The 144179-nt window shown below is 41.6% G+C and overlaps 4 protein-coding genes across 11 annotated transcripts; 1 reads left to right on the top strand and 3 right to left on the bottom strand.

Annotated features, from left to right (window-relative positions):
• Positions 1-54469: 54469 nt before the first annotated feature.
• On the bottom strand, positions 54470-60253 carry avpr2b.1 (arginine vasopressin receptor 2b, tandem duplicate, 1; the record flags this gene model as incomplete). Its single annotated transcript, XM_080462315.1, has 2 exons — positions 54470-56198; positions 59398-60253. Coding segments are annotated over 2 exons (1065 nt in total), but the record flags the coding sequence as incomplete, so codon positions are not given.
• Positions 60254-60710: 457 nt separating this feature from the next.
• Positions 60711-68909, bottom strand: trnt1 (tRNA nucleotidyl transferase, CCA-adding, 1). 3 transcript variants are annotated; one of them, XM_080462452.1, is made up of 8 exons: positions 68798-68909; positions 68501-68633; positions 67120-67313; positions 64814-64952; positions 64429-64555; positions 64139-64332; positions 63295-63548; positions 60711-61610 (listed from the first exon to the last, which is right to left on the bottom strand). In XM_080462452.1, exons 2-8 carry the CDS (start codon positions 68628-68630, stop codon positions 61365-61367), a joined length of 1284 nt encoding a protein of 427 aa, XP_080318578.1. In that variant the 5' UTR covers positions 68631-68633; positions 68798-68909; the 3' UTR covers positions 60711-61364. The 3 variants fall into 3 exon arrangements, with proteins under 3 accessions (XP_080318578.1, XP_080318580.1, XP_080318579.1); XM_080462454.1 differs by having other exon boundaries at positions 60986-61610; positions 68470-68633; positions 68798-68873; XM_080462453.1 differs by having other exon boundaries at positions 60986-61610; positions 68546-68633; positions 68798-68873.
• A 296-nt stretch (positions 68910-69205) lies between these two features.
• arl6ip5a (ADP-ribosylation factor-like 6 interacting protein 5a) lies at positions 69206-74795 on the top strand. Of its 2 annotated transcripts, none has more exons than XM_080462500.1 (3): positions 69206-69519; positions 72961-73178; positions 74126-74795. In XM_080462500.1, the coding sequence occupies exons 1-3, from the start codon at positions 69341-69343 to the stop codon at positions 74299-74301; spliced, it is 573 nt and encodes a 190-aa protein (XP_080318626.1). In that variant the 5' UTR covers positions 69206-69340; the 3' UTR covers positions 74302-74795. The 2 variants fall into 2 exon arrangements, with proteins under 2 accessions (XP_080318626.1, XP_080318627.1); XM_080462501.1 differs by lacking the exon at positions 74126-74795 and adding an exon at positions 73931-74031.
• A 4579-nt stretch (positions 74796-79374) lies between these two features.
• frmd4ba (FERM domain containing 4Ba) lies at positions 79375-130697 on the bottom strand. 5 transcript variants are annotated; one of them, XM_080461587.1, is made up of 24 exons: positions 130408-130691; positions 102539-102604; positions 102356-102450; positions 102127-102219; positions 101751-101835; positions 100071-100127; positions 99725-99747; positions 93989-94072; positions 93156-93221; positions 92634-92691; positions 92004-92090; positions 87606-87682; positions 86944-87082; positions 85331-85472; positions 85093-85226; positions 84892-85008; positions 84219-84447; positions 84079-84135; positions 83858-83993; positions 82862-83026; positions 82037-82770; positions 81821-81953; positions 80768-80911; positions 79375-80348 (listed from the first exon to the last, which is right to left on the bottom strand). In XM_080461587.1, the coding sequence occupies exons 2-23, from the start codon at positions 102602-102604 to the stop codon at positions 80806-80808; spliced, it is 2883 nt and encodes a 960-aa protein (XP_080317713.1). In that variant the 5' UTR covers positions 130408-130691; the 3' UTR covers positions 79375-80348; positions 80768-80805. The 5 variants fall into 5 exon arrangements, with proteins under 5 accessions (XP_080317713.1, XP_080317710.1, XP_080317712.1 ...); XM_080461584.1 differs by lacking the exons at positions 80768-80911; positions 130408-130691 and adding exons at positions 81268-81479; positions 108840-109171; XM_080461586.1 differs by lacking the exon at positions 80768-80911 and having other exon boundaries at positions 130408-130697.
• Positions 130698-144179: the final 13482 nt, after the last annotated feature.

Raw genomic sequence — 144179 nt, 5'->3', positions numbered from 1 at the left:
TATCAAAGTAGTCAAAGGGTCAGAGTTGCCAACACCCACGGAACCCTGACAGTCCGAAATCAAACTTTGTGAGCTTCTTTTTTATGAGAGTAAATTACATATGCACATATTTCAGGTAGTATTTTGAAGGTATGTGTCTGTTTCAGTTCAGTTTTGAAATATTTCTCATTATTTGTGCGATAATTCTATGGCAAGCTGCAACCCTCACTCACTGAGAGTGAAACTGAGACAATTCACTCTAAACTCACACAAACGGCATATTGTCAGTTTAGCAAGACGAAGATTTCAATTAAATATTTTTACAAAACAATATTCTCAATGACTGACCATAGAACACTGAAGTCTGTTTACATAACATATTCGAGTGAAAACGGAAAACTTTGGTGGCGTTTTGGGTTTCTGTTTACATGACAACGGAGCCCGGAGCCACTCAAAACATAACTTTTCAAAAATGCTTTAACTCTTTCTCCATGGAAACGGGGGGAAATGCAACTTTTTGAAAACAAGGTTTGAAATTTTTTTTAATCCAGTAATTACACAATTTTCTTTCAATTAATTGTGATTCATCACACTTTTCTTCTCATTGTTTAAAATTCTACATTCTTTAATTTGCACAGTATGAAGGTGTCGTGCAGGGAAACAAACTGTGGCACTTCAGTCAGTCTGAGGCGATATGTATTGTGCATGCTGATATTATATTATCATGTTTTAAAATATTTCTGCATTAAACAATGATCAACCTCCACAGTTTGCACCCTGCCATTGATCATGCTGGTAAGTCAACAATAACACTAGGAGTTGGTAGATTGTGAACGTAACCAAGGTTACAGAGTATTGTAACAATGCTGGTGCACGCTATGGAATTGACTACCATCTTGGTACATATTGGACTACGTATTTAGCTCATTCAGACTATTCTTTTTAGGTTCAATCTGGTCTGCAGACAGAGGAAACTTCAGGTATGTGTGTTCATGATGTTGACACTAAATACGAAATTTCCATTTTCAGCCAAGACAGAAACAAAACATCAGCAGCTTGAGTTGTTGTTTTTTTTTTTTCATTCTCAACTGATCATATTTGATGCACCTTTGCCTGCAGAGGCTTCATGTTTCTGTTTTTGTGAGGCTGTAGAGGAACGGAATATATGTTTGTCCCGATCTGTCTTGGCTGTATTTCATATCCAGAGCAGCGCTTCTATCTGAGATGGTTCAAAAGAGCGACTTCCTCTCAGTCCATTATGATGTTTGATGCAATCTCTGATCTGTATCTGTATGATTTATGGCATATAGATGACTGGATAAATGATTAAAATAATAAGGTGCAGAACAGGTGTTGCCAATAAACTGCACCAGCTGTACAAACTGACCATTATTCAAATGTGTTTTCCTCTGTGCTTATGGTGGCAGCCACACAGAGTGGCCGGTCTATAGTAGATCATCATCCACTGTCTCGCTGAGACACTCTAAATGTTTTTCAACCATTTAGGAGACCTTTATTGAATCAGGAATCCGAATCACAGAAATGAGTATCCATGCTTGGCAAGGACCCAAGCAGATTGCATTTGTGGATCTTTACGTGTTACTACGTGACTGTGGAGCCAAGAAATTATACAAATGGTGTTCCTTGAGTCATGAGGGAGGAAGATACTTCACTGAAAACACCAATCTTTAAATAACAATGCGACTCAGAAAAACAAGAGCTTTTGGTGTTGTACATTTGGGTGTGAGCCACGTAGCCCTGAATGCATCACATTAGAGTCAAATATGGTTCTGGAAAGTACTTTACTGCAGTGCAGCTGTTTCCGCCACAAACAGCAGAAAGAGGCTGAATTACAAGCTCCTGTACAACATGACAACAGTCGTAAAGCTGCTGCGTGCGGAATTACACAGGTAGTGTCAATTCATTAAGCATTCAAAGGTGCAGAAAGATAACTGTGGAAGTACGAGTGCAGGTGTTTCTCCCCACGAGCGCTCATGAATCTTAAGACACGACGCCGCAACTCATTGGCACCTTGTCAAAGAGAAACACTCAGAGAAACACATCTTTAAAAAAAAAAGAAAAAGCACAGAGCCTATTAATTTATGCATATCTGTATATATGCACGCACAGCATGTGCACTAAAACACGTAAGTGTGACAAACACTAATGCTTATGCTTAATGCTTATGGAGGTATTACGAATACTCACAGATACTGGTTACTCGTGTTGTGGTATTCCAGACCAGTCTCTTAAAGTGGATACTGAATGAAACAACTTAACGTATCTAAAAAGAACTTATGATATATGCATACTATTGCTACTGACAGTCTGTACACAGATAATCAAAACACGATAATAATGGTTCTCTAAGATAAACTACATTAAAACCAATCAGTCAATCAATATCAACATCCTATGCAGTTGTTAAGCCTGATGGTAAAAAAAACCAATATGAGTGTGTTTGTGTGCTTAGACTACTGGATTTATGACTTCTTTTTCCACCACTGCACAAAATGTGAAGAGTTTAGTTTTTTTTTCCAGATGTCCACAAAAAGAATGAACAGGTGAGGAGACAAAACTCTACACAATGGCAAATCAGTGGAAGTCATTTCTGTTTCGATACGATTACATGTAAAACAAATATAAGTCCTAGATATTCATGTAAATTAACTTTTAATAGGAAATTTTGGTCTTTGAAATATATCAATGTGTGTGTGTAGATGCTAAGGACTCGTTTACACGACAATGTTTCAAGTGGAAATGCAGGATTTTTGCATTTTCGTTAAAGAAAAGTTTTACATTTACATGGCAAAGGCAGAAACACAGAAAACAATGTAGTTTTCATGTTGGGCCACTAGTGGGTGATGTTGGTTGTTTTTGTAATGAAACTAATGAAACCATTCGCACATGAGTTCAGGGGACAATACGCTCTAAACATTAACAGAGTACACAGACATTCGTAGGGACAGAAGACAAAGTTGTTGTAGTAGTAACATACTTTGGAGTTATTTAATTGATTAACTTAAGATGATACTCAAGAAGACGTCACGCCTCATAGTTTGACTTTTGTGTTTTCTAAATGGGAGTAAAATACCAAGAAGTAAGTTAGGCAGGTTATAAAAAGGTGTTGCAGTTGTAGATGAATTAAGAGTCTGAAGGTTTATAAAGTTTTCCCAGCTCTTGTGCTTTTTGTTCATTATACATGATTGTCTTGAGTCCCGATGCCTCGTGTGACCCTCGCTTACTCACAGATTGTGTGTTATATCTACAGCGATGATGTAACTCTGCCCATCTCTGATGTGCCTGTGAATCCCCAACACTCATCCCCCTCGTTGTAACCGACGCTTAGAAATGTAAAACATCTCCATCCGCTGCAGGGACACAAGAACCCTGGGGTTCTCCAGGAGATAACAATTCTCCCCTCAATTATTCAAAACAGAGAAGAACTGAAAGTCTGTGAAGTGTGTGATCAATTATTTACCCGGCTCCATGCATTATTGAGCCAGCAAGCTGGAACATTTATTGGGACTTTGTTTTGTTTTTTTTGGTTTCTTTTTTTTTTTTTACATCTGTCCATCAAAAAACAAGAAAGACCATCAGATCTGATTGACCCTTGAATGACGCTCGTCAGGATTATTTCAAGGCCGCCGAGTGCAGCAGGGCGTGTGTTCATGCTTTGATTGACTTCAATTTGCCACACATTTTGTCAAACTAATTTGTTTTTCTCCTCACATTGATTACCGCTCGCTCTGGGGCAGATTCGACGTACGGGACGGCCCATCATCGTCATCGTCAATATGCATGTCTGACTCGTCTGACCTTGGGAGGTTATCCAGACGAGACAAGAGCAAAAACAACTTTCCCGGGGAGCGCTCGCTTCTCGCCTTGTTTCCTGAGGGCGTGCTATGATAAATAGCTCTTATCGTGCGCGCAGTAGGTGATACTCATACAGTAACTGTGTGGGGTTGCATCACCAGGGATCCTGCCACGCTCCACTAATGCGATTTGAGACTGTAAGTTTAAAGAATTTCTAATGAGAGGAGCGTCTTCATAGCAAATCAGTGTAAGCTTCAGGCACATCAAAAGGGGCGTCAGATTGGAGGCAAACTGATGAATATTCTGCTCGGCAACTGCGACTTTGACAAAGACAAAAAAAAAAGTGCAATTTTTTTTTCCAAGTCGGCTTCAGAGGAGCACTTCCTCTACTTCTCACAAAAGAAGCTTCAACTACTCCTTAGATTTAGAGAAGCTTGCAGAAGATGTGCTGCTGAGTTATGAAATGAATATTGGAACCTGGCATGAAATCAAAGTCTGACTTCTCATCTCTTTTCTTAACTCTCTGCCAACTTCATTGTAATTACAAGATGATAAGGGACTTAATGACGAGGATACGTGAAACTGTTTGTACCAGGAGAGCTGAGTAAGAGGGACACACACAAGTATGCTGTCATACAGAACTGGATTATAATTCTAATCTTGGCACAGATTGTTTTGGGTTCCTGTGTTTATGAGGTCCAACTAGACTGAATATTGATCTGTGGTGTCCATGTATCCTGGGAGTTTAAGATGACCAAACTTCATTAAGCTGTAACCAAACCAGCAACTAAGTTGAATTGCTATTCCGGGGGACTCGACTATAAAACTACCAGGACAATATCGACTTGGAGTCACGACGCTCTTGGAGGCCATTGTTGTTATTGTCCCATCTACTCATGCATGTGCAGAAGAACTATTTTCAGTGGCCATGGTGCGCATGCACAGTGGCATCATTTTCAAAAAAAATTGTGTTTTCCCTTGTTTACACAGAGTCAGATTGTTTTTGAAAAGTTCCACTTTGGAAGCCCTTTAAAAAAAGTTGTGCTTTCATTGGCTCTGAGCGCCATCATCATGTAATTGGATACCTAAAACACTACGAAAGTTTTCCATTTTCTCTTGAAAACATTGTTTCGTAAACGAGGCCTAAATGAGGGTTTTATGTGTTTAAGTTTACATGAGAATAGGCCGCTAAAATCTGTATTTCTTCCTTGTTGGGAAGTCGCCACAGTCACCAAGTGATTGATTTGGGTAATGAGAGCCATCCAGAACAGAAATGTGGAATTGGACATGTTGGAGGAGGAAGTTATTAAATATACATCATCATTACTGGAATAAAATCATAATTTGGCATGAAAAAAAAAGACTGAGAACACAGAAACAATCTTATAATAAAGTCTGCAAACAAAAGTCGTGGGTATCCAGCTGGCCAAATCCCTCTCATTACAATAACAGCAGCGTCTCAGTGTGCGCCCCCTCTACACTGGTGCTAAAAGAGGAGCAATAATAAACACCACAGACGATTTCCGAGGCATTAAATTACATCACATGCTGTACATTAATCCATCAGAATAAACTCCTCGCTGCACAATCTGAGAGACCCGCCTGATCATCCTTATTCATGAAGGCAAACACTTTCAGTGGATATTGCGTGATATATTTTATCATCTGTCAAACAGAATCCTCTGTGCCTGTGTGCACAATATCAGTTTTTACACAACCCTTCACTAGTTCAGGCCCTTAAAGTCACTTTAGTTCACCAGATCAAAACACGAGTCTCTGCCCGCATGAGAATCATAAAGAACCTCACAGGGACTTTAAACCTCCAGCGGATACTGTATGTTCAAGGCTCTTACAGGCAGCGTGAGTTTAGCTCTCCTACAAGATTATTACCTGCTACTCTGAACGCGGATTTCACAAACTTGACAGTTGATTTAACAACATGTTGCTCTCGCATAAATCAGACGTGACAACCACTTAAATATGCACAAATAATGACATTATCTTGTATGTAGGCCATGCAGATTATGTCTTTATAGAAAAAGTTAATCATTGTTCTTGTTGCAATTATTCACAGCCAACACTATTGTCTTTTATTGTTGTGCAGTAATGGTAGTTCTGTAGTTTTTTGCTGCGTAGTTACTGGTTGTTAGTTGTTGGCTGTAGCCGATAGCAGCAGTCACACTTGCAGCAGTCGGCCATGAAATTGAAAACGTTTCTCGATGTACAACATAAGGCCAAAGATTGTAAGACGAGATGTCATAATTATCAATATCAATCCGTAAAGGTGTTAATGACGCATCATTTTCACAACGTTTGCTTTCTAATGGATTCACAGGAAAGGTTTTGTTTGTTAGGTAATTTATAAGAGAAAATCATTCAGGTTTGTTGTTGCAAGCAAAATGTTAAAAAAAAAAAAGTAGTAAAACTTGATTTATGATGTCCCAGCCTCTAAGACATCACATTTAAAGTAATAAGAAAAAAAAGTCGTTTAAATTGTATTGATAGTGTGGAAATATATTTGGGTTGCCCTGTTAAGTTGCCTCACATTGTACAACATGAATCCAATGAACATTTGGGACATGAAGTTTGCTGTGTGCAGATTCCACGATAAAAACACAAAAAGAATCGCAGCCTTTGTAAGTCGACGGAATTATGCAAGAATATAATGTAAGAAGTGTACGCTATCCATCCACGAAAAAGAAACTGGCGAAGCACAACAGGAGCGCTTACCCTTGTGGCATTTATGTGTTTAGAGAGAAATCCCTGAAAAAAGTTGTGGTTTACATCCGACATACTTTTTTCTCACAACCTTTGCTTTTGTAGCCGCAAAACATCCATTGGGTTTCAGCGCCAGTGTCGTGTTGATCAGTACGTCACTTCATACTGCATTTTTATTGGTTAGTCTCCCAGAATTTCTGACACTGTCAGAGTTTCATCGCAGGTTAATCTTTGGTCACCAGACCATGACAACGGCCGTCCTGGAACTGGTCTCACTGTGCGACGTAGGACCGTCGATTCAGAGCCAAGACCAAAGGTATCGCCATGATTCTTTCTCGATTTGTTACCTTTACTCTGGAACGGCAAGTGATCCTACAGTGTATCGTGGGCATCACACCCACACACACACACACACACACACACACACACACACACACACACACACACACACACACACACACACACACACACACACACACACACACACACACACACACACACCTATGGTTAAGTCTGGTCTGTTAGCTAGGTAGCTTGCAGCTAACATGGTGCAGTTGATGTTTCAGGAGAGTCAACACTGTTGAAAACCTACAAATCTTATCTTATTTTCGGTGTGCATACAATTGATGTTGCATGTGTTGCCTATTGTATATCAGAATTAAAAACCTTTGGGAGTTTAATGATATATGTGTAGTCATTAAAAGCAGTGAATCCTTCTGTTTCCGATCTCTATAAAGATCACTCACTCTGCTTTAAAGAGGCTTTCACTGGAGAGTTCAGTGGGAGACAAACAGCCTACGACGCTGTACAATATTCACCTTCATTGTCTGGCAGACAGCCCGGGGTTCAGAGTCCTGTGGGAGGTAATCTCTGCTGGGAGCCCAGTCAGAAATCACACTGTCAATTTTACAAATGTCGCGTGGGCCGCATTGAATCGCACCAGGCAATTCCAGAGTTGACTCCCTTGTAAGCAGTGTTTCTGTGCCTGTAATTGGATAAACTGTCAGCTGGGGCTTCTCACATGGAGTCCAGGCCACATTGTAACTGCCTGTGTGTGTGTGTGTGTGTGTGTGTGTGTGTGTGTGTGTGTGTGTGTGTGTGTGTGTGTGTGTGTGTGTGTGTGTGTGTGTGTGTGTGTGTGTGTGTGTGTGTGTGTGTGTGTGTGTGTGTGTGTGTGTGTGTGTGTGTGTTTTGTTCCTGTACTCTTGCAGAATTTTAAATGTCCAGGGGTTGTTTTTTTTTTGTTTTTTTGGACTTACAGGAAGTCATCACATTGCACAGTTAAAGTATGGAGAAACTGTGAATGAAACTAGCCCCAACTCACACTTTGCATCAGAAAATGCTTTTATTGCGTGAGCTTGCTCAGGAATAAATCACTGTTACAAAAAAAAAAAGAAAAAAGAAAAGGGAAACACTCAGCTCGGCTGCTCATCCCACAAATGCAATTGTGCCCAGGTGAGTAAAAAGGGCTTCTGAAGTGTGAGATTTATTACTGAGCTGCATTGTTGTCACCCAGGAATAATGGACCAAACACTTTACTTTTTGCAATATTTACCTTCTGTTTTTGAAAGACAGTCCTTTGTCACGCTGTCTGGTTTGAAAAGTTGGAACAGGTGACCCTTAATTAAAAAAAAACTACAAATTCCCAGGAGAACATAATCTGGGAGTCATGACACTCTGGAGGCTGCCATTGTTGTTATTGTCCATCTACTCACACATGCGCACAAGACATGGAGAAGGAGCCTGAGCATTTTCAGAAAAGTGCCATTTCCACGGAGTGTTCACAAACACAGTAGTACCACTTTGGGAATCGCTCACTAAAACCTGCGTTTTCAGAGGATCCAAGCACCAAATATATCATCGTGTAAACAGAGCGTACTCTGGGAGAAACAGAAAAATACATGTAGTGATGATTATTATGTATTTTCCATAACACATAGTTCTGAACAGATTTTCATTTTCATAATTAGTTAATGTGATCTTTAGTTTTCTTCTCATATTAACCTCAATAGATTACCAGCAAGCATCCATTGAAGTTGAACAAATGTGATCTATACTGGCATTTTTCATTTTAGCTGGGTGGCAAAACCGTCAAACACTTTCTTACAAAAAACTGACTAAATCTTCACTAATGTTGATTTCATGTGGAGGAATAAATACTGCAGGCCTCCCATCGTCACCTGTCAGCGTCTGAAAACTTGCAGCTAAGTGTGGAAGATCTTGTGAACGCTATTTAAAAACATTTGAGTCTTATGAGACTTGAGATTTTTTTTTTTTTTCATGCTCAAAGCTGTGAAAATAAGTGAAAATGAAACACCAACCTCTCTATAATTAGAAGTGATATATCGATGGCGTTCTGCTCTGTTGTTCCCACCCATGACTCATTTAGATAAACTACAATCTGAGGAAACTATTTAAAACTTTGACTGGATTCTTTAGTGTCGATCAGCTTTCATTTGTTTCCCCCCCTCTCATTTTCTTGTGCTGAAAGTGAGTTGTGAAACATCTGAAACTCCTCTGCACAAAGCAGTGATCTGAAGGAACACGTCTCTTTTAGCACAAATAAAAGTAAGATTTGTTGACAGGCAGGGGAAGAAAGTAAAGCACACAATAAAACCGTCGGCGTGATGAAATATTGCTTTCGTCTTACTGCTTTGTCATCTTTTTTTGAAGCTCTGCTTGCCATGCAGATGTGGAGACATGTCTTAGTCCAGGCAAAATGGGTTTTGGAAAAGAGGAGAATTATGAGATGGAAAATGGTTCAAACGAGATGTCGGCCGCTTCATTTTAGACACAATACAAAGAGTAAACGGTTGTGAAACTGTACAATAAGGTTTTTGTCATGCTCAAAGTTCCACCATCTTTATACCTAATAGTTTGTTAAATGGAGAAACTGAAGAATAGGAAAAACCTACAAATCTACAGTATATATTAAAAAAAAAACAAGCTTGTAAAATGTTTAACTGTCATAAGTTATGTTGAAAATAAATCCAATCTTCATTTTGAATTTGCCCTTAAGCTGCTAAAAGTTCTGCTTTGCTCACTAGATGCAGATATTACTATATCTACAGTTACACACAGATGGGTATTTTCAAAAACTCATATTTCAGCCTCTATATTTTCAAAAACCACATTGGTCACAGCAGATGGTTAAAAAAAATAACTAATCAGCATGAAAACCTTGTTTGGTGCTACTATGAGCATGTCAGACCTATAGGTGGTGGTGTAGCGAGAAGTGTAAAGCCACGCTAGCCAATCAGAATCCTGGATTACGGGTGATTGTAAATGTGAACAAGCCGAAAGCATTTGCACAAATGTAAAAACAAGCTCCGCTTTAACGGCATCCATTGTCATGACAGTCACACACGATGCTGAAGACTTGTAGTTTACATGCAAACAAAAGCCCCAAACGCATTGAAATGTCACCATTTTTTCTATGTGTAAAAGGGAACACACAGGAACACAGGCAAGCCAGCAGGCAGAACGCACAGAAGAGGCCCAACATACACCACCGCCACCAGGTGAAGACAATCACACACTCGGGCACAGGTGAAAGTCATCACTGCAGGGAGCAGCAGCCAGACACGAGGAGGAGAAGTCGAGGAGCCTGAAACCAGAGACAGAACTTAAGAAACGAAGCGTGAACCATGACCAGAAAATTACAAAGTCCAAATTTGGGGGACAAAACAGAAAATATCTCATAATAATAACGTCTTCAAACAAAAGTCATGGTGGGAAAAAATTACTTTATTAATACTCCTGGGAAAATTCTTTTACTGTCGAAACGGCCACAACTGCTCCACAAGAGCAGACGTCCTCCGATTTGGCACAATCTTGGACACACACCTGACATTTGATATTCTTAGTTAAAGGCAAACACACTCCATTAACTGTGTGTTGTTTTGTGGGACTTCTTCATGTTGTTAGTACTACTAGTAGACAGATCTATTTCAAATAAAAGATACGCTTTCTATATTTTTTGCTATATAAATGTATTACTTGCAGTCCATTATTTCAGATGATATGACTCAATCTTGAGTTTAAACCACTTTTTTTTCTTTTTGAAGGACTGAGTGAAGAATGTGTGTTTCAACAGATAACGCTGCTGAACACAAGCTGGCCGGTTCCTCATCTGAGGTAAATATTCTACCTTAAAACATTTTAAATACACGCTTACTTGTTATAGCTGCTGCATTTTTCTTCAACATAACCTCAGCAGTGTAAGCACAGACTAATAAGATTCTATCTACATTGAAAATGATCTTTTCTTCTGGCCTAAGGCCAGTTCATTTCATAGCATTTATACAGAAAATGTTCCTTCCTGAACTCCATATCTCCGTGGATCTCTTTGTACCTCGCAGCAAAGCTAAATTATTAGCCACACTCCCTCCGAGCAAATCACACGGGCATCAAAACAGAGCCCTGAGCCTGAGTCTCACGTACGGCTGGGCTCTCTTATTGCACCCAACTCAGATGACGTGCCACAGTGCATACAGACAGTAATCGGATTAGTCCTGGTCTTGAGAAGGAAAACGTAACATGTTGTGGTCGACGCTTCCCCTTCAGCCATCGTCTTCATCAGGTGCCATTGTCCCTTATCTCCGTCCCTCAGCTCCTGTCCTCCGGCTCCACTCTGAGGACAAAACGCTTGCGGCCAAACCAATTTACCCACGTCCAGACAATCCAGTCACTCCCACAATGTATCTGTGTCAATGTCAGAGCGAGGGGAAACTGCCGTCCAATGATCTTTGGATTGCCGGGAGGAAATAATTGAATTGCACATTATGAATGCTTAATCTGACTGATGGTGGCAAACAGAAGTGAAACAATGATTTGAAGCTGGAAAACAAGAACCAAATTGTATCTTTGAAAAGCATCACCTTGGTGTTGTACCAGCATTTTCTCCACCATTCTTCATCCCTGCGTTGTATTTGAAGTCGAGTGAAACCCTGCGGGGGGAGACCGTATCGATCGCTCTGATGGCCGCCTGAGGAGTGCTGTGTTGTAATAACAGCTCGAAGGCATGTCTCGACCTGACTCTGCTACCCTTACAACGCCATGCCGGGGGGAGGAGGCCACAGATCAGGAAGCATATAAATAATTCACTGTGATCTCACTCTGGCCCACACGTAATTTAGCTTGTATCCCCGATGGCTCCACCAAAAGACACAAAGTGTTGTGTTCTGCCCATCCAGACTGGGACCCGCCACCGTGATTTCCACAGGAAGCCCTTCTACCTGCCCAAAAGCAGGTTGGAGCCAGAAAAACCTGTGAAAGCCACTCAAGCTTAAGCTGGTGCTGTAGGAGGAGGGAAGCATGGGAGGACTGAACAATTAGGCCTGTTCACACGACAATGTATTCAAGTGAAGAATTAAAACTCTCATTGTATTTTGGGTGTCGGTTTACACAACTGCGAAAACACATCATTTTGAAAATAGCTCCCAAGATGGAACTTTTCGAAAACGCTCTTTCTCCGAGGGAAAAGCAACTTTACTAAAACGTTGCTTCTTTCACACCACGGGCAGATGGACAACAACAAAAATGGCAGCCTCCAAAGTGACATGACTCCCAGTTCATATTCTCCTGGGACTTGGTAGTTTTTGTCGGCGACTGTGGCTCAGTTGGTAGAGTTGTCTCTCAATCAGCAGGTTGCAGGTCCAATTCCATATCTGTTTCACATACCAAAGTGTCCTTGAGCAAGACCCTGAACCCCCTGAATCTCCTAATGGACAGACTGAGTGCCTTGCTTGGCAGCCATCTCCACTGGTGTGTTAATGTATGGGTGAATGTGATTAACAAAGTAAAGCGCTTAGTCAAGCAGTGGAAAAGTACCATATAAGTGGAATTAATTTACTATTTATCATTTTTATAGTTGAGTCACCGCAATAGCAATCCAACCAATCCTTTGTTGTCTGTTTCATACGAATGTCCGTCTCTCGCCATTGTTAATTTTTAAAACCTATTCTCTGCACATATGCATGTTGTTTTTTTTTTTTTTTTACAAAAACAAACAACAGCACGCACTAGTGGTCCAACATGCTAACTACATTGTTTTGTGCTGTTTCAGTATAAGTGGACATCATTGTCATGTGAGTGAAAACTTTTGTGAAACGAAAATGCAAAAACTATGCTCCTCCTGGAAGAGTTAAAAAAAAAAGTTTTATTTGGGAAAAAAGATGACTTCGATGGCGAGTGTCTAACATAAAGGCCCAAACCAGCTTGCAACAATGACAGAGAAAACACATTTTTAAAATACAATTCTTATGAGTGGTTATTGTTTGGTTTTGTGAAACTATAGACATTTTCATCACGTGTACTCTGCTCCACAACAAAGACAACATTTTAAGTTTATATTTAAATGTTGTTTTGCACTATTTTACCAGTCCAGCCCACTCAAGAAAAAATTGGGCCCCTGGACTAAAAATGAGTTTGACACCCCAGTTTAGATACCTAATTTTCAGAGAATGATGTTGCCTTATAATTCTATTCATAATATTTAAACACATACACTGGTATGTGTCCCTGTCAGTGACTTTTGAAATCAGTTCATCACACAAACAGCCTCCATCCAGAGGATCCTGAGCGCTCAGCAGGATGCAGTGTAATGTTGCTGCTGGTGTCTGACCCCGTGCCGTCTGTTTATGCCTCAGCGAAACAGGGCTTTTTATCCCCTGTCCTCAGCTCCCCTCCATCCTATTATCAATTCAGCTCGCTTTATTTCAAGCTGATTCCATTTACCGACACACCTGTTCAGAAAATGAAGCCGCAAAAAAAAGACCAACGCACACTGTCGGCAGCAAAAAGCAGCAAACTGTCATTTAGGAACATAAACACATTCAACTGTAAATTCGATTTTTTTTTTTTTTAAAAAGACACTATGTTTTACAAGTAAAGGCACTTTTTGGACATGTGCATGTACCTGCAGTTGGTTTTAACATGACAATCAGCAGCACCAGCGGGAGCCTTGTGAAGTCATTTAGTGGCCATCTGCAGGAGCCACGAATCTAATCAGCAGAGCCCGACGGTGTGTTGTTCTTTCAACCTCAGCTGCTCAATTAGTCGGATCCAATCTTTGTCCAATTTCACTCATCTTTCTATGAAAGTCAGCAGTGCTGCTAGGAGACTGTAGCCCTCCACCGACCATTACTGCTTCTCAGAGAGCAAGCTCGCTGTTTACATTACATCTGCTGCCTCGCATCCCGAGCGGAGAGAGCTATTTGACAAGGTGCATGGCTGGAAGATTAAAACACCCAAAATATATAAGAATGCAAGAAAAGGGTTTATTAACTTTGTTCACACTGGTATTACCAGGATTTGTGTCTTGTAGCCGTGCCTTACTTTGCACACGCTGCAATGAACACTTCCCTAAAACAAGCTCTTTTTTTCACGAGCTTTTATGTCCCCAAGCAGACTGGGATTTTTTTTTTTCATCAAGATTGAGTTTAAATCCTTGGATTTTAGCAGAAAGGAAACTTGTTCTCCTTCAAGCAAAAATGTCATTATGCAAAGAAACCCATATGTCATCTGAACAAAAGGAATATAAAATCCAGCAAGACCAGCCTGGAAATCTCTTGAAAGCACACTTCCCAGCTATAATACTCAGCCTATTATCGACTGCACTGCATGTACCGTCAATTTAAACTCAATATGTTCTATTTGCCAATAAGTGGCTCTGGCTCTGTTTCCTGATACTCTCAATGCACAACTGATGGTGATGGGAGTGGTGTTGTGGCTGGATTAATACTGTTGGCTCGGTGTCCCGAGCAGACCACATGCAGCTCTTTGGCCGTCCCAGAATGACCCATGAAGGGAAGATGAGACATACACAATCTGAGGCCGCATTTGTTTTTTCAACACAATTGTTCCATTTTGGGTGTCTGTTTACAGGATAATGGTGCCCAGAGCCATTGAAAATGCAACTTTTTGAAAGCTGCTTTTGACTTGGTAGTTTTAAAGCCGAGAGTCAGATGTAATAGCGGATCCACATCTGTGGTCTCTCCGTTCGAATATCCGTGTACTCGCTGTTATTGTTTGGAACGTGGAGGTGTTTTCACTTGAAATGGGGCTTAATCATGCCAACATTTCGGTTTTTGTATTTTCATTTCAGAAAAAGAAAACAAGGTCTGGTTTACACAGAAATGGCAGAAACTCTGAAAACAATGTAGTGAGCATGCCAGGCCAGGAGTTGGCGCTGTTGGTTGTTTTTGTATTGAATCTACACACATGCACACAGAGAACATTACATACTAAACATTAACGACGGGAGTACACGGACCAAGTCGGTGGCTCTCAACTATAAAACTGCCCGGGAAGTCCCAGGAAAATAATCGACTGTCTGGGAGTCATGCCACTCTGGAAGCCGCCATTGTTGTTATTGTCCATCTTCTCATGCATGTGCAGAAAAAGTATTTACGTAGTCTTGTATTTGTATTTAATTTATTCCATTCATTAAAAAAAAAAAAAAAAAAATCTATTTAATATTAACACAAAGGTTTACAAACTACTGAATGAAAAGGAGGAGAAGGAAGAATAATCTTAAACGTGTTCAGAAAGTTGTGTATCCTCCCGTTTTCCACAGAGCCGGTGCGTTTTCAAAAAGTTGCATTTTCTGTGACTCGGGGCACTGTTGTTGTGTATATGGAACCATAAAATGCAACGAAAGCTTTCTATCTCCACTTGACAATGCTGTTGTAGGAGCAGGGCTTAAATGCCGGTCTGTAGGAAGTTTTAGAAACAATCTCTCAGGGGGCTTGAAGGAAAATGGTTTGGTAATCACAAAGCTGAAAGGCATTAAAACAGCCTTCTCCTAAGCCTTTTGTCACCCTGCATGTTCCCTCTGAATAAAATAAAACTGTTAGTATAAAAATATTACAATCTTCAGCTTTGATTACTTATATACACTGAGGCGATATGAGAGTTAATATTCCTCCTGATTTTACCGACAAACGTGTCTTCAAATGTCACATCACCCGCCAGTAATATTAAAAAGACTATGCTGATGTGATAAAGGTTACCCAGTCAGTAAATATCATCCCATTAGGTAACTAGCGGTATCGGTGGCACGTCAATAATAAATAATTATGATAATAGCTTGTTGGAGCTCATCTAATTCTGTTTCGCGCAGCGTTTGTTTCTCAGAAACAAGACAAATCTAACCCGACCACTGTGTGGCACACAGTTATGAAGCAACTTTGGAAATCCTGGAGATCAGTTCACTCATGCGTCCTGACCGCAGGGAGGGCCTCCTGACATGTTCACTGGAGGAAAGCGAACTTCTGCAATATTTTGATCTGCTCGGCTTTGTTGTGGTCAAATCCGTTGTAATTGATAACGGAGACATCTTCTCTACGGCAAATCAGTTTAAGAGGAGATGACGGATGGAGACGGGGTAACTGGGAAAAAGCGGCTCATCAGTCTCCCCTCTGCCAGGGTGACGGGGGCACCGAGCTGTCATTTTCATTCGCTCCGCCACTTGCTCTTCTCCTCCATTCACAACTCAATCCGCACCAGCCTCCAGCTCCGGTTCACTCTAATGCGGGATTTGTGTCCAGATCCTTCGACAGCTTTTAAAATTCATCCACTGCAGATCGTGACAATGGAAAGCTGTCAGCTCATTTGGACGACTCTGGGAAGAGAAACGGTGCGAGCTGACATGACTGATGCTTTCTATCTGAGGGGATTAGCTGCTTGTTGAAGGCTTTTCACTGTTTGTTGAAACAGGCTTTGAAAGAAAAACACCTTCATGTGTACCTTGTTATATTTTACGTCATCATCCAGTGTACCGTGGCTTTATGACAGCACCATGATCTATTTCATAGTACCATGGTGTATTTACTATGTCATATTAGTACCTCAATATTTTCTATGCAGTAGTTGTACTGGGGTATATGTAAATTATACTGTGTATAATTGTTTGTGATGAATAAAGGACAAATGGATTTCACTTACATCGCCCTTTTCCACCGCTCAAGCCATCCCCACATTCACACAGAGTCATACAACCATGGTGGCACTGGCAACTGCCAATGCAAGGAGCTCAGTCCTCCCGGTGCAATTTGGGGTTCAGTGTTTTGCTCAAGGACACTTTCACATGTGGATCGGGGGAGATGGGGAATTAAACACCTTCTGAATGATAGACCAAGAAGCGCATGGTACATGTCCCAAGGTGTAAAATTGCATGTGCCACAATGAAGCCAAAAACAACACCACACAAAGACGTACTACCACAAAAGGATTACGTTGTACCTGATGGGCGACACAGTGTCGTCCACCATGGAGGCTATCACTCCACCTGGAAATTCAAATCTGGGTTTGGGAATTCCTGTGTGTTCCGTACAAGTTCTCCATCTGCTTGACTTTTCCTCCTGGTAAATTGAAGATTGTGATAATATCTGCAATTGTACTCTCGTTGCAGTCACATTCATGACTTCTAATGGCCTGCAGTAATTTTAAGACAGTATCACCCACAGCTACTTATTTTTGAGAAGGCCTCCTTGTAAAAAAAGAAGAAAAAAACACGTGTATCACTGAATTTGTTCTCTAATGGAGATGAATTACAATAATAAAATATGCTTTATCTACTATGCAACAACAGTAGGGTAAATAAGCGTACTCTGTTTTCCAGGTTGGAAGCCTTCAACTTGCGAGAGAAGATTTTTAGTTTTCGTTGCCTGTGGATCCCAACAGTTGTTGATATTATTATCTTATAACGTAACAATGGTTAGGAAATACAGTTTTCAACTATACAACTTTCACCTGGCATGACAGTTGGGAGGACAGGGGGTTGCAATGTGGTTTAAAGTCATGTTTTGTTGTTTTCAAGTAAAAATGCAAAACTTTTGTTATGTTTTAAGTGTTGGTTTACCACACATGAAAATTAAAGCCGTTTGAATCTGGACTCAATAAAGACATTTTCAGATCCTTGTGGTAGTCTGAACTGCTCAGATGAGCAACAATTGATGGTTAAAGGTGGCAGATATAATAACAGAAGCAGAAGACACATAAAGGAAGGACGTCAACACCTGACAAACCTTCTCCGACCAGACACACTGCTGGTACCGAGGGCTGCATCTCAAAACGTCACGTGTTCATAGCTGTTTGTCCACGGCTCCAGCACAGGCAGCTTCATCAGGCTCTTTGTCCTTTTGCTGCAGGGTAGCTCCAAGGACGCCAGCGACTGGGAGAACAGCTGTGAAACTCCTGGACAGCAAAGATCCAGCGCACCCAGCAGCGAGTCCACTGGAGCCAAGCCTGCGACCGCTGAATGGCTTGAGTTTCATAGAATAACTGCTTCAAAAAATAAATGATCAGTGGTGCATTTCTGATAAGGCATAATCTGTACCCCCCCCCCCCCATCCCACTGAGCAGATTTCTTAATGACTGCTGAATAAGAGGCTTTTCTTCGCTGGTTTTGTCTGCAATGTAAATTTGTCTCGGTCAGCAAAGGCTCAGCACAAGTTTCCTGACCGGTGTCTGTGTCTGGCTGAATGCAGGACTGAATAATCTGGATAAATAATGTGCACTAAGTGGCAGTCTTAGCCTGCCAGCTGCAGCAGAGCCCCCCTGTGCATCCATCCAAGGAGCTGATTACTCTGAGCCTCTGGATCCAGAACCATCCCGCTGAGAAGACCCTCAGGAGTGACTATAAATTTTACTGTACCACTTAGATAAAGAAGTGTATTTACTAAAAAATCCAATCACACCCAGTATATCACTGCAGTTGGATAAACATGTGTACAATTGAGAAGGGCTGGCGGTTCTGCCCGATGATGGAGTGCTGAATCATGGGCAGTATTGACAGCCTGAGTTCTGACCTTGGGAGGTGTCTACCTCCACCTGACTGATGGCAGATAGATGCCAAGCACGACAAAGACAGAGTGGTCGATTTGGTTTGAGCCTCCGCGGGGAGCCAGAGCCCCAAGTTTCGTATGACACTATTTTCATTTATGAAATCTTTGTATTTTATCCTGTAGTTTTGTTCAGATACAATAATATAACTTTTCAGGCTGCATTTGCACAAGACAACATAGACATAAAACAGAGAGAAGCATCCATGCAAAGAGGATCAAAAAAATTCTTTTTTTTGTACATTATGGCAGAATTATGTTTAAATGAGAAAAACCCAGAAGTACAAGTACCAAGACATACTACTTCATTACAGTAATTTGAGTATCCTTCACTTCAAATAAGCATGTGAGTAAATGTTGTGCGTGGTCTGACCCTTGCAAAAATTCTCAGATTATGTAACACATTAAAATGTGCTTTCAGTTCAGGGAAAGTTAGCTGAAGTTGTTCACTTGTTCCCAGGACTTTCGACTAGAGGCACTAAAGACTGCAACAGAAGCTCAAGAGGCCCAATTATCATGCTCACTGATCCATTTTCCAGACAATTATCTGCAGCTCCTTTTCCAGATGATCATCATCACTCAAATCCAGCCGCTCCTTGATATTTGTGGTTGTGGAAGAACAGCAGTGACATCTCCTGGACTCAAAGAAAACATGCAACTGTGTGGGGCTCACATGATTAGAAGCCCAAGTCCCTCAAAGATGCTGAATATTTCATCCATTTCATTCCAAACCGGTCCGCAAGAGGATCCTATCCGGCCCACCAAACCACCAAGGAAATTTTAAAAAGATAATTAAAAGAAAATTGCCTTTTTTTTTTTAAACTTTGGATTGAGGGTTTTTTGGACATTTCACTGTATTTTGCAACATATTGTTTCATTAAACTTGGTTTAATACTGAGACTTGTCATTTTGGGTTGTAACTGTTTGGTTTTGCAAAAAACATATGAACATTTTCATCGCATATACTCTGTGCCACAACAAAGAAAAACTTTAAAGTTTAAACTTTAAGGTTATTATGGCACTATTTAACAGGCCCACCACAGATGAAACATCCCTTGAACTAAAATGTGTTTGACACCCCCGATCTACACCTCTGACACCTTCAAGAACACGGACACACTGTGAATCTCTCAAACATTCTGGAACTCAAACACATTGTTGAACTCTCACAGATTTTAGAACTCACAGTTCGAATACCCAGAGCAACCATCGCAATATTTCTCTTTTCAAAAGTATTCAGTGACTTTCACCAGAAATGTATGAGCTGCCTATCATCCAATAAAAAGTTAACAAACTGCTTTTGAAGGTTGTAAAACCGGTCATACAAATATAGTGAGGCGATTAAAGGAGTCCACCCCTAGAGGGCACTCTTTTGACACACAACTGTTTCTTATCTGTCACATTAGGTTATGAGCACTTAAAATGTCAGTGTTTAAAAAGCTCGGTTTGCTGTTCAGCTTCCAAAAAGGTTTTGCACTAAACAGTTCAATTAGCTGAGATACCACACAAGCTGTGGCACAGTGATCAGACAAGTCTGCAGCGCGTGATCATGCAGAAACCTCATCACTTTCACATTTAATCTCTATGCAAAAAGAGAATAGTACATGGAGTTCTTTGAGGAGAGCAGTAATGAGCGGAATAGATGCAGCCTCTACTGCCTTGCCCACTGCTTCATCATCTAAGCACTGGAACAATAATGACAGAAGACAAACCATCAAATAAAGCTGTGTAAAACGTTTTACCAGCACATATTTTTTTCCGATCATGCTCATTGGCATTAACGAAAGAGAAAAGTACAATAAGATGGTCAGGTATTTGGTACTTTTAGGTCTTATACTCTGGGGTTACTGCATCAGCTTTACACAACAGATATTCCTCTGTTCAGTGTGTTTGCATCATGTGAATATTACTTGCAACATGTGTTATTTTTATCCATTTTATTCAGCATAGATGATGACTGTCACCTTCAATGACATTTGAGCAGTTGTGCGGTCTCGCGTATTTTGCAAGGTCTACATTTATGTGTTCCCGTGTGGTTTTAGGGCCGAGATTAAAGTTAAGTGTGATTAAGATAAGAATTGCATTATACCAGGGGTGTGAAAAATAAGGCCCGTGGGCCAAAACTGTCCTGCAAAAGACTCTAATCCGGTAAACCTTCAAACAAATTGTAAAAATTTGAAAGAACACATCGATTAAAAAAATTAAAAAAATGTCTTAAGAGTAGTGGACACAACACAACACTGAAACCCGAGCTGAGATATCAGTAATGCTGCCATGAAAACTAGATACCTCGTTCCTCAAAGCATTGCTGTCAGGGTGAGTTTGTAAAAACATGCATAAAGCAACAGCTGTAGGAGTTCTTTGGGACATTTTACTGTATTTTGCATCAGAAGGTTTCATTGAATTACAATTGGCTTTATGTTGAGATTGTAAACATTTTTGGGAGTAATTGGTTTTGTGAAAATATCGACATGTTTATCATGTATACTCTACACACCATTTGTCTGAAGACATTTTGATGTAGAATAAGAAGTGTCTGTTGTTTACTTTTTGCATCACACCACATTGCACTATTGTCCCCAAGGGATCACATCTCCACACTTCAGGTCCTCAAAACTGAAGAGTGCTACGGTGAACTTTGTGGATTTCCTCTCACTCTCTCTGATTTACAGTTTATTTAAGAGGTGGCCTTGCTCCATATATGCTGGTGAATGCAGCCTCATCTGTAAATGTCAGGGAACAGATGGCCCTGCAGCTTTGACCCTTTATTTCTCTGCCTCATCCCTGTCGAGTATCAGTCACATTATCAAACGCTTTATCTAAAAACAAGACTGGGTCAGCATCTAGTAAATGGAACGTGAGTAATGGGAACATGTGAGAAACATTAATAGACTTTTTATATTATGCAAAGGTTAAGAAGATGGAGGGACGGGGAGTTTTATTTTTATTTAACATCCCAGTGAAGCTTTTTAGGGAGTTCTGACATGAGAAAACAACATAAAAACATGTTTACTGGCACTGAGCTACTGTTAAGTGCAAGTGAAGTTCAGTGACATAAAATAGATAATGTTTCAACATGTACAGAAATAACTAAGTACAGCACACTGCAGTCTTTTCCTCCGAGAAAACAGTGACAATCGTTCTGTAGATTAACATGCAATCAATTGGTCACTTTAGCTTAAGCAAGTAAGAACTGTTTAATACAGGGTTGTTAAAACACATTATAGTTCAGGGGCCACATGCAGCCCAATTTTATCTTGAGAGGGCCGGCCCAGTAAAGCAGTACCATAATAACAAATTTTAACTTTAAAGAATGTTATTTTTTTGTGTGGTGCATGCGAGTACATGTGAGGAAAATGTCTACCGGTATATTTTCAGAAAAGATAAACAATTAGTCGAGAGAACGACTACAATGTCAACATGAAGCCCGTTTTAATGAAACCTTCTGATGCAAAATACAGTGGCATGTCCCAAACATTTCTCCTACAGCTGTTGCATTATACATGTTGTTACAAACTCACCCTGACACCATGGCTTTGACAGCAGCGAGGTGGTTATCTTCCATGGCAGCATCACTGATATCTCACTCCAGGTCTCAGTGTTGCATTATGTCCCCTACTCTTCAAAGAATCTATTTTTTCTTTAAAATGTTTATCCGGTGCTTTGGTGGGCCAGATTGGAGTCCCTTGAGTACTGCTTTTGGTCCACTGGCCTTATGTTTTGACACTCCTGTTCAATACCATCTTATCCAACTTAGGCCCTGTTTACACAACAACGAAAATGAGTCCAACACCCAAACGTTCGTTGCATTTGGAGTGTCCATTTAAACGCCAACGGTGCTTGGAGCCACTGCAACCGTCACTTTTTCATACTGGCTCCCAAGGTGGAACTTTTCTTTTACACTCGATTGCATTAAAATTTATAGCATATCGTTCTCTGCATGCATGTATGTGTGGTTTCATTACAAAAACAACCAACAGCGCCACCTCTTGGCATGGAATGCTAACTTACATCATTTTCAGTACCTCTGCTGTTGCCATCTAAACTGAGATCTTTTTAAGAACGTTGCTGTGTAAACACAAAACCTCTCTGAAACAAGTGTTATTGCTTGGATTGTTGTCATGTAGACAGGACCTAAGGTGAAGAGAGAGTAAGCTCAGACAGGTTGATAGTCCATCTAGTATCTGAGGTTTGCTGGTTTCAATCCCACAGGTCCATCACTGTGGGCCCCTGAGCAATGCTACCGACTCACAAGCTCCCCGGGTGCCATAACACCAAGGCTCACATCAACTTACTCAGTGTCACAAAATTTACCTCTGCTGTCCACCAATCATGCAGTAATCCTAGTGCTCCAGTTTCCCCCAGGCCAAAGAGAGCAGAGGATAATTGGGAACTCTAGAATTGTGAATGAGATTGTCTGCCTGTGTTGGACGAGTGACCACTGCAGAGTGTAACCTGCTTGCAGCTGTTATTCGATAGATTGATTGGTGGATTGTTGTACATGTCTCCTGCAACAACAGTGGAATCAGTCTTTTGTCACAGGTTTGTGTTCTTTTTCCCTGTCGGTGTAAAAAGAGATTACTGTGCAGTAGAGGCTCAGATCAGGTGGGGAGCAACAAATCATTGGAAACACAAAATGGGGCCAGTATGGGGCGACACTTCAAGACAAGCTTATGTACAGATTGTGGTGGGCCTCAACAGCAGAGACACTCTCGCTTCTGTTTCAGCCGTTTTCACTCCAAAGCTCACTGTTTCTATTTATAGGCAAGTAAGTGAACTTCTACACATTTGAAAAGGCTGTTCTCATTATTAATTTAGTCTTACTATAGAGTTAACTCATTGAGGGGATGAAAAGATGTGTGTCACCAGTAGGGATGTCCCGATCACACTTTTTTGCCCCCGATACCGATTTTTCAGAATTGAGTATTGGCTGATACCGATACGTTCCCGATCCGATACTTACATTGCTATTGCAAAGATACTCAGTAGTCTATTTTGGAAGATGTCTGAAGCTAAAAGCACTATTGGCAGAAGCTTTGTTTAGCTAGAAATTATTGTAAAACTCACTTATTGAATCAAAATTCTTCTCAGAATGACTTAAGAACTTAAACTTTATTCAGTCATAACAACAAAAAAAAAATTTTTTTTTAAATGAAACCCTGTGAACCAGTTTGACTAACATATAAACTATTAAAAAAAAAAAACACAACATAAACAGTATTCAGTAAAACCAATCAGAAGAACCCAATTCCATTTCAGAGTGTCTTTGGCTGGTTGGGTTGAAGATAAGTCCTAAAAAAGTGCAAATACAATAATAAAAATAAATAAATGTTAAACATAAATGCTCTTAGGCTCCAATGTAACTTCTTTGTGTATTAAATTTCAGTGTATTACATTTCAATGTGAATTATATACGCTTAATTCCACTTCAAACTGGTAAAACCTGTTTGACAAAAGTAGTCTGAACATAGTTCTCTTAAAAACTTATTCAGAATACGATCTTTTTTCTCCCGGGCCTCCCCCCCAAAACTTCTGTCCACACCTCACTATGAGCACGGCTCAACACGCGGCTTCAGTGCATGTAGTACACATGCCACGCCTTTAGGGGAGCTGTGACTCACCAAACACAAAAAACAAAATGCAGAAGACAGACAGACCACATAGAAATTTAGAAGTAGACTCCTGCACAAAAACCATTATATATAACTCTAGTTTTTAGGTCTATGGCCCCGCTCCGCCTGTTTCTAGCTTCTGCAGCTCGACGGGAGCTTGTAGTCCGTGATTGTTGTGGTTATTAGGTGACGTTGCGGACCGCGGTGGGGGGAGGAGCGGGCCGATTACGTCATCTTTTTTCCACAGATGATCGTCTTTGCAGGGGTTTGAGAATTTACCCACTCTGGGACCCGTGTTAAAAAAATAACCGTCTTCAGGCTCCTAAAACACCGCCTCATGTGGATGATAGGCTGTTTAGGTTAACCGGTTCTCTGGAGTGGACGGCCCCTGAGAGTACTCAGCCGCATGTTTACTTTTTAGATGTCTTATCAAATTAGTTTGGTGCAATAAGCTCTGGTGCTCCACCTCTCGGGACTGTGGCGAAGCAAATAGTACAACTGGCCGCTGGACTAGTTTCGTTGTGAACCTTAAAATACCTCCAGACTGCTGACATTTGATCCACTTTAGGCTGCTAACGTCAGGTCACAAACGGGGCTCGCTTTACGGCAGCTGACATGAAAAAGTTTTGTTTTTGTTTCTTTAGATCGGCAGAGTGATTGGCTGGATTTGCCGATTCCCGATCACTCACAAATCACCAATATAGGCCCCGATCCGATATCTACAGATCTGATCGGGACATCCCTAGTCACCAGTGTGTGTGATGAATATGTGTGTTCATTAATCCACAGCTTATCATTACGAGACATGAGATATAATATGACCTGTATAAGTGAGTATTCACAAACTTTGCTGCACATTTCGGGAGGAACAATAGCCACCTCACATGTAAGCCTATTGATTTCCTTGCAATAGGATTTTCACGTTTCCATCATGCTGCACATTGTTGATTTACTCGCCACCGACCAAGCTGCACCTTTTGATATATATTTTTTTTAATTATTGAACTTTATAAACAAATTTTTTTGCAAACAGCTGGTGTGCAATAGATTTTGGGGGTTTTGTTCCAAAAGCATTAAGCAAATCAAAACTTAGACATATCTTAAACCAAAATTTCACTTTCTTTATATTTCTCCATCCTTTTTTCTCCCATTTAGTACTGATGATAAAAGATATATATGCATACTAATATATCATGCACACCTGTTTATTCATATCCACACACAAAACGCGCCCCCACTCTCACATACATACTGTATAAATATATACACACGCCTACATACCTGCACATGAGTCAGTCGTCAATTTGAGGGTAAAAACAACAAAACAATGTGTTCCGGGCCGTCTTGAAGACTCTGCGGATCGTCTTCCTCACTTGCCTGAAAAGACTGGTGGAGCCAGGAGGGACGTCTTTTGCTCCACACTTTTCATCAGAGGAACCAGAAGAGGTTCTCTGATGGATGGGGTCCTAGTGGAGGGGCTCCTCGTTGAGAGGGTCCTGGTAGAGGGGCTCCTGGTTCAGGAAGGACTGGGTGATGAAGGGGTGTTGCAGCGTTTCACAGGGGGCCAGTCTCTGCCCTCCGTCCAGATGTAGGAGCCCCTTCAGCAGGTGGACCAGCGCCGCCCTTTCCTCCCACTCAATGTCGTCCAGGACTGGAAAGATCTGCATTGACAAACAAAGTCCAGTCAGTGGATCGGCTCGGAGACGGATCACAAACCCGAGTTGCCTGTTTACTACTTCAGCTTCCAGCAGCTTTGAAACAAGAGCTCATTGTTTATTTCAAACTTTTTCTTTTAGGTATTTATAATAGTGACTAGATCCACTGTAAACAAAAGAAAAACATGTCAAAAGTTTAATGGATGAACATAAATAGCCTGGTTAAATGAGCCACCTTAGAATTTGCTGTATTCATAAATTACTGCAATTTTCGGACTATTGTGTGAAAAAAGCAGCAGCTTATAGTCCAGAAATTATGGTAATATGTCCTTTTTCTAGTTGTCCAAATAGTTGAAATGATTTACAGTACTTCACCATCCATAAGAAATGTTCTGTAATCCCCCAAAGCATTTCTTCCAGACTTCAAGTTACATGAAGGTTGTATGTGTGACATTTCATGAGCTTTAAACTCTAAATAATGTCTAAAATGTACAAATTAAAGTGTAAAACTCTTCTGAAGATGGTCGAGTGTATTTCATTGAAGACTGGGACGCTTTGTTAAATTGCATGTGAGAAAGTGAAGAAGAAGAGGCAGTGAGAGAGTCGATCAACCAGTAGAGAGTACCGACCTCCATCAGGTCATCCAGGCCGCCGGGAAAGTCAAAATAATCCTCCTCCTCTTGTGCTGGCGTGGCGTTCACTGCCGAGTATTCTTCAGGTGTCTGCAGGAACACAAATATCACAACTGTTAAGAGAAATGTTCCCAGTAAGATGATTAAACCAAGTACAAGCAGAAAAAGTTACTTTACCATCTTGGGCCGTCATCGTCAACCTCCTCCTCCTCGCTGAAAAAGTACTTCTGAGAGCTGGTGGTCCAGCGGCTGGCCCAGTATCTGGACAATACTCCTCATCTGCAGGCAGAATCACAGACACATCAGCAGAGATTCTTCCACCTTCTTCTGGAAACATGTAGGAGCAGGCAGACCTACCATCTCATAATTGCAGTCGATGGGGAAGAGGTTGCCGCCGAGGTAGAGGAAGGCCAGGACGCATCCCACCCCCCACACATCCACCGCCTCGTTGAACGGGAGGCCGAGACAAACCTCCGGGGCTCTGAGGAGAAAACACAGGAGAGCTGAAGAGCTGACCAACATGGAGCCTGGTAGTGTGGATGAAAACCAGGACGCGAACGTCCCTGTATGTCAGGATCCGGTGGGTCCGGTCCTGGCAGTTATATGTTTTGTGTTCTGTTTGTTTTGGTGAGTGCTGTCTTTCTGTTCTGTGTGTAGTGTTCCTTCCTCCCCCTCGCATTGTTCCAGCAGCCCAAACAAGTCGACGTCCAGCTTTTCAAACACCAGACACGTGTGGCCCATGTGGTTGAAGCTCTCCAAGAACCTGACCAGGTTGGTCTGGTCTGGATCCAGGACACTGATGGTCTCTAACATAGAGAGCTGGAGGGAACAAAGAGGAAGACGTGGTCAGGATCCCGGAACAAACCTTTGACAGTGAAGAATAAAGGTGAATATAGAAATATCAGAGGTGTAAATATTTACCTCAAACTCGATGTCCTCCACCTTATCATTTTTCAGGACCTTGATAGGGACCGCCTCTAAACTGTCCACGTTCCAGCACTGCACCGCTTTTCCAAAGCAGCCCTCCCCGATTAACTCTGCCACCATATATTCACAGCAGGCACTAGTGAGGAGCTCTCCTTCCTCAAGGTTTAGTTCTGTACAGTGTGGAGAAGAGAGATTGTTTAGTGTGTAAGAAACTATGGATTCTGCTCATGTGTGGATCAACAAGATAGAAGCAAACTTCTGGGTTAATGAAGATACATTTGAACAGAGATGTTCAAGTAATAATGTCAATGACTCTTAAAGCTGAAACTTAAATACTGACGTCAAGATATAAAGGACTTTTCCTCTAATGACACATTCAGAAGTTTTAGTCATTTTTTTCTACAGTGCTTTTCATGCAGTGAATTACACTTAAAAAAAATCAAAATCATGTCTTCGTCGAAATGTCATTGTTCGTTTGGGATTTTTTTCCCCAGTTTGAGTGATTTTGTGCTGTTTTGCAATTTTTTGATGTAGAAAAATCATATTTCTAGTTGAACTTTACAAGGACAACGCTTACGCTAATGACAAGGATTGGGAGGGGACGAGGACTGCAAAACGAACATTGTGTCTGAATATTGTCCATTACAAGTGCTCTCATAATCACTCGGCTATTACAGGCCAGTTCAGAAATCCATACCTCTTTTTGAGCCAGCAAATTGTGCACAGTTTCTTAACCAGCTAATATTTTGACGTTAGACTACATTTATCATCAGAGTGTTCGTCTTGGGATTCTCATAATGATAATGCTCTGTCGAGCCTGTCAACTGCATTGTCTTCTGTACACATGGACTGTGTGTGCTCATCATGATTTCAAGATTGCAATGATGTACTGAAGGTACCGACAAAAGCAATCAACATGTTGACAAAAAGAATCAATATCATCATGCTACTGCTCACAATGATCAAGCCAAGTATAAACGAGTGTGCTACTAACAAAGCCCTAAACTGAAAGGAATAGTGGTGATAGATGAAAGAAGTGGATAGTCTTGCAAGAGTTTGATAAAATTCAATATTCATCTGAGAATTGCACTATATGTACAGCCGGGATAAATGAGGTACTGCTGTCATAACAGAATCATGTCATAATCTACCAGATGAACAAATTAACAAAGTTGATGGACTCAGAATTGGAGTCTCAGTGCTCTTTGTTAAATCATATATGAAAATCTGAACAGCATTAGGCAGGCTCTGAGAACCGGATTCCTTGTGTTCTGAGCGGTTTTTAGTACTTTTTGACTTTATGTCGGTCACAATAAGTAGTCACCACAATCCCTGCAAAACCTTCAGTCAGAGGCTGCTTAGTGGGTCACACCACACAATTACATCTTGGTCAAAGACTATATTGGGAGCCATTGAGTGATTTGGCGTCTACCCCACTTTAACAAAAGGTGTCTAGATTAGGGGTGTCAAATATAAGGCCCGTTAGTCCAAACTAAGAGGCTCCATTTTCCAAACCACCAAGTAAATTGTACAAATTTCAAAGAAAGAGAGTAGCAGACACAACACAAGACTAAAAGCCCATCGGGGATATCAGTAATGCTATTTGAGGAATCATTTTAATTCTCAGTGGATGAGCTCCTTTAAATATCTTCTTTTTGTTTCTAATTTTGACTGGCCAGTAATAATCCTTTTCTAATTTAGGATAATAGGTTAATCCTATTTTAATTCCTTAGTATCTTTGAGTCAACTCTTTTTTCCTCTTTCGGAAGTAAAATACCATTTCAATATTTCAACCCGGATATAACATATATTGCAAAAATCACAATATTGACTGGTCTACAATATATATCAAATGAATCAGAATCAAATGGAATTTTAAGTTCAGTTCAAATTGGTTTTCTCCAAAGTGAAAGTTTCCACAGTCCAAAAACAATAATTGAGTTCAATTCAGTTTAGTTTTGTTTCCAAATCTGTTTGAAAAAGAAGGGATGAAAAGGGTTTAGCACTCCTACCGCTCTGGCAGCAAAGGCAGTGTGCAGCAGGAGTTTCACAGGCACCATGAAGGAGTAGTTCTCTTCTCAGGGTTCTCCTGTCCAGTGTGTGTGCGGTCCCACGCCAGGCCTTGTGGACAAGTCCTCCATCCAACTTCAGGTTTCAATAGTTCACACAAAAGGGCGAAAGGGTGGAGAACAAAAAAAAAACCGGACCTGCATAACAGGTCATGAAGAAAATAAGTCACTCAATTCACCACATGCATTAAATAAAACTTCACATTCACCGTGAGATGTGACATCATTGTCACTCTGTTCATTCTGGCACATCATGGCGGCGTAACGTGGCTGCTACGTCATAACAGAGGCCTAACACAGTGCAGCAGCAGTAACATCACTCTCACTCTTCACAGTCAAACAAAACCAATTTTTCCATATAACAAAAATAACATAACACAGGACTTTCATAAAAAGGTGAAAATAAAAGGCTCAGTGATTTGGAGTGTTTTAATACTAATTAGCATTTATAGCATTTAGCATTTCTTTCCCGCCACGTGCACCATGAGGAAAAGTTTCAATTAAGGGTCAAAACTCGCCCAAAAAAATGCTGGGGTTCACACATACAAGTTTCCAAGGATCAGACGTTCTGTAGGAAAGCTTTTATCTATATGTTTGGTCATTTTCAAATCTTTTAGTCTCAAATTCTGTTTCTCCTGTGCTCTCCGAGCTTCTTGCTAAGAAGGTGCGTTGAGCCTCTTAAAATTCAAGTACCTAGTTAAACATTTTAAATGAATATGTACATATTGTATTGACATTGAATCCTCCATTTTCAAATACTATTTACACAACAAATGACATCATTTAATGTGGGTTACACACACTTATCTTTGTCAATAACCCCAAATATAAAACCACCTCACATTTTCAGACCAATTCCTTGAAAAAAACCCTGTGAATCTTGTATCTACCCCTATTTAGTTTTGTCAATGTGCTCATATTTATGTCAATTTATGTGGAATCCAGGATATAATACATTTTTGACCTCAGTGTAGTCATGTTCTCATGAATACAACATCTCTGGAACTTGGCATGAATATAGATTTTGACACAGAAATAAACAGAACAGACTTGATGAATAAGTCAATGTCAGTCATACACAGAGGCAGAGCTTGTCAACAGACAAGGCAGGCAGCTGCTTGGGGTCCCAGGCCACTTGGGGTCCCCAAGGGATGACGACAATTCAGTTTCTGACCTTTGTTGCTGCTTTCAAATTATTTTTAAATCACCCTGGTCAGAGGGGCCCCTTGGGGAGTTTAGCCTGGGGCTCCAGCACACTCTAGAATCTCCACTGGTCATACATATTAATCTTGTGTCTCTGAATACATCTTCATTGCAAGTCACCAGTCACTAGCTATGTTTACATGGAAATAAATAATCAGAAGGAAAGCCGCATCAGAATAAAACTCGTTCTTGTATATATGTCTTCTAGGATTTTCTGATTTGAGATGGCTGGATGGCTGGCTGGTTGGTTGGCTGGCTGGCTGGCTGGCTGGCTGGCTGGCTGGTCTTCTCTCAATGAGCGTCATGGGGTCGTTACCTGGAATGGTTTTCATGTGACAATTTCTTACCTCCTTAATGTGGTTGTGGATCTCAGTTGTGTTGTGCAGAAGACAAGTTGGCACACAGCTGACAGCCCTATTTGAGAACCGTTAGAATTCATATTATATCAACAACCAATCAGCCATTGAAAGATAAATAACATCGACCATTACTTTAAGAACTGAAGGTCAGTTAGTGGAAAATTGCAAAAACTTTGAATGTGTCCCCACATGAAGTCACAAAAACCATCAAACACTACAATGAAACTGGCTCTCCTGAGGACCGCCACAGGAAAGGCCAAGCATCACCTCTGCTGTTGAACTGTTTAACTGTTGAACTTATGTTCATCCAATTACTAGTAATTATAGTACTACTCTCAGTTGATTGTGGAATATTCAGTAATAAGGTATGTCACGGCTGGACTTATTGCATCGTATCACTGTACCACGCTGAAATTCACTGAGCTCCTGAGAGCGAGCCATTCCTTCACAGATGTCGATTGTTCTCACGCATGTGGATTTGTTGTGTTTCTCTCTGTAAAAAGCACTTCGAAATGACTGTGTTGTATTTAGTGCTATATAAATAAAGTTGAATTAAATTGAACTGAACACCTTAAATCACTGATTTGCAGAGCCGTGCAAAACCTTCTGGCAAAATAGTGTATTTTTGGACTTTGAAGGAGACAGATGTTTTTGCCCAGTGGGATTAGTACTGGTTCTTCTCAATAAGAGATAACGTTATGGTCAAACATGAGCAATCTTAAGGTTACACAGTATGTTGTCATTAGCTGCTGGTTCCCTTATTTTTCCAGCACCAAGGTCAATAAATCAATACACTTCATGCTAATGCTGTAGTAATGCTGTGAAAAGGTTACTGGTCATTACGTAGGTCTGTGCTGAGGTCTAGAACAAGATGGAGCAAAAGGAAAATGTTGATTAAGACATATGTAATGAATAAAAAATGGTGGCAGTTACTTTGTGAAATAGTGACGTTATATTGTTTTACTTGTTTATGCAAAGCAGGCCTCATCCCTGTTGTTTTGGGACAATTCTCTTGAATTTCCACCATGCGGGTAAATCTCGCTATGAGAAACATGCAATATAATTTTTAGAGTTTTTATTTATTTCCTGTAAATACACTCTGTACCGTTCACAGGACTGGACCGTGCACCTTACCCCCTACACCCCCCCACCCTCCTTCTTGCACTATATTCTGCCCTTTTTAACTGCTGCACTGTCACTGGAGTTGTTTTTAATCTCACTGTACCTGTACAAGTGACAATAAAAGGCATTCTATTCTGTTCTATTCTATCCAAAGTAAGTCAAGATATTTTTGAAACAGAATCCAAATGACATGTAATGACACCAATGTAGTTTAGAGTAGAATAACGTGTGCAAATGCACCTTTAATAGCATTATTTAGATCAACTCGTGAATACCAGTTCTTTATTTTATGGTTACTTTTACCTCATCTAGAATTAATTGTGTATGATTTTAGTAAAAAAAAAAAATTTAATTGATGATTAGAATTACAGTAAAATAATTTCTTGCATCGTAACATAATTCGATATATAAAACATAATATTTTTTTTAAAGGCTTTCAGTTATATCAGTAAAAGGCTGCAAATATTAATACCCATTGTCCTCCAGGGGTCCTCGACTGGTTTGTAAGAATTACAAATCAACAAAGAGCATCTGTATTAACAATCCTATAATCTCATAAAGTGTAGTTTGCAACACCAAAACTTGAAGAGAGGACTAGTTTAACAGCTTTACTAATCCAAATTCAAGAAATCCGTGGTTTCTTGTCTTAAGCGAGATTGATAAAGAGGATGTTCCACAGAAAGGGCAAAACACTGAAGAGGAAGAGTGGGATCAGATGAAGACGATACGAGGCTGTTGCAGTTTTCAATCATGCACCGTCTCCAAATCCCTCTTGACAATTGACACAAAATAATCCCCGGCTTTCACCTTTGTGCCTGAAATGTAAAATATCTGTGTGGACTTACAGTCATTGTCTGTGATCCTGTTTCAGAATTCAGGCATATTGGATGGACGTTGTACATATGAAAAAAAAAAAAGTAAGTGGCAATTTTTGGTACTCTTCTTGCATATGAACTGCTCAACATCTTTTCAGAACAAACCTGTAGAGGATGATCTTGTTTTCCCTTTGAACACTTGACACATCTTTCATTCATCCAAAGGAGAATTCATGAAAATGTGGACTGTGTACTTTTGCTTTTCCAGCTCTACAGTGGCTTCAACATTTGCAAACACTGTGTTTGACTGAATGTGTCGATATCCCGACACCACCTTCTTTACCAAAATCATTTTGATTATACAACCAATTAGCTCATCTCGTCTTTGACTAATAAACTATTGGATTATAGTCTCTCTGGAAGTACCTATATGTGTACATGTGTTTTCTAGGTCCATGATTCTGCTGAGCTGTTTGAAGTCTTGTGTCTGTTCATGAAACCCACAACTTTATACTTTACAGTTTTATTTTCCTTAAAAAAAAACTAAAAAAAAACAGAATTAACTAAAGAACCTCGGTTTTGAACCAATAGGTGGCACTTGAAGTGCACTGTGTAGAATAAAGGGACACCAGGCAGGCAGCTTCAGAAATAAACCAGCTGTGGTATGACCATGAAAATGATTTTATCAAGCCAAACAGAGTCCAAACGTTAGTCTGTTTTCTATTTCTGAAGCTGCACCTGCATGTTGTCCCTCTATTCTACACAGTGCGCTTCAAACTCCATCTACTGGTTGAGATGGATCTTATCAGAAAAACAAAAGACACATCAACAATAATACAAAAAAAATAGAAAATAGAGGAGGTGTTTATTTCCTCACAAAACTTAAGATTCTTCAGCCTACTACACATGGACGCACAAGGTCTGGATTAAGGAAAACCATTAGAATAAAAAGTCTGACCAAGATACATGAGGAGAGAAACTGTTATATCTTAAAAGGTAAAGCAGCACAAACAATAATTCTTTCAGCACTAACGCAGCATAAACGATTGACACCATATTTGTTCATTTTGGACGCTGACGGGGGGCTGAGTGAACTTAGAGTGACCTTTAAAATATTGTTTAATATCTTAAAGTAAAGCAGCACAAACAATATTTTTTTCGGTACAAACCAGTACTAACGCAGCACAAACGATTGGGACTATTTTCACTGAGTTTTGCATGGGGTGGGGAACGTCGGGCAGAAGTGGAGATATTTTCGGGATCGTTACGTAACGTCATGGAACGCCCACGGAAGTGAACCCGGAGTGTAGCGTGGTTACATTCATATGTGCACGCGCGACCTGCGCACGCTCTGCAGACAAGCCTTTTGGAGAGCATGAAGGGGCCATAACTCTGCACTCCTCAGAGGAAAGTATTCTCTCCTCAGAATCACAGTCATCAAATATTTTATGAACAGAGATAAAACCCTCTTTGTTTGTGTTTTTTTTTTTTTTTGCTGTAATTCACTTGCCCTCTCTCGCTCTCCTTAACCTCAACCATCACAGAAACAGTGTGTAGCGCCGGCAGTGTGCACACAGGGACGAGGAGACAGACTGTATTGCTCAGGAATGCCTTTATTTTGAACCAAACGTACATGCGCCACTCAGAGGGGTTCGCTCAACTGCAACCACACCTCGGCTCAGGGTGTCACACACAATGCACACAAATCTTGCGGACAAGACAACATGAATGCACAAACAATAACTGAACGATAATCAAACAATAACAGGACGACTAAAACTTGAAGTTACAACACGTAAGCAGACAACACATAAACAAAGTCAGAGGAGCTTTTCCCACAATCCTTTGCGCCGCCTCCCCTCACTCCCCAGCGACTGCCACATGCTCATTTTTCCTTAAAAAAATTATAAAAACAAAACAAAATAAAAGGCAATCCCACAGTGAAATTCATGTCCTACAACGTGAAAACCTGTGCTTATAAACAAGTGTGGCCTATAATGTACATGTACAAATGTAGTTTTTCTTTTTAAGTATGGTTTGTGCGGCTTATGTAAATTTTTTAAAACTAGTCTATACTGTACTGTCTGTGGCCCATGTTGACATGATCATCGACAACGTCAACATTTTTCACAATTACACACTTGAAATCACACAAGACGTTAAATGACTGTACAAGCAGAACATCTTCTAAAAATTCAAATCAAATAGTTTTCAGCAAACTGAACCAAGTTCCTGTCCATTCCTACATGCCCCCGGGTTCTGTTGTGTCACTTTTCAAGTGGATTTACTGCGGCTTGTTTTTCACAATTACGTGCTTAAATTACACCCATTACATGAATACATGTAATCCAGTACAGGCTGACAAAAAAATAAAACGTCCCCACATGGACAATAAAAGTACAGTATATCATAACTTATTTAGGACAGTGTGTAGTGACATCCACTCATCTCTCTCTCCCTTACTCTCATTCTTTCCTTGATTTCTTTTAGGGAATTTTTAAACGTCTGCCAATATTTAAACAGATATGCAATTACTTACAACATGTACCTATAATTTTTTTTAAATCTCACGCTACTATAATAAAGCAGCTGGTGGATCCACACGCTGCACAAGGTGCCCTTATTTTTCACTGAGCACCTGCCACTCAAAATGTCTGTGCACGCCGCTGGAAATCATGTTTTTGTCTCATATTTGTAGGAGAGACTGACGGCATGTCACTAAGGCCAGTACTGGCACTTATTTTTTTCCACTTAAAGCACTGATTAAAACCAACAGCAACTGACAGCCCTGATGATTTATCCTGCATATAATTGAAGACAGAATTATGTTTGACACACAGGTTGTCCTCTAAAACTATTTCAATTCCACTTCAAGCACTGACCTGTTGCAACATTCTTAATAAGAAATCACAGCAGGGCTTGCTGAAATTGACAGGCTGACAGAGGGTTAATTCTTCCAGTCAAAGCTGTTCCTATTTACATGGTAATTGGAGGCTCCGGAGGAAAAAGCTGTGTCTGCTCAGTCATACATTGGAACCTCAAGTGATTTGATCATCATAGAAATAAAGCTGAACGTCGTCTGTTTTCTGTTTTGTGCCGCGAGTGAAAAGCAAATCATTAACATCTTTCCCAAATCTAGTAAAAAAAAATATATTATGCTTGAAAGACTGTATAAGAGGTTGGATAGCATCAGACTTGCCCTGAAACATTAAATATAGGATTATAATGAAATATGATGATTGTAGTGTGGTGAAGTGGTTCGCTTCAGTTTATTTCCTGCTTCCTGTTCCAGTTATACATGTGGCATCGATAATTGGGTTCATGGAGCCTTGCAAGAGACCATTCTATCAAAGAAAACTCTATAAATTCTGTTTATTCCAAGTATGGATAAGCAGGGTTGATTAAAACAGCATTTGTGGTTGTTCTCCAAGAGTTTGGAAAGAGCAACATTGGATGACTCACCATTGGCTCTGTCTGAGAGGACTGAAAACCTTCAAGATCTGCTAGAGAGGAAGAAAATCTCTTAACAGTTAATAATGCTACCTCTGTAGTGTAATAAGTTATTGAATCATGTTATTACAATCCAGATTGACGTGACTTATTACATTATTGGCTCTTTTACATTTAAAATGGCTCAAAATATCCATCCCTGGTTGGTTGCCCTGATACATATTTGTCGAACAAATTTTAACGCAAGTAAAATAAAAAGGATCTGATGAACGAGGCATTCGTGTAAAACTAAGAGTGACGGATCAGCGGCTGCAAAAGTCTAAGTAATTGTGAAAATGTGACGGTAGCATTTAAAAAAATGATTAGTCGGTGCGAACAACCGACGTCCCTCGAGTTTAGCGTTCAAGCTTCACTCTCAATATGTGAGCTGCTCTGCCTTGTTTGGATTTTAAAATATTCAACATGTTTCATCCCGTCTCATGTCACCCCCCTCTAATAAAAACAATCCAGCAGGAGGAGGGAGGCAGAGGTGGTGATTCAATCCCCCATCTTTCTCTGTCTCAAACTGCCTTTGAGCTCGATGTTGAACTGCAAATTGCTCCCAGTGGATTCCGAGCACCTTGTATGGTGCTTGAGTGTGTGCTTTAATGGGGGATCGTGAACGACACTGTAAAGAGCTTTGAGACCACTGAAGTGCCTAAAATGCAGATTCTACCTGAGGTTTAGTCAACATTCACTATATACCTTCATCCTCCCATGGCCTATTACAACATGCAAGACAATCTCTAATCTCTATTTCATTAAAAGGCAGCTTCAAATCTGCGGATGTATTTTCCATTCATACAATTTGAACTTGTTTTTCAAGCATTGTTAGATTCCTTCACTGTAGCAATAATATCACGATGATTGTGTAGCCTCTGTGGAAACGGATTGGCATGTTCTGAGGGGAGAAGTTGTGCAGTTTTGTCACTGGAGACAGCTCAGTATAGGACAACTCATAAAACTTCACCGTGACATTTCTATTAAATGTTAAACCTGGAAAATGCTTGAATTTCATAAACCGGAAGCAAAGTGAGACTGGTTGAAATCCAGATCTTGATTTACACACTATCACTTACTGCTGCTCCCCTTGAAGCAATGAGCCTTATTCCACTGATCGACACATCAGAATACGTTGAGCGTTTAACAGGAGGAATAAAAAAAAAAATCCATATTCTCCTTTCTTCCTCTTCTGACTTTTCCACCTGTTTCTACAGTTTGCAAAAATTTAGTTGGCCTGCATGCGTCTAATACATGAGGATGTTTTCCACCTGACAATTAGGCTAAATGTGGCAGTACGAGTCCTCACGCCTACAAGCTTAACGATTGAACGGTAAGTGTAGTGGCTCCCTGAAGTTATATCAAGGAGGAAGCGACACTTAAGCACCAGCAGATGAAGTCACATTAAATATTTTAAATGGTTACGATTGTGGAAAAAATATTTGTGTTTGTGCAAAAATGATTTTAGAGAATGAATTTAGACCAAACCTGACCTGACAACTGAGCTGTCCCATTTGGTGTGTATATATTACTAGCCACAAGGTTTGATATCAGCTGTGCTTGCAGCCTTCAGATCCACGATAAAGCAGTTTATATAACCAGTTTTGTTTGAGCGATGTGTCACTTTTTTTCTTACATCCCCTGTATTTTGTCTCACCAGGACGTAGTTTTCACACATGCATATAGTGGGTAATTGAAATCTGTTTGATATATACATGAAAAAACAAAATAATCAATCAAGTGTACCCCATTAATAACTAATATAATACTATAACAGATTTTAAATATATGGATACACTATACACTGTGCAACACTATATTACTATGCAGCGCATTACAGTTTTAAGTTATACTGTATGTAGATGTATTGTACAATTTTATACTGTTCCACATGTACCTCGTCATGAATCAGGAAACAGACGATATAAAATCCAAATTCGACCAAATTTCTGGATTTCGCAGGAACATTTTTCCACATCTATACATGTATGTTAATGTTTCAGCTGTGTCCGGTGAAAATGTATATTTTGGAAGGAAACTCTTTTTTTTTTTTAGGGACTACTAAATCCAGATTTGTAAATTACGGTCACATTGTTTACATCATGTAATTTGCACTTTGAATAGCGAGAATTCTTTCCAGGGAGGTAATTTCACTACAGCACCAAGGCCTCGTTTACGCAATGTTTTCAAGTGAAAGCGCAAAGCTTTTGTTGTGTGCTGGGTGTCCGTACGACAACAGTAATCTGAGCGACTGAAAACACAACTTTTCCGTGTATACGGGAAAATGCGACCTAATTAATTTGACAACAAGTCTCCCATGCAAAGATTTGCCCAATCTGATATTGTGAAAATTAGAATCGAAATAGAATCTTCTTTTTTGTATGAAGGGGAGAGTTTGTGTTTTATCCCATATTTGGCCTCACAGTGATGCTCTGTCCATTCAGACAGCGAGACGGTCTGCCAACTTGTTTTAGGAGCAGTATGGAAGGTGTTCAGGGTTAAAAAAAACTAAAAATCGATACAAAATAAAAGACATTCGAAGTGATAAATTAGGGATGTATTATTCTTGGTTAATAGGTGATTGATTAATCAAACCTGAGATCGTTCAAACCAAAAGTCAGTCATGACCTTTTTTTTGTTGTGTTTAACTTTAAAAAAAAAAAAAGATATTACATTCAATACGAACTTTAGCCTAACCCATGGTTTTTGGGGTTGTTGAGTTAAACTACTCGCAAAATATTTTTATACTCAGGATTGAGTTGGTTTGGTGTGCAGTACTGTCGCTCTTCAAATCCTCTTCGTAGACCTTCAGCATCACAACCCCCCCAACCCCCCACCCCCTAACCCCCCCGAATTTCCACATCTCCATTTCTTTTCGTTCTCGTACTGTAGATGCAGTTAGATCGTAATTCACCAGGGTGTGTCAAAACATGAATCACCACTGGCAGCAGATGAATTACCATTCCCTCACACTGGAGATATTTTCCTATCATGCATGATCCGATTAAGACCATGTAATTGTATGGGATGAATCTTATGCCAGTTGAAAGTAAATTTCAATGATCTAAATCTGAATCTGAACGGTCCACTTTAAAATTGAATAGATTGGTTTGAATGTGTGTGATAAAATTTAAACTGTATTTCATTCAACTGAAAACTTCAGCTCCTCTATTCTTTCTCACTTCAGTTTCACTTCTCTCCATCCAGTTTCAGTTTTTTAATAAAAAAATTTTGTGCCAGCAAGCCAGTACATGACTGGGCACCTCCTATTTCCAGTAATTATTTTTATCTGAGGTGTTTGCATCAGGTAAGGAACGTAGAGCACATTGATGTCATAATATCGACTTCTTTCCATCTGCCTACAACTAGCTTTGCCTGACACCAGGTCCCATGTGTTCGGCACAAAACAATTAATTAAGAAACTGAATCTGAATGGAGAGAAGTGAAATTGAAAAGTGAGAATGAATTAGGAAGCTGAATTATTCAACTGAATGAAATACAGTTTTGATTTCATTGTGAAACACATTCTAACCAATAGAATCCATTTCCACTTTCACTATTCAGATTTAAAGAATTCAGATTTACTTTCTACCAGGACAAGATTTATTCAATGAAATTGTCACAGTCTCATTGTCAGAAAATCACAACTCGCTTTCTTAAAAGCCACACCTCGGTGCAGCACACGAGAGACATTTCAAGGTTTCGACGAGCCATGTTTAAAGTGCCTGCAACATGGACGACGACACATGGTACTTGACCACATAAACGTACAGGATGGAGGGGTCCATTCAGGCTGGAAGCAGAGAAACAACAATGTTTAACAGGAAAGGATCACCTACAGAGCCATTACTTTTTCATCTGTGGTTTATCCAGTTGTCATGCCAACCACATACATCTCCCGGTATGTGCCAGTCAAAGTAAATGATGCATGCTGTGGTGAGAAACGTATTCCCAGATGAAGTACTGCAACCTGTCCTATATTCTGTATTGCAGACACCACACATGATAATTGGAAAAGCTTGTAGGATGTGTGAAAACCACACGAATACCTGGAGGCAATTATTAGTAACATACTTTGAACAGCAGCCCCCAGGAGCTAAATGGTTGAAGTTATACGTGGTTCAAGTGCATGCAAGCCTTTCAATCAACCTGTGCTTGTGTGTTGCATTTACAAGCGAGAGAGTATTTACAATCCAGTCTTTTAGTGTCTGTGCTGCCTGCACTCATCAGAGGCGTCATCCCACCTCTGCACAGAGAAGAAGCCAAGTTATGGTTCAAGCTGGCTGCCTGGAGACAAAACAAAGACTGCATTAGTGATGTCACACATCAGAGACCATTGGATAACATACTTTTACTTTCTCTTGTCACCACAGAAACCACAAGTAATGAGTCAAATAAATGGACAGTGTGTGTGTGTGTGTGTGTGTGTGTGTGTGTGTGTGTGTGTGTGTGTGTGTGTGTGTGTGTGTGTGTGTGTGTGTGTGTGTGTGTGTGTGTGTGTGTGTGTGTGTGTGTGTGTGTGTGTGTGAGCAACCTGACGGTATATTCTGGTGTCATGGTTGTTTACTTTAAAGCTCTCATAAAATTAGCTTTGTCCACTTCAAGCAATATTCTGGATGATTCAACCATCGACACCTGAGGTCGACCACACTCTTCTTCTGCAGAAGCTCTCAGAGATTTATCCGAACATTGCAGTCTTCGAGCCATTACGCCATCTCCTCTGCTAACACAACACTAACGGCTCTTATCAGTGCAAGGCTTTTGGTTTTGGAAAAACACATGTTTGATTGGTTTCAAGTTTTAAGGTACCTTCAATTCTACTGATGCAGAGATTTGTCTTCTTTAAGGGCTCGTTTATGTGATATAATGCAAAATCTTAGTGCATTTACACGACAACGGTGCTCGGAGCCACTGAAAACGCAATTTTTTGAGAATGGCTCCTGATTTGGAACTTTTAGAGAACTGTATATTTAGGCATTGAATTAATTGTAAAACAAGAGAAGGGAATTCCGATTATGTTGATTCATAATGTCTTTTGTGGTTAGGTTCAGGAAAAGCTCACTTTTTCCCTGAGACTTGACTGTTTTTATGTTCAGAAATTGACTTTAGCCTTTAACAGTTGTGAAATGCTCCATTTGTCTTTGTCAAAGTGTCTGAATCCGGATCAGCATGCAGCTGCAAGCCGCATCTCTGGGCTCCAGCGTGAAGAAAACTCGTTGCTGTTGTTTCATTTATAGGGCTTTAAAGCCACTGAACTTTACTGACATTTTAAATTATTTTCTGCGTAATTTATTTACGAAATCTGCAGTTGGAGAATCATTAATCACCAAAAGTGGAGCTCAGTCCAACAGTTTTGCTCACCAACACCAATCCCCAAACCACTCTGCCTCCACTCTTCTATTATGTAGAAGTCAGTGATATACTGCACATTCACCTTGGCTGATAATTCAAATCCTGGGACTTATAAATGAAGGAGAGGAGGAGTTACAAAAAAAAAGGATGACTGAAATTCATATGTATGACACTAATGTGGAGACTGATCTTCACTGTTTTTGTGATCTGAAGGATTTTCAGGTGTGATGGATGGAAAATGCAAAATGAAGTTGACTCTTGGATACGAGTCTCATTTGTAATTCATTACCTGCTGTTTCCCATTAATATGCCATACCATGGCTCTGGTCCTCACCAATGGTCAAGTGGGGTTCCTCATTCATGTCTTGTCCTACTCTTTGATCATGTATTTTCTCTTGTATCATTCCAAGACCCGTATCAATATTTGCTCAAAGAGGGCGGTTTGAAACATCAAATACGATCATACTTGAAGCATATGTCGTTGTTATTTTTACTTCATAAAATAGGAATGTCTTATATAAAGATATATCAAGATTCGTGCCCTTCAAATCCCTCTTGTGGTTGTTTATTACGTTCATCTTGATAAATTGTGTCCCTTGAGTGGCAAGCTTGAAAATGTGTTGAAACGCAGCTGAAAGTACACGTTTGTTTGGGTTTCTGAAGTGACTCAGTCTGTTTTGATGTTGAGGCCAAGGAGGTTGATAATGAAAGTTGTTTTTCGTTATAAACCCGCACAGCTCTCAGCTTGGATTTGTCGATACCACAAACAATCTGGTAGAGCATTTTGCCATTTGTCCACTTACCTCCACCTCGTATCTCCTTCTGCGTTCATGTTTAGAGCTGCTGCAGCTTATATCCCCCTGGACGGCGGCTCTCAGGGGGGACAGACCTCTATTCCAAATGGAAACCTAACAGGGCAAATAGCTCTCAATGTTTGGCTCCAGCTCACAAAAACAGCTCTGTGTTCACCTCCTCTTATTACTAATCTTTTCATACAGCATGCATAAATCATTGTTTCCTTGTACTTTACCATCTTTAAACAATCAGTCATGGTTAAGGCCCTGTTTGCATGAAGTTTCAAGTGAAAACTTCATTTTTGAATATTCAGAAGGTTTACGTTTTACGTTGCAACATTTTGAAAACGATGTCCTTTTACAGGGAAACGGCAGTAACGCTGAAAACGATGTAGTTTTCATGTAGGGCCACTAGTGGGTGCTGCTGGTTGTTTTTGTAATGAAAACATACTCAAAACAATACACTGAGAACATTAACAACTGGCGACTGTGAGGATATTTGTATTGACAGACGACGAAGTTGTCATAACAGCGACTGTCAACTATATAACTACCAAGTCCCAGCAGAATATGGACTGGGAGTCATGACACTCTGGAGGCAAAAATTGTTGTTTTTGTCCATCTGCTTTGCATGCAAATAGACGGATTTGGAGTGTTTCCAAAAAGTCCCACCTGGGTAGCGGTTTTTAAAAAGCTCAGTGACTGTGAGCACCATTTTATTGTAAACGGACACCCAAAATGCAATGAAAGTTTTGCCTTTTCACTTGAGTACGTTGTCATGTAAACAGGACCTAAGTTAAGAAAGTAGGGTATTTTGAGAGAAATCTGTCGGATAATGATAAAAAAATGTATGAATAACATAGAGGAGTTTCTTGAGGGTTCATTCTTGAGGGACTGGAGTGCTTGTGAGATCTGCTGAGCAGAAATAGTTGCTGTGCAGTAACATTGTGGTAAATAGAGAGCGGAAAAGTAAGGCAAGGCTTTCTGTTTACCTGTCCATCACCCCAAACCTAATCTACCATCCTGAACTTTGTGTTATGACCAGGTTTTAAAGTATGGCCCGTACTATTCGACACTGAGGAGCCAATTGAGGATGTTCCGGTATCTGATAACCATGTCCCTGTGGTTGTCTGTTTTAGGTGTAGAAGTTACAACTTTGGTCGACCGTGTCCAAAAGTCAACTTTGTTGACTTTTGTGTGATCTGGGAGAAGCTCAGATTCCTCCGAAGAGCTGGAGGAAGATGGATGGATGGATGTGTATAAATAATAAGCGGTGAAAAGCTGCCAAAAATCTGTCAAATTCTGTCAAGAGACCTGAGTTCTGGACCTCCTCCTGATCCTGACGGGACTCTGATGTTCTTGTTGTTATCAAAAAGTTAAGGTTATTTTCATTACATATTTCTGTTTTCATCTTACCCTGAACATGCCTCCTGCAGCTTTTTTCTATTTAACATTTATATTGGTATTGTGGACTGAAGAGTCCATTTTGTTCCAGGTCTTGTCGTGGAAAAGTATTTCTGTTTTTGTCACTATGCCATAAAGAACCAGCTTTTGAAGCTGCATGTCATTTCTGGCCGGCTATGCATATTTGTGATCTCCCTCAGTATGTCTTTCTTCTCCATATCTCTTTCCAACACAGAATGACTGTTGATTTTTTCACCCACATGTTTTCTATTGTATACCAGAGGAAAATAAGAATTGTGATTATGGTATGAGCTGCCTTCTTTCAATGTGAGGAAATTCTGCCCAAGTTCCAGCTCCTGATATTGATTCTATTGACTGACAGAGTCTGAATTAGTTAAAGAAACAAAGTAGGTATATCTACGGACATTTTTGCTGGAAATGGTGTGAACACATCACTGGATTGATTGTTTGGTATTGAGTTTCACCTTATCCACATAGTTTCGCGTCGACACTCACACTTACATTACAGCGATAATATCTCAATTATGGGATCATTGTGTGGACTTTGCATGTTTTTCCTGTTCATGTGTCAGTTCTCTCAGAAAACATTGTTTTACTCTCACAAAGCAGTTTTGCGTTTTCTCTTGAAAATGTTGTGTAAACAGGGTCTAAGTTACAAGCACTCTCACCTGGACATGCTTCAAGACTGGGAAAGCGGTTTTCCTGGAAGCTGGTCAATCAGAATAAATTGGACTTTCAAAAGAGTAGGTGAGAAATAGTGTGTCTTTCAACATCTTCTTTATTTAACGTTTGATATTTTTTCTTTTTTCAATTCACAAAAAATGTCCATGATCACTATTGAAGGATTTTAATGCATTCTTGGACATTTGGAGCTTTTGCTAGGGACAAATAATGTGGATCAAATAGATGAGGATGGATGGATGGAGAAGTTGTGTTTTGCAGCAAATTCACCACATTTTAAGGCTCTAGCTGTGTTACCAACAAAATAAATGCCTCTGTAGCTTCCATTCCTAATTTTGCACTAATCAAACTTTTGAACAGAACAGTCTCTGCAGCCGTCATCCAGGCCTAATAGCTCCTCTGAAAAATGAACACATCCTTCAGGCGTAGGCAATAATAAGCACTCAGGCCTATTTCTGGGTCTTTGTATTCATCATGAACTCACAGCCCCTGTATCATTTTAATTAAGACGTGCTCATGCACATGAATTATCCAGTACTTTATTCAGCTTTGCACTTTCTGTCAGGAATTCATGAGGTGTTCACACAATATTATAACCCTGCACTGAATGAGCCCGGGGCAGCTTTCTCAATATTTTCAGCTTATTAACTAATGTTTACAAACCTCTGAGTTGACAGCTGAGAATCAGCATTTAAAAACATCTTGTGTCTTTTACATAAGAGATTCTCATCTGTGCAGGTTGTTTTTGAATGAATGAAAGCAGAATATATCTATATTTATATCTATCGATCGATCGATCTATCTATATTTATATATATATATATATATATATATATATATATATATATATATATATACACACACACACACACACACAGTGGCAGTTTTTTTTTTGTTTGTTATTTTAGATCCCCAAAATTGTTGACATATATAACTCACCTGAGACCTGTATTAACCAGATGTATGAGCTGGATTAACATATCTTCATTTGTCCACATAAGTGTTTAAGAAACTGGTCTTCATTTTTGTATTGTAACCCAGCTTTTCCAACCAACCCCTGTGTGTATGCGAAACTCATGACATTCGGATATCAGGAAAAAAGGCATAATTCACCATGAAGGCATGTATTAATGTTAACCAGGATTATCAGGGCAAAAAGGATGCTAGAAATACTGGGGGCGAACATGTGTTATTACATACATTACAGGCATCACAATGTTATTTTTCACCATGAATTTACATCCCATTATCCTAGCATGTGAATGTGGATCGTATTGTTAACCTCATCTTTTCAAATAAAGCCAATGTGGAGAAAACACAATATCACAAATGAAATATGTTGGCTGAAGCACTTCAAGGTAGGCTTACTGTAATTTGTAAATGTTTGACTTGATGGTTATTACGCCAGCAGACTGCAGATTCACTCCATTCCCTGTGATGGAAATGTTTTTCATGACTGACTAGAAAAATCTAAAGCAGAGGTTGTCCAGATTCTTTGCACCTGCTGGCTTTCTTACCTTTCTATTCTGCCATTTATGCCAGTAGCAGCACATTTCTTTGAATAGCTTCATTTTGCTGAGAGGTGACATATTCCAACTCCAAATAAACATATTACTGAGAAGCACAACGCAGTCAAATCCAAAATGTATGTGTGGGCCATTTGCTATGTCATTTTACATGCTGTGGGCTGATTTAATATAAACGTGTTTACACATAATGTCAAGAAATGGACAGGACATTTCTTTTCAATGAAGCTCATAAGAAGTCAGTTTCTACCTGCTGAGCTCTTATCCCAAACATAACATACTTTAGGCATCCAGCATAGGTTACCATGGCAATTTCTTTCAATGGTAAGCTCATTTTTTCATGCCTTTAATGACCCAGCTCGGACAAGCAGCAAATACCCAAGAAAATTTATTTAAATTTACCTTTGGTATTTTTCTCAGCCAGGAGAAAAAGTGTTGAGCAGTTTCTTCGACCGATGAAAGGCCATTGTGTGAAATCAACACTATTTGACTTGAAGCTTTTGTTATGGTTAGCAGTCTTTGCATAAAAGTGTCTTTCACGTCAGAAAAACAGCTCATCGGTGTTCGTGTTGATTGAAATAGAAAAGCAGAATATATATAAGTAACGGTATAGTTAAAGAACAACTCAAAGACTTAGAATAACCAATCTATGAGCTTTCAATAGAAGGATTAGTGGACAAGAGTTATTGACAGCTTTTACTCGCATTGAAACAAAACATCTAACAAGCTGTCAAACAAGCCCTTATTTCTGCAAATAAACAAAAGGAAGAGTCTATTCGTTACTGTGCCAGCACAGCTCCAAGCTTCAGCTGCTCATATGTCTGAGACATGTTGCTAAATCGATCGCGCCCACTTTAAACCCTGTGAATAAGACGTGTTTTTTCCTCAACTTGCCCTTACAAAGCACAGCTCAATCTCTCCAAGAGCAAGCTAACTGCTTTCTAATAAATGGAAACACAGTTTGACATTTTCATAAAGAGAAACAACGTCTTTAAAGTTAAACTGTTATTCCACTGAAAGATCAAGTCAACAAAGTTTTCTCAAAATATCTACTTTTATCTCGATATTTTTGCATAGCTGAAATTAGTGAAATGAAGCCTTAACTTAAATACGCTGCTCTTTTTCCATGTTAGGGTATACGTTTGTTTAAATTGTTTTTTTAAATGAGTAAAAGCTATATATCACCATGAAATGTCAATAAAGCTGAGTCATCATATGTGAATCACTGCATCAACCTGTCATACTATATATTCGGTTCATTCTTTCCCATTCAGTCCACAGGGGGTACAAATGGTGACAACCCTGTACCTCACAACTTCCTCCAGCTCTTCTGAGAGGAATCAAACACCCTCTAAACCAGTGACGTGTGACTGATGAGTCTCTTACTCCATCAAAGTCAAGTTTCTCAATAAAGATCCCTGCCAGGGAAGAGAGCGCTTCTTGATCAGTCCCCATCTTGATTGTTGTCAATGCTGAGAATGACCGGCTCCACCGACGCTGTCGTGGCAGGTACACTGAGCACCAGCTGCAGTGAGTATGTTGCCTCAGGAAGAGTCTGAATGGGATTTTTCTGGGTCAAAAACCAACCGAGAAGCTGTCCAGGAAATTTTCAATCATTCCTCACTGTCTGTGAGACGAGAGGTGGATCTCATCGAACTGTACCGCTCCCAAAATCAAGGAGCTTGACGTATTTTGACAGGCTCTACAGTTTCTTGTCATAGAATAGAATAGAATAGAATATCGTTATCGTTATCGTTATCGTAATTGTAACAAGTAGTGCGTTAAGTGGAAAAGTGCCAGTACTGGCCTTAGTGACATGCCGTCAGTCTCTCCTACAAATATGAGACAAAAACAGGATTTCCAGCGGCGTGCACAGACATTTTGAGTGGCAGGTGTTCAGTGAAAAATAAGGGCACCTTGTGCAGCGTGTGGCTCTACCGGCTGCATTATTATAGTAGCGTGAGATTTAAAAAAAAAATTATAGGTACATGTTGTAAGTAATTGCATATCTGTTTAAATATTGGCAGACGTTTAAAAATTCCCCAAAAGAAATCAAGGAAAGAAAGAGAGTAAGGGAGAGAGAGATGAGTGGATGTCACTACACACTGTCCTAAATAAGTTATGATGTACTTTTATTGTCCATGTGGGGACGTTTAATTTTTTTGTCAGCCTGTACTGGATTACATGTATTCATGTAATGGGTGTAATTTAAGCACGTAATTGTGAAAAATAAGCTGCAGTCAATCCGTTTGAAAATTGACACGGAGGAACCTGGGGGCATGTAGAACAAGAATGTGGTGCAGTTTGCTGAAGACAATTGTTGTTATTGTTATTGTGTGCATTCATGTTGTCCTGTCCACAAGATTCGCGTGCATTGTGTGTGACAACCTGAGCCAAGGTGAGGTTGCGGTTCTGCGAACCCCTCTGAGTGGCGCATGTACGTTTGGTTCAAAATAAAGGCATTCCTGAGCAATACAGTCCGTCTCCTCGTCCCTGTGTGCACACTGCCGGCGCTACACACTGTTTCTGTGGTGGGGCGATGGTTGAGAGGGAGAGAGGGCAAGTGAATTACTGCAAAAAAAACACAAACACTGAGGGTTTTATCTCTGTTCATAAAATATTTGATGACTGTGATTCTGAGGAGAGAAGACTTTCCTCTGAGGAGGACGATTGCTCAGCCACACAGCCACAGAATGCAGCAGGGCAGAGTTACGTGATGCACCTCAACGTATCACCCATGTATTATAGGCATGAAGCCCGTTTGCCCGTAAAAATACACAAATTAACGTCATTGTTTAAGCTGCCGGCTTTAAAACGTGCGATAAAAGTAGTGGCTTATAGTCCAACAATTATGGAAAGTTCCGGTACGCGCCGTACGCTAGAGAAAAGCCCCGGTATGCTGAGGGGTAAAGTTTAAAAGTGCTGGAACTGCGTATCGGTTAATTCTGGCCCATTTAAAGCACTGGTAGCGAATTGAAAACGAAATTTAAAAGTGCCATCCAATCTGTACTTCACACATAACTTCTACTAAAAGCCCTGAACAAAAGAAAAGTTGGAAAAACACAAGTAGGCACCCATCGCTCAGTCAAGCATTCATTCTTTCATTGTGTTATTGCAGTGATCCCTTGTAAACATATTGTACATCAAATGTGCTTTTCTGTGTTGAGCGTGGTGATTGCTGTTGGATAGAAACTGTTTTTGAATGTGGTTACCTTTGTTTTTAATACTCAGTATTGTCTGTCTGATGGCGTAGGGTGGGAATTGTCCTTGATGATATATTGTGTCTTTTCGAGGCAGCGGGACTGTGTAATTCTTCTCGTGATTGGTGGTGGTGGTGGTGGGGGGGGTCAGTCAACGATGTTTGGAGCTGTTTTGATTACCATACTCTCTGGAGCGTTTTTCTCTAAACTACTGTTGAGCTACTGTGCAGCTGCTGTACAACATTTACAGTGTGTCGGTGTGCTCTCCGTGCAGCACCAAAAGAAGAACAAGCAAGACGTTGGTTTTTCCTCGGCACCCTCAGGAAGTACAGTCGCTTTCCTTGCCTTTTTCAGCAGCTCAGAGGTGTTCACGCTCCTGGTCAGGTCCTCCTTGATGTGGACACCCACAACCCATAGGCAGCGCCTGGGGGGGGCTTGGGTGTGCTGCAGCTCCCCCTAGGATAGCCAAAGCACCCCCATGAAATGTTAGTTTTTTTTATTTAGATTTTTTTACGTGTGAAGTTTATAAGTTAATTAATAGATACACCAATAAACATTTTTTTAACTAAAAGCAGTGTAATCTGATTCAACCAATCGCTGCAGCCCATGCATTAAGAGCGCATTTTTCCTGGTGACTGGGTAACTTACTAATAGTAATGAAACATGAAAAAAAGTGACAAAATCACTGATGCCTTCGCTCTAAACCACAACAACCGACGTATCGTTTTATTATGACATCTCATGGTGAGTGATGATTATTGCCTATTTGGTGTTTGAGATCCCAGTTCTGACTCCTGGTTATCTCGATGCAGTGTATATTAATATGTTATTAGATCCGTTGAACCAACAATATTTCTTTCAGTGGAGGTTTTGGTGACTGGCAGCAGGAGTTAGTGTCTTTGTGTGAGAGGCCGAAATGAAAACTTGCTGTGTGTTTTGCTTCCTGCTGCTGTTGAGGCTCCATCAGTGACATACTTGTGTTAAAGTTTCCATTCAGTGGTGTGTTTAAGTGGCAGGCTTGTAAACCTTTCATTTTCATCACTTTGACTAAATATCTTGCGTATTGTGTCGCATAATATTATTTTAAATAGCGGCGCTTTATGCATCTGGTGGAACGTCAAACCATCCATCCATCCATCCATCCATCCATCCATCCATCCATCCATCCATCCATCCATTTTCTCCCGCTTTCCGGGTCACAGGGGTGGCAGTCTGAGCACTGTCACCCAGATCACATTGCACCGATTAAGAACCTTTGCTGCGGGTGGTGAGCCCTCGGGAAGGTGGTGGAACGTAAGCAACAGTAAACATGACCACAGTGAATTCCATCGGAAGGCCAAAGGGCTGGCGTTTAACTAACAAACGGCAGACTGCGGTGCCTGTTCACGGTCACTGTGTTGGTACAGCAGCTGTTGTAGGTATTTAGCCTCCCTCCTCCGCTCTTACTGGACTCCACTGTGCTGTCATGCCGCTGTGCTATGTAGCATGCTAGCTCGATCGATAGCAGAGTCCGGGATGACTGGATTAAGCCAAGTCTCCGTGATCAACAGAAAGCAACTGTCTTTCACGATGTTATTCGTAGCAAGCTGGAGCTTCAGCTCATCCGTTGTGATCTGGCATTCGTCAGAGAAAGACTCCAGAGCAGTGGTCTTTTTGGCTGCTTCCGTAGCCGAGCTGGTGTGCTATCATTAAACAATGTGACCCTTTTATTGAATTTTACACAATCCACCAAACCACGGAAAGCTCAGCAACTGAAATGATCAAACCTGGCCTGTATTGGATCACAGTTCAAGTTGCACTCTGAAAAGTGCAGAAACACATTAGAAATGTGCTCATATGCTGTGAGAAGAAAGCGTGCTCATGCTTTGGACAACCTAGAATTAGAGTTCCAGCTTCCAGGCGCTGGGTTAATGGTGTTTGACAACATCATTCAGTAAGTTGGAGCACTTTCTGGACTTGCTGAAAAATGTCCCTCGCTCTTCTGAAAAATGCACATCATTTGGGTATGCACTTTGCTGAACGTAACAGCACTACGTTCAGCTTGTGTGCGTAACAGTAAACATGGCCTTGGGCAGCTTCTCTTTAATTTTCGCCTACACTCCATTAAGCTCTGATGCCATTACAGCAACTCCATCATAAGTCTGAGCTACAAGCTTGTCGACACAGCCATATTTCTTCGACACTCCATGCAGATACTAAGCTATGGCAGAAACGCTTCTGCCAGCAGTCATGTCACTGAAGCTCAAAACTGTCTCTTTTAACCTCACAGTCCACTACAGTTTTAGCAACACATGTCACAAACAAAGCTCAGATCTCTGTTATTTTCTCCTGCTTATCCGTTTCCAGGTTGCGGGGGTGTCAGCCAGATCACATAGCACCAATTAAGAACCTTTCCTGCGGTAGGTGAGCCCACGGGAAGGTGGAACCCACTACCTTGAGATTGTGAGTCTCATGCTCGACCAACTGAGCTAGCCGGGGGCGACATCACAGACTGCTTGCATTAAATTATTCTGTATTCTGTTTGACCAGCCAGGACATATAGTTTATATTTCAGAATGTCTAACTAGCCTGTATTTTCATCATTTCCATGAAAGGCCAACTGCTGTTTGGCAAGGAAACAGGAGCCAATGATGAGATCTTTCAAAGAATCCTTTGGTCTCCTTTACCTTTGCATTGTGGATGCTGATGTTCTGTGTCCACTGTTCATCCAAATCCAAGTCTAGATTTTTAGCACAATCCTGCTTTGAATGTGAGTCGTAGACCGCCCATGCTTGCTGAGGTTTCTCAGCAAATTCTTCATGTCCCAATATCCCATCTGAGTCCAGACATTGTGACCTGTTGAGAAAAGAAGGCAGGGAAAACAGAGATCCTTGCTCGACATCCACCAAGTGGACATTCACATGAAATTGTTGTAAAGATAGAGCTCGCTCTTCACTCTTCACTCTTCACTCTTCCATCTTAAATTGGATCTTGTCTGACTCTTAGATGTCTGCAAAATTAACTGCACAAAAAGGTTTATTTTCTGTTCTTGGTTTTTCCCACCACAGCTGCCTTTTGCACCAACTATTTGAGTCCCGATGATTCCAAACGTCTGAAGTCAAACTAACCCCCTAACCTTAACCTTAACCTTAACCTTAACCTTAACCTTAACCTTAACCTTAACCTTAACCCTAATCATTGGAATGGCATGAACTGATGAAGCCACTTCAGTCATGGCAGCTCCACTGGAAAATGGTCCAGAGTGTCTTGAAACAGCCCTAACTGTGAGTCTGGCCTTCAAAGTAGTGACTGTGTCAGATTCCCGAACTGAAACTGGCAGCTGGTTCCACATGACAGGAGCCTGATAGCTGAAGGTTCTACCTCCCATTCTACTTCTAGAAAACCTAGCAGCCTGAAGTAAGCAGCACTCTGAGAACGAAATGCTTCTCCGGGGTAGATATGAGACTAACAACAGTTCTTTAAGATATGATGGAGCCTGGTTGTTAAGAGCTTTATAGGTTAGGAGGAGGATTTTAAATTCTATTCTAGATTGAGAAATCAACACAAAAGCATTAAACACCATGTACCCCCATTCTTTTAAGTCTCAGAGTCACAAACCTGTGATCACTCACAGATCCTGGAGCCTACCCCGAAGCCACTGACATACAGTAAATGATATAAAACATGTTTTTGCTGTATGGTAATGATACTGAATGGGCCAAGCACAGTAACTGCTATGTATGTGGTAGATTTATTTATTCTTTGTTGACCCAGCCAAATCTCACTCTAAGGTATTTTGAAAAGCTGGCAGCGCTGCAATCATCATTGAAAGAAAGAGCCAATACAAACATTAAAGCCTTTCAGCATGACACTCAATGACACTCATGGAGGGGGATGTCAAGTGGAGCGGACTCACTCTCATCTCAAAACAATTCAACTAATGATGTGAGCGAGAAATTGGCAGCTTCTTGAAATGGTCATACTTTTCTTTTAATTTTTTTTATTTACCATATATATAATGGAAACTATTTTGTTAATTTTGTTTCCTCTCTGCAATATTTCCCCCCAAAAAACTGACTAATGTTATAGAAAAGCAGCCAACCCAACTCATGCAACATTTTTTCAGTTTAATTTGTTCAAAACAATTAAGTAGAAACAATCTGATTTCATGTATTAAAAATGACTAATTTGATCCACTGCCTGAACTGTGTCCAATTGAGCAATAGAAATTGACTCAAACCTACAATTTAGAGTCAACAAATGAACCTATGAGGGTTTATAAACATGCAAACCATGTTCAACTGGCTGTAATGTGAAAACGTAGGTAAATCAACAAAAAAAGTACAATATCGATCATTTTTGCTTTTCAAACCATGGTATTTTGCAGAAAAGTTTCAGCAATAGTCTAGACTGAGTGTATTGATCAATACTTTTATCATCTGCCTGCAGACGTGCAATGGCCATCACTGGAGAACTGAAAAAAAAAACAACATCCCACTCATCACACCTCGATTCAGTCAATATGCTCCAACGGTGGATAAACTTCTCTGCCCTTCATTCAGAGGGCGGGAAATGAATTGGGGTCAAGAGGGAGAAGAAAACAACGAAGCAGGAGAAGGACAACATTTTTTAATTTCTTGATGATAAGTTAATTAATAGGAATTAGATGTAAAAGTTCATTTATGTCTTTGGATATACTGTAATCTATCAAACAATCAGATGAGAGTCATTTCTACAATTCTGCTCCCAGTTTTCCATGTATGGTTGCTTTGTGGTGGCAGGAGTAATAACAATGAGAATCTAATCCTGAAGAGGTTGGTATAGAAGATCATATATATTTAGATTTTTGTGTAAATTTATATCAATTAGTTAATCAAGTCTTTTCTTGGGCAAAGTCAAAGGACTTACTGATTTGTTTTCCTGACAATGACTAAATTGTTAGAGACACTAACTATTAAACTGTCAATAGGACATAAAAGAAGAGAATCTATTAGTTTGAACACAGAAGTACATTCATCTCTACCAGCATGTTCGACAGTTATAATTCATGGAAAGGTGTTAAATATCAGTCGTTTAAGTCAAAACGTGCACAAATATCCCACATGTTTTTTGGGAGTACTAATTGATAGGAGCAATTACAATTTGTCTTCAAATGTAGGAAATGGACAAATTCATGTGGCATTTAGCACAAAAAACTAAAATCTCAGTGGAGAAATTTCAGCTTGAAATCTAAAGATACTTGAGAGGGGAAAAAAAACAAACTGTTGTATAAAATGTTTCCACAGTTTATTTATCAGGACTTCAGAGACAAGTGATCCCAGCAGACTGGGGAAAAAACAGGAGAAAAGCCACTTTGAAAATTTAAACATGGTGCAATATTCATCACAAAGCATCTTGAGTTGATGGTCACATGTGAAGATAAATAATATTAACCAACGTTCCCGGTCCCTCGACCAGTTCAAGCACAGATCTGAAGTATCATTGCATTAACAGGCTAAAGAACGACTCAATTATTCACATGTAGAGAACACCACAATAACCACAAATCAATAAAACACGTACAGATTCAAGTAAAACACTGGTTCTACACATAATACTTTAATATATTTTTTGACGATCGACTGCATTTTGCACGGCATTTATCCCACTGATAGGTTACTACAAAGCAGTTTTATATCTTTCACAGTTTCAAACCTGATAGCTTCATCCCAAGTACCCGTTTGTACAAAAAGCTAATTCACCCTTCACCACTCAGCAATGTTTGTTTAGGTTACAATCACAGATAAGTTAATTTCAGAGTCCATTTAAGAAATGGAAAAATCGAGTTGAATTATTATTTTTTTTGTTCTTCAACAGAGAGCTGGTTTTAACGTTGTCAACTGAATGACACCTCAGCCTCTGATTGTCTTATTTTTTGTGTGTGTGGTTTCATTACAAAACAATCAACCGCTCCCACGAGTGGCCCGACGTGAAAACTGTATCGTTTTCAGCATTTGTGTCGTTTCCGTGGAAACAGACTGTTTTTGAAACGTTGCCGCGTAAACAATAAACTTTTCTGAAATGAAAACACAAAGATCTACACAGAAACGATGCGTATTCACTTGAAACGTTGTCGCGTAAACAGGCTCTAAATTAGCAAGTGTGATTGAAACTCTTCATTATCTTAATCTTTACAGTTCACTTAATATATCCATGTTTACAAATGACTCGTCAATACTCCTTCCACACGTATTCTGGGTAAAGTACATTCTTATGGACTCGGATGGGATCTTAGGACTTGTATCTGTACTGTGGATTAAAAGGTATCCTAAGACATTTTTGATCAAGGATTACTTGTTTCCCCTGCTACCTTTCCACCAGCTCTATTAAGACTTTTCAGTCAAAATCACGGACGTCAACCTGAGAAAAAGAGAGAAGGATCAACAAAGTGTTCATTATTAACCCCTTAGGAACAACCAATGCTGCGGAAAATGAGTACTTCTCCACCATTCATTCAATCCTTCCAATATGCTTCGAGATTAAAGTGGTCTGATTGGATCGACCCTGTCCTTAAAAGCCATGAAAATCTATCAGGAGAAAAACATGTTCTATAACTGTGATTTCTTACCTCCCACTTGATGTGTGGCTCTCAAAAGCAATAAATCTCTCTTCATGAAGTCTCTTTATACATTGATTGCTGCTACAGTGGACACATTTCCTGCTGAGAAATCGGCGGCTTCCACTCCGAGGTGGTTTAATAAGTCTGTCACGTGTGGATTTAGGTGACAAACACACTTTTTTTGTTGTTGTTCTATTTGCAGTCCGACAGACTTTTGAGGCTGATGTAGAGGGAGCTGACCATGGTGGCCTCGTCCTGCATGGCCTCCTTCAGGTCAGGCCGACGGCCGCACATCAGGGTCACCACCCTCCGGGGCAACTTCCCGCTGAACAGCAGGTAGATGCAGGGGTTGGCGCAGCTGTTCAGGCTGGCCAGCAGCATCAGGATGGTGAAGGTCGCAGCTAGAAACACAGGCACAGGGTTACGAAGCAAATATTTGAACGTTTGTTGAATTTGAGGGTCGTCTTGTAGAAGAAACTCTTTGAGTGGATGAATTCAAACGAATTGTCCATGATCTGATAAAACAGATTTAGAATTTCCACTTTTAGGCCCCTTCAGCACAACAGAATGAAAACGCGTTGATTTTGCATTTTCGTTTGCGGAAAGTTTAGCATTTCCAGAGCAACGTTTTGAAAACGATGTCTGTTTACATGGAAATAGCAGAAACACTGAAAACAATGTAGTTAACATGTCGGGCCAGCGTTACCTATTTATTTAGAAACTTGTTCACAGTACACCTATTAGTATTTATTAACCGTATCTTTTTCATCTCAATGTATGTTTTTTTTTTTCTTAAATGACAACAGCACAGTGTACATAGTACAGGGTTCATTTCACATTTACAACATATACATATGCACGAGAAGCGTGTACACAAGGCTTCTGCGTGTCCCTGTGGGATTTGAAGCTCACACATTTGACACAGAGTGACATTTACAACCACTATAGCAGTGTACAACCACTATAGCAGGATTAGTGAGGATGGAGGTGAAACAAACTACATCGTGTCGGCACGTTATCCTCTTCCAGGGACGTCAAGGGAAAAAAAAAGAGAACGTGAATAAAATAGACATTTTCACATCAAGATGTAAATGTATGTATAACATATGAAGCTGCATGTACACATTTTCATATCAACAGATATGAAATCTGTCAATCCTCATGACAGGGATTGAGATGATCGCATAAAATTCCAGATGTTTCTTCAACAGACACACACACACGCACACGCATACACAGAAAACATTCTAAACACCCAACAACAACATCTCCATCTTGTCATCAGAGGAGTAATTCAATATGGCAGTGGTGTGCATTTTAAAGTGCAAAGTGAAAACCTTTAATCCGTTTCCATGGCAATGGTGGTCGGAGCCACTGAAAACACTACTTTTTGAAAATAGCTCCTGAGGTGGAACTTTTAGAAAACGCTCCGACTTCGTCTTTGTGCAAAAGGGGAAGACACAACTTTTTTTAAAAAATACATCAATTTCAGCATTAATGCTGTTTCTGTGTAAACACACATCATTTTCAAAATATTGCTGCGTAAACGCAAAACTTTTCTGAAATAAAAATGCAAAAACAATAAATTTTCCCTCAAAATGTTGAAGCACGAATGGAGCACAGTTGTTGTGTAAACGTCTCCCAAAATTCTACAAAAGCTCCTCGTTTTCACTCAAAAATGTTGTCGTGTAAACAGGGTCTAAATGTCTAAACAATTCAATCAATCAATTGAATTTAACTAGCAGGATATTTTCAAGTCATATTGAACAACGTCAGCAAGGATGCTCGTTTTCTGGACAATACTTTGGTATTCTTGCATCTTTTTATTTCATTTCATTTTGGTAAATTTATCCTCATAATCTGGCTATCGTTGTGGCTGTGTCTTTTTGCAATAAGTCCCTCTCTTAACAAAGGCTCCAATTCATTTTCCATCTACTTTGAGGTCAGAAGACATAAGAGTGTGTGAGATATATTTCTATGGGTGTCTCTTACACTGCAAATAGGACTGCGCATGCATTAAAATCGATATTGTTAATGCATAAAGATCATTATAATCGATGACAATTGAATGTTGGATATAAAGTAGGATTAGACAAGTTTTACTTCTTCTATACCTCTTTTCAGACATGTCAATAGGATATAGGATGCATGTATGTATATGGGCGTATTCTCAAATATAGATTATTTATTTTTTCTAAACACATTTTGATAAAATGTAACTTTAGTTAATTATATTATCATTAAGGGTTTTTGTGTATGTGTGCGCGTGTGTAGATTATATATGATTATATAGGGTATACATGATGAGGTACATGCTTAAAAAAGATGGAAGGAAATGGCCAAATCCAAAAACTCCTATCAAAACTGAACAGATTAATTATTATACTGCTGTTTGGGAGGTTTCATCTTTTCATTAACTTAAATCTTGATCCAAAACCTTGAAGAATTAGGAAGAAACTCGCCCCTTTAAATGTCAGTTGTCTTATGAAGAAGAAATTGTCTGCTTATGAGGAAAATATAGATTTTTATAATGATGAACTTTCCAAATATACTCAAAATAAAAAACATTACAGAATATATTTTGTAATTAATCTAAAGCTCTACACTTCTGTAATTCACCTTAATAAATATGAAATAAAGATCATTAATAAGAAACCTAATTGTTATATTTCCCCCACATTATTTGTCGGACAAGGGATTCATCAAAAAGCTAATCTCTTATTATAAGTGACTTTTCTCATCTGGTTCTATCACAAAATATAGCCAGAAAATGCATAACTACTATCTACAGTACAAGAAAACAAAAACATATTAATGAGTAAATGTGTTTTCCACATTGAAATGATCTGTTTTTCTAAAATGTTTATGAAGTGGCTAATCGTTATAATCTCCCAGTAAGGAAGAGTATTAGGGCCACTGAAGAAAAAAAATATATATTCGGAGGCTGAAAAAAAAAAAAAAAAAAAACCTTCGTGCGCTTCAGAAAAAGTCGAGATTTTGTTTTCCACGGAGAGACGTCTATCCATCCCTCATCATTTGATCACATGTAAAATCACATTAAATCACTTAATTGTGACTATAAAGGGTTGCTTACTGCTTATGAACATGTGATTTTACACTGGATTTCCTTGATTTATAAGAACATTTAAATAAGCAGCCCGGGATCCGTGCCTTTGTCCTTCGTATTCGACGAACTTCCACGACGGAACCACGCAGCAGGCTGCTCCGTCTCTTCTAGTCCTGGTCCTGATGATAACTGACCGTGTTTATAAATTCTGTCCTGAAGCATCTTTTCATCACTTCATTAAACCGCCTGAGATGCATTCTCAGGACGCAGTCACACGCGCTGGCATGTGGATGGACGGACTTTGCAAAAAACTTATAACTTATTTTCCACTGTGAAAAAAAAAAATCTCGACTTTGATTTTCGACTTTTTCTGAAGTGCATGAAGGGGTTTTTTTTTTTCTTCAGTGGCCCTAAAACTCTTCCGTACTCCCAGTCCCTATTTTTATTTATTTTTTTAAAGTCCAATAACGATGTGAATGTTGCTTTCAAATGTTTGTTTGTTCCCTGGCTGGATGTGTGCGGTTCTCTCTCACTCTGGGTGGGCGCCTCGGAGTCCCACACGGACCACAGCTGCACGGTGAAGAAGGGCGTCCAGCACACGATGTACGCCACCACGATGACCACGGTCATCTTCACCGTCTTCACCCGGGCCCTGGACACCCCGGCCACGCTGCTGGCCCGGGAGGAGGACTGCGACTTGCCCTCCGCGGCCGCCTCCGCCGCCGCTTCCCAGGCGTGCTGCGTCTTCATGTGGAAGTTGACGCGCACCGTGCGGCAGATGCGCACCTGGCACACGATCACGGTGAGGATGGGCAGCACGAAGATCACCAGCGTGGTCCAGGTCACGTAGGCTCGGAGCCCCCACGGCTTGACGAACTGCGCCCAGCAGTCGTAGACCCCCGGGGCGACCTCCACCCGGGAGAAGATGAAGACCTGCGGCAGGCTGCCGATGAGCGAGACGCACCAGGCGGCGCACACCGGGCCGTTCCAGCGCGCCCTGCGCCTCTGGAACGTCACCATGGGCTTGCACACGGCTTGATAGCGGTCTATCGTCATCACCACGATCATGTAAGTGGAGGAGAACATCCCGACCACCTGCAGGTACTTCACTGCCCGGCACAGCGCGTCCGGACCCACGAACCTGTCCGTGATGTCCCACAGGAGCTGCGGACAAACCTGGAAGAAAGTGACCACCAGGTCGGCGACGCACAGGTGGAAGACGAAGACGCGCATCCTGCAGAGCTGCTTCCTGCGCTTCCAGAGCACCAGCAGCAGCCCAAAGTTCAGGACGCCCGCCGTGATGAAGATGATGGCCAGGAGAGCGATTTCCACCTGCGCCAAGCGCTCGTCCCGGGGCTCGTCTGCAGCCAGGGGGTCCCCGACGTTCCGTTAGTGAGATTGACACTGAGCCGAGCCATGCTCTCACACCCAGGAGCACCAGCAGCTACATAACAGCTGCTGGAGAGGAGAAGCGCCCAAATGTCAGCAGGCACGCTGGAAGTCAAGTTTGTACAGACTCTCAGTGACTCCAAGAGAAACTGCGGGCTGACATGATCATTTACCAGAGCAACGAGCTTCTTGGTAGAGAGCAGGAGGCTTTATGTGTCTTCATCTGCGAGGTGGCTCCTCCCCTCCTGCACCTTTATTCCACCGAGACACGCAAGCATACCTGTACATGTACTAATTAGAATATCAGAGAATCTCTTTGTCCTGTTATTTCTTCACAAATAAAAAGTTTGAATTGTGAAGAAAACGTGTGATTTCATGAGTTCTGTCATGTTGTATATTGAATATATTCGGTTTTGTCCATGTAAACAAACAAAATTGAGTTTGTGGGATAAATCTTAGGGTTTTTTTCCAGTTTTAATCATATTGTTACAAAAACTTTTAAAAGAGACACCTATATGGAAATGGATTTCACTTCTATGGCGCTTGTCCCTTGATTTAACATCTGTAATCACGTCGTTTGGGGTTCGGTGTCTTGCTCAAGGACACATTGACATGTGGGGAATCAAACCTGCAACTGCTTCATTGAGCGACTACTCCTACCAGCCGAGACACAGCGTCCCTACGTGCGTGCTATCTTTGTGTACTCCAAAGCATGCACAATAAACAAACACTGACTGTTTCCAAATAACGACTTTATGGATTTATAAATATAAAGAGAACAACAGAGCCGCGTCATTCCGACAGCTGAAAGTAAACAATTCAAAAGACAAAGAAACTCTCCGCTTTGGATTTTTAGTATTTCACTCTAGTTTGAGCTCATTCTTACGTCCACGCCTCGTATTCAGAGATGAGAGGGGTTTCAGAACGTTCCAACCTGCAGAGCTCCGAGACGTTACAGAAGTCAACAAAGCAAACAAACAGAACAATCACTTCAAAAGAAAATGCTTCTATCAGCAGATCTGGATCGTCTTTCTTTCTGCCGGCACAGTAACGGTGCGACCGCATCACCCCTGCTGTAGTATCGTCTCTCGCACTAAAGAAAAAGTCCTTTTTAAGGCGTCACATAACTGAGGAGTTCGTCTTTGTCCATCTGGTAGCGGCTTTTCTTCCAGATGTCGCGCAGCTTCTGTAAGTTGGCGCCGATCTCCTTTCCCGAGGTGACGCCTATCCTCCGCAGGTCGTGGCCGCTGACGGGGAAGCGGGGGATGGACCACCTGCTGAGCTGCGACAGCAGCTTCACCTCTCCTTGGTACTTCAGCAGCTCGCACACTTTGCTCTGGGAATCCAGCTCCTTGTTCTGAAAAAAGGGTGGGAGGGACAAGAGCAGCGACCGGCGACGCATCTGCTCTGAATAACATGATATTTTCCAAGAGTGAATTAAATGTAGGTTAGTTTGGCTGTCATCTGTCATAATATGTCTGAAGAACAAGTCTCAACTACTTATTCCCAAAAAATTTTATAAAATTGGGGGGATTGTCTTTCAGCCACTTTTATCACAAAAAGATAAAAGACTATTCTTTAAGTGAAGCTCCGACTGGTTCCTGTTCCAACCCGCTCTGACAAACCACCAAGAAAATGGAACAAATTCCAAAGAAAACATCTGAAGAGGAGCAGGCGCATCAACAGAGGGAGCGGACCTGAGATATCAGTGATGCTGCCATGAAACTGGCCTCAAAGCCACGTCGTCAGGGTGACTTAGGAAAAACATACAGAATGTAGCAGCGACAGGAGAAGCTTGTTTTGGACTTTCCATCGTGTTTTGCACCACAAAATATGATTAAAATCGGCTTTAAGTTGAGATGGTAGGAATTTTTCTTTAGTAATTGTTTGGTTTTGTGAAAATACACCTTTTCTTTATACACTCTGCACCATAACAAAGACAAACCTAAGAATTTTAACTTGAAGGATATTATGACAGTATTTTACCAGTCCGGTCCACTCCAGATGAAGCTGGGCTGCATGAGGCCGTTGAACTGAAGTGAGTTTGACACCCAGCGATAATGAGACTTCATCACATCTCAATCATGTGAAGAAATATGCATCTTAAACAGGTATGTGCTTATACACACGTTTAAACTGACAAAAACTAATGACTGATTAACAGATTGAGCCAAAGTTCACATCAATTTGTCACTTTTGACAATTGGAACCAAGAACGTGACTGAAAAGAACAAGGATCCGTCTTCAAGATGGACGACATTGATTCAACCTGGCACAGTGGTGAGCGGGTCTGACTCCTAACCCGAAGGTTGCGAGTTCAAACCCTGGCCTTTCCACTGTGTTGCGTCTTTGAGCAAGGCACTTTGCCCCATCCGATTGTCCCTGGGGGCAGTATATATATATATATAAACTCTCACCCGCCTAACATTTTGCCCTGGAAAGCCCTCGTGGCCTGGAAAGGGTTTAGTTTAGTTTGTTTTAACTACCTGGCAGCTCTTGAAAGGTAATGTGTGTTTTCATGGTACAGAGAAGCTCCATCTCTCGACTTTCTGGTATTTCTTTTTAATCTTCCACACGTCACAAACTGTTCTGGACCTTTTCCTACAAGCTCTATGTTGATCTGACGCGTGTCTCCGGAAGTTTCTCGCCTGAGGAAATAACCCTGGTGTCTGCACGCCGACTGCTTAGTGTAACCAGCCGTTAGATTCTCGTACTTTCTTTGACAGCTTTTGCTTCAAAGTTATTATCAGGGGTTTTTAAATTCTCTCCACTGACCGATTAGGCAATCAGCCGTTTGCTTAACGTGCCAATAAGCCCAAATAAACAAGCAAGCTGTCAAGAGTTCTTTAAGTTACATTTCAAACTGTGACAGAAATCTTTACGGAAAACTTTCATGGATGTTAAAAATGTCACTTTCAAAACAAAACTATATTCTCCACACTTAAAAACGTGTGTGTGGCTGCAGCTAAAAGCAGCGATAAACACTTCTCTGACAGAAGTCTCTATAACTGTCATGTGTTGAATACTGAAAACAAACTTACGTCCACGATGAAGTCGGTGAAAGGTTTGAGGCTGTCCAAGTCGCCTTGGTCCTTCCTGAGCTCCCGCCGGTGTCTGACCAGGAACTGAGCGCCGCTCTTCTCCTCTCTGGACAGCTTCAGCCGCAGGTCCATCTTCTCCACATCGCCTGCCGAGCGCAGCAGGGCGGCCAGGATGGTGGTGGGTTTGGGAGAGTGGGCTTTGGCGTTCTGCCACACTCGCTTCAGCTCGGCCACGTCGCCCCCTGGAGGCAGACCTGAGGAAGGGGAGGCAGAAGACGGTCAGGTTCGGACCTTCTGCTGGGTGGTGCTGCTGCTGGTGAAGTCCTGTTTGCATTTCTCTGGACTGCAACTGGCTCCTTCTCTTTGTTCCTGAATACACTGGATCCATATGAACTGATCATTACCTTCTGTGGAGTTTTATAGGAACACTCTCAGTTGAAATAGGTAAAACTTTGCAATGAAAAAACACAAGATTCCTGCAGTCCTACTTAAACATGTATCATAATTCTGTTAATTAAATTGGAAAATGATTTTCATGAAGTTCTACTTGTAAGATCAAGGAGCAGGGATGACCAGAGATAACACATACTGAGTTAAATAGTACTTACATATATCAAAATCACATTAATCTTAGCTTTCACTTTATGATTGACTTTATTGAGCTGCAGGTAAATAATTAAGAGTCATTGACTCTACTAGATGTGAGGAAGGTAAAATAAGTGGAATATGCAGTTAAAAGTTCAGTTTTTGTTTCAGACTCAAAGTAGGAAATGAAAAGTGAGATCTCAATCCTTCACGCGTCAATTGTTTCACCCAACATCATAAGATCTGCCTCCCCTCTCACCGATATACTGGGCCAGCTGCAGGTCATAAACCAGCTCCAGCAGATGAGCCGCGTGGTTCCCAGCCACGATCTTCTTCAGTTCCCCCCAGATCCGCTCCCCGGAGATCCCCGCCAGACCGCGGCCGTTCTCCCTGATGGCCGCCAGCGTCTCCTGCTCGTGCTCGTGAGGCTCCAACGCCACTTTCCCATAAAACCTGCGGCGAAGTAACAGTGGCGGTCTATCATGTTTGTCCCTTTCATTAGTTTAGAGTTAAAACTGAGCAACCCGAGGATGAAAAAGGGCGGCTCACCTGAAATATCGCAGTATTCTCAAGTAATCCTCTTGGATTCTTTGTGCAGCACTGCCAACAAAACGCACTTTATGGTTCTGCAGGTCTTCGTAACCTTTGAAATAGTCGTACAGGGTGCCATCGAGACCTGAGGGGGGGGGGGGGGGGGGGAGCAAAGCAAACAGAGCGAACCTGAAAAACAAACTGGTGGCCCAACATGCCTACGACTTTGTTTTGTAAACAGACATCGTTTTCAAAACTTTGCCATGTAAACATGAAACTTTTCTAAAACGTCATGTGTTCCAACATCCTCCTGCTCCACCGCATGAAGCCTGGTGATGTCATGTGACGCACGCAGGAGCCCACCTCTGATGGGAGGGTGCAGCCGTCGCTGAAAGACAAATACCTAAGAACATGGAGTTGATGGTGAGGTCCCTCCGCTCGGCGTCTTTCTGCCAGTCGGTGGTGAACTCCACCTCGGCGTGGCGTCCGTCCGTCTGAACGTCCACCCGCAGCGTGGTCACCTCAAAGTTCTCGTCGTTCAGCTATGAACAGGAGAAACAAACAAGTGTATTTCAAATCACGCTTGAAGCCTGAGGTTTCATCCACGTTTCCAGATAATCTATGGAAATGGCACAAACATTCCAAACTTTAAGACTCACTTGGTTCAACAAAGTATTTAAACATCATCTGCAGCATCAACAGATTATTTCTACTGTATTTCAACCCATTTATAACTGGAAAATTCATAAAGTAACAGAGAGCAGAGAACCAGAGCTTCATGTTCCTATATGAGTTAATAAGTTTGACAGTTCAATCAGAGAAAAGATTCCCAGATATATTTAATGAGTCTCTGAGAACCGCCACACAGTGACACTGAAGGAGTTCCAGATAATGAAGCTCATATGAGAAAAGGAGAAGTCGGTCACTGCACATTTTGTCAAATTCTACAGCAGTAGAATCTGAATAAAACCAGTTGATCTAGAATTTTTGTGTTTTAATTAAAACACTGAGCACTTAATTAAAACGCATTTCTATAAAACTTTTTTTTTTGTCATTTCAGCACTTTTAAAACTTTATATTAATACAATTTCACTTTATTTCTGTCTCGTTATCGAGCTTGTGAAAACGACTGCTTGAGGTCTTCAATGTAAAGACATCAAGAGACACTCTGTAACCACATTGAACTGTTGCTTTACCTCCGAAAATAGAGATTATTCCATCTCTTCACCCTAAAGCTGCTGATGTGATGCGTCCGCTGTCGTGCTAAACGATGAATTATTGCCATGCGAGTTGCGATTTATCAGTTGAATCCGATCACGTGGGACGTCGTCGTGTTGTCTCCCACAGCAGAGACATGCTTGATAAACGTGTGTGAAGCGGTCTGAGAGAGGCGGCGCTGGCAGATATGGTGGACTGAAGCATGTTGGAGCTTGTAAACCGTTTCCTGCTTTACTTTGTGAGGACGACGGCAGGTTCTCTGTCATGATCATTTTTGTCGTGCGCGAGGTTCTTGTCAGCCCATCCTTTCAATTCAAGGACGAGTTAGGATTCTGGTTTTTCTAAAGCTCATTTGGATTTGCAGGAGGCGGCGCAGCCTGAGACGTACGTTGTTCTAAACTATTGTGGGACAAGTAGACATAGAAGATTTTTTGGGGCGTGAATTTTTAAACATTAACAAAAAGTCACACTGTTTTCACAAGTTGCTTCTCAACAGCTACTCTGGTGACTAGAAGGGTCGTTAAAATAGTCTCTAAATCAGGGGGGTCAAACATAAGGCCCGTGGGCAAAACAACCGGCCTGATTGAGGCTCCAAACCGGCCAAATGAAACCATCAACAACTCTGAGTCTCCAGCTGCTCGACTCTTTGGTGGCAGTCAAGCGTTTGTACAAACATTCGTGCAAAAAGCTGCAACATGCAGCACTTACAGGAGCTTTTAGACTTTTCATTGAATTTTTGCCATTTGCAACTTTTTCAAAACTTCTTCAAAGTTTATATTTAAAGGTTATTGTGGCTCTATTTAACCGGTCTGGCTCAAACAACTGAAATGTGTTTGACACCCCTGATCTACAGCATTTACTGTGCATTGTTCTCTAGTATGCAAATACAGCCTCTATTATTATTATTATTATTATTATTATTATTATTATTACTCCTTGAGGAAGAGCCTCAAATCTCTCCTGCAAAACACGTGCAGGCCTTTATGTAAAGAAACTAACAAAAGTGTCAAATCTACTCATGAAGTTTAAAAAGTAGTCAAATATCCACGTATTTTTTTATAACTTGTCCGGGTTACAGCACCAGCATTTTCTATACAAAAAGATGAGTACAAGTGCGTATCAAAGAAAATACATCTTTGAAAAGGGAATTATTTTTTCTTTTACATTCAAACTAACAAGTTTCAAGCAGTTTGAAATGATGATTCTTTTAATTATGTCAAGTTTAACAAATCTCAGGAAATATTCAGATTTTATAAGATTGATTTTTGAGTTCCATGAGATAAAATATAAAAATGCTTGAAATATTTATGTGTGATAAATAGAAAATGTATGGCAGTTCCACTGTTTGCATTAAATTTCCTTTCTTTTTTTAGATCCTTCTGTATTAGTTACTCTTTTGAAAGTAACTAGAAGTTGGTTCGATGCCGTTTAAGGACTCGTGAGACATCCTGAAATCATCCTTTGTCCGGTCCAGCTGACTCGGCCTCTCACTCGGGCTGTGATGGTCCCATGCTTCTCTCCTTTGTTATTGATCATCCTGACGCCGGCACCCTGGAACATGAGCTTCATCTCCTCTGGAGTGGCCGTGGTGGCGAAGTCCACATCTTCAGGCCGCTTGCCGGACAGCAGGTCGCGTACGGCCCCGCCGGCTATCCGCAGCTCGTACTGATTCTTCGCAAACAACTCTGGAAAGACCCAGAAAAACCCATTATGAAACAGACGGGACAAAAAATACAACTTGAAGAAAAGAAGGCGGCGGCAGCATGCACTCACAGGAACCTACATCTCTATTGTCGCTTTGACCTTCACTATAAGCTGCTGTACAATACTGTTTATATTAGATTGTTTGTCTTATTTTATTCTATTTGTCTTTTCTCTATTATATTTTGCTACACTGTGACCTGGAAACCGTGCTTCATTTTTTATCATGTCACGTGACTCGAATGACAAAATAAAGATGCGTGTGTCTGAGCTCAGGATCATTTCATGTTGAATACTGTTTTACCTCAGATCTGCTTCACATTTGTGACACTTCTCAGGATGCTTCATTCAAATCTTCAAACGTGTATGAAAAGTCACAAACTTGAATGTTTGAAAGCTTTAAAAAGAGCCACACACAGAAGAGTGTGTTGAGGAGAATCGATGTTGTGTCAACAGAAGAACTAATTTAACAGACTTAAATTATTTTTTAAATCCACACAAGGAGGGAAACTTAAAAAAAAAAAAGCCATACAAGACAGCATGTTCTACTATATATTTGCATTCAGACAAAGTTAACTTTATTCACTCAAGAGACACAGGTTTACTAAAACAAAGCCTTGTATTTTTCATTCATTGGAATCTGTTTTACAAGCCAATACAATAATATTTGTTGCACTGTGAGTCTTTGGTGAGCACTGGAGAACACCCTTGGTTTGATTCCAGACTTGGATGCTTTTTTGTCCTCGTGGATTTTGTCTAGTTTTCTGTCCCAGTCCAAAATCAATGTGCATTAAGTGCAATGCTTCACCCAAAGTGATCTTAGGTATGAAAGTTTGTGGACAACATCGGTCTGTCTGTTTGTCCTGTGATGGAGTGACTGTTCAGCGTGTATCCTGCTATTCAGCCAATAGTAGCTGTGATTATATTAGTTCGTCTCCAATCCTGAGGTTTGAGATGAATCAAGTTTACAAGACGGTTGGATGGACCTTCATTTATTTCATATCCTATAATATTCATACCATGCAAATATAATTCTGTCCACATGAAAATTAGCTGATTACAGTACTGATTTTACAATGTTACATCTTCAAACTCTTGAATCCAAAGTATTTAAAGCTCTGACATTTTGAGTTAACATACCTCCAACAACCAGAGCTGGACTTTGTCTCACCTGTCAGTCCATTCAATCCCTCACTGAACAGAGACTGGAACTCACTGGTCTTCAGCTGCATCGTGAACAGACTCCTCCAACACACACCTGCCCGAACAATCCCACGAGGACTCAGTATTCTGCTCCACATGTGCTTAAAACAACAACAAACACAGCGTCATGTTTGTCTCTTTTCACCACGCTCACGAGTCAATGTCATGCGGTCCGCGTGCACCAGTCACACCGCTTCAACACGACCAGGTGGGACATATAGGCAAGGGAGTGTGAATGAGTGAAATGGTCATAAAAAGAACTAACCTGGGCCTGAAGGGAAAGATTTCATGAGCAACTATTTCTCCACATTACCGACATCCACAGTGCAACGTTGTAGGGAGACTTCCGGTACGCGTGCTCTGACCAATACCGTCACGCGTGAGGTTACGTCAGTGGGCGGAGTTTAGTTTGACCTCTCGTGGGATCTTGTATGGGCGCTTTAGATAGAAAGGTGGTGCGAACTCTCGCGATATCCAATATGTGCTTCAGGTGGCTCTCCGAGCTGTCAGATTAGTGAACCGGATGCACTGGAGTTTCGGATTAACTGGTTACCATGTTGATTGGTGAACGACTGCCTTTAGCATTTTTTTTGTTACTGCTCATAACAGCAGTTGTTAAAATAAGACTCACAAAAGATACGACACTTTAAAACTGTATTGCCAATGCGGTTAAATGGCGCTATATTTCTGTCGTGTTTGTAACTTCTGCTGCTACTAACATCAACAACAGACGCTGGAAGGAAGTCGGCCATCAGTTAACAGGGAAGCCAGTTAATCGGAAACACCGCACAAACAGCACAGTGGACAGATGGCGAAAGTGGAGTTGGCGCCGATCAGGCCGTGGGATGACTTCTTCCCCGGATCCGAACGATTCGCTAAACCAGACGTGAAGGACCTGGCCAAGTGGAACAACCGGGTCGTCAGCAACTTGCTTTATTACCAGACAAACTATCTGGCCATGGCCGTGGCTGTGTTCCTCATCGTGGGGTGAGTACAGTGACACTGAAACGTGAACAAGTTGTCTAAGTGTGACAGCTGCTGCTGGGAATCAAAACTCACCTGTTTGTGGCTTGTTAGCAAGCTGTGATCTTGGGTTTTATAAGTGAGAATGTGTCCTGCTTTAAAAAAAAAAAAAAGACAGAAAAAAAAAAAAAGTACAAGACAGGCTGTGGAAAAGTTGGACCGGGTCCCGTTAGAATGAATGGAAAGTATTGTGCAGCTCATCACGTGATCAAAGCCTATACGTCAATAAATCAAGGGATTTAGAGAGAAAGAGATCAAATAATGCTTTTAAAAAACTGAAAAAGCTAATATTTACACATGTGACTTATATGGTGAGTCACCAGGTTGAGTCAAAAACATAATCTTCTGCTGAGTTCCAGTTTATCCAACAATATAACCATTCTTAATCCTTCATTGGGAAAAGTACTTTACATTTGACCACTTTAAAAGTTAAGTTCAGTCTTATAAATTAACTATTTTATTAAAATATTGGACACTTCTGCGACACTTCTAGTATTACACACAAAATCATTGGGTGTCGCTCCATGGACACATATAAATGAATAAAAGCTACATTAAGTCAAACATATGCTCCAAATCTCCTATTTACACTATTTCTTCATCATAGATGGGATGCATTATATTGTAGGACACCAGCACTCAGTCGTGTATCAAATATATGTTCATTTTGAGATGTTTGTGCGATAAGACATGAAATGTGTGTAAATTTGATCAGCTCTTTTTTAAATAAGCCCACAAAGTCTTCAATTATCTTTCAAAAGCAAAGGCAAAGTCCTTCAAAGAGTGCCTTTATAAACGGTTAATGCATGTATAGAACCAAAACTGGATTCTCTGTCAGCTCCATATAAAGTAGATGGTCGGATCTCTCCTGTACCAAGTATCTTTACTTGGATCTTTGCCCAAATTAAAGTCCAGCTGGCTAAAAATAGTGATGCCCTGTCAGGGTCAGACTGCTGAGTCATGTGATGAGAGCATATTGTTGCTATGATCATGGACTGTTTTGTCTTTCCAGCTGTTGCACTGAAGAAGGCACACAGGAGAAAGGCTCGAGCCGCCGTTCAAACTCCAGTATTGGAAGATTTGCCAATGAGTCGTGAACTTTGACACCTAACTGGCGGTTTAAAAACAGCTAAACGGACAGCGCACATAATCTCATGATAGTGTTGAGTTAAACGCAAAAGAGCAGCATGCAGGGATCAGATGTGCAGAAGGATTGAAATCAAAGTTTTGTAATCAAACTAAACAATTTGAAGCTAAATTATATATATATTTTTAAAAACCTTTAAAGTTATACAGATGGGAAACTTCCTTTTCTTTCTTCAATAGCTTGAGAAGATCAAGAAACACTGAAACCAAATCTACACTTTTCATTTTTCGGTGCAAGTGTTGGGTTTTGTCAAGAGTCTGTCTCGAAACTGTGAGTCTTGTGGTCGCACTCTCAACGTTTTCAGCTCACTGAGTTGAGGAGAACTGACACGGCAGGAAACGCCACATGCAAGAGGCACGGTTTAGTCAGAGTGACAGAAATACTCAAATCAGTTGTTTTGGTGTCTCATGACGGCCCACTGTGGCTGAAAAAACATAACCACCTTCTTGATTTAATATCAGTGCAATATTAGCGTACAGAATGAATTCCAAATAGGACAGACATTATTGGTAGATGGCAAAAAAAACAACCACAGGACATGCAAACCAAAGGTTTTTAATTGGTTTGTCCACTAGAGGGCACTATTTACCTTATTTTCCACTATTTAGGGCAGAGGAAGGCAACTTTAATATTTCTGAGGGCTCCAACATCTTCATCCTCACTGCCAGAGCTTCAAATTGTGAGCGATGAGCTCTAACACGTTGAATTATAGGAATAATGGTAGCATATTAAAATAAAATAAAAAATAGTAGTTATTTTGTGCCTCTCATTTTAATTTACATGCATACTTTTTGAAAAAAAAACACACTTTTTAGAGGAAATTCAACCAATACTTAGTTAAAATGTGTTAACGATCATCATGAGCGACTCATTGTTTGTGAAACCAGTTATTTTCTAATTTCTGCCCAGTCCAAATCTTATTTGTATATTATTTAATGTTTTCAGTTGTAAAGTCCAGCATCCATCAGGCTTTCAAAAGCAAGTTTTTAGTCTGAAGCAAGGGTGTTTCTAACGGCGCCAAGTCATCCTACATACTGCACAATTGACACTTTTCTCAACATCCACATTCACTTTTTACTGTTGAGCGTTTCAGCAAAGTTGCGTTTCCACGGAGTCGGAGCGTTGTCATGTAAGCGACCACCCAGAACACGACCAAAGTCTGTCCTGCTCACTTGAAAACCTTGTCGTCTATACGTAGCCTTAAACTTGTAGCTTCTCCAACAGTTCAAATGTCATACAAAGGAAGTTTTGTTGGAATTCACTTTTCCACATACAGATCCACACATTCCTGAGTTCATCATCTATGAAATATCACCCGATTCCAATCGGTTAACTTCAATGACTGTACAGATCATTGGTAATGCTTACATTTCATTTACATGATCATATAAGTTTCTCTCACAGAGCCTGACTGTATACAAAATCCAGCAACAGGAAAAGGGAACACATCAATCCAGTTTTAAAATCTGTACTCTCACAACTTGTTATATAATACAGCACGAGGCAATACCAGAGAATATCCAGCTGCAACAAGACAAAAAAAACAGCACATCTAACTAAACAAGGCAACTCTTCAATAGGTGGCACATAATGATAAAAAGCATGATGAAAGAATAAGGAATAAAATGCTAATTATCATCAAATGGATAATGTGGACTAATGAGAGGCCAGTGGAATTGAATGAATAAACAAAAACCTGCTGGATATCTGCACAGAAAGTACATGAGCCAAAGGAACATTGTGTCATTATAAGGTGACGATGTAGGAAAATCAAAACATTCCGGGAAGAGGGACAAAGATTCATGATTCAGGTTATGAAGCTCTTCTGATTTTAAAGGGTGTAACATTTCCTCTTGAAAATAGGCGAGTCTGTATTTAATTCAATAGACACAAATGGAAGCTCGCAAAGTAATCAGTGGGAGACAAAAGGGTAGCGCGTCAGGCTGGCAACTACTAATTTGTTCCACACAAAGGGTTGTAGCTGTACGAAAGTTTGAATTAAAACTTTATTCATGGGAAAATGTAGTTATCATAGCAGCTCCACATTGAAGAAAAGATATTAAAATGTGAAAAATGAAGAAGAATGAATATTGCAATACGATGACGGAGAGAAAATCTGATTTTAAGTGTAACTTTAGTATTTTCCATAGCTAATGAGAGATAATAGCTTCTCCAGACTAATCTACAGTAGACTGTGCTGCTGCGTCCAATCAGACGTCGTGTTGTGGTACTGAGAGCATGCCCCCCCCCCCCTTCAGGTTCCTGAACCCTCTGGGGATGTTCACTGCCATGGCCGTGGTGTCGGGGGTCTTCATGGGCTCGGTGTGGGCCGGGGACAACCGGGCCGCCATCAACAGCTTCAAGAGGCAGAACCCCACCGCCTTCGTTGCGGCCGTCATGGTGGCCAGCTACTTCCTGATCTCCATGCTGGGAAGCGTCATGGTGTTCATGTGGGCCATCACTCTGCCTCTGGCCTGTGAGTCTAATGCAGCTCCACCGCTCATCCCACAAATGCTTGTACCTTACAAATGGTTCAGTTTATACTTTCATGACTCATTTAGCTTCCAGATTTCTTTGAAAGATTTGGGGCGAGTGGTTTGACCTTTATTCCAGAGAGAACTTTGAATATTTCATATTTATGTTTTCGTATAAGTTCCAGACGTGTTGCTGGATGCTGGCGTTGTGTTGGATTTTAAATGGTTTTTACTGCTTTACTTCTACATTTAGAGTTCTGGCTGGGAGAAATACTCGTGCAAAATGAAAGAATCAGCTTCCAAAGGGTTATAGACTAACTGGATTTGCGATTATTTCCAAGTAGCGTTACTGCAACAAATAATTCCTTACGTTTTGAGCGCTACTGATGTCATGCTGTCTGAGTTATTTTTGTGAAAGTAAAAAGATAATCTTAACGAGGGGGCGGTCCTTGTGCATTTGATACGACTGGTAACACCTCAGGAGAGCGTCTGCCACTTCAGTATTACATTTTTATTAACCCACATGGAGCCGAGTGACCGAAGACATCCATGATATATCTTTTCTTCTCCTTTTTGCTCTGTGTCTTTTACATGTGCAGAACCTGACTGCACTTTATGTCATTTATTTATTTATTTGCAATCCTGATGAGTGGAAGCTGATTAAAATGGCTTTTTATTTTTTCCTCTTCTAAACATCTTGAAGAATTTTGTGCCGTTTTGCATCACAGTGTTACTTTCAATTGAATTTCTATAGCGCCAAATCCAACACAGTCATTTCAAGGCAGTTTGACTGAGAAAACCGGTGGAAAGGGAAAAACTCCACTCTGACAGGGGGAACCCTGCGGAACCAGAGCCCGAGGTGGAGACGTTCTGCTGTTAGAGGTCAGAGGTTTGACTTCATGAGCTTGTTTCTGCTGAACGCTCAGTGTCGCCCTCCTCTGTGTTGCAGTGGTATTTGCACACGCCTCCTTCCGCCTCCGCAACCTGAAGAATAAGCTGGAGAACAAGATCGAATGCGCCGGGCTGAAGCGGTCCCCCATGGGCCTCCTGCTGGACGCACTGGGTCAGCAGGAGGAGAACTTCCAGAAGATCCAGAGCTTCCTGGAGGGGAAACTGAAGGAGTGACTGAACTGAAGGAGACACACACACACACACACACACACACACACACACACACACACACACACACACACACACACACACACACACACACACACACACGTGTGTCCTTGATTTTTGTCCAAAGAGCAGAACTTTGGTTTCTGTGTAACACATTTCTGTAAATCTGTCCAGTCCAGTGTTTGACTCCAGAAGGGCTCTGTCTTCACCTCCGGGTATCTTGGACTTGTCGGGGCTCCTCCTCCGCTCACTCGCACACGCCAAGAGACTCCAAAGACCTGAATTGTTTCAAGATTAGTATTTATTTAAATTTTTTTTCAATAATCTCCTCATATAAAACATAACGGGTGTACATGGAAACTGACCGACCTTTTTCTGGCGCATAGGGGAAAAAAAGGGAAAAAAGAAGCAGACAGAAGACATGCTTCTGCTTTGTCTCCACTCGGATCGCTTTGTCAATATTTAAGACAAGAGACTTCAAAGGTGCACATCAGTCCTGCCCCCCCCCCCCCCCCCCCCCCCCCCCCCCCCCCCAGGTGATGAATGGGCTTTCCTTTCCACTTATCCCAAATGCTAATCAATAGGTGTGCAGTAGATTAAAGTGCGGAGGGTTGAATTCATCATCACTTGCTCACTTTTAAGTCCAGGTTAGGCGCTCTGTCAACTGTTTGTTTAGTTTTTTTTTTCCTTTTTAAACTTGTTGTATTTGTGTTTAATTAGAGGATCAGTGGGGAAAAACTCACTTCTGGGCTTCAGACGTTTGCGTGTTCAGGGCTGCACAGAATCGGGTAAATATGCAATAATGATGCAATTTGTGAGGAATACAAACAATTTACATGAGGTTGCTTTTGTTTTTTGTTGTCGCAGATCTGAGACTCGGCACTGTTTTTACCATCTAATGTTGAATTTGTTGCTTGATCATTGTTTTTTCCTTGATGTTCTCTTTCTGACTTCTGCCATGTGTCCACCAGATGTGAAATATTTAAAGCTGTCAATAAATAAATTAGTTTTTTGTAGAATTTCTCCTCGTAATCCAAATTCTGTCATTTTGAATTTGCAGGGCAGGAATCCAAAGATGAGGTAAGATTGAGTCATCACAGCTGACTCAATCTTTGGTGATTTGATGATAAATTTGTGCGATACGTCAAACCAGTGAGAAAACTGACACCCTGGTACATGCTACATGCTACATGTGTAGTAGCAGCAGTCCCCCCCCCCCCCCCCCCCCCCCGTCCACACAGAGACGGAGTCGCAGCGTTTTTGATCGTTTCCACCTTGGAAGCCGTTTTCAAAAAGTTAGGTTTTCAGTTGCTCCAAGCACCGTTTGTCAAGTCCACAGACTCCCAAAACACTACGAAAGTTTCGCATTTCACTTAAAAACATTGTCGAGTAAACACCGCTTTATTTATATACAGAATTTCTAAAAAATTTGGATGGACTCCACGTGAAAGCGACTAAACAGGAATCCATCATTTGGTTTGAAGCAAACTTGATATTGACGTAAATGAACAAGACGGTAAGAAGGTGGACTTTTTGAGAGGCTGACCACCTCCTGCCGGTTATTGGACCCCTCTCCGCATCCCCAAATGTGGAGTGAACGCTTGCACCGGTGGCAGTAAACTCATGTGGAGTCTTGTTGTGGAGGGGCACACTGTAGGCCATTGTTTCTCCTGCAGCTGCCGGGGAGATCCTGTCAACACGTGTGCACTGCTGCACACCCGACAGGTGTGTGCCTGTGCCGTCGACCTCCTCAGACGTGTAATTCAGGAGAGGAGTTGCGCTTGTGCAGCACCCGGCGACAATGGATCATTTGTTTTGATCGTCAAAATGAGTGTGATCACATTGAATAATGAAAACGTAGCTGCATTGCGGTGCACTCATGCTGTCTGGTGTTTTCCACAGAGCAGCAGCGAGGTGCGCCGTTCTTAGATTCTGCTGGGGTCTGCATACTTTCACAGCGCAGCGCCTTGGGATTGACCCTGCTATCCCCTTCCTCCTGAGAGGCTTTTGGTGTTTTGGCTTCGCTAAGCTGGTTATCCAGCCTCATAACTCAAAGGGCCGGCCGTTGAGCAGATCTGGCTATGCAGACCTCCACCACAGCCGATCACGTGACCCATTAATGATGACCCGCCATGACCTCCGCGGTCTCCCTCATGCGAGCCGTTCCCATGCAGCCTCCTTGACATAAGGTCGTCCATACGAACAAGACATGTGACCGATCAGCTAATCCCACGGCGGCACCCTTCATCGCTTGTCAGAGCCATTATTACCCCCGATCGAGGTAAAACTGCTGATCCTGTGGAAGCATGATTTACTGCCACTTTAATCAGAGTTTGGCCGAGTGCTGTGAGCTTTGCAGCCTGTGACACTTGTAACGTGTCCTGGGACTGGTTTTGATGGAAAAGTCCATCGAAAGAGGATTTAAACAGCCTCATAAAGCCATCACTTCCCTGTATACACACCCAGCAACACAGAACGGCCCTCGTAATCATTTTAGAGTCTATTCATCTCATCAGGTTGTTGTTTATGTTTAATAGCTGCTTGCAGCCTTCATCGCTTGTCAGAGCCAAGCTCCTTTAGTACCTCATTTCCACATTTTCTTTTTGTTTTGAATTAATGAAACATGAGATTTTAACAGACTACCGTCTTGACTACCATGTTTTTATATCATAGTCGCCTAACTATTTATCACATTTTAACACTTACCAGCACATGCACAAGCTTCATTGTCTTTTAAGCCTCTGCTGTGCCTGTAGATGAATATATAAAGTGTCAGCTGATATCAACATTAACACTTATTCTAAGTGTTTCTATTTTCATGCAACATGATGCAAATGTGACAGAGGTACTATAACAATCCATAATTCTAATTCTAATCGGAACAATAATCTTAATCAAAAGAGCTCAATGTTTACGTGGTAGAAAATGTAGTAATGTGATTTGTAGTAATGTAATGTAATAGGTTTTATTTGAGGTTGAAGAACATAACGCCAAATGAAAAGGATAAAGGCTCTCCAATGCATTGAGGAAAACTGGTTGTTTTCTGAAGGCCTCACGTCCATTTACACATCTAATGCTCTGCTAACGTCATTTGGTGCAAAAATATGAGAACTGGTCACTTAAGGCCTCTTCATCCTCCACAAGAACAAGAAGAAAGTTGGGCAGTGCGGGGTCCTGCCGAACAAAATGACGCCATTTCCTTCGGCCTGCTCCCTCTGGCTGAAGAAATTTGTTTCGGCTCTGCCAACCGCCCTGGCCGAACTATGTGGGTGCCGCACTGCCGTGTGCTGCGCATGGGTATTCCAGCTCGCTAATAACTGTCAGTATTATTTTAATCATATTTAGCTTGTAACATCGCTACTGTACGAGCCCCGCAGCTCGTAGGGCAGGTCAGAGGGCAGGATAACGTGATGCACCTGAATGCATCACGAAAAGCTGTCAGCTCCTCTAGTTAAAACCGGACCAACATCGCGCTCAGACAAAAACTCTTTTATTACTGAAACAGTTAAGCAAAATGTATTTCTGAAAGCACTGGAGGCGAGAAATAAACTGCAGTAAAAAGTTAAAACGCCGCTTCACAGACGTGGCTGCTGTGAGGGGGCGTGGCCTGCGAGTTCGACAGCTTCTTATAATGAACAGTCCGGTCGAAAAAGCTTATTTTTTCGGCAGCTGGCTGACGTCACTGACAAATTTTCTTCTTGTTCTTTTGGATTCACAAAGGCAGTATGCAGGGGCCTTTAAGCCACGTTTACACAACAACGAAAACGAGTGTATGTGCAAAACTTTCTCCACTTTTTGGGGGGTCCGTTTACAGATCCCCCACCCCCGTGGTAACTAATTATTTCTCTTCATGAGTCAGTAAACAAACATGGCGGCCCCCATCGTGGTATGACTCGTGCTCTGTATTCTAGTTTTATCATCCATATTGGTAGTTTTATAGCTGAGACTCACCCCTTATGGCACGCTATTCATCTTCTGTCCAATCGAATGTCGATTATTCTCGGTTTTGTTCACGCTTATTATTCTCTGCACACGTCTGTGTGGTTTCATTACAAAAATAAGCGACAGCGCCCTCCCGTGGCCGGGCATACTAACTACATTGTTGTCGGTGTGTCCGTTGCTGCAGTGTAAACGCAACTTTATTTAATGGACGAGGTGTTGCCTCAAACGTTGCCATGTAAACAGGGTAAATCCAGCCCGTCTTTGCAGGAGTTCTGTCTGCAGTGTGCTGCATGAAGGGAGGCTACACACGAGTTCACTGTTTATGCATCGGCTGGAGTAGCTTCTCCTGATGTCTGGCTGCAGCTGCTGTGAGACAGAGGGAGACAGCTGGATCCACCGACACCCCCGGGTGTGAGACCTCCCCTGAGCCAGGAGCAAGTAAAGCTGCTCAACCGCGGTCGTCTTTAAGAGGCCAGCGGAGGCTCTTGAGGGGGTGGCGAGGTAAAGGGAAAGGAGGTGAAGGGTTATTGCAGACTGTATGTGGATGGTGAATTGCAGCTTCTCCAGCTGGATTGCCTGCAGGGAGGGTTTGGTGCTTTAAACACCAGCCCGTCATTCACAGGGGGAGGCTGCAGCACGGAGAGAGGGTGTGACTGCTTTTAAAGACTGGTTTGGTCACTTTACAGCTTGAGAATACAAAAAAAAAATAAATGACAGAGCAGCAAGTTGGTGAGGAAACACGGCTTGGTGATAAGTGCTCTGCAGAAAGGTTTCAGATCAGATTATTTATTCACACTTCATCTCTACTGATTGCAGCACTGCGTTCAATCTTAGAAAAAAAACAACTATTGCAGCCGGCACCCGACAGTTATCTCTCTAATTAAAATCCTCGAACGTGGCCCAGATAAGCCAAAGCAGCTAAATGTGGAGGACGCTTTGTGTTCCACTTGACCACCATGACAAAGCCAGATCCTCACTCATAAAATGGAAATGAGGCTTTAAGCGATGTAGCTGTTTTCCTCTGTACTCGCCACAAACTGCATTTCCTTAATTGAAATGGCTCAACAGACGTGCGTTTTCCTAATCCTGCAGACTTTATCCGCTGTCGCCCTGAACAGAAGAGGCGTTAAACTCACTCAAAGGCTGATTTTTCTTTTAATTCAAACAAATGCAATTGTACAAATTACTAAGAACCAGCTTAACAATAATTGTTTACTATATATTACATGCTTTTCAAATACATAAAAAAATGCTCTTAAAAAAAAAAAAGGAACAAAACCAGAGTATTTACAATACCAACATTTACACAACAGCTTGGATCTCTAGAGAGAAATTAGGAGCACCGGTCCATGATTTCCAGCATGGATGAAATAACTGTTCAAATAAAATAACAAATTTTCTAAAGTGGCAGTATTATCAAAACCAGGTGACTTCGGCTAATGCTCACTCGGTTCAACAGGTTTGGCTCGATTATATTGTAAGTACTGACAGTGAGCTGAACACTTTGTAAACAGAGTGGTAGTCCGAAGCAATGCTGTGATGAAACGCAGGAAGTCTTTTAGAACTCGTTCCTCATGAGTTCAAACCTTCATTTCAATAACGTCCATGTTAAATCCTTCATCCAGGGTTCAATCGTGTTTTCTTTAGTGTTTGTTCATTGCCGCTCGGTGTCCTCTCACAGAGTTCTGGAGCTGAAACTCTAAACACAGAAACACTGCAGAGGTTGTGTCCATGTTCCTTTTGGCTGCACGGCTCAGTCCACAGCAGGACCCAGAAACACTCGCCATCCCAACACGTAAAGTGACACATCGACACGGTGATGCGTGTCAGTTTGGCAGCCGTGTACAAGAGAACCAACAATGAAAATACTTAATCTGCTTCCCACGCTGCAACCCACTGAATCTCCTTCATGCTTTGGGTTCCCTTTTCACAAGAACAGGTAAGTGCAGTCTAAGGCACAATGACGACATGTCGAGGTGAGGATGGCAGGCAGCTAAACTATTGTTCCTGGTTTGGAGTCTTCGTGCCAGTAGATCTGATCTTCTGGCTCCATGGCACTGTGCATTTGGTGGTTGATGTGTGAGTCCATTTGGCTGACATCTATGTAGGATCTGGAATAAACACACAAGATTTGACACATGTTAGGTCACAAACTGCAGGTGGACACTGACTGGCTGACCACAGTTCAGAATGAATTAACCCTGGGCTGCGGTGTCGACATCAGGAGCCAAACTGGAAGTCGACATATCAAAGAAAACCCAGGGCCAAACATTCTCCCACCAAAACAGCAACAGATGCGCGCGCACACAGACACACACATTATGCACACACAGAAGCTTCAAATGCAACAAACATTCAGAGGTCACATGTTCCCTTTGCCACACAAGTGCTTTCCCACCACCACACGACACCCCGAGAATCATCCAAAACCCCCAAAGAGTGAAATGATTTCAGACTTTTCCAGTAGTCACATCACCATCACCATGATGACCACGAGGTAGTTTTGTTATTTTACACTCTCGTCTCTCACCCTTTCTTCTGCGCTGTGACTGATTAGAGCGAAAGGACTTAATTTTCCTGGTCAGTAGCATAGGCCACAGCACCACCCCTCTCTAAAGGCCCCGCAGGGCACGCCATCCTATCACAGCTTCGCCTCTCAAACTCTGGGGGGCATCTGTGCATGAGAGGAGGGGGCAAAAGTCAGGAGTAAATGGAAGCACGTGGGCAAGGAGCCTCTGCGTGGGCCATGAGAGCAGGACAAAATAAACAAACAAACAAAAACTGCAGGCACAGAGCAGAGAAATGTGACCACTGCATGATGCCAGCTGCAAACAGGAAGTAAAGCAGGCATGTTTGTATTTGAAGAAGCCATGCAGTCACCTCGTCATACCTGACAATCAAATATATCAAACAGCTCAAAAAATGCAAAAAGTTCACTTCAGAAAAACATCAACAAGCAGACTATGAGCTCACGCCGCAGACACACGATGCACAGGCTCCGGCTGCGGATGTTTACTTACTATGAGCTACCTTTAGCAAAAGACACCTTACTGAGCCTGAGCCCTCTGGAGGATTGTGGCTGCGCAGGGCTGGAGGCCACCTGCCTGAGCCGACAGCCCGGGGAGGAGGAGGAGGAGGGCGGGGAGGATGCGGAGGGGGCAGAACTAGCGGGTAAGAAGGCACAGCGCCTCTGGACATCGGGGCTGTGCCAGGAGCCCTTAAAAAGCTGCGAGGTGCCATATCTAAAAGAAAGCAGGGCCCGGTGGACAGTTAAAGGAGCTCTGAGGAAGAAACGACGGCTGGCAGCACAGATCATGTAATCCTGGTGCTGAACCAGGCTGTCATATCAAATATCTCTGAGTCTGTGGTTTCAAAATATAAAGGGGAAGCTGAGGAAAAGGAATCAGTGGCTCGAAGTTGGTATTTTTGCCTGTATAGTCTACCTCAACTAAATAGCAGCTTATATTTTCTGTAGTCTTCCATTCTGGGTAATTAAACACTAGTGCTTAGCCGTGCGGATAAGGAAGATCAGGGAGTGGCTTATTGGATGAAGAGAAGAGCTGAGGCCAAGTTTTTTTCTCACCTGTTGTGGGTGGAGTGGCTGTAGGGGGCCGTGCTGTAGGAATACGACTGTGGCGCATGCATGGGCAGGTCGTAGTCCGACATAACAGAGCTGCTCATGTGGCTGTGCCAGTTTCCACTAGACACTGACGACACTGAGGACAAAACGGGACAAATTAGTAACTGAAGAAGCAGCATGTGGAGCCAGAACATGATGAAACAATAGAGCTGCTGGAACCTGTTGAGTAGGAGGACATGTTCCTGTAGGGTGTGGGCAGCGTCTGGTAGCCCAGGTTCTGCTGGGAGCCTCTGTCGTAGTCGTAGTTGTAGGCAGGCTGTTTCTGTGCAGCGTTGCGATGGTACCAGCCTCTCAGATGTTCTGCCACCAGGGCCTTGTGGAAGCTCTTCCCCACCTGCTCGTTGCTGCGAGGCGCCGGGCGGTTCCTGGGTGGGCGCAGCGTGGCGTACGGGTTCTGTGACATCCCGTCCATCTCGTCGTGACCGTAGTGGCTGTGGTAGGCCGCTTGTGGGGAGTAGTAGGAAGAGTTGACGTTGTAGTGTCCCTCCATCTCGTTGTCGTAAACGTAGACGCCGTTGGAGTAAGGCTCCGGTTCTGTGTGAGCGGGATAGCCGGTGACGTAGTAAGCCGTGGTGGTGGGTCGAGGCCGAGGCTGGTTGGCATAGCAGCGAGCTTCTGCTTGGGCCAGGTTGGGCATGCTGCCCGTGTTGGCGTATAGGTCCTTTCTGCGGCCGCGCACTCTGCGTCTGTGGGTGTGGTTTCCGGGGGCGTTGTACTCCACACTGGACTGGCTGGTGTAGGAGGAGCCGTCGTCCAGGACCTCGGTGCTGTTGCTGCGCCGGGCGGGGGAGACGGCGAACATGGGGACGGTCGGCTGTGGCTCTGTAGCGAACTGAGACTGGGACTCCAGACTCCCACTGCGCTGGCGGAAATGTTGTGGAGCATCTTCTGATCTACAGTTTGAACAATAATTAATTCAATAGGTGGATTTTATCAGAGAATCAAAAAGAGAAACCCAGACACAGGAAGTCTCTGTGGCGTTACCTGAGCTGTGTGCTGCTGTAAGCGTTGCGGGTGAGGAGGGGTGTGGGAGGCATGCTGCGGGCGTCACGTGGCTGCCTGGAAGCTGGTCTGAACGGGCTGCCATAGCTCGATAAGGCATCACGGTGAATGTAGTGGGGCGAATCCTGGACTTGGCTGTAATTTAATCTGGAACACAGATAAGAATTATGTTTTCGGAGCATTAACCTCTTCCAGGCAAATCCTTTGAATGACAAAAATCACCAGGCTGCCATAACTCACTTGTCCTCAAAGCTGAAGGAGAAATATACCAGTGCAGGCTTGACAGCAGCACTTTAATCATGGCTTACACCTGAGTGACTGCTATTACAGAGTCCTCCTTCCTTTTCATGCTACAGCGAGCACCGACTGTTTAAAATGACTCTAAATCTGTGCGGCTCGGAGTAACACGTCACCTCCATCGCCTTGTAAACACTCCTGCTGGAGCTGCTGTTTAAGCTGATTTTCCAGCACTGCTTTCCTGTTTCCCTTTTCCTCTCAGCTTGGGGTTGTTGTCTGCCCCTTCACAGGCAGCGACATGTTTTTTTGTTTTTTTCTATCTATTTTTAAAGCTGGCGCATTTGAGCTGATAAGAGGGAGATTGTTGGAGAAGCAGGAGAAAGGCGGGAGGAGGTGACTGGCAGGAATGTAGCTCTGGCTCCACTCTACAGGTCTGTACTGGCTTCATGCTTTTGGCCTCCAGAGAAACAAACAGTCATGGCCCAGCTTCACAGAGAGTGTTTCGTTCACGTTTGCCAGTCATCTTATCATATGCCTGTGCGATACAACACAAACTCCTCCAATTTAATCCCTCTAGCTGTTTACTCAGGTGCATTTGCATGTTGTGGCATTTTATGCACATTACTACAGAGTGTGGAGCTCTGACCGCTGCCACATGTGACAATGCTGTGATTGAATAGTAGCTGCTTCAACGGCTGTAAACATATTATGCTCTTCATGACGTAGATGGTAGGTTCATACCTGCCGTCTGCATGCTGGTCATTGGCAGAGGAGCGCCGGTCTTTATTGTAGTGAATGTCCAGAGTGTCTGCGTGGTGTAACCTTGGAGAATACTGCACCGATCTGGACCGCTGCCTCAGGGAACCCTGATCATCGTCTTAGTGATGAAAGAGAGACTGAGTCAAATGATTGACAGCAAAAGAAAAGAAGAGAGCAAACACAAGCACACTGAGAAAACGCACCATCATCCAGAGTAAGGCTGTCAGACAGAGAGCTGAGGTCTGATGGGAGGGCATCATCTGGTAGGAAGAGAAAGAAATCTTTTATCCTTGGCAGCTTTCTTATGCACGCACTTTTCACTTCAGTTGTTTACGGCATCTACCTGCTAAGATCAGTGAGGCTCTCTGGGTGGGTTTCTTTCCTTTCTTCACCCTATAGGTGTTTATCTCCTTCTCAATCTCCTCCAGCTTCCTCATTGCGTCCAGGTAGTTATGTCTCCTCTTTCGCTTCACCGTCTTGCAGAGGTCGCCTTCGTTGGCAAGCTTCATGGCTGCTTCCACGATCTTTTGCTGCAAAGCGAACCTGCTCTCCAGATTCCTCAGATGTGGATCCTGCAGCGAGACACAAAACAGCCACACAGTTTATAGGGAAATTCCACCAAAACATACACAGACCTTGTCAGGGGTAGTCCACCGAGCTAAGAAAAACACACTTCAAACAACCCCAGTTCAAGTTAAAAGACATGGAAATTATGCAGAAACATTCATTTTCAGTGTGCCGGCATATTCACGTCTACATTCTCATTCATATTCATTCCTTCAGCCAAGCTGCAGATAGAAACTAACAACAACAACCACTCATATTTCACTTCATCATTGCACCATGTAAGCCTGAAAACACAAGTTAAACTCCTAATCCTCATTTCAAAATTTGAACTGATTAAAGTGACCTCGAGCCGAACAAGCACAGTGGTGCAACGAGGGTGATGTGACATGCAAACTTGCATAAGAGGCAGCAATCTATAACAACCGAATCACAACACTATCAACACTGACCTTGTCATACGGGAACAGGTCATCCAGTTTGAAGGCTGTCCCGACCCGACGTCGGATCTGAGGAGCCTTCTCGCCTGTAGCCAGCGGATACTCTTTAGGCAGTTTGCCTGTCAGCTCCTGCACACAACCAGAGAAACAAACAGCAGTCAGCCGACAATTTGAACACTAAGTACAAACAACAGAATTGAAAGAGCTACTCACGGCTTCTCTCATGCAGATCTTCTTCAGCTCTTCAAGTTTATTTGTCAGTGAATCATGAAGGTCCTTTTCTTTCTTTTTTAAGTCTGCAATCTTCTCTTTCTTCTGTTCCTCGCTGACCTCGGAGTCAGCTGAACCTGGAATAGGTACACATCTGATTAACTCCAAATTACAGCTATAAATCATCAGTCATCAATCTCATGTGGCACAGAAGTCGTTGGCTGATTAACTCTCTCTTTACCGGCTGAGATGAGACTTCCATTGCTGGCCCTTATTAGCTGATCTTTGTTCTCAATACTGGAAAGTTTCGTGATTCGCGGGGCGCAGATCTCTGTCAGGTCCATGGCGATGTCTCCTGTGCTTCTGGTTGTGGTCATCTTTGACTACAGAGGAGGAGTAAGACAGGATGGTGAGCAGGAGGAGCGAGAGGAGGGGGAGGGATTTGGGAGTGTTTCATTTTAACGATAGCGCACTGTATTGGTGGCAGCGGCATTTGCACGGCTGATACTCCCGAGCGCACTGCTCGCTCATCAATCAGCTCTATTCCTGGATGATCACTGACACACCATCTGCCTCAACAGAGACAGCGGCTGTATAACCTCATTTGACTGCAGCCACACACACTCATCCATCTCTGCCATGAGATGCACATCACAAACCAATCATACTGTATAATAACCCCGATGCTCAGCAAATATGGACTATAAACAGATCTACAACAAGCGTGTGAATCCTCCAGTTTCTTGGGAGTTAATGCACTTTTTTGTCTATTCTTATTTAAACCCAGCGGTGTGTCAGCTGACATTTTATATGACACTCTGTGGTTTAGTTTGAGATTAATGTTTCCTCTTCAGCCACAGAAATGGAACAAATGCTTCAATATATTGTGAATACTACAGGGTACGACAATATCCTGAATATACAGGGTAATAAAAATATTCATTAAACAGCAATAATGAGCTTTGTGCCTTTCTGCTCAAGCTACCCAACCCTCTGTTATTTACCTAGCCTGTTTGAGGAATGAATCAGTAGGGTCGACCAGACTAAGAGCAGAAAACCCAGATATTTACACAAGTCACGATCATGAGATGAGGATCAGGCAGTGCATCACATGATGGACAAGCACTGTGACAAGAAGCTGTGACACAGTAACCCTTTGAAAAACAACCCAGGTTCAAACTGGAAGAAGAAAACAGTGTGATGGCCTCAGTTTGTTTTACACTGTCTCCAGGCTACTCATTTCACAGCCTAATGAAAGCAGGTCAACGCTGCAGCTCCAGCTCGACTCATTTACAGTAAAGATCAACTTCACTCCTGTCCGCTCATTTTTTACAACCTTCTCTTTCAGCTACTGCAAATAGATCCAGACTGTATCTGCTAACCATGACGTCATGTTCCACACGACACAGTTAGCAAACAAACAGAGGAGCACCAACCTGTCCTGACACGAGCAAGTGGAATCAAGTAGTCCAAGGAATTAAGAAAAAAACAAAAAAACAAACACTGTGGCTCTGGTAGCAGATTTATGCAAGACGTCCCGTGTTGTGCAATGATCACAGAATGACTCAGAGATGAATCTCCCTGTCCAGTCAGTTGTCTGATATATTTATAAAAAGACCCTTTAGCATCAGCTCTGCACCTTTTAGAGCCTCAAACCAGATTATATCAAGAAAAAAGAGCTACTAGGTCACCATCTGCACACACAGACACACAATCACTAAGTGTGTCATCTGTGCAGGTTGACAGACATCATGAGAGCCCTTGTAAAGTGTCACACAGTGGAAAAATGTGTTGTTATTTGCACAGTAGTTAAACAAACCAAAGAGAATGACGAAGGAGAAGACCGACACTCACTTTGCTTTGCTTCCGGTCCAGGTAGAATTGGTGCTGACTGATGGCCATCACCCAGATGGTCTTAATCAGAGAGTGGCTGGCATACCATGTGTGAATAACCAGGCCGGCTTGTCCAAAAGTGCGTTTGGTCACTGTTCGTCTGCAGGAGATAATGAGATGCACAATCAGTACTTGTGCTGATCTGAAAAGCAAATGTGCTCCAGTTGCTGCACACATCAAAAAAATAAAAAATAAAAAAATTCTGGCTGGTAGATAAACAAGGCTTTAATTAAGCTTGAAAAGATGTGCTGAGTAAAGATTAGAAAAGAATGACTGTTGAATCTTTATGTCACAACATAGTAATGAAGGTATGAGTTTAAACTTGAAACAGTCTGTGGGTTTTAATGGAGGCTTAACATGTCAAGGTGCCATATTAAAGTCTGTGTGGACTTCTTACAACAGCATCAGAAAAAAGAGGCCTTTAAAGAGCAGGAACACACTCATTTAACAGATAGGTTAAAGCCATTAACAAGGTGTTCTGAATAGACCGCTGGCTGCAGATGCCCTTCACAGTGTCTGTGGAGGAGGAGAAGGACATCTGCAGCGAGAGCAGAAGCTAAAAGAGGAACACTTGAAACGACAAAGAGATCAGTTCAGATAAATGAAGTGGTTTGTCTCCTGACCTGTGGGGGTCGTTCACTTCCACTGCAAACTTCTTCTCGCGGAAATACAAATTCTCCAACTGCTTCCACTGAAACAACTGCAGAGAGAGAGGCGGTTCAGCAGAGAGGAGGGCGAGGAGGAGGGGGGAGACATTACACACCAGTGATTACACAGGGCAACACAGGACCATTGATCGAAACGTGGATTTACAGTACATAAAGAAAAAAGTCATTTGATACCCAGGCAGTAAAACACACAGTCACATCAGAGGAGGTATAATCTCTAAAAAAGACACAGTGGTGGGGCAGTTATTAAACATCTAGTTTTGTTTCAGCTCTGCCCCACAATATTTAAAACAGAACAGCTGAAGCTGTGAGTGGGACTCAGTAGGCCAGTCGGTCAGGTGCAAGTTGGAGTTAACACAAGAGCAATTATAATGCTGCTGCAACTGCAGGGAGCAGACCCGTGCCAGGCGGCGAGCCAGCTTCTTATTTCATTCTGCTGTGGAGCCAAACACAGTCCAAATGAAACATCTGCTCCACTCACACTGAGAGGACTGAGCAGATTTGGATACACTTTCCCATGAGCAGCACTTTACTGCTTTCATTTGGAGAGGAAACAAAGACACTTGAATGAATCTATATAAAAACGGTCACACCTGAAATCAGACTCAACACTCCAATCCACAAGAACCCACCATCCATATCACCACCATAGACCATGAGAGTGAAGAGGAAAAACTTAAACTCCAATTCTAAATGCATGGGCTAAATTCATATTCAAAGCAAACAACCCAGAGAAGTGCACACTGATGCTAAGATTTAAAAAACCCTTGGCTGTTCAGGTAGCTTGTAAACACAATAACTGGGCTTACCGTGAAGGCTTCCTGGAGTTTTTCTGTGCTTATCAAATCCCTGCTGAATTCCTCTGCGATCCTATTGAGTCCTTTGACTTTGAGTTTCCCACAGGGCTAGAGCTTCCTCGAACAATACTCTCTCTTGTCTGTTCTCAGGGAGTCAGATAGGTGTTGCAAGAGTTTCAGCTGATGTAGCCCCGCCCCTTAAACCCCCTTGGCCCAACCCCCTCATCTGACAACACTGGTACCTCACGCTGCCTTGGAGGCTTGGAGCTCTCCTGCTCAGTACACTTTCCTTTCAGTCAGACCAGATAAGCAGGTTGTACGCACTGCATCTGCTCAGCCAGTTTTTTTTTTTTTTTTTAAATACCTTTTGTGAAGACATTTCACCTCTGCTCTGCTTCCCGTCATTCACAGCCTTTAAGGGTGAAACATTCCAAAATGGAAATGGAAATGACACACACATCCACCACATCAGTGTCCCCCACCAGGAATCATGTTAGAAATACGTAACCACAGTGTAATTATTAATAGAAAAGCCCGGTGAGCACACGGCAGGGCTTCAGCTATGCAGAGAAAACTCTTACCAAACACTTTAATAAGGTTGTACTGTTTTCTAGTTAATCTGAATGATGTTTCCTTCTGCTGGTGCAGCCACCCTGACGCTACAGAGCCGCTCTGCTGATAACACAAAGGGCATTGTGCCTAATGAACAATGAGAAACTGCTGGCAAGACGCATCTAACAACCTTATCTTGCTGCAGAGGGGCTCTCACAACCTTTCACACACTTTTGTTTCTATCGTTTAGGATCATTTACATGGTAATAACAAAAAGGGTTGGCCTAGTAGACAAACTTCCACAAGCTTGTTCATTCAATTAAAGAAACTCCACACCTGTGTGGCAAAGCATGAAACTCTGACAAGGCGCTCCTCGCCACTGCTGAAATATGACAAGGATGTGACACACCTCGAGCTTTACGATCACAGAACAGCAAATCAAAGAGGAAACAGTGAGACAAAATCCTTCAGTGACTCATCAATACACTCCCCAGGATAAAACATATGAATATTCTCTTAAAATCATGAAACAGAACAGTGCAACAGTGCACAGGACTTCTGTCTTCACTGTTCATGTCTTGTTTTTTCCAAATGTGCCCTCACAGGCAGCTGGATCTGTGCCAGCAAAGCATGAAGTTTCAGAGAGCTAACACTCACAGATCGAGGACCCCCGGGGCCATGGGGCCACACAACACATACACATGAACCAAGACGTGTCAAAGGTACTGACTCACAGGCCCGTACAGGAAAAGATTTGCCCCACCCTTTAAAAAAAACGTCACAAACCAGCGGTATGGCAGCACTGTACATTTCCACAAGGTGACAAGTCATGAAAACCAATCACTAGAAGCAGATTTATCTCATTCTTGTACATTTTTTGCGAGTTGAATGAAAAAAAAAAAAAACATTTTCAAGTAGTTCCCCATAATAACGAGGCCTGTGTGTGGTCCTGTTCCATGCTGGGACAGAGCTCAAGAGACTGACAGACTGAAACCTCTCCTTTATTTCAAGAAAGATTTCAATCTTGACATGCCATCTCCTCCATTTTCACTCCTCATGTTTAACAGTGTCTCATCCTCCTTCCAAAACGTTGGCTTTTTTCCACTATATCGCTTGAGATCTTTAGGATACATCATCTGTGCTTTTGATCCACATTCACATATACACTGCTTCTATGCATAATGGGGATGACGGGGTATTCACGCCGCTGACTGTCACATCTCTGAAACTCAGCGGGGAGAGGAGGCTTTTGAGTTGCAGCCTATTCGGTGAGGAGTGATCGAACTGGCATGCATGCAGAGACGATAATGTGAGGTTAAGCTGCTGTAGCTACTTTCATTTATTTATTTATTTTTACTTTGTTTTAATTTGAACAAAGCCTAAAAACAGAAAGTTACATACAGTTCACAGAGTAGAAAAAGTTTTGGATCCTTCAGAGATTTTGATACAATAAGGGAAGAATCAGATCAGTCAGGTTCGTTTTGCAGCTCAACAGCAACACAAAATTTGAGTTTCTAAAGAAACTAACAACTTTTTCTATATTTCAATGCAATGAATAAAGTTGTCTGAAGTGAGTGTAAAGCTGTTGACCAGCAGTGTATAGAAGCTTCACTGGTGGTGATCAACTGACCTCCAGCTACAACTAATGCTGCCTCCAGACCTCAGCCCCCGCCACAGATAACTGTTTTGTATTGTTTGATCAATTGTGCTCCCTCTGAGACACACACACATAGATTACCACAGTGAATGCAGCATGCTGAGAGGGGCTGGATAGGGGGCAAGGAGGGATGGGCTGTGCTGAATACAGGGGTTGTGAACTGAGGCAGGAAGCACTATCAATATTCCCCTGATATAGGGGCGTCCTTTCAAGGCGAGAGGAAAGTGGACCCACACGTCCAATTATCAGCAGGAGCAACAAAAAAGGTCATTTAAAGCAGGCAGCATTTTTCCCACAACAGGAAACTCCTGCGAGGTTGTCATGTGACTGTCCTCTCTGTGAGTGGAGCAGCTAAAAAAACGTTCTGATGAACCTTTTGAGCACCCCAACACCAAACAAGCCACCCACCCACTCACACAGCTGGCAGAGTGCCAGAGCACAGTCCCAGAGGCAGTCCTGCCCCTTCCCACAGAGCACCATAATTATACCTCCACTAGGAGCGCTGTGCCCATTAATGCCTCGGTATTCAGTGTAACAGCACACCCTGCTATGTCAACAGGTTCCTGCCATATAACAACAGCAGCGGAAAGACTAATGAAAGAGGCTGGGGAGGAGAAACACACGAGTTGGACCTTATTTAACAAAATGGGCAGCCACATTTACACACAGAAGTTAGGGAGCACAAGGAAGAACATTTTGTACATCAGACTACAAACCACAGAGATTATCTTTAGATCAACCATAACTCTAAAATGAATATTTAAGTGAATGCTTTATTTAGATGCAAGAAATGTGGCTGTGGCGGCAGCAATTCATAATCTGCTTTTTTTAATCAAGGAGAAATCCCCACACTTTTGGTGTAGATCATTTCAACTGCTACTAATATCCCTCCTTTCTGTATTTGCTTTCACACTCACAGCCTTGACTCCATCGATCGCATACTGACACTCCAAAATATTTTCCCCATCTGTGTTCCTCTTCCTCCTGACTGGCATGGGAACCAGGGTCTTAATTACGTCTATTTACAGTCTGGATGGATCATTAACCAGCTAACAAGAAACGTGGGGATTAAAGCTGAGGTTTCATCTGGTCGCTGAAGTGTTTCTCTGGTGCTAAATACCTCACACGTCCACAAAGTTCAGAGCTGAGAGCATTCATTTGATGGCTGAAAATAAGAGTTGGTCAAATTAGTCCCTGAAGGCCTGAATCTTGAGATCTTTAACAAAGATAGGAGACACTAGAGAATGTGTTCTGAAGTAGTGCCCCTTGGTAGTCAATACTTAACTTGTCGAATGAAAACAAAGACATCTGAAGGAGATGCAGGAGCTTTAAAAGAGGCCAACTCACCTTTCGAGGTTTCAGCTTATCTTGCAAATCGTATTGGCCGATGCCTTTGTAGCTGACGCCCAACCACCAAGGCAGTCCTTGCTTGTCCTGCATAAACACACACGCACACACACACACCACCACTCATTAGAGGTAGCTTTATTGGTGGGACTTTTAAAAACCGAGGCCTGTTACCGAAACAATTACCCCATTATGTTCACAGCAATAGAAACGCAAGAAGAGATCAAATACACGAGAGGCATTAAAATCTCTGCAAGCTTGGCTGAGTCATTTTAACACTGCTGTTTGATCTCGGCAGACACCTTGATTTGATAGGTCTTGGTAGGAAAATGTAAGGGAATGTGTTCAGAAGCATAAAAGGTTGAACTGAATATGCTGCAGTAGTTTAATGCATGAAGATTTAGTATTTAAAAAAGATTGTGTTATACATTTTCTTTCCTTTCAATGAGAAAGAACACAAGCTTGTGCTCTCCTATAACTTAAAGCTGCAAGACTTTAAACACTGCTCAAGCACTCGGTAAATCAGCATTGGAGTAATGTGGTGGATTAGATACAGAAAATGAAATTAATATGTTGACATTTGCCTGTTCAAAGGTTAAGCTACTGTATGGCTCGAGGCGCTGCTCTCACCTTCACTGGGTAGTAATGGACTCCATATGTCGGCAGGGACTCCACCAAGGCCAGATACCTTCAGCGAAAGAGAAACAGGTTAAGAGGAGTCCAGCCACTTTCACTTCATCACTGTCACTCGGTGGCTGTTGCACAACAGACAGAGTCGGATTTAGGCTAGAGCAATTGAGGGGCCACAGTCATTTACAGTGATAAGCTGATCGATTGCGTTCAGGGTCGTGACTGAGAGGAGGGAAGAGTCCCATTGATCAGTTCAAGGGCACAAATCATGAGAGCATGTATGGCCCAGGGGTTGCGTGGAGTTCCAGTCCAGAGGAAAACACAGTGGACGAATGACAGCCTCCCAAGGCTCCCTGGCTGCCACGTCTGAGAGCACCTCCTCTAATTAATGACACATTCTGGCAGAGGAACAGCCACCACAGTGCAAGCATGAGGTGAAAGAAGAGCAGAGAGGCACAAGGGACACACACGTCTACCTGCAAACATGTCAAACACAACAACACAGATGTTTCGATGACTTACTTTACAATGGCTTGTCCCCTCGTCAGTCCCTTCAGCTTCTTGTAATGTTCAATCACTTTGTCCTCACTGGAAGTGGACAGATAAAACAGTTAATGAATAATCTGTCAAGTGTAACGTAGTGGAGCCACAGAGGGATTGTTGTGAGAGGGCCCTTTCTTTGACACACATTCTGCCTGCTCATGCAGAAAATACAGTCTGGCCCACTGGCCTGCTGATGGCTCTCATCTACCTCTCCTGCAAATGCAGCCCATTTACTTCCCACTGTAATCATCTCCTTTAATAGCACAGAGACACTGCAGACCCACCACAGCCCAACAGGCAGAAAGAGAAAGGGACAGACAGATGTGTGCGTGTGTTCATCCATGCACCACGAGGGCATTTGACTGATCTATTAGCTGATATATTTGCCCTCTGCCGACTAGGTGACCAGGAGAGGGGAAACGACAGAGCAGCAACAATGCAGGAATGTGGAACGAAGAGGCAGACAGAAATCGTTCCGATAGTCAGCGGCTGTCAGCACCTCCTAATGAGAAATCGTAATTAACGCGGCGCTGGCACTAATGAGTCACCTCATCAGAGACAAAGCCATCTGCCAAACACCAGACAGCTCTGTGTGCACGTTACCACACCTCAAACTGCTCCTCAGGGGGAAAATCACAGGTTCCTACAACCAGGTGTTACTGACCAGTGGGGACCTTTACCAGCTGAACTGAAAGCATACGTTACGGAGGAATGGCTGTGGTCTATCTGTTGGTTAATCCAGCTCACCCACTCACCCATGAGCCTGGTGTGCTTTGTGGTTTTCTCAGAGCACTGCAGCTCGGGGATCTTACCAGTAGTTGAGAGACGGGTGTTCCCTTAATACGCGGGTTGGCAGAACTGGAAGCTGCTTCAGGTCCGATGTGGCAGTGTCCGTGCTAAAGTAAATAAATAAATGATATAAATATTAAATCATACTGTGTATTACAACGTGTATCCAAGCATTAAAATAGTAAACGTAATCATCCACAGTAACATCTGCTGGAAGTGGTAAACTGATAGTTATCTCCCCCATAGAGCCAGGAGAAGCACAGCAAGTTAATTAAAAATGTTCCATCAGCCATCGTCGTCTAATTACAACTTCTCCTGCACACAACAATCTCGTTCACAAGTCTTCAGTATCCTGTGATGACCATGAAGTGAGCACATGAAGCATAAGAAAGGAAAACTTATAAAGTCTAAAAAGGCATGTGGAACATTTCTCCACGTGTTCATTCTTTTACCGTGTGGTTTGAATTTCTTTCTTAAGCCATGACAGCAATACCTCATGTTTGCAAACCTTTAGAAAAGGTGCGGGGTCAGGATATTGTTTTCATCTTTCTTATCTACACTATAAAGAAAAGCACTCCTGGCCCAGACTAAAGCCAGGCTTCACTCATGTCTTGCCAGAGCTAATTTACAAAAGCACATGCAGAGCTTCTAAGTCCCAATGACTCTTTAAAGGGGACATATCATGCTAAATCCACTTTTTTAGCCCTTAAATGCATTTTGGTGTATATTTAGAGTGTTTAGAAGTACAGAAAAGTTCAAAGTAGTCTCTTCAGGTGCTCCGTTGATATCTTTATATTCTGTTTTGGTCATATTTTGCGATCGGTTTCGTTTTTTCTATTCTCTATTACGTTTTTTGAACAATGACGTCACAGTATTCTCAGCGGAACTGCCAAATTAGGACATCGACGTTTCGAGCAATCCGCCATTTTTGTTTCTCGCTGCGATTTTGTAGTCCAACCGAAGTTACGAGAGGATAAGTCGAAATGTTCGGTTGTTGGATGTAGTAACCCACAAGCTTCGTTACACCGTCTCCCAGCATCAGAACCTTTTCGAAGTGCCTGGTTGAGTTTTATTTTTCACAGAAATGTACCCACATCTGTGGGTAAGGTCATTTTTGTGTGCGCGAATCACTTTAAGGACGACTGCTTCAGCAACCTCCGCCAGTATAAAGAAGGATTTGCCGAAAGACTTGGTCTGATTGAGCGGTCAGTTCCTTCTATCTATGGAGACGACGAACAGAGCACTTCGGTAAGCTGTATATAACGCTAAAAAGTGTGATGATAAGACGTCCCTGTCATTGTTTTGTTAGCATTAGCAGTTGCACCGTCTTCATATGTTAGCGCTGTGTGCTCGTTTTAGATTATAATGTAACTTCTGTGTTAAATAGTCGTTGTAATACAGGCAGTATTGTAGTAGTGGGCATGGATGGAGAAGTTAGTGTAAATATAGTAACACACCATTGCGTTACATCCATATGAAGACGTTGTTCTGAAGGTGCATCATCGTCATTTTCATCTCGCTCCGCCGGGTCCGACTCTGGCTCCAACATGTATGGCTGGATGGACAAATCTTCCGTTGTTGACATTTTGTAAATAATGTGTGAATATAAAGTTTCTGCGCCGCTAGATAATTGTATCTGTTCTATCAAACTACAAAGATGGCCGAACAGGGTGACGTTGAACCGAGTGTGACCTCTGCAACCTGGAGAGGAGGCGGGGTATGAAGTGTCTCATTTGCATTTGAAGAGACCGCCCCAAAACGAGTTGCTCTCAGAAGCGCATCAGAAAAGGGGTTGAAAAGGGGCCTGTGGAGCTATAATAATGAGGAATTCAGACCCAAGCATTGCAGTTTCGCGTTGTATAGACCACAACTGTATGATTTATATGTAAAAAGGAAGGATTTAAAAGCATGATATGTCTCCTTTAAAGTAAAAAAAAAGAAAAGAAAAGAAAAATTAAATAATGATAATCATTCAAAAAATATCAAAGAAATTTCCTGCAGGATCACTCCAGAGAAATGCGTCACTGGCACCTTCTATTGTAGGTGAACTGAAGGAGGCTGCTTCACCTTCACTGGTAAGAAAAAGGTGAACTCTATTCCTCCAGGAAGAGTTTCTTTTACTCCACAAGCTCTCACAGATGTGACTGTGTTATCTGGGCAACAAATTGTGGGGTTTGTAACTGTCAAAGGCTGAGATTGCTCTCTGAGTCACTGCAGCTTCCTGTAGCTCTACAGTATCTGCTGGATAAAAAAATGCCTCTGGTCGGTCCACTGGACATCCCAACAAAAGGCATTCACGAGGACTTGGCAGCCTCTGCCTGTGTTGAAAGGGATTGTATGGGCCGCTTCTCTTCCAAAACAATCCGCGGCCTCTCAGACAGGGCGTGAATGTAGAGGTCAGACCGTATGTAATTTAAAGTCAATATGACACCCTCAGCTCTTGTACCATTTAAGTCTATAACAAGAACCTCAATGTAATAAAATTACTCTATAGGATGATTTTTCAGTAAAAGCCATTTGACCTTAAGTTCACTCTTGGGGCATCAATTTAGCTCTTCTTCTTCAAAGAGTAATGGAATTTTGCCTTCCCTGACGTGGCAAGACAGAACCATAACGATCCAGTTATGTGATCCAGCTTACTTCACAGAACAAGGCTGAGCCACTGCAAGGGCAAAGGCTCTTGAATCACTCTTCGCTGTAGCTACCTCTTCCAGGGTTGACTGAGTTTTGCTGCCACGGCACTTAGCCGTGTGTTTGATGGCATACGCTTTATGGGGAGCCGGGCCCCGGTGTTGTCGGGGTGATCTACTCTGCAGCCACACTGCCGTGTCAGCAATCTGGAATTAATTACGACGTCTGTTATCTTCCTGCAGCGTGGGGGCCGTTCCTACACCCGGTACAACCCAGCCCAGCCCAGCATTGCCTACCCAGAGTGGGAGAGATAATACTCATGTGTCAGCTATTCCACTAGGCTGAGCCATGGTGACTTGGTGAGGAAGCACAATGAAAGGGCAGGATGCTGTGAATGAACCACTAACTACAGACTACACCTTCAAATAGAACGGAGGACAAAAACGTGTCCACAGCTGGGTGTTACAGCAAGTCACACCGCAGTCAACTTCAAAACATGAGCAGCTCATGGAAAAGAGGAAGGTCTGAAGCTCACTTCTGAAGGTGAAACCTCTTGATTGATCCTAAAACTGTAAAGTATAATTACTAGCATCAATCTGACATTGAGTGATTTCTATAATCTCGTCCACAAAGCCCCAGATAACAGTTGTAACTTGTTGCACTCTGCTGTGGGTTTATACCTGAAGGCAGTGGGAGCGACAGCAATAAAGTGTGCAATTGGCTTGTTGTGGAAGGCACAATGCAACACTGAGACTCGCAAAGGGAATTCTAACAGTACAAATACGTAATAAAATGAAATAAATGAGAGCCCTAATGGTGCATTAATTCAATGCACAGCAGGGGGTTGTCCCACACCCCCACAAAAGCGTGACTACAGTGAGTCCTCTCGACGCCAACTTGTCTGCAATTGGACAGTGGGCCCAGCTCATCCCTCTTAAGGCAGCTGGCTGGAAGAGGAGGAGGAGGGCTCCCTGACTCCTCCACAGCTAATCTTACTGCTCCAGGACCCTCTGCTGATACAGCGAGGAGGAGACAAATTTATATTGTATGCTTCATGAGGGGATTTACTGGGCCTGTTCTCTCACAGAAAAAGAAATAAAAGAGATCACTGACAAGGAGGAGACATATTGCCACAGGACAGCTGTGGCTCCAACACTAAGACAACAAAGTTTGATGTTTGGGAGGTGGGGGGGGCCTTAGTAACAGAGATCTAGAAAAACACATACTTATGACAGTTTACCCCCTTTTCAGATAGAAATCACAATCTAAAGGAGCAGAGGGAAAGTAATATCTGTGCAAATAAAGAGAAGGACAACTCGTTTTGGACAAAATCCCATCCTAACTGATTCCACCCGGTTAGTTGGCCGCTTGTCTTTTATTGTGCTTTCAGAATGTGGACAAAGTACAGCCCATCCCCACACCCACTTGAACTGAAAATTCAGACTGTAGAGTGCACACGACACAAACTTCAGGGTAACGAGACTTTAAATCAAAACACTAAGGAATAAATCTGCTCTGAAGCTGTAATAAACAGCAATTAATATTTATCAGGTCAGTCGTGCTTGCAAATAACCGAGCAGTTAATGAGCACAAGGAGGAGCAGCCAAGTCACGTTGTTTTTTTTCCTTCCCCCAATTTTTAAAAAAAAAAACATTTTTTTGCAAAAGAACAAAGGCAATGGTTTGACGAGGGGTCAAACTGCTTCTTCAGCATTGCGTATATCACCTTTCAAACAATACGCACACACTAGGCCTTACAGAGCACAAATCTTTGTGTTTGCACAAAGGACAGGGGGGCCGTTAGAGGCAGAGCATGGAGACAATACACACAGGTTCCGCTGCTTAAACCTGCTCAGTCACTCCATCAGATAGAGCAGCGTTGTCAAGCACATTGTAGTACAGGGGCCACATACAGCCCAATCCCATCTTGAGTTGGCCTGACCGGTAAAATAGTGCCGTAAAAAACTTTTAAATTCAAACTTTAAAGTGTTACACGGTGCTGAGTGCACGTGATGAGAAAGTCTATATTTCCACAAAACCAAACATTTATTCCCGAAAATGACTACACTGTCATAAAGCCATTTTTAATAGTATAAAATACAATGTCCCAAATGTCCCAAAAACTTCTCCTATAGCTGTTGCAATATGGCTGTTTTTAGAAAGCCATCCTGACAGCACAACTTTGAGGCTAAGGCTCATTTGCATTCTTGCAACAAGGTCGCTTGCTTTCACGGCAGCTCAGGTCTCAGTGTCGCATCTGCTACTCTTAAGACATTTGTCTGTGTGGGGGAAAAAAAATAAAAACAAATGTTTTCAATGAAAACTTGACTATTTCCTGGGCTGATTTGGAGCCTTTTGCAGGCCAGTTTTGGCTAATGGACCTTATGTTTAACACCCCTGAGATAGAGCCATGTTTACAAATGGTTAATGGCGGCACATATTATCAGCAGAGAGAAAAGCCCACTATTAAAACACTATCAGCATGTGAGCAGGCCATGGAGCGTTGGTACAGGCCAGTGTCAATGACCACATCGTGTACACAGTGTTCTAGTGTGTATGTGTGTGTATCAAACACAGGCTCATGTTTGTCAGGGTATGTGACACTTCCTGAGAGACGACGCAGCCACAACATGTCAATAAGAAGTGAGCATAAAGCCCTCCATGTGTTGTCAGTGTAAACACATGAGATAAGCAGTAACATGCCAACAACGTGGGTCAGGAGTATCCCTACTGTAAATTGAAAACACTTGGAGCATGTGGATGGCAGCGAGCCAGCAAAGGGGCTTCGGGTCAATGTCACGAGACTGAAAAATCATAGGAATTATTAACTCGGGGAAGTTAACGTCAGATCTGAGTGGAACATTAACAGTCATCTGAGCACACAGCTTTCTAGTTGGGAGTACAGTAAACACTTCACAGACTGTGCAAACCTCGCATTCAAGTAGGATTTATGTGAGGGAAAAACTTCAAGTACACGCAGTTCTACGTCAGTACGTGTGACTTTAAGGAAAATGTAGGTCCGTTGCATTTATTGGAAGGAACACACCTGGTTTTAATCAGATAATTACACAATGACACAGAGAGGAAAGTCCACTTTTCATTTAAAGATGCATAGTGACAGCGTCTTACCTGGTATAATCTCCCTTGGCCTCCTAAAAAATAAAAACAATGAATACAAGTTAATAAAGGAGTTATGAAAGCATCTTAAAAACTCGCAGATGCGATGCTACGTTTGCACTATGTGGACATATCGACATGTTTAATTTGACCAATTTTACCCGTAACTAGACGTCAAGGTAGTGTAATTGCACAAACTCGTGATTTGGGGCAGTATTCCGTCTAAATGGGTCAGTTATTAATGACATTAGCTGCGAGCATTGCACTGTTCACAGACAACTGTTTCCAAACGCCGCGGGACCCTACAGTCCTCCGTTGCACAAAAAACAAAACGCTGCGACAAAAACTCTTTACTAACCTGCAATGCGAATGCTGCTAACTTGAAAACATTCCCACTCTCCACTTCGATGGTTTCCTGGTGTAAAAGGAAAGAAAAAAAGAGGCAAATGTGGCAGTATTTTCAAAAAAAACGCACGGGAAACACGGAGACACAATAAAGTGCAGCCTGCCCGAAACACTTGACTTGAGAGAAGCCCTCCCCGTCCCGTACCTCGGTCCCACCGTTACCGACTGAACCACTGCACCAGAGGCAACACTGTGGTTGAAGCTGCTGGGAAACACGACTACAGTCCGGAATCTGTTTCTATGCTATTTGTTTACTAACATAAAAAAGGAAGTATAAATGTGTGCAAAGGGGGATTTGCTAAAGAACCGTTCTGGTGTCAAACCCCCCTCTATTAAGGTGGTACGGTCCGAAAGCAGGTTCAACAGTCTCCGTCTCCCATGGTGACCGCTCCCCGCGCGAACTTAACAGCAATGTTTGATCGCACGCCGCCTTCAGGTGCTCCTCGTAAATATCAGTGTCCTCTGCGAGAAACACACTTTAACCGTTTACCGGCCAAATGTCCTTGTTCAGAAACATTTCTGACAGTTTCTTCCCAACAATTAAAGTTGAATCAAGATGCACCCCATGCCTTTAATGACATATAATTTGTATAAACTAGACATCTCAAGGCGGGGCAGTTGTACTGAATTTACCGGCACTCTATTGCACAAATTAAATGAGCAATTTGGAGAGTTTTGTATGGAAATATTGTGAAATATCTGTGCTTTTGGTCAGTCTGATTATATTCAACAGATTTAATCACAGATGTTGAAATAAAGGAAGTTTATTTACAATTTTAAATCCCTCACCCTGGTTTTTATGGGTGCCTTATAAAGTATGTTTTTATTCCACTGCACCTTAGAAACAATGACAAAAAGGTAATGGTTCAACATGACTATTAACAAAAAGCATGCTCTAAAAGTTAAATATCTACATCAACAATATGTTTAGAAAATAATTTTTCTTTCACCCAATCGCATTTAATTAATCATTTATGTACTTACATAACTGTTACCTCCTATAATATCTGTCAGTTTTTAACTGAGACCCAACTAATTTCAGAAGGAATTCTGAAATAAGTTATTTGCAAAAATCCTAAACTATGTGCAACATTTTCACCAAGTGAAGGAAGATTTGAGTTTCAGGGGAACTGCTGTGTCACACAGACAAATTCAGTAAAAAAAAATCTTCTACTAGTTGGAATATCATGTCTAAAAATAAAAACCATTTAAACACTGAATTAAGTGTTTCCCATCTGATGGACTGATGACCTGTGAGGGGTCCAGCCGACAGCCCCAGATGACCCTAAGTTGGACAGAATATAGATGATAAATGGATGGGTGGCTGGTATGAGTCTATATGAAGGCAAACGTTTATGCATCAAATTGATTGTGTGTGTCTCTTGGTCCTCAGATACTGCATTGTAAATTTTCAATGTATCTATTTCAAAAGGCATGATTCAAATGAATGCCTTGTTATCAGGCCGTGCAGAAGCCTGATGATCCCTAAACTCAGATTGAAAACATGCAGATCTGAAAGCATTTGATTGTATGATGATGGCCCCCGATTCTACAACAAACACAATGGCTGGTCAATAGTCAGCAGTCAGCTCTCGTGTACAGGCATCTGTTTTTCATTTTGCTTGGCACTTACATTGAACACAAGAGATTTGGCGTTGAGGAAGAAAAGCTCCACTGTTGTGTTCTCTTTCAGGAAGGTGATCTTCTCAATGTAAAACCTGTGGAGAGTTGAGTTTGGGTCAGCAAGGCTCACTTGATTTGAAAAAATAAAAATAAAAAATCACACACACGTTTAATGTACTGTGGTAATGTTGTTTTGTTGTTTGGCTGCATGTCAACAAGACTTTCAACTGTGCTACATCACTGCCACCTGCTGGTTACAGACCGGCGTGAATCATAAAAAGAAGGTCTCTGTTCCTCCAAGCTGTTATTTGTAAAATAATGGGATTTATAATATTCCGAACAGGCTGGTGCTTCAACTAAATCCGTCTTGAACACAGAGCACTCACCTCACCAAGAACCTGAGTTCCAGAAGCCCCGAGGTTTTGGAGAAGTCATGATCGAGGACTTTACGATCCAGCTGGAGCCAGTTATTCTGGCCACTGAGCAGCATAAAAAGAAACAAAATACACGTTTGCAATTCTGCTATCACAATGTGTCTCTCCTCTTAACTCAGTTTTCTTTGTTGGCAAATTTTTGCCTTGTTGAAATGTTTCGTAATCACAGAAACACTCTCACGTGTCGTCTATGAAGCACAATCCGAAATATTCCTTCTCCTTCAGGTTGAAGTGCGAGGCCACCAAATCCAGCAGCTCACGGGACAAGAGCTTGGGCTGTGGATGAACACATTGAGCTCACTTTGAGTTGCTTTAGATCGAGCTGATGAGGTGAAATTAAGTGAAAATCCCAGAGATGTTCTACCTGGACCAGCAGCTCTAGCTTCCTGCCGTCGAGGAGGTGGATCTGACACAGGCGGCCCTCGGTCATCTAAAGGAAGAGAGACAAAAAAAAAAAAAAACATGCAATATGAGACATGATGATTCCTGCCAGACAACAGGGCGAATGGACACTGCAGGTTCAGCCTTGGGACAAAACGCCTCTCTCTTCTTTGAATGGTGACACACCTCAGAGTCATGTTAGTCTTTGTGCTGACAGAATGGGTAAGAAGAGCTTCTACAATTCAAAGGATCAAAGTCACAGCAGGATCACTTGAGAAGTCCAGCAGGAGATTTTTTACCCATAAATCTGAGCACAGTGAATCATAAGTAGTGTTGTCTTTTCCACCCACACATCCGTCCTCACAGAAAATCCCTGAAAACTCATCAGGACTCGTTTTCCTCTCCAGTGAAGAACCAGAACTAAAAGACAATGAAGTCCGGGTCCAGAGTTACATTGATTTTCTACTCCATTGTTGGCGATGAATGCTTTCAGGATTCATTCTGTTGCAGTCAGCAGAAGATAAAAAGTCTCCCTCCACCAAAATAAACTTCATAATTAAGTAATAAATCAGTGAGTTCGACTGGTAAATCCCTCTGCACAAATCCTGACGTATCTTAGTGACACGTCACCTCAGTACAACAGGTGAGTAAAGAATTATAAAAAAAGAGCCTTGTTTTTAGTTGTTTTATAGGGAAAGACAAGACGAGGGGGAAAAAATCACATATAAGAGCAGCTTTTTGTGACAACGCGAACAAAATAGTGTGCTCCACATCTGTGTGTGTGCGTGCGTACTTGTGTGTGTGTGTGACATCAACAACAACTATTTAAAGGGGTCATAATATACAGAATCTCAACACTTCCACTTGGTCTCGTTGGTCCAAAAATGTTGTATACATAATTTATTGACACAAATCCAGCTTTTCCTTGATTTTCATCCATTAGCATATTGGATCATATGAGCTGCGCTCCGAATCTGCTGTGTCTGTGTGAGCTGGACTGGCTCCGCCCACACATGTCCATCTTTGGAAGAGGAGGAAGTACTTCCTCTTGTGGTGCCACGTGACAGAGCAGAGCTGACTAATTGTGGGAGGGTCAAAGGGAGGACCTACCTCGGTTGGGATTGGTTAAACCCTTATGACACTATATAGGGTTTGATTTCTGATTGGCTGGTTGGAGCAACACACTTTTTAAAAGTTGAAACAAGCCAGGGAGAGAGAGGACAGATTTTCTTCACTTCTTGGACGTCAGTCCAGGTATGGGGACGATTAGTACTGTTAGAAAACCATTAGAAAGTGAATTTTGCATAATATGACCCCTGAAAGTGTTTTTATCGATCACAGATCATATAGCTATTGTAAGGTTCCATGACATCATTGCATGTTTATCTAATATCAAGCAGGCCTAATACTAAGAATGTATTACAAATAAAATACTTAACTGTCTCCCACTGTTATCTATCATTAAATTGTTTCTCATAGTTCAAAATCTTCCAGAGCATTTAATTAATGTATTTAACCTCTGGTTTGTGTTTCAGTTGCTCCCTCACAGGGTCCCCGCAGTGGATCATGTGATTTGATTGTTTTAACTGGCACAAGTTGTCTATCAGAAGCCCCTCCTGATATAACCCGGGGATTCCTGCATTTATAATTCACACCATTGCTGAAGAGCCTCGGAGGAGTGCAAATTCACACTGAACTGTATCAGAAGTTTATTTATTGTGCTTCCTCAGCAGCTGGATGCAAACATGAATTAATGTTTTCAGCAGTTTGGAATCAAATGATCTCCTAATACCTACATTTAAACTAATTCAGACCACTTGCAATGAGAGATTTTGACAAGTCAGCATTTAAAATATGCAGTTTGTAGCTTGAATAGCGTCATACTTACAAACACAAACTGAAATTCCACACCATGAGTACAATCTCAAGTTACATTTTCAAGGATACAAGTTCAACTTCAATAAGATTTTTTCCATTTCAACACATCTGATGTAAATGAACTGTTGCTATCAAGCAGCTGCCGGGACGGAGGATTCAGTGACTCCTTTGAATCAGGAAAACGTTCAGTTGGAGGCAACACAAGGATAAATCAGCGCTGGGAGCAATGACCTTTTTTATGTAAAGTAATCCAAGACGCCTCTTTTGCTTTGATGTGGAATGATTCATACTTCAGCTAAATTGTCTTCTCCTTAAAACAACCCCACTAACGCTTCAATCCCATAAACATTTAAAACTCATGCGATCAAACACATTCAAGTTTTATGAGTTGTGTAAATTAATTTCAGTTTTCAGCCAAAAGATGCTGTCAGAGCTTTTTTATATTCCAATTCCTGTGACTGCAGGACTTTATTGTTTTCGCTCGGACTCAGTAACTCTTGTGCCATGTGTTTAATCTGACTCTGGCTGTTTTGGTCCAGTCATCATGGCCGCGGGGCGCGAAGACGCCCGGAGCATTGGTGTTAAACTGCAGGACTTATTGATCCCACAACAGAGCGGTCCTTTCACTTTACAGCAAAAGCTACTTTTTAACTATTTTCATGCACGAAAACCACAATCAGATTTGTGCAATCTGCAGGCTCGACAAAGTTTTGCCTTCATCAAACATGATGCTTTGCCAAGTTTTACTCAATAGAGCTCAGCATGTTGAAGCCTCGGTGGGCTGCGAGAAGTAAATTTGCAACAAAGTCATGAAAAGCTTTTATAACTGATTGAATTTTGTAGTTGCATTTGGAAATATTAAAGCTTGTTACAAATACATACAAGTAAAAAGTTTTTAACTATTCAAGCCAGTTTTTCTTGAAGTTGGTTTCCTATTGGAAGGCGTCCATCCATCCATCCATCCATCCATCCATCCATCCATAGTGAGTTTGTAAAAACATTCATAATGCAACAGAGTTTCTTTGGACATCTCACTGTATTTTTCACAGGAAGTTTTCATTAAAATGTGCTTTGTGTTAAGATTGTAGTAGCTATTTGTAGTATTTGTTCTGTTTTGAAGAAAAATATACATTTTTATTACGTATACTCTGCGCCACAAAAAAGAAAAGTTTAAGTTTAATGTTTAAGTTAAGTTAAGTTTAAGGTACACTCGAGATGAAATTGGATTGTATGTAACCCCTGAACTAAAATAATATTATGTTGCAAGATAACAGAAATATATATATATATATAAATGTGTGTGTGTGTGTGTGTGTGTGTGTGTGTGTGTGTGTGTGTGTGTGTGTGTGTGTGTGTGTGTGTGTGTGTGTGTGTGTGTGTGTGTGTGTGTGTGTGGGCTGCTCAGTGGGAGATATTTTCCAGTTGCACATCTCTGCTGTCCAGAAGAGGCATAAATCACCGACAGAAATATGGCTTATCCTAAAGAAAACCACACCTCCCACTAAATTGGGTTGGAAGAGAAACCAATGCGTAACAGTTACCGTCAGTGTTGGAACAGGGATGAACCACAACACAAACCCTTTTATGAGTTGTTGTTGGTGTCCAGCACACAATCCAACCACCAGTGTGTGAAAGCTGTATTGTTGTCAGCGTGTGACGTCAAAACATTATAAAAAAAAGAAAAAAAAGAAAAGGAGGACAAAAGGCCTGTAGTAAACAGTCTGATTTCAGCCACTCACATGTTACTGACACATGCTCAATGCATCACTTTCACCTTCACTCTCTTCACGTATTCCCGGTTAAAAACAAATCAGTAGTAGAAGGCAGACTTAATGGATTCACACTGACAGTGTGTGTCCTGTTTCCAGCTGGAGACGCTTCATTTGTGAGGAGAAAACACTCCACGCCAATCAGCCAATAAAAAACAGCCCTGAGTGACTGTATTTGCCAACTATTACATCTTTTGATGTTTTCTTCTGAACTGGCAAAGGAAAATTGAAAAAAAATTATTAGAAACGAGCAATCAGAGATTTTTGACGTCTGCGAAAGGCTCATGCAGTTTTGACGTAATCCTTAAAACCCTATAAAATGAAATCCTGAACCAGAATCTGGATCCGGATCCAGATCACCTCCAAAATGTATTGGAATGTTTCATGGCCTAATATCTTTCTGTGGTGAAAATTTCGACAAAATCTGTGCTGTAGTTTCGATGTAATCTTGCTAACAGACATACAAACAGATAAATATACATCAATTATTTCATTGCTTCCTTGTCGGATGTAATAAAAAACATTATTGATATCAGTTAATAGGATACGTGTTATTTATGTAGTAATTCATAAAACAGCATAAACAAAGTGTTCTTCCCTTTGCTTTAGCAAAGCATCTTTTATTCCTCTTATCAATGCATTTACCTTAAAAATATGCCCCAAAAAAAAGAAACTAGAAAAAACTTTGTTTGAACATCAACACTACACAGAAAACTACTGCAATGACAATATGTAATTTTTAAATATGTATACAATAAGTCTGGACAGTCACATAAAGTGTACTTTTTGCAAATAACATGTATTATATGATTTTTAGGACTATCATAGTACAAAATAATGTGTATGTAATCTTTAAATCCTGCAAATATTATTGCATATACGTCCTTTAGATCATCCAGAGATTATTATAACTACCAAACTCTTAGTATTGAGTTCTTGCAGTGTGGAAATAGCCTTCAACGACACCTTCAGTTCCCTGTGACGGGTTAAAAGCTGATAAATATCCGTGCCTTCAGTTTGGGGTGAGAGCCTCGGGGGCAAAGTCCCCGATGATAAAAAGGAAAGGTCAGGACTTTTGTCCGGGAGGTCGACGCCCCCTCCGAGCCTTGTCATTATGGGCAGGGAGCGTCCATGGCGCTCTCTTCACATGACCTCCAGTAGGCCCACCCTGCAGATCTGACCAGGTCCACGACCCACCGCTTCACCCATGAACTCTGGAAACAACCACAAGCTGAGGAGGAGATTCACAGTTCAGGAAAGACGCGCTTTACCTGCCGAACTTGTGCACATCTGGAGCACTTCACTGTATAACACACCTGCATTCTGCTCTTTTTCAGAAAAATAGTGCACGCTCTTTTCTGTTGCACCTGCACATAGTGAGTCCCATACTAATGAATACCTTTAAAAATGCATTTCATGTTAAAATATTTAGTTGCAAAAGGCATTATCAGTTAGTCTTAAACATGTCCAACCTGATATCAATGCTGACAGTGTGAAATTAAGAAGTTAAATAACTTACACTCGGCTTCAAGTGAAAACTCATTGTTTTTGCATTTTCCTTCCAGAAAAGTTTCATATTTACACGGCAACATTTTAAAAACAATGTCCAGAAACGCTGAAAACGAAGTAGTTAACAAGTTGAGCCACTAGTGGGCGCTGTTATTTGTTTGTCGCAGTGTTTTTCTGAAAAGTTGCATTCCCCCCCCCCATTCCCATGGAGATGGAGCTGTAGCATTTTCAAAAAGTTCTACCATGCGATCAGTTTTCAAAAAGTTGTGTTTTCAGTGGCTCCGAGTGCCGTCGGAGTGGAAACGGACCCCCAAAAACATTTTGCGTTTTCACTTGATAGAGTTGTTGAGTCAACAAAACCAACTGAAGATATGAACAATTAAACGTTACTTCCACTTATAGTCTACATATAACAGAGACAACAGTAACAGACATTTTTAAACAGTTCAGAAAACTCTTACACCACTGGCTATGAACCATAATCTTTTATTCTGAAAGGAACAATAACTCTAATTGGTGCAGTGGGTTAAGTCTCCACTTATAGAAGCTGATTTGAATCCTGAAGATGACATCGAGTACATAAACTCGCCAAGTCTCTGGAGCAAAGTTGCAACCCTGAGCTGAAATGACACTTGTTCCATTGAAAAAAAAAAGCAGTCTCAGGTTAATTACTACTTTTAAATGTAGATTTAGTTGTGGGTGTTCCATCACATGACTGCTTGCTGGGAATATAATCAAATCAGATTGGCCTACCCACTTTAAAGTTTACACACAGTGCACGTGAAGAGGCGGCGCTCAGCACACAGGGAGCGTTCAGGTGCTCCAGCAACAAAGACAACTTTAAAGTCCTCCTCTTCAGCCAGACAGAGAGATCAAACGGGCGGCCACGCTGCTTCTCAAACCACTACCATGTGTGCCTCTTGTTAAAAAACAGACTTTGTGACTCAGCAAGAGGCAGCCTGCGCCTCCTCGCATCCATACAAATAAACACATGCATACACTAACGAGCCACATGTGGAAAAACTCCTGACTGGCAAAACAAAAATCCAATTCAGTAATTAATTGCAAATGGCGATCACTAAATCCCGCATCAGAATTAAACTCTTGCATCTTTAGGAGCTGTCGTACCTGGTAGCATTTTCCAATCCTGAACCAGGCCTCCAGGATGCGTCTGCATGGCATGAGCCCGCGACTGTACCACCTCCTGAGCGTGTGATGTGCCAGGCTCCAGACGAGCTGGCTGCTGGACGCCACCAGGTCCTCCATCCCACGAATGATGCGCACCGCCATGGCCCGAGGGTCGTTTATCCCCCCCGGATCGACTGATGCCACCTCAGAAGAGATGATCTGCACTTTGTTTGGCTTCGGAGCAACAATCTGCTCCACTCCAGCTCACAGTCCCTCACACTGGTCTTCTGTGTCTCCCCAGCTGATGTAATGTCAGTGAGAGTCGGCGCTCTGGAGAGGCTGGAGCGGAGCGCTGTGCCTCTGGCTCGGTGCTGGGCCTCCGTCCAAAACACTGCCTCATAGAGTGCAGGGGAGGGCAGGACGGACCCACAAGGCCCCCGCTGCAGAGTACGAGCCGCTCAACCCCGAAACCCATAAATATGCTCCTCTGTGGCACACAATTGTTGAAAATGTTTTGTTTTGCTCAAACAAATTCCTTTTTTTATTTCAGTTGTATGTCAACGTCATTGTCTGGGGAAGGGCGTGGGAACGATCTGTCACCTCGTCTGGGTGGCGGGGAGCAATTTCCTGACGAGACCAGACATTCCCGCCCATAATAATTCTGCAGGAACACTAAAAATAATTGCACTTGTTTAGATCTGCAGCATTGGAAAGGCTGACGAGGCCCAAAACAAAAAAAAAAAAAAAAAGGAAAGTGAAACTGTGAGAGGAGCTTTGAAGTCAAAATGTAAAAGCCTATAATTCTCTTTCTTGTTCAGCTGCAGCCAATAAGCAAATGTCACACTAGATGAACACCTGATTCAGATAAACAACTCGGAGGAAAGCAACAGAGGCCAACAGGGAGAAATGGAGCAGCTCACAGTGGCGGCGTGTTGCAGCTCATCTGGAAGCAATATCCGGCTGTTTGTTTATGTGACCCGAGTTTCCAGGAGAGCTTAAGTGTCCGCAGTCAGCTCGATGCTGTTTCAATGAAGGAGATCAGCATAATTTGTCTCAGAGCAGGTCGTCTGTGACCCCTGCGTCTGCAGCAATAACCCAGAAAGATGGAGGACACCAGTAAAAGTAGCAGAAATAATATTCTGATGCTGTCTTCTGCATCATCAACTATCATTGAGGAGGCATGTGGAGCAGCTCCCAAAATAGAGCTTTCACTATGTGCTCAGTCACAAACAAACAATAAACGCAACGTTAGCGCCCATCGGGGTCTGGTGCACATCTGATTTCTCCATGTGAGCAGCAAAGCATCTAAATCTTCTGCATGTGTGCTGGAAAGCAGCTCATAAATACTGTTCAGATGCAGGAGGCGAACAGATGTGACAACGGCAGTTCACGGAAAAAAGAATGAAAAACTATTCGAAACAGGTCAAAAACAGATCAACGGGACAATCTTTAAGAGATTTATTGAAAATTCAGACGTGTTCTCAGCTAAGAGTTAGATAAGCAGGTCTATGTCCAAAGAGTAAATACAAGGACCCGCCAACAGAGGGCATCAGAGAGCCTCGGTGACCAGCAGGAGGTCAGCGGGAAGCCTTTTTCTTTTAGGTTTTGAAAATAAATCATTAAAAAAAAGAAAGTAATTATATTAAAATGCATAATTTGACAATGGAAGCAATAGCAAGTAAAAAAATAAACAAATGAATATCATTACACCAGCTTCAGTGAAATATTTAAGTCAGTTGTGGAATATCAGACCAACAAAAGCATTTTTGTTGTTTTGGTGACGTATCCCAACAACTTTCAACAATAATATCTTAGGCCCAGTTTAAATGACCAGGTTTGAAGTGAAAACATAGTGTTTTTGCTTTTTCATTTTAGAAAAGATTTGCATTAACACTGTAGCGTTTTGAAATTGATGGGCCACTAGTGGGTGCTGCTGGTTGTTTTTGTAATGAAATCACACACATGTGAGCAGAGAACAAAGCACTATAATCATTAACGATGGTGAGCACACCGATATTCGTATGGACAGGCGACAAAAATAGATTGCTAATCCGGGTGACTCTCAACAATAAAACTGCCACGTCCCAGTAGATTATGGACTGAGAGTCATGACACTCGGGAGGTAAACGTTGTTGTTATTGTCCATCGACTGAGCATGTGCCAACTATTTACTATGTTGTGGTGCACATGAGAGGCAGCGTTTCAGAAAAGTTTACATTTCCTCCCGTTTCCACAGAGATGGAAGCGTAACATTTTCAAAACAATTCCACCATGGGAGCTGTTTTCAAAAAGTTGCGTTTTAAGTGGCCCCAAGCAGCGTTGTTGTGTAAACCGACACCCAAAAATGCAACATAAGTTTTCACAAGAAAACATTGTCGTGTAAACAGGGCCTCATTGTGTGAGAAAAGAAAATCAGCAACTCTTTCCCCCCCCCATATTCTTTCTTTCCATTTTGCATCGTCTTAAATGTGTCGGTATATGTGGTAACCTCAAATTTAGCAACATATTGGGTTTGTATGTTTCCATAGATATTTGATATTATGAAGTCTAATGTATATAGGCGAGTAACCAATTAATACAGTTACTGAGCAAGGGACAAGGAATCCAAGTTTAGCTTGGATTTACAGCCACTTTGTCACAAACTGAATCATGTGAAAATGTGTTTAGAAATGAACGAGTCATGGTTGTTTTACTTGTGTTAACAACCTCCTTCCTCAATAGAAGCTAATGCACTAGAGTCAACGAGGTGCCTTTATGTGATCAGGTGCATCATTCTCAGCAGTACGTCCAGAATCTCTAATAAAGCAAGCTCCTCTGACCTCACGAGTCCTTTCCCAGTCACAGATCCCTGCCAGGCACGACGTGGTAAAGACGTGGTCGACCGCTAACCTAAATAGACAATATTAATAAGAATTGTTTTTATTTTTCTCAAAGCATAGATCTTTATATGATTTATTCAGAACAGATTACCCTTCTTGTGTGCAAGTTCTCTTACTATTCTGCTTCTGTTGGCGATAGCGCACTAATTCTAACTTTAATAATAATCTGGCACTTTTAATTGTGAGCCACTGGATTCAGGCTACTAATTTAGCTTTCTAATTCCACAAACTTGTTACATTTTCACTGAATCAATATGTTCTCCTTGCATGGTGTCTTATCTCTCTTTATCTCTTCAGCTTTATTGAGTGTTTGTGGCAACGAATCCACTTAAATAACCATGTGACAACAATAATGAGATTATTTTGGTTAACATGACAATGCAGACCCAGAATGCCTTTCAGTGGTAGTTTTAAAGCTTGAAATGTGGGTTTAGGATTATAAATATAGAAATTCAAAATATCCTTCAAACGTGGAGCAAGCTGACATTTCGGGTTGCAATATAAGCATATTTTCCTAATGAATAATCGCAGTTTCGTTGTGATGAGCAGTGGGATTTCCTTCATTCTGGTTCTAAAAAAAAAGAAGGTGAAAGAAATAAAGAGTTCAATCAGACACAATAATCGCAAAACATGTGTGTTGTTCCCTATTTCCGAAAAGCTTTCCGAGGACAATGTCACACCTCTTCTTGTCATTTCAAAGTGCACAATGTACTCTTAACATGACTTACTACTATTGATGGTGTAATCCAGCAAAGCACAAGCCAGATGTATTTATTCCTGGAGGGCATGACTCTTTGTCACAGGCCCATTTTGGAAGTGTAACCAGCTAACCATGATAAACAGGGACAGACGTGCAGGGCCACAGCTGCCCGGAGCAACGACGCCCAAGACAGCTGAACATATGGTGGACACGAGCCTGCTGCGGATCGCACACATGCCTGACACGTGTGTGTGAAGCCGAGCAGCTTGTTCTTCGTCCACGCAAGCTTTTTACGCATGCATGGTCTGATGGTTCAAATTTTGAATAATAAAGAGTCAAACCAGTTTTCCATCAGAAATAGTTCAAACGTGGCAACGGGGCAGATCAGAGTGGGGTGGGATCATTCAACCCCAGAATTCAGAATCAGAACTTGCATAATGTTGCATGTTTAGCTCATGAGCGACCCCAACATACTGAAGAATAAACTCCAGTGCAGCTCTAAAGTTAAGCTGTTGTATTTGGTGCCAAGCTGTTCTCACCCCACCCTTTAAATCTACTGAGGTGGGACTGCATTGATGGAGATCGGAAGCTCAGACTCGGAAAACTTCACTACAGCTCTAGTTTTTAAGTTGATTTGATCCACTTGTCTACCCATCATGAGCTCATCCTTGGTCACAGCTGCATAAATCCTTACTGTCACCTCTCACGTCAAGTTTTTGTGTACATTCATAGCACATTTGTGATCACACCTAAAAACCTTCTTTTGATGATTTTTTTCTAAATTAGCATTGCCAGTTATTATTTGTATATGTGTATATGTAAAGCTTTTCCAAAGCAACTTGAATTCAAGTTTATTCAACATATTTAGGTGAAACCACAAAATTGACTGACCCAATTCAAACATTACTTCCCACAAAAGCTGCAGAGAACATCATTGGTCTCATTAGAGAATTAAACAAATTTAAATTCTTCTGAAACTAAATGCACATCATTTGTATACAAAGAAAAAAAAAAAAAAAAACAGTGGCCCGTACACAGATCCTTGTGGAACTCCCACTGTTACATCACAACATTTTGACTTGTATCTCCCACTCTCATAACCCCTCTTATCTCATATTTCATCTGCATTCAATGGGTAAAAAGTGCATTGTCTTTGTTTTCTCTACCGGGAGCACATACACAACGCATATGCAGACTGCCTGAGGTGTCAGATAACATCCAGGCCTGCACAGTCGAGCTTCACGTAGGAAGAGGTGACAACCTAGGCTACTATCTGTCAGAGCGTACGATCAGACAGTCCATCTCTGGGGAGACTGTCTGCTCTCGATAAAACATCCCTCCACTATTCAGTCTACCTGACGCTTCAGTATTTGTATTCAGCAGGGCCGAAAAGATCGGCAGCCTCTCGTGCTGGTTAAAACTAGCACGCCCAGGATGTAATATAATAAATCTCCCTTTAAAAAAAGAGCTTGTTGTCCAGGGGAATAAAAAAAAAAGTAGAACATATATATTTGATTATTCTGTATACAAAGACACATTTGTTTAATTTTTACTTTTGATGGTTTTTTTATGGGTCATATGGAAAGTGTAATATGTTTCTTTTTGGTTTTCCTGCTGTAACGCGATAAAACAAAAATCATTAAGGAAAGCCATGCGAACGAGGTTTTTACGTTACGTTACGTTTTGATGTATTTCCTTTATTCCCATGAGAAGCACTGTGTAAATTTACCTTGCCCTGAATTGCTTTTGAAAGTTGAAGTCAATTATGTATTCCTGCAACCATTATGCTTATACCCTGATGGTTTGCAAAACCAGTTCTGAAAATATCTGAGTTTCCAACTTGATTTCTTTCTTTTCTGTCGTCGAAATCCCCACAAATAACACCTTTTATCCTTTTACTTGACTTTCAGCATTATCACACGTTAAAGCTGCTAACAAACAGATTGCTCACGCATCCAGTGGCCATAGAGCATTAGAATCCATACTAATACTTGCTTTTGCAGGATTTCCGAAAGTCTACTTGCAGAAACTCCTTCCTATTAAAATGTATTAGTTGTTATCCAGCTGTGCAGAAGCCTGATAACCCATTTACAACATGAAAGCGCTGCATTCGCTAACTACACATCCCAATATAGTCTCCAGTAACTGTATGCATCTCCTTACTGAAATCTGGACTGCATCCACCAGAAAGTCATCAACTTTCACGTTTGGTGTTGTGCAGGCACCCTAATCCAAATGACGCCCATGAGGTCCAGTAGAAAGCATCCAAGCAGCATTTATAAGAAGAGGAATATTATAATAGCATCTCCACAACATAAGTGAGTTCAATGTAATATTTAACAAGTTTTGATTGTTTTCTCTCTGACGTCCCCCCCCCCCCTGAGAAGTAGCCCTTTTCCTTTGCCTGAACTTGATCACAAGTGAAAATCTTTAAATGTTTTAGTCTTTCTCTTTGTACTGACATTCACTTGTCTGAAGCAACCGGCTCCCGGGATCACTGCAAGCCCCCAGACGAAAACTTCACTTGCTTGTTAATGAGCCTGCACCACATCAGACGTTCGTAAAGTCTCGACTCAGTTGAGTTCAGAATGATCCCACCTCTCAGATCTGCTGACGAACTTCGTTCTGACAGAGATGTCGCATCACATTTTAAATACCCTCTCAATAAGAACACGTCAGACCTCGTGTTCGTGGAGGAGCAGGTCTCATAAACATGAATACTGTGTCGCCCAAAAAAAGAAGTATAATCTTCACATCTTCGTCAGGATCACTTTGTTTTCTCGCATTGGAACATTTCACTACGTAATCCACATCAAAGATGCTTTTATTAAGTGTATTATGCAACATAATAGTCATATTTTCCTTGTTGTCACCCCCTCTCTCACTAAAATACTTGGAAATGGAGAATTCAACCCCTTGAACATTTCAAATGTGATTTCCCACAAAAGCTGAACGAAACATTGGTTATATCAGAGAATTTAACAAAAAGAACATATATAATTTATACATACAAAAAACAAAAAAAAACAAAAAACAAGAAAGTTGTGGCCTATTCATAAGAACTGTTGTCTCTTTCTCATGTAGCTTTTGACCCACACTAACTTTATCCCTCACACTTCATATCTCATTCAACGGTTTTCTTTTTGAACATTTGTGACATAAAAAGTGCAACTCAATGTTATTTATATGTGACCAAATCTGTTAGTTTCAAACTGGCCAAAAATGACTTTTCATTTGAGAACTTACAGGAAGTGAAAATCTCTAAACATGCTAAGATTCTCACTAATTGTCTTCAAAGAGCTTTCCTGATCCTGTTGTCTCATCCAGATCAACAACTTCAACACTTACCATTTGATTAAAGAAGGCCTAAATTAATAGCCAAAAGAAAAAGAATAAAATAATTTCAAACTAACCATTCTTGTGATTTTGGTTCAATACAACATGAGTCGCAGTGTTCACAAAGGATTTTATACAATATCATCTGTCTTCTAAGGATGTAGGAAAAGCATCATTTAGAGCTCCTGATAATGCAACTTTATGGAAAAGAGTAACTTCAAAAACCCACATGCTCTACTAGAGGTCAATATAATGGACATGTGTCTTTTGTGCACACATGCTTTTGGTCAAAGTGAATAATAAAGTGACAGTGCTTTCCTTCTGGTTAATTTGGAAACAGAATCAATGATTGACAATAGGAGCGTACAAACAGTCAATTCAATCAGCTGTGATCACAGTGAAAAACTACCTTATTTCTTTTCTCTGACCGACACATTTGTCTCCTGGAGTCTGTCTCCAGGCTGGCACAGCAGCTGGAAGTACATTGACCTCACCGCGCGGCGGTCTGTCACCCCCTCCGATTGTGTCACTCCGTTTCTCAACGCCAGTCATGTGCAGCACACATTTAAAAGGCTCTTTCTTTTCAAGCTATTGTGACACTTTGGCTCGCAGACTGAGTACAATCAATTGTGCACGTCAAGCTGTGGTGGACGTACTCAAGAGTTCACGCTGCAGTGTGCCTTTGAAACCAGCAGAGGGGGAAAGTGAGAGTCAGAAACCTCCCTGGGGACAGCAACAGCAGGAGTGGTTTAGGAAAATGTGTGGTGAATAATTCTGTCTGTTGGACTTCTCATCTCCTGATAAACAGGTATTCATTTCACCTCGATTGAAGGTTTAATAGGAACGCAGGTAGGTAGCCATTTACAATTTAGAAAATTTGTCCCAGACGTTCAGTGTTATTAGGTCAGAATCCTTTGAGAATACAAGGTAGGGCATGACAGGGGCAGCCATGCTGCCAACATCATCCCAGCTCCTTGTCCCCGGGCTCATTTCAACACAAGATAGCAATTACCGTGTACAGTAAGAGGCAGATTATTAGCCAAAATGGGGTAAGGCCGCGGAGTGAATGCAGGAGAGGGAAGCAGCTGTCAGCCACACGGCTCTGCAGCTGACGAGCTGAGCCACATACTGGGACTGCAGCTGACACCCTGCACCGTACGACTCACACATGCATGCAGGACAGCTCAGGCCACTTTCCTCGCAGGACCCTGCACGCATGCTTTCCAGGCCAGTAAATGGAGCAGGTGGACACAGCTGTCAGACATCACGATGCCCGATAGGAGGACGATTTGTAATCATACATCATAGATGAATGGATTAGGTTCATTAAACATTAAGACAGGCCATTTCTGGTCACGCACAGAGCATGGCCCACTTTTTATTAGGCTCCAGTACGCCATGCCATGCGTATGAGAATGCTGCAAAGCATCCAGACTGTTCCTGCTTTAGTTTAATCATCCTTTGATTCGTTCTTAGAATGCAATAATAATTCCCCCAAAAGAAGAAACTGCAATTTCCCTTTTGAACACACCCTGAGGCATGCGCATCTGATATCAGAGGATCTTGAGGGAGAGGCTGCCATTATACATCTGAAATTGTCACTGCAGCTGTTTAAAAAACACACACAAGACATCTTAATTACAGCCAATTAACACCATGTGACGGAGCTCCGTTTGGCAAATGAATGGCGAGACAGCAAAGCTTTTGTGTGCATTTTGGCGGTACAGTCAAGCCTGGCTTTGTGCGGCGAGGCGGGGGGTAGCGAACAGAAAAAGAGGCAGGAAAAGAAGCAAAGGCCCACGGCTTCAGGCTGCCACCATCCACCTATCGGCTTGTCAGCTGCATCTTGGGATTTGAGGCCGGCTCCGGTGGCTGTACGGGCCGACGCTCAGGGGCAGGCTGGGGGCCACGGGCCATGACAAATCATGTGTGTGCATAACCCAGATGCTACGAAGAGGAGGAGGAGGTCAGAGCGGGGGAAGGGACTGCGGTGTCAGCCAGCAGCCCCACACTGTCTGCCACCACGAAATGTGGCCCCGGGGGAACGCCGGTGCCCAGATCTGCCCGGGTATTTCTGAGAAGGATCATAAAGAGCTATTGTCAGAAGTTTTCAATATCATATCCTGGAATGAATGACCACAGTGCACGTCTCCACAGGCGTCCCAATCAAACAAAGATAGGGCAGGAGAGATGAAGAGGAGTGGGGGAGGGGAGCAGATAGTCATTAATGAACCCTAAGGCTGTGTGGTGGGGGGAAGTTATTGAAAGGAGGAAAATAAAACACATTAGATGATATAAATACTGCTGCAAATAAAAAACTATGATAGAAAGATCAAAAACTTGTTGTATTTCATTTGAATATTATGTGAGCACACAAGACTTTCTGTAAGAGACTTTTTCTTAATCCAGTATGATCTGGGCCATGTTCACACACAATGATGACAACGATAATGTTTCAAATGAAAACGCGTTGTTTTTGTGTTTTCATAACAAAGTTTTGAAAACAATGTCACTTTTCACGGAAATGGCAGAAATGCTGAAAAAAGTGTTGTTAGCATGCCAGGCCACAAGTTGGTGCTGTTGTTTTGGTTCTGTAGTGAAACCACACATGCATGCACCGAGAACAATACATTATAAACACTATGGTGAGTACACGGACATTCGTATGGACAGACAACGAAGTTCGATTGTTATTCCGGTGACGACCAAGTTGGTTTGCTGTTACGATTAACTGGCAATTATAAATCTACCAAGTGCCTGGAGAATATGGACTGGGAGTCATGACACTCTGGAGGACGCCATTGATGTTACTGTCCATCGACATATGCATGTGCAGAATAACTATTTACTAAGGCCATGGTGCGCATGCACAGTCGCAGTGTTTTCAGAAAGTTGTGTTTATCTCTGTCTACGCCAAGACAGAGTCAGAGTGTTTTCCAAAGGTTCCACCATAATGCATTTTCAAAAAGTTCCGTTGTTGTATAAACAGATACTGAAAACACTACAAAAGTTTGGGTTTTCACTTGATGTGTAAGCGGGGCCTTAGTAGTGATTATTCAGACCATTTTCCCTCTGAGCCCTCGGATCACCTTCAGAAAGGCGGCCAAATTTTTTATCAAATTTTTACAATCTCAGAGAAGGCAAAGAGTCTTTGTGATTTCTTGTGCCCTCTTAAGAGTGTCCTTGAGAAACATGCTTTCTTGATTGATCTATTGGTTACTTCACAGTTTTTTTGATAAATTTTGTAAAAATGGATTTCTGAGCTCAATATATCAGATGTTTAAATTACTTGGCTATTTAGTCACAGATATGTAAAAGATGCACTCATTTGGTTTTTTTTTATGCCACTTATGTGATTGTAGTAGTGTGCAAATGGGCCTAATACTAATTCTAATCTGTAGCAGTTTGGTTCAGTCGGCTCATGGAAATTGAGTCGTTAACACACGTTGAGTCATGAACACTAGAAAACCTTTTAAGGGTTACAGCGCCCCTTCAATTATAGCGGAACATTATGAACACAGTGAAGTGGTTAAATCCATTTTGTGGCTGCTATTAGAAGCAGTTGATATCTGCATATCTGATACCCCCTGGCTTATCACTCTCAATCCAATTTACTGAACAGATAATTATATTAGCGACGTGGATTCATCTGGCCCGTACGGCGTTTGACGCACCACGGCAAGTCGTACAGACTGTACCGACACCCTGAAGGACCTCAAAGAGTCGTCTCTTTGAAAGAAAGACCAAGGGTCCTGCAGGAATACTTGTCACTGTTCTGTCAGTATCAAACCACCAATATTGCAGACAGACTCTATTTTTATCCCGCCGTACGAATTCAGAAGCTCTCGGTGGGCAGAGAGCTCTCAAAGGTGCCGTCATTGTCACATCAATTTCATGAGGTGAAGTGATTCGGAGGGAGGGCGGGTTCACTAGGAGTCAAACAGGGATTTAAAAGTAGCTGGAGTTTGTTGAGCAAACAACCTCAAAACATCCCATCTGTTCCCGATTTAGTGCTGCTAGAAAGTCTAATTTAATACTTTGTTTATATGGTCACGCATTCTGTTACAGCTGCTACGCTGAGTATGGAAAAACATGTCATTGCTGTTTTTATACTTTATTGCCCAGAAAAGATACCACATGTGAACAAATTAAAATTTCTAACCAGATAAATATTCTCAGAGTTGTTGAAAACGTTAAAAAATTAAATATCCCACAGACTGACTTATACAAGCAGAGTGAGAAAACAGAGGTTAGTGAAAGAGAGATTCCAGAAAAGATATGAGGGTGGGAGATACGTCTCAAAACGTAGATGTAAATATAGCTTGTGTGGCATTAAGTAGAAATCATGGAGCAAAGGCGATACTATACACTTGGTCCTCAGAAAATGCTTTTTATATTCTCTTCAGCCTGATATTGACATTGAATGTCCACACTTGTAGATGAATGAGTGTAACGTGAGAGCTCAAAACAATCTCACCTGACTGCAGTTCCCTGAACCCGAGTATTATTTTTTATCAAAAGTCTTTTTAGCAACAGAGAACTGTTAACAACACCTGTTTGCCATATGCTCACTGTCAGCAGTTAGCTCATTAACTCGCCATCAGCCACCAGGAAAGCCACATAATTACTTTCAGAGTGACTCAATACCAAAACAAAGCTTAGAGTAAAATTAACATTTTAACAAGAGCAGTCAGAGATTTCTGACGTCTGCCAAAGGTTACATCTATCAGTGGAGAAAATCTGGTGAAAATCAGTCATGTAGTTTTGATGTAATCCTTAAAAGCCTGTAAAATGAAATCCTGATCCAGAATCCGTCAAAATTTAATGGAACCTTCCATGGCCTAATATCTACCTGTGGTGAAAAATTCGACAAACTATAGGAGTTTTGACTTAATCTTGCAGACTGACATACAAAAATATGCCGATGATTTCATCCCGTCCTTGGTGGACGTAGCTAGGGCTGCACAACATCTTACAAATTCATTGTTATTGTGATATCAACATGTACAATATACATATCGCGAAAGATGTTTCAATCCACTGTACATTCACTCTGCAAATTAAAAGATAGAAGAATTTTATATGAATAATTTAATATGAACATGAAAGACATGATAGAAATGAATCACATTCAATGCACAAAACATATGTGATAAACTATTGGGAAAATGTCACTCAGTTGACAACCCTAATTTATTCATAGCTAATAGTCAAAGGGCAAAAGCACAATCAATAAATACAATTGACAAAAAAACAACACTGCTGTGGGAAAATTAGATGTATATGAAATTAAATAAGAAAAAAATAATAACCCAGTCAAAGATGGTGTTAAAAAGGGGGCAAGAGAAAGAGCACCGTTGAAGAACAAAAAAAATAACATCTCAGACAAAAGTGCAAATCACATCAGTATCGCAATCCCCCACAACATAATCACATATTGCACATTTACCTAATATTGTGACACCCGTTTCTCCCATTTTTTTTTATCTATTCAAGATCATTCTTTGTTTCTATGATGCATAACTGTATTTTCTACCACTCCTCAAAAACCTGAAATAACAGATTACTGTTTCTATTTTAAATGGCGAGAACGGACTTCCCCATATACTGCATCGCCAAAACACAGTAACTCCCATCAACTACCGTTAGAGCGCTCTTTGATTTAATCTTACGTTTCACAGTGTCTTGTTATTGAAGCAGTTCAGTGGTGTGTTAGTCTGATGCACTAAGTTTATCAGGTTGGAATTATTATTAGCAGGGGAAGCCTTTAATTTCATTTTTGCTATCAGCGCAGCTCATCAATCATCTGGAGAGCAAATTACTGAGTGCTTGGTGCTAATCCAGTGGGCGAAAAGGCTTAATCACTTAAACTGGCTACCATTTCAAGACAATAGAAAATGTCTACATCTGTAAGAGTCAAGATGGATCTAAAGTGTGCTTGCAATTTTTGGCTTGAACGTGTAATATATTCTGAAGAATCTCATTCAATGTTTATGCTGTACGACGAAGCCAAGTTGTGGCATATTTAATTTGCTGGAAGTATAAAAGCTGGATTGAAGAATCAAATTAATTCCCTTCAAGTGGCCATAGAGCAGAAGTCAGAAGCACAAAAAATGAAGGAAAACAAGCAGCTTCTTATCTGAAATGTTGCTTTTGGGAACTGCACATGTACATGGGAGGAACAAATCTCAATGCAAAAAATACACGAGCATCATACTGTATATTTAAGTGTTTGTATTTATTGTGAATTGTTATCGCAATACATAATCATATATCACGCAGCCTTCTTGTAGCGCACATTGATATCATGATAACAATGACTTTGCAATGCACTGTACATCTCCTATTACCAGGAAATACATTTTATCCACCTTGTGGTGGAAATTATTTAGTTAAAAGAGGGACTCATAGACCAGAGCGAAGGATATTCATCTAATAGACCCTGACTAATCACTTTAACACTGCTACTAAATAAATCTCCCCAGTAACAAGTCATGTTTGGAAGACACATGTGATTATGAACACCACTGCTGATCTTCCCCTCCCATCTTCCTCTGGGGACGATGAGTGTTAGCGAGTTTGCTCCACACCTGTTATAACTGTTCAGCGCACGCAAACCTCCGTGTATCAGCTTGCTGACCAAGTCCAGTCTCTGCGGTCACAAAACACAAGCCACTGTCATTCATTTCTGTTTGATGACTGACTCTGATTTAATGTGTCATACTGCTGATCGGCTCTCCTTTAAGCTGTTCCTTGTTATGCTTGTGAAAATGTGGCGGTCACATGTGGTGCTTAACACAACAGAGTACAGTAGGTGAAAAGGCCACACATACGTTTTCATGAAGGACAAACCTATGCATTTCAAAAGGAAGGAACCAGCCCTCTTTGCAGCACAATGCTATCTTGAAAAGACGTCCGGATCAAAGATGGCTCTCTCGATTGTACTCCAGTTTCCTGGTTATTATACCATCCCGCTACCAAAGCTTTCCTCCATGTTATGACTCACATGCAGACCTTTGTCCCTGTTGGAGAGCTGAGCCTGGCCTGCTTCAATGCAACTGCAGGACGCTGGGTTTCGGTCCACAGGGCAGGTGATAATAAGTCCCCCCCCCCCCCCCCCCCCCCCCCCCCCTGCCCCTCCTGCCCCTCCTCCTCCTCCTCCTTCTACTCCTCATCCTCCTCCTCATCCTCCTCATCCCAAGCTGCAGTGGTGAAGGTGACTGCATCTGGATGAATTCTCTTTACACACTGCAGGGGATTTGACTTGTGAGCAGCGAGTGCACACTAAGAAATGAAAAGCTGTGTACTTTAATGAGCTAAATGCTAGGTTTAGGATACTGGGAAATGGTTGGGTATGTAATTGGTTTAAAGATGATGATCCACTGCAGTAGGTTAGAGCTTAAGTATATCAGCTGATGTCTTTCTGCTTTGGGATTTGTTAGTCAAATACAATGCTTTTTTTCTTGCGCCTAATTTACACCACTATTAGTTAATCACACCATTTCTGTGAATTAATCCTGATACATCACACAATTCATTCATATTTCAACTTTTTAATTTGGAGAGCATGACTGTGCTAACACAATAAAACTTCATTAAAAATGTCAAATAACTATAGCCAATGCTCACCGTCAATGGCTAGCTATATTGAAGTTTGTTATAGCAAGCTAGCAGTTACTAAAAACTATACGATGGAGCTTTATGAACGACTTACAATCTGTTTGTGTAAAGTACGACTCTGTAAACGTTTAGTTCACATGAGCTTGTGTCAGTTAGCGCTGAGCCTATAGCATAATTAGTGCTATTGCTAACAGTTATTCTCATTGGCGAGAAAGAAATAATACTAGTTAGTCCAAGTTAGCCCTCAGCAATGAGCTGTTTACTTATTGATTACTTATTAAGGCGAATTTCACCAATGTTATTGTTTGAGAATAACCAAACAAATCTAAATTTTAACACCGTTGGCTTCCTCAAAAAGGGACAGATGTCCTGTTGAAGCCACGGCTTATCACAGTCGCCCTTAATTAGGTGGTTTTTACCCAGCGGCTTTCCGGGAGCATGTGAGTCGTGGTTAACCCTCCACAAAAGGGAGCTCAGGTAACACTCTATCAATGATGAACGCTAAGCTTTAATGGGTGAGCGCCTTTCCACCCTCCAACTAGAGCAGATATCTATCTGTTGCTCAGCAGCCTTTAAGCACTTTCTAGAGCCAGTGACAGTACAACCCAAACAAAATTTACTTATTGAGATAATAAAATAAAAAAATTGTTCCAGCACATCAACTCAACAGGAAATCACTTTGTGGGGGGTTGCAGGACTCTGAAGCATATTCACAGAAGTCTCCAGCGTGTTCCTTTATCATGCCTCCATCCCTTCTGGCATCAAATGTGTGAAACACTCACATGGGGTTTTAAAAGCTGAGCAGTATTGATCACTGTGGATATGAAGCTGTGGGGTATGTCTGCTGTGGAGACACGCTCGTTTTGAGCACCATGAACCTCTCTGTGCCTAAAAGGGTAATAATAGCCACTCGGGCCCTTTTCGCGCTCCCCTCCTCCTTTGTTTCACCTCATTCTGATCATCACCACAATCCCCTTCTACGTCTGTGCGTGATGTGTGTGGCGTGTGTATTTAAGAACAAAACACACAGAGATGGGGAGCAATCACAATGGGATGGATGGATGTAGAAAGACACAGGCGGTATAATTTGAGGAAAAGGCCACTCCCACTCCCGTCTCCCCACAACCTGCCAGAAAAAGCCAAGAGCGCCACAGACGGGGAGAGGAAGGTGGCGGAGGGCTCCGCTTTGTTGTTATTTTCACTTTCTCAGCCTCACAGCAATCCCATCCCAGTCGGAGAGATGTGTGAGGAGGATGAGTGGGAGGAGGAAGACACAAACTAAGACAGGGGGATTCTGGTTTGTAACGCTGCAGAGATTGGTTGGGTTCAAGGTTCCCCACGATGCCTGGAGGTAAGGAAGAACCCACCAGGAAGAAGGTGGTCTGCTGTGCATCACCTGTCTACCTGTGCAGCAATGTACACAAATACAGGTTGGACAACAACACTTCCAAATGTAACTGGTACACATTGAAACATACTTTTGCCATCTTGGTTCTAACCTTTAGATTTGTCTTATCCTCACAATTTCTAACATGATCTCTGACTTTCCTTTCTAATACTTACACATAATCAGATTCCTAATCCAAGGTTTATTAAGGTGTTTTTTTTTTCCTGCCTCAAAACAGAACACACAATCTTTGTTGGTTTTTTTAACTCTGTGTTTTGCTTTAAATCACACTGTGTTGGCTGATTTCTCTTCACAATGTTTTTCTATATCTCAAAGAGGAGCCACATGCGCAAGAAGGGTCAGACCATTCTCATAACAGAACTGTAGACATACAGCAGGTGCACTGTGCAAGGGAGAGACATAACAAAGGAGAGAAGGAGGGTGATGTGACTGCACATGTTGAGTGCAATGAAGCGATAAAGTCTACATGACATGATAAATTGTTCAAAATGAGAACACATCGTTTACGTGTTTTCATTTAAGAAAAGTATTGCATTCACATGGCAACGTTTTGAACACAATGTCCAAAACGGCAGAGGCGCTGAAAACAATGTAGTTTTCATGTGGGACTACTTGTGAGTGCTGTTTGTTTGTATTTGCCATGAAACCACACACACGTGCACCGAAAACAACACACTAGAAACATGAACAACGGCGAGTACACAACAGTCATATGGACAGAACACGTTGGATTGCTATTCCAGGTCCCAGCAGAATGTGGACCGGGAGTCATGACACTGTGGAGGTAAACATTGTTGTTATTGTCCAACTACTCGGACATGAGCAGAAGAAGTATTTACTGCGGCCGTGGTGAGCATGCACAGTAGCAGTGTTTCAGAAAAGTTGTGTAGCATGTAGCATGTAGCATGTAGCACGTTGCACCGCTCGGAGTAAAATCCTCCTGGATCCACTGAGGAGTGAAACTAATGAGCGATATCAGGCTTAGTCTGCTGTTTTAAATGTCTCCGGTGATTAAGTTGCTGGTGCTGTAAGAACCAACTTTCGCTCCTCCTCGCGATATTTTTGCAGAACATAATTTACATAGTCAACTATCCTTTTGTCATTCTCAATAATAAAGAATCCCCAAACCACAGACTTTGCTCGTCCTCTCTGGCGTGCCTGCGGGCGACGATACTGACGCACGGTGTCAGGTACTACTCGTATTGGGGAGCTTCATGAGTACGAGTATGAATACGACGTGCTGTATTGGACCCGGTACCGGATATCGGTGCATCCCTAAATACTACCAAATTGTATTGTTATGTCCAACATATCATTTACATGCAATTTTCCAACTCTAATCTCCCCTTTCAAACACCATCAGTTTTTGAACCCTACTCTGAATTTCTTACCAGTTCTGTTTGCAATGGATGAATGATGATGTATCACCAACTGACTGCTTCACCTAATTTGTATTGGTTGTTGCACTATGGGCCTAAACCATGCACTGTTGGAATTGCGATTAATCTCCCAATAAAACTCCCCTGGGAGACATGGTTTTTACTCAGAAGAGCACGAGTCAATAACTACTGATACCCATGTGTAACGTATAAATCCATCCCTGTGTCCATTCTTTAAATAATTCATCAAGAGGTGAACTCAAATGCTGCATTTTGAGGGTGAATTTACAACAAAGAAGAAAATGTTATTCCTTAAACAGATTGGAGCTTGTTTTAATGCAGTCCCTTTTATCTAAATGACATGGAAAACTGCTCCCAGAGGGATTTCCAACCAGCTGAGAGTCACTCCCCAGGGCTGCTGCCAGTGCTTTCTACATTATTCTGCAGAGAAATGAACACACAAACAAACCCCGAGCATCAATATTCACTACAGACACACATTAAAGGACCAAATCCCTCAAAACGAAACAAAACAAGCAGTAAAACTTTCAGAGTGTGTTTTTTTGTGGTAAACAGGAGTAGTAAATTTTGAAGCACACAATGAATGCGGTAATATCCACAATGGCTGTGTTTTTGCACGCAGAGCGAAGGTCCAGACTTTTTGTTTTACTCAGGATGTCCTGTCTGAGAGGACAAAGCAGACATGGAACAAGGAAAAGAGATGTAGAGTCTGCACACTGCTGAGCTGGCTGACAGACTGAGGAACAGATTCCTGTTGACACAACGTTCAGCGTGAGTCGTGTTTGCAGTGATTATGTTACAGAGAGCCACCGAGGCACTGCGGGACATTTACAGCAAACCCGGGCGGACTGGGACGTAAGTGATGAAACGTTTAGAGCTTCATCATTTTACTGAACCTGCACACAGACGTAAACTCTGCTCTGGAGGATCTGAATTGATTTCCTCTGCTAAGCCTATAGATTACTGGTGACCCACAAACACATTGACTAGAAAACACTCCAGTGTCTGACCCTGAATTAGGCCTCAAGCAGAAATCCTGAAAGTGCTAATCCACAAGATCCATGTTTTGTTGCCTGTTTTGACAACAACTAAGCACTCTATGTTTTTTTGGGGAGGGTGGGGGCATTATGACATTTTTTTGGCAGGGATTTTGAAAGACAATGTCAGTTTAATTCGTCATGGATGCAAAGATTCAGGACAACACAAAATGACATACAATGGGCCAATGCTGCAAAAATGAACAAAAGGAACAAAAACATAAAGTGTGTGCTCTAATACACAGTCTTTACCTTTGTTTCATTTTGAGTACCTCCTCAATTTAAATTGAGGTTGACGGCAAAAACGGAGAATCATTTTTTGAAACCCGATGGTGACATCAATGTGAATAATCCGAGCAGTTTCATTAGGGTATTTGCACTTCCAGGGCTCGGACCCAAAACATTACAGGTGAACATATTTGTACTACTGAATGATTTCACATTACCTTTTGCTGCTTTTTTCAGTTTAATTATAGGTTTGAAGGCCAACACAGTAAGGGATTCAGCGTATTGCTCAAGGACACTTTGACATACAGAATGTGCAAGAAGGAGAAGTGGAATCCAACATGCAACCATGTGATTGAAAGACAACCTGCTACCAGCTGTGTCACAGTGCGTGATGGCCTAATGCAGTAGTGTCGTAACTGGCTCACAAGAGGCTCCAAACCTAACCCAGGAACCCATCAAGCAAATTGTCAACATTTCAAATAAAACATTGATTTTTTTTTAAGACATAAGAGTTGCGGACACAACACAACACTGACACTGTACGTGGTGCCTGAACTAAATCGAGTTGGACACGTTAACTAAAAACAACTTTACCTCCTTTTAATTTGAAACAAATTTGCTGATGTTTTGGCAATTTGCCCAAGCGCGTATGAGCCACTGACAGGATTTAACAGACTTTTTACTTCCCATAACAACTTCTGGATTGCTTATAATATCTACAAAATTCAAAAACTACCAGAAAGCAGAGAAATAAAGGTTTTTGTCCGTATAATCATGATCACAGTGGCCGTGGTATGACCATCCAACAACAGACAAGATTCACCAGCGTGTCACACAAATGAACCATGAGCTTCGAGCAGATCTCATTAATAATGTTGAGTCCAGTTGCCACAAACATCCAAAGCACTCCTTCCTAATCTGGTTATGCTTTAATTAAACTTTTCATATAAAAGCGAGTCTTTCTCGATCAGTGGCCCTTTCGCTCTGCTTGACTGGCCTTCAGAGTGTCACTGGAAAATCCAGAATCAAATGAAAATGACTGTTATTTTTGGCTTTATTACATGTAAAATGGTCAAATCTTTCATGTTATTGACCCATAACGACATTATTTGCTGTGTCTAGCACCTTGGCTAGCAGACCTAGCAATTGTTACCTGGTAAAATTGGTGTTTTGTAATAAAAAAGAGGATTAATAAAACAAATATTTTTCATTTACTTTATGTAATTTAAATTTTGAAACATTTGATCATGATTTCTTGACAAAGGCTGGTGACACATAGCAACAGTAGCTCATAAAAATCATGTTTTTATCAAGAGATGATTCTTATTGACCAAAAGTCAAGTCAACTTGAGTCTTGGCCCTCAATGGTAGTGTTCATTTCCCATGTGACTCTTTGGTCAAATTAGTTGCCCACTCATGTACTAGCGGTCAAAAGTCACAATCAATGCTTTATTTATGGAAGTGAGACAAACTCCTTTCTCTAACCCTTGAAATTCTGCCTTTGAATTATCTGAATAATACATCTGACACTCTCCTCTTGAACTACCAAGGAGAAGCAAGCATGTAAAGTCTTCACGGTCTCACTTTAGGCTTCATTATGGGATGTGAGACCATTACCTGCACATAAAACAGAATGTATGAAACGCATTGATTCAACCTGCTGTTTCCCTCCTCACCTGTCACACACTTCACTTTTGATCAGGACTTTCATCCTGCACTCAATCTGCAGTCAGAACCAGTCTGGCAGGAAGTCCAGTATCAGTGCTGGATTGTATGAACCTGCATGACAACTGTATCACATGTCCTAACTGACAAGCGCTCATATTCACATCAATGAGGAAGATGACGTGTGGGAAAATGGAAGAAGAAAATGCTGATGGACAACTTTGAAAGGAAAACGGTGGCCTGGAGGTGGGAACTCCTCTCCAGCTCAAGTCACACTGTCTGGGCGATGGCTTTACTGTTGTTTACCCTGTCAAAGACCAACTCTTGTACAGGGTGAGGCTGTTAATGGTGCCTGCTTTGGCCGATGACGCCCCTTTGGTGTTGGAATATTCTGCAGTGGTTAAGAGCTTGATTGAATTGGAAGAGCTGACCCCATTAAAATCCCCCCAGACTGAAGTCCCTACAAAGCAGCGCTGCCTGTGCAGTTTGCCTCTGTGAGAGAGACAGAAAGAGAAAGAGGCACATGTTGCTCTTGTGAGGCCGCAAATCCAATATAGTCACCTATACAAAGCAGAGCCCAGCCTTTGTTCTGTATCACTCTCACACGTCATGTCACTGGGTTTCCTCCACCACAAATGAAAGAAAACCTCTCATTTTCTTTGTCCAAACCCCTCGCACCACAAATACCTATTTCTCACTGTCCGAGGTGACAAAAGCCCCGTACAGGATATCACACGCCGGCCATGCCTGCCTCACTATTGTTTGTTTTGTCCAGGAAACAGGATATTCACACAGAGGGAGAGCAGGTCAGCTGAGTGAGATTGTTTTTTTTTAAAGTGCAGGAGTTCAGGAGAATAATCCCATGTGCTTACAAGGTGCAAATATCAGGGAAGAGACGCGTGAATCTCCTCAAATTATCCAAATAAACAAGAACAACTTCACCACACCTTTTTTCCTGACCTGAAGACACCTAATGTTGACATGTCAACATGAGTGTCAAAGCCCAGCTGACATCAGCAGAAGTCTGGAAGCCAGCAGCACATGTGGGCTGAGGACTCAATGGGATCATTTGTTTCATTAAAATCTGTGTTTTCCCAACCTAAATAAAACAGTTCCAATGTTTAAGTGTTTGAAATGCATGTTTAAGGTGCCAATTGTGAAAATTGAACAAAGCAAAACAAATGATCTGACAAGCAGAAAAGCTGCGATCCCAAAATAAAATATAGTTTTATGCGTAGAAATCAGTATTAAATAAGCTCTAAGTCGCTGTGTTTGTGTGAGAAATTGAAACGCACCTTGTGTCTTTTGTTGGGGATCTGATCGCTCCCACTTTATTGTCTGTCCGCAGCTCGTCTCAACCGGCACCGGTCAGTGAAAGCGGCCCACTCTTCTCATTCAAAGCTCCCCCTCGGTCTGGGACGTTGGTCCGGACTGGAAATCCTCCTGCGCGGAGTTCAACCGGGGATCGGTGCGTAAAGTCCGGGAAGGGAAGCGGTGCAGGCTGTGCGGGGCATAACAACCCCGTCTATCACACTCCGCACACAGTGAGTCCCATCCATTCACACAGCCCGCCTCCTCCTCCTCCGCCTCCTCCTCCTCCTCCTCCTCATGGATGGGACACATGGGCTTCCCTCCGCTGCGTCTTCAGCGCGCCGCTGGCGCCCAATGCAGGACCGTGAACGCATCACAGCAAATTCAAAATAAAAAAACCCACAGCGTTTTTTCCACAGCATTTTACCTCTATATAATCATATGTAATGTTATAATGGCCAATAACGTAATACCTTCCAGTAATGTACTAACTGTGTAATTTTTTCGTGTAATGAAACTAATAGTGTAATAACTTCCCAATAATATAATGTTTTACGCATAATAGTAGCTAATAACATTTTTCCAGGAATCTAAAAAGTTCTTTCATTATTGAGGTAGCTTTAAAAACATTACAACTTCAGCCAATTCCCAATAATACATGAATATAACTGAATTTATTTTAAATAAAATATTCTGTGCAGTTTGTTTATCATAAATAGATATTATGGATGGGATAGTCATAATCACCATATTCATCCATTGAGGGTATATATAGTCTGCAACACTCTCAATTCTGGTCTATCGTAATACAATATTGGAGAGTTATTACATAATTGCAATTATTACTGATGAACTAATCATACTTGATCAATCCCCCTCAGGGAAATTCTTTTTCCTACTTTTACTCATCCTATTTCTGGGATGCGGTGGGCGGCCACATTAAAGCGCTCCGGGGAGCTGTTGGGGGTCAAAGGTCATACTCAGGGAGCCACAGTGGTGACCTATCTACTGTGGGATTCAAAACTGTGAACTTCTGATCCCAAGTCCACTTCTCTAGCTTCTAGGCCACCACAGCCCTTGTTATGGGGCCATAGATACTCTTAGAGCCCCAAGCAAGCGCCACCTATGGACCCACTTTTCACTGTTTATGTTGCATTGGTATAAAGAATAGACTGATACAAAATGACATAACTACTATTTGATGTCGTGGTGTTGTATTTAGGTTGACTGAGTTGAGTTTGTTGGTGCAGTGCAGTTGTACCGGTATGAAAGTAAAACTAAACTCTTTGCATGTTTTATTGTTTTTTTGTTTTGTTTTGTACAGTTTATTGATCCCTCTTAGGGAAAATTAATTCTCTGTACTTAACCATGGGCTGCCATGCTATTGCACCTGGGGAGCTGTTGGGGGTCAAAGGTCATGCTCAGGGCTGCACAGTGGTGATCTGTCAGCTGTGGGATTCAAACCTGCGAGCCCAGGCCTGCTTTTGAATGGACATCGGTAAACTTCGTTTGAGTTTTGGGTGCTCAATCATACGACAATCGTGTTCAGTCACTGAAATCTACATTTTTGGGAAAAAAGTCTTCCAAAGTGCAGTGTTCCATCCATCTCCATTGACATGCACAACATCCACAACACCTTTGGTTAGAATTCATTTATTTGACAATGCAGCAGATAATCGTACCGAGTTACTGTCTTTCAGCTTCACACCAGCTGTATTGTTGATGCTCATGTTCATCCGGCTGACACAGAATTAGCAGCGGCAGACCCGACAAACACAGCGAAAATGGAGAAATGAGAAAACTGAACCGAATGACCTGAAACTGAAAGAAATGCTGATGTTCTTGTGAAACCGCTGGATGTGTAAACAGGCCACTGTCTGCTGACATGTTTTCTATGTCAATCTGATAAAATATCAATATTATGGCCCGTGTGGAACAAATTCAGAGATTTATTTCCTCATATTCCTAAATATGCCGTTTTTTTTCAATTCACATCAAAATGTCACCTCTGTAATTCTGAATTCTCTCTTCAGACCGTTGAAGGACTTTTTTTTTACTTGAATTAACTTGTTTCATTTGTGTTTAGGGCACAAAAGGTTGATAAGCCTTCATAACTAGTAAAACAGGCATTCTCCAAAATTTTAATGAAACATAAGTAAAACACTGCTGCTGACGGTGATTAATCACCCAAGCTGAGATATCAGTGATGCTACCATGAAAACAAGCTACCTCGTTGCTGTCAAACTAGCCTGAATGCCTTGCTGTCAGGGAGAGTTTGTAAAAACATGGATAATACAACAGCTGAAGGAGAAGATCTTTTGACATTTCACTGTATTTTGCACCAGGTTTCATTAAAAGTGGCTTAATGTTGAGATTTTAGTCATTTTCTCTTGTAATTGTATGGTTTTGTGAAAATATACACATTTTCATCACTTGCACTCGACACCACGAGAATGTTTCAAGTTTGAATGTATTTTGATTGATTACGGCACTATTTCACCCACTCACGTTGTAATTGAGGTGTTCGTGGCCCCCGAACTAAAATGGGTTTGACACCCCTGTGTTCAAGGTTAAATAAATCAAATGTTATTTATTTAAAAATGTCCCAAACCGTTTTTTGCTCATGAAGGTCGCAGCCTCGTGAGTTAGGCAAGTTGTGCTAATCTATAGTCGTGAATTAAATGAAGATTATTCTGCAACCATTTTATATCAAAACTGAGAAAATGTGAAGACTTCACACAGTTTTCTGTTATTCTGAATACTTTTGGTGAAATATAAAAAATGTATTCTTGAATTTGGTTTAACTACATGTTTGTTTGTTTGTTTTTTAAAGTACAGTATGTTTGTGCCAGTAAGTAAATGTGAGTTTCCTGTATCTGTTTCAAATCAAAGTCATTTCTATCTGTGACTTTGATCCCTGTAAGAACCTTTACATGTGGTTTTTTTTCGGTCTGTAGGAACCCCAAGGTGGAACATTTTGAGCATATTGTCGACTTTCCAGCGTCAAAGGGAAGGAAAGGAGTGCCACACGGTTGTGGCTCCACCGCAGGCCGAACAATGGAAAAAGCCTGTAATCCTCATAAAGTGGAGGAGAAAAGGAAATGGGAGGGATGAAACTGTCTGCTTTGGTGACGGAACAGCTGAAGGAAGTGTGATGAGCAGCTACGAGGCTATCTCTGACAAACACACGCACACACACACACACACACACACACACACACACACACACACACACACACACACACACACACACACACACACACACACACACACACACACACCGTGGGCAGAACAAAAAGAAGCAGACAATAGAGGGGTCTCCGTGCTTGATAGACGGTCAGCTGTGTTACTGGAGCTAAATGCTTTCTTCAAAATCTAAATGAGTCACCCCAGGGACTCCCCCCCCCCCATCACCACCACCACCACCACCTCTTCTCCCACACTTGTGAGGATTTCTGCAAGCCCTTGATTAGGCTCACCCCAGTGCCATGTGTCCCCCCCCCCCCCCTTTCCTCCCACCTCACGTGCACGCCAAATCTCTGCTTGGCCTGGGCCCCCATTGAGATTAGCCCTCTGGCTATTGTTCTGATGACACGTCATATAAAACTGTCTCTCATTACCATAATACAACGAGTGCACCACGATAGTTGATGGTTGAGAAAATTGGTGTGTGTACAGCAATCTTATAATATCCCCCAGATTATTTTTAATATATGCAAGAAAAACACAATATTTTAAAAAGGAGACACGCAAAGGAGATTATTTAAAGGATAACATGACAAATGTAAACCAAATTTAACACAAAACAACAAATTTGTCGGGGAAATTAACCACAAGAGACAATCTGAACATGCAAAACTGTCAGTCAGGGAGCTTTGTCAGTGTGGAAGGAGGAAACGATGAATTTTAAACACGGGAGGATTATGTTGCGTTCGTGGAACAGATGTTAACACGGAGAGGGTCTTCCCTCCTGAGAGAGGCCCCCTGCCTGACACGCCGCCGCGTAGTCAGTGTGCATCCTGTCCTCCGGGCTTCAGTTGCACATTGCCCCCACCCTCCCCCCAATACAGATTAACACCCCCTCACCCCCTCCCTCCTCCGCTATCAGCCTTGACCTTGATGGACTGCTAATGTCATCTTCCTTTGTGCTCTGACAGACATTAACTCTCGCCAACTCCCTCCCAAAGAAAACTTCAGACATTCGTGAGTGGTCCCAGTAAACAAAGAGGGGATGACAATAAATAGCATCCACAATAAGTGAGCACTGATCCCTCCTCCTCCTCCTCCTCCTCCTCCTCCCCCTCCTCCTCTAAGCAGGTCAGCTGTTGTGCTGTCGTTCTTGTGCCACCAGTCGTCTTTCTTCCCGATAGCTTGGCCATTTTGGTGCATCTTTAGTGTTTTCCAGGTCAGGAAGGTTTCATTTAGAGCAGGGGGGGGGGGGGGGGGGGGGTGTCAAACATAAGGCCCGTGGGCTAAAACCGGCCCACAGGAAGCTTCAATCCGGTCCACCGAACCGCCACGCAAATTACAAAGTGTTTATCAAACAAATCACACATTTTTTAAACAAATACTTTGACTCAACACAACACTGAGACCCAAGATGAGATATCATGTAATGCTGCCATTAAAGATAACAATAGATAACAGGCCTCACAGTCAGGCTGTCAGGGTGAGTTTGTAAAAACACCCGTAACACAACAGCTACGGGAGAACTGTTTTTGACATTCCACTGTATTTTGCATGAGAAAGTGTTTGGTTTTGTGAAAATATTGACATTCCATCTTGTATACTCTGTGCAACAACAAAGAAAAACTTTGAAATTCAAATTTAAAAGCTATTGTGGCACTATTCTATTGATCCTCTCTGAAAAGGAAGATAAATCAGAAAGATGGCAGCCAGTAAAACAAGAATGAAAATCATTTTATACTGCAAATATATATGAATAAAAACATCTGTTTCATCAGTTTGTCTATGGATACATCTATTTAACCCATCATAAGTCATTTCTAGGATTGAATATAAATTGGGAGAGGATATTTTCAACACTTCACAACATTTATTTCACTTTTGCTACATTTTACAATCTGTTTAAATGAAAGCCAAAAAAAAGGAATAAAGAATACATGAAACTGAGCATATTTTCACGATAAAAGAGGTTAAAATTCTAACTGGATGTCTTAACAAAGGTTTCATAATCCAGTTATTTCATTTTCACATTGCATGTTACCAAATATCCTGCACTGAGTTTTTATAAAAGAGAGGCATTTTAAAGCTGTTGTTAACTTATTATGTTTAGTTTAAGAAATACAAGTAAAAATGCGGAAATTACCCTTGATGATAAACTGAAAGGGTTAATCCTTCCAGTTACAGATGCTTTCAATGTTTTGATACTGCAAGTATCTGCCTGAAAATGAAGGAAAAAAACTGAAGTATCTATTTTGATGTTTCTTGAAGCCACTGATCACCGACTTATTTTAGTGTGTTTTGTGCTTTTTGATCACAGCATCACTTACTAAACGTTATGTTGCATTTTTAGATCTACTAAACATTTTAACTTTTATTTCTGTGACTTTATGGACTTACAGCTCAGGGTCTTTGTATGTAACACACAAAATGACAAAGAAGGCATTATGACACACACACACACACACACACACACACACACACACACACACACACACACACACACACACACACACACACACACACACACACACACACACACAGTATCATAAGCACATTATGTAAAACAAAATGCTTGATTTGTCTCTGAAAATCGTTTTTCTTATAATTCAAAGTTCTAAAATGAAAATGTCTCGTGAGATCTGAAGTTCATGTTTCAACTAAAGTAGTAGATGCAACACTAAATGCAATACAATCAACATCTTTCATCCATTTAAATCAACATGACATGAGAAAATCACAAACGGCCTTTGCTTTCAATCTTACCTCTCACCTCCACCTAACGCTCCTGCATCTGATAAACAGTTTCTAGAATGTGGTCAGATGAAATGTTTCCTGCCGTGATTAGGTCTCGGAGACGGCGTGACGCGCGCGTGTGTGTGTGTGTGTGTGTGAGTGTGAGAGAGAGAGAGAGAGAGAGAGAGAGAGAGAGAGAGAGAGAGAGAGAGAGAGAGAGAGAGAGAGAGAGAGAGAGAGAGAGAGAGAGGCACCTCATGTGACTGCTGAGAGAGAAAACCTTCAACTCTGTGTCCTCAAGTGTCCTGATTCCTCACTTTGTCGTGAAATTCTGATATCATGGATGCAAACCTGAAGGGCAGACGGTCACGGGAAGAACAATCTTCTTTCCCTGCAACAACGTCTCATGACCTTTTGTGTTTTGGCTGCTCGTCTTTAAACCTGCCGTGTTCCCACTGACCGGGAATCAAAGGTTGTGGAGGATTTCATCAAGCTTACAAGAAGCCAGTGTGAAAATTCAGCGCACAGAAGGTGAAACCAACACAGAAAATATGTTTAATGGACCGTGTCTCATCCATTGTGTGACATTTTATAAGTTTCACAGCTTCACTCAAGAGGTTTTTTCAGGTCACTCACTTATGTGTAAGTCGCCACTGTAGTGCCACCATGTGGCGGAAACGGGACACTCAACCAAACTCTTCTTTCAGTATGTCCTGCACTTCATTCCTTAAATGGCACCAGGGACAAACACAACACTGAAACCCGAGCTGAGATATTATTGATGCTGCCGTTGATATTAAACTGGCCTCAAAGCCATGTTGTCTGGGTGAGTTTGTAAGAACATGCATAATGCAACAGCTATAAGAGGTTTTTTTGGGACATTTCACAGTAGTAGAAGCTTTATGTTGTGATTGTAGTAATTTTCTGTTGTAATTGTTTGCGTCTTTGCGGAATATTGAGATATTTCCCTCGCAGATACTCTGCACCACAACGACGAAAAAATATTAGTTTCAATTTAAAGGTTGTCATGGCACTATTTCACTAGCCCGGCCCACTCAAATTAAAAAAGTGTTGTATGTGGCTCCTGAACTAAAATGTGTTTGACAGCCCTGAGTTAAATGCTTCCCTTTAAGGAAAAATACAAATCACATTAAAAGTACAGAGCACTGAAACAAGTGGTTAACAGGCTGGCCTTAAAGTGGAATTTCGCCCAGGGACTTTTCAGTGGAGTTTGCATGTTTTCCATTTGCGTTGTCATTGTCGTTGTCGTTTAGTTGTCGGTGTTGTGCAATTCAGTTTAATTAGATAGTCCAAAAACATGTGTGAGGTGAAATGGTCTTTAAGAGCTGTCCACAGTAGGCTTGCCTTTTTGCCATCTTGATGGATGGATGGATGGATGGATGGATGGATGGATGGATGGATGGATGGATGGATGGATGGATGGATGGATGGATGGATGAGGTTACTCTGGCTGTGGTTTTGCTTCTTGTATGTCTTTGGTTCCCTCTAGTGGATATTTCCACTTCATTCCTCATTTGAGCCTCACGCCTTGTGTGTGTGTGTGTGTGTGTGTGTGTGTTCTGCAGCACATACAAACACTAACCTTTTGTTCTGTGATATTTCTTACTCACACACACACACACACACACACACACACACACACACACACACACACACACACACACACACACACACACACACACACACACACACACACACACACACACACACACAGAGACTTTGAAGTGACCACCTGGGTTTAAGCTGAAGGTCAGGCTCTCCCTCATTCAAACTGTGCAAACGAAGCATGACAGAAATAAGACAGTTCTACACTGTTATTCTTGTGCTTCACGCTCGCTGCTGTGTGCACGTGTACGCTTGTGAATTCATGTTTGTGACTGTACACAGGCCTGAATGTAAAAGGTTGAACGTGCTGCTGTGTTCTTCACAATGCAGCAGCATGTGACTACCTAACCTAAAATCCAACTCCTTTCAAGCCTGCCATTTCACACTCATCTGAAACACAAAGGCAAACATTTTGACTTTTTATCAGAGCACAAACACGACGCGCTGCCTCATTGGCGTCACACATATTCATCATGACCAAACCCCTTCCTGTTTGTTAGACCCTCACCGTGGACGGATTTATGGAGCATGTAATTTCAATTGTGTGGACGGCAATGATCAAATTAGCAGAACAAAAAATAAATAAATTATGACCGAAAAAACACAAAGACAGAAAGTCTAGTCTGAGCTTAATGATGTTAATGGTATTTGAATGGAAACAAAAAGTGTGTTTTCTCAAGCTGTTAACCTGATTCCAGTGGAAGGAAGTTTCTAACCCTGTAACGGATGAAGGTTCCAGTGATGTGGCGAAATGTGAAGACACACAGTCGTCAAGAAGAGAAGGAATGAAAACCCCAACTATTAATTGTTTTTTTTATTTAAAACAAAAAATGCAATAATAACAATTGTTTATTGCTGATCATGTGAGAAGTTTGATCATTGTTTTTTAATTTCCCTTGTTTTGTGAACTCAACAGCTGGATAAGTTGCAGTTATACGTTATACCATTTACGCGGCAACGTTTTGAGAATGTTATCCGTTTACACGGAAATGGCAGAAATGCTGAAAACTATGTAGTTTTCATGTTGTGGCCACTAGTGGGTGTTGTTGTATATTTTTGTACTGAAACCACACACACGTGCACAGAAAACAACACGCTATAAACATTAACAAGGGCGAGTACAGGGACATTTGTACCGACAGACGATGAATTTGGATTATTATGCTGACTCGCAACTAAAAAAAAAACTGCCAAATCGCAGGAGAATATGGACCGGGATTCATGATACTCTGGAGGTAAATGCTGTTGCTATTGTCCAAAATAAAACCCATTTCAACAAGCTGGGATCCTGGGAACAATCTAATGGAAACAAAATGGACTTGTTTTATAAATTCCAGCACCATCGATCGAGGAATAGTTGAAGTTAATGTTTTTTTTCTTTCTGTTTCATGTGACCTTTGAGTTCAGCGCAATGCAGTCAGAACCAGCCCACCAACTTGGGGGCCGGGACACTGCAATAAACTACTGGAGAGGAACCAAAAATAGTACTTTGGGGGATCTGACAGCAGATGGGGCCTAAAGATAAAGAGGACAGAGACGGGTCTGTTGGACATTTAAAAAAAAATAAAAAATTTATAAAAAAAATTCTATGGTTTTTTTATTTAGCTTGAAAATGTTGGAAGCCAAAGCCAATCGGTTCAAGATAAGGCCATCTTTGTCCATTAATTACAGTATAATGCCCTCGGGCATAGAGCAACACAGTATATGTTTTTAGCATTGGATTTGTAGTTTTTCTTCCTTCGTTGGAGCAGCTTTGTGAGTTCACAGCAAAAGGAACGCTTTTAGTCTTTCCTGGCCCGCTTGTTGCAGGGTCGGGGAAGAGAAGCATTATCTGCGCTGTCCTGTAGTAGATCCTGTGAATAACTCATTATTGTTGGGTGGGAACACAAGATGTCGCTTTGAATTGTTCTTTTGTTGTCCAACATCTGGCCTTGAAACAAGTTGCATCCTCACACATCGAGCAGAAAAAGACGTTTTTATGCCTCATTGGGTTATGGGGCATGAAGACATGCGGGGGTTGTAAGAGGGGGGGTGGGGGTGGGGGCGGTGTTTGTTTCTAACTTGAGCTTTGATAAACTGAATGATGACATGTGCACCGAGCATTAGAGCTTCTTCTTTTTTTTTTTTTTTTTTTTTGCTGACAATCAGAAATAAGATCCCAAAAACTTACATTTATTTTTATTTCCTCTGGAAAAAAAAAACTCTTTGGGGAAGTTACAAAACTGTTTGTATACACCCCCAAAAATAGACGTGCGGCACTGCGTTGTGAAAATCCTCCGTGAGGGGGTCGAACGCTCTGTGTGTAGGACGGTGACGAAACGGCCCGAATAAGAAAAAGCACAAATTTTAGAGATACATTTCAGAATGGAAATGACTGATTCACAATCCCTGCTTCCTGTTTTTTTTTTTTGGTTTTTCTTCTTTCATCAGTGGCTTATTTTCCAGGCCTGGAAAAATTCATGCTCAGATTCGTCATTTGCGTTATGGTGTCCAGAAAAATAGTGCCCACCTGCAGATGTGTGGTGCAACAAGATGCTGCATTTACCCCCGTCAGGAGATTTTCATTGTGGTTGGCTTGTTAATAGGAAAACAATCGATCAAACGTAGCAGACTAACAGAATAACATGCAAATTGAGAAGTGATTTAATGTCTGGAAAATATGTTCAGGATCCAGAAGAAAAACTCTATGGCGCTCTGGGGAGAGTAGAGCTCGAGCTTCTTGTGAATCATTTATCAATTTATCGAAATATGGAGGAAGATGCTATAAAATCTGGTGCTAATGCCTCCTAAAAAAGGATTTATGAGTTAATGACACCAAAAAGAAGCGGCACCAAAACAAACAACCCAACACACCTGTGTTGGCCAACATTCATATAATGCTGAATACCATGGATAAAACTAGTAATCACATTAGTAATCAGATGCTCTTTCTCCACTAAACAGGAGTTTATAGAAATAGCAAAAGCTTCGGCAAACCCTGAAGCCTCAGGTCCCGTTCACACAACAAGGTTTTCAAGTCAAAGCTGAAAACTTTGGTTGTGAATTGGGCGTCCATTTACACCACAACGGTGCTCGGAGTCACTGAAAGGTTTTGGAAAACGCTCAGACTCTTATCTCCGTGGAAACGGGGGGGAAACGCAGCTGTTCTGAAACACTGCTACCGCACCTGCACACCACAGCCATAGTAAATACATGTGCCTTTGTTGACACTGAAGTAGTTCTGCACAACCATGAGAAGGGTCCGGCGTACATCCAGAGTCGCTGACCCGACCCCCTGCCTCGCGAGAGAGCCCCCCCCCGGTGTTAAGAATAACAAAGCTTGAAAAAAGAAAAAGACATAGACTGTTATTTCTGCACTTTGGCACCCACTGCAAGTTTATTATTTTATCAAGTAGAGAGATTTGTTCTTCACGCGCTCCATATCTTCAAAAAAGAGGGGTGCTCTTTTATTAGGCGGTGCTCTTCTATTGAAAACAATACGGTAGTTCCTCTGCACATGCAGGATTAGATGGATAATAAGAACGATGTTTGCCTCCAGAGTGTCATGACTCCCCGTCCGTTTTCTCCTGGGATTTGGTCGTTGTATAGTCGAAAGTCACCAGAATAACAATCCAACTATAGTTGCTTGTCCATACATGTCTATGTACTCCCATTGTTAATTCTTACAGTGTATTGTTTTCTGCGACATGTGTATGGTTTCATTACAAGAACACCCAACAGCACCCACTAGTGGCCCAATATGAAAACCGCATTGTTTTCAGCATATTAACCTTTTCCAATGGACATTGTTTTCACAACGCTGCTATCTGAAAGCAAAAGTTTTATGAAATTAAAATGCAACAACGTCACGTTTTCACTCAAAACATTGTCACGTCAATGTGGCCTAATGTGTTTTCACTTTCAACACTGTGATGTAAAACAGGGCCTCAGCAGGGCAAAGAGACAGCAGCTCTGCGACTATTTCAATATTTAATGAAAGTAACAATTAACCACTTAAACTACAGCAACTGTGGTTATAAATGTCATAAAAGCAACCAGCGTCTAGCATGTCACTGCCAAAAGTAATGTGATTACAGTTAGAGTGTGAACTTTTTTCATATCAAACACCTAGTACGGGTATCAGACAACCTGATATCTGAAAAATGAACCTAAAGATTTGTCTTTTAGCTTTGTTCTTGACTCTTCTGCTCACATGATGGAAATGGTTTTCATGGTCTGACCTGAAACTCCTTAAGTGAGGACTGTAAAAGTTCAGCTTCAGTTCAAGAGGTTGTCTTTGAATGCAACCGACAGCATGGACCGACCAAATTACGTCTTCATCAAGTTTTGGATCAAACCATCAACATGCAACGGCAGGTAACACAGACGATCACAAACTCACACCTCAGGGTATTTTTTATTCGGTCCTCAATTAACCTCAAATGCTTGTTTTTGGATTATGGGAGTACAGTATTTGGAGAAAACCCTCATATGCTCAGAGAGAACATGCAAAGTTCCTCACAGAAAAGGCCGAGGCCAGACCTGAAACCTTTAACATTCCCACCATAGCGCCAAACAACCACAAGGCCCAGCACGGACCAATAGAACTGGAGTTTTAGAAAATGATGCTGACACACTTGACGGTTATCATATAAGATACACGCTATGGATCAAATTGTTGTTTAGCAGTCTAGATGTACAGCTCGACATCAGTATTTGACATATTGTGTATTTTCTGATCCCCCAATCACGTTTTCCAATCCCGCTGACCGGCATGCTCCCACATTGGTCCTCTATTGGTGGTGTTCACCAACTCACTTGTTGGTGAACTGAGGCAGACGGTTAAACACAGCAGAGCAGCTTTAAAGGGGAACAGCTCAGAGCCTTTCTTTAGTGTTTGACGTGCTGCTGGTGTGGATCCCACCTCCACCTACTGACCTGGAATGTCTGTGCACAGTTTTCCTCACGTGCGCCCACTCGTTTAGTCACGATCACATGGACACATTCTTTCCCCTTAATAGTTTTTTTTCCCCCTAATGATCTTAATAGAAAAGTCAGTGTTTACGAAGTCTCAGCGTGTCTTCACACATGAGGTAAGACAAATGCTCTTTATTGAAAAGCAGGGTTAATAAGGACAGGGACCCTCTGGGGGGAATAGGATGGTTTGTTTGGTGGCTGACAGCTGATATCAGCGCTTTGAAACAGAAAGTGTGTGTGAAAGCTTCGCAAAAACAGAAAACGTATTTGTCTTCAGCACAGTGGCAGAGAAAACACAAACCGGACATATTCAGCATTTTAATGGATAAAATACACACATTCCATACTTAATCTTTGGAAAACTCAAAAATACAATCAGTGTAAGTGTTCAGATGTTTATGTTACAGTGTGAACAGCTCAATAAAATGCCTTCACAACATAAAGACACAATCATCATTTCATTTGAATGACTCTTTAATGCTCTGTATCGAGTCTAACTTCAGCTCGGTGATAAATTCACAGATAAAAATCTATGTACTGTAATGCCATAACAAAATATCCCAAACATAATCAATATGACAGTACTAATTGCTGCTAATACACGTTAGAGGATGCTAATCCAGAGTATGGGAAAGTGAATAGAAATCAAATTTTGCTGGTTATAGAATGAGAAAGTTTTTTTTTTTGGTGTTTGTGAGCTATAGATAAATCTGAGTTCGCTATTCCATCCTAGTACTAGACTTTATTCTAAGATAAGAAGATTTTGCCTAAATTGGCTGCTTCTCGCTTTATATTTGATGGAAATCTAAGTGATATTCACCTTTTCTTGTCTTGGTAGTAAAGTAGTAAAGTAAATTAGAATAACATCTAATTAGCTGGAGAATATAAAGTGAACCGTTTGAGTTTCAGCCTTCTCTTACAACAACCCGTGGTGAATAAACATCCTCCTTTGTCTGGACTTTTTGTCTGAAAATCATGAAAATATCAAGCTCTGTTTACACAACAATGATATCAACATTTTCAGGGTTCCCATGTAAATGGACATCGTTTTCAAAACCTTGTCATGTAAATGCCAAACCTTTCTGAAAAGAAAACACATAAACAATGTCTTTTCAATTGAAACGTTGCTGTGTAAACGAGGACTCAGTTTCTTTTTCTTGGCTTTCAAAGGACTTTTATGCAAATTAACTGTGTCCTATAATTCCCAAGAGGCATCCTTATGGGTTACTAAATTTGCAAAATATTATGATATTTA

This window comes from Lipophrys pholis, assembly GCF_963383615.2.
Source record: "Lipophrys pholis genome assembly, chromosome: 4".
Taxonomy (NCBI): Eukaryota; Metazoa; Chordata; class Actinopteri; order Blenniiformes; family Blenniidae; genus Lipophrys; species Lipophrys pholis.
This window is presented reverse-complemented; position numbering and strand designations above follow the sequence as displayed.

Excerpts from the sequence above, each read along its gene's own strand:
- arl6ip5a (XM_080462500.1), top strand. The coding sequence starts at position 69,341 with ATGGCGAAAGTGGAGTTGGCGCCGATCAGGCCGTGGGATGACTTCTTC. Across the intron at positions 69,520-72,960 it reads GCTGTGTTCCTCATCGTGGG|GTTCCTGAACCCTCTGGGGA; the intron begins GTGAGTACAGTG and ends CCCCCCCTTCAG. Across the intron at positions 73,179-74,125 it reads CATCACTCTGCCTCTGGCCT|TGGTATTTGCACACGCCTCC; the intron begins GTGAGTCTAATG and ends TCTGTGTTGCAG.
- frmd4ba (XM_080461584.1), bottom strand. The coding sequence starts at position 109,001 with ATGGCGGTGCGCATCATTCGTGGGATGGAGGACCTGGTGGCGTCCAGC. Across the intron at positions 92,091-92,633 it reads TCCATTACTACCCAGTGAAG|GACAAGCAAGGACTGCCTTG; the intron begins GTGAGAGCAGCG and ends GTGTTTATGCAG. Across the intron at positions 81,480-81,820 it reads AGCCACTCCACCCACAACAG|ATATGGCACCTCGCAGCTTT; the intron begins GTGAGAAAAAAA and ends GCTTTCTTTTAG.
- trnt1 (XM_080462452.1), bottom strand. The coding sequence starts at position 68,630 with ATGTGGAGCAGAATACTGAGTCCTCGTGGGATTGTTCGGGCAGGTGTG. Across the intron at positions 64,953-67,119 it reads ATGGGACCATCACAGCCCGA|CTGAACGACGAGAACTTTGA; the intron begins GTGAGAGGCCGA and ends TCCTGTTCATAG. Across the intron at positions 61,611-63,294 it reads TCACCGACTTCATCGTGGAC|AACAAGGAGCTGGATTCCCA; the intron begins GTAAGTTTGTTT and ends CCCTTTTTTCAG.